Source organism: Eucyclogobius newberryi, unplaced genomic scaffold, assembly GCF_026437365.1.
Source record: "Eucyclogobius newberryi isolate DKJ021-1_F unplaced genomic scaffold, fEucNew1.0.hap1 SCAF_4, whole genome shotgun sequence".
In the NCBI taxonomy this organism is placed as follows: Eukaryota; Metazoa; Chordata; class Actinopteri; order Gobiiformes; family Gobiidae; genus Eucyclogobius; species Eucyclogobius newberryi.
In genome coordinates, this window is record NW_027316056.1 from 36167595 (window position 1) to 36289490 (window position 121896).

Sequence of the window (121896 nt, forward strand, 5' to 3'; positions counted from 1 at the left end):
GTTAAACTCTTTGCCCTAAACCTACTTGAAGTGAAATAAATTAATTTGGAGCCACAGCGCCCCCTACAGATTTTATATGGAGGTTAAATGTTTAGTTTTGCGAAATTTTATGAAATTTGACACACAACTCAATTTTGGCCTCCCCATCAAAAAAGTCAATGAGACCCATGTCATAATTGTTATGGCGTTGCCGTAGCAATGACCAAAACCTCCCTTGTTATTCCAATGGGGAAATCGCCAGAACATGTTTACACTTTAGACTTTCACAAACTCCTCCCAGGGCATTAGCCCTATTAACCTGAAATTTGGTGAGGCTCATCTTCAGGGGTGGACCATCAAAAGTTATCCACATTTTTATTCAAAGAGTCACGGTGTCTGTGCGGCAAAGCCGCACATTTTGCCAAGAATTCAAAATAAAATTGCTTTTTGATGGTAAAACAAAGTGAGAAGATGTGACAGCTTCACAGATTCAGCAGTAGGCGTAATAAAAGGACAATTGGGGCGCGTTAGCGCCCCCTCCTCTTGCGGCGTGGCGGCGGCGTGGCGAGGGCCGATCATTGCCGCTTGCGGCTATATTTTTGTCTTATTGTCATTATTTATATTATTTTGTCTTAGGTCTTACTCTCTGGTCCCGTGTCTTGTTTTTATTTGCATGTATTTGAATATTTGAGCCTGAAGAACAAAACCAACACGACACAAACAAACACGACTCGTTTGTCTAACGATCTCTGTGTCTGAGCAGCAGCTTCATCATGGAGGAAATGGACGTGCCACAGATGAGGAGAGAAGTGGAGAGTCTTCAGTACCAACTCGCCATCAACCGAGAGAAGTCTTCCATCACCGTCACCGAGTGAGTACCACACGGACTGTCAATGCAGGGTCTGTGGAGCCACCAGAGGGTGGAGCCACCAGAGGCACCAGGGTGGAGCTACCAGAGGGTGGAGCCACCAGAGGCACCAGGGTGGAGCTACCAGAGGGTGGAGCCACCAGAGGCACCAGGGTGGAGCTACCAGAGGGTGGAGCCACCAGAGGCACCAGGGTGGAGCTACCAGAGGGTGGAGCCACCAGAGGCACCAGGGTGGAGCTACCAGAGGGTGGAGCCACCAGAGGCACCAGGGTGGAGCTACCAGAGGGTGGAGCCACCAGAGGCACCAGGGTGGAGCTACCAGAGGGTGGAGCTAACAGTGTCATTTCATCTATGCGTTTATCGGTGCTTTCGTTTATTTGGAAGACGGCGCACATTTGTTAATTTTTTTTTACAATTATAGACTTTATGTCCCAAATTTGCGTCGCTCCAAAACACCACGTGGGCAATGAAAAAGAGCAAGCACCACCAGGGGGCGCAGTGAATGGAAAAACCAAGAGAATCAAACGTTACAGTGAATTTATTGCAATAGAATATTAGAAACTTAAATAAAAACGTCCAGCACTAAAAGATCCAAAGTCCATAAAACCAGGGCTTGTGCAGATGTTTTTGAGTGTAAAGGTCAAGGTTCAAGAAAATTGCGCCAAAAAAAAAGAGAGAAGTAAATCGACCCTAAAATTGGGGAGTCAGAGTGATCAGAGTGACGAGATGGGGGTGGGGGTGGTCTCCTGTCCTCGCCCAGTCTCGTAGACGCACGGCTACCAAGCAGCGACATCAGTGGAAATATTAAAGCCTATAGAATGAAGCCTAAAGCATAAACGTGCAGAAATATCACTTTAAACCAGGGGTGTCAAACTCATGCTGGGTCACGGGCCAAACATAACGTAAAACAATACAAAAATATATAGCTTTTTTACAGCCTAGTAATAGTTGTGGCGACTGTTGCACAAATATGCAGCAGGTGAAGGAGGAGTCCATATTCATGCAGCAGCAGCAGCAGCAGCAGCAGCAGAACATGGACTTTTGATGTGATTTATGATGTGAAATGTTCATACCACAGACATGTTTCTGCTCAAACTCAATATGAGCTCAATATTTTCATAGTTTAAGTTGATCTTAGTGACAAATGATTCATATAGTGACTCAAATGAGGTCATTGTGTTTGTGTCACAGTCACATTAGTGTGGACACAGTCATGTTCAGACTTTATTACACTCTGACCTGTGATTTTACCTGTGGCTCCTGATCTGTCCAGGTTTGTAGAGGTTTGGATGTTTTCCTCACAGAGCATCATCATCACAGAAGTTAGTTTTCTTGTTGTTAGCTCCACTTTTAGCACAACTCTAACATCCACCAAACAGTCTTCTTTCTTTCTTCCAAGTGTTTCCTAAAGCCACACGTCTCTGTCCTCGCTCAGACCTCTGCTCTGAGGAGCGTAAGTGCTGTAAAGTGCGCAAACGCGTGTCTTACTTCTCTCAGCACTTCTCCCTCGGCAGTACACATGGCAGTGAAAAGCCGCACGGGGGAAAGGCGGCCACCAGCGGCATTGTGGGACATGTAATTTTAGCGCTAACAACGGTTACGGATGTAACTACGGTTCTATGAACGAAAAAATAATAATAATTCAAAATGTTTGGCGGGCCGGATGTTTGACACCCCTGCTTTAAACCCTCGCTCGGGACCTGACACACTGCATATTATCCATTTTCGTAAATCGCCACTTCCTCGTTCACGTCTTTCCCCTCCCCCTGTCTCCTCCCCCTCCCCCCCGTCTCCGCCCCCTCACTCAGGCTGGTGAAGTGGATTGAGGGCTGCGTGTGCGAGGACCCCTTCCTGAACCCGGAGCTGATGCGGGCCAATCCCTGGGTGGAGAAGGGCAAATGCGTGATCCTCTGATGGCACCGCAGCATGCCACGCCCGGCCACGCCCGTATGCACACTGGGAACTATACAATCATGCACTAAAAACAAACAAAACACTAGAATTATCCTTTTCAGCTATTTATTTAGACTGTGAATGCTTTTTATTTATGTGTGAATGTCCTGCAGCACTGAGTAGCTTTTAGGAAAGACTCACGCCGCGCAGAGGACGGCGGAGGCGGGGGAAATATATCGTCACGTTTTTATTGGCTCTTTACACCGTCGATCACAATAAAGACTGTTTTGAATTGAACGGCTGCAGTGACTGGTGCGTTTGTGCAGATACGTGTGGTGGAGGTGGTACGTGGTGGTGGTGGTGGTGGGTGTGGTTAGAGCAGCTCTCGGATGTAGACGTTCCTCCTGACGGCGTTGGACATGCCTTCGTTGAAGCGGAACCACACGTCGCTGTTGCCCACGGCGGTACCCATGGACTCCACCACGCTCTTCTTCTCACCTGTGGAGGAGCGCACGCCGTTAGACAAACAACACCTTTTCTTTTCTTTAATGCATCAGTTTGGAAAAGGTGGAAGCAAAGTTATATTTTCACTAACGAGATATTCCAAGGAGGCAAAAGGAGCAATGTATTGTTGAGCACACACTTATTTTTATCAATCTATAGCTTTTAAAATTATTATTACTTTTTTTAAATGTATTTTTTTTATTATTATTTATATATATATTGTTTTAATCATTGTATGTTTATTATATTTCTTATCTTTTTTTTATTGGTTATTTTTCTTATTTTTTTCTTTTTCTTTTATTTTTATAATTTTTTTCTTTTATTTTTATAATTTTTTTCTTCCTTTACTATTTATATTCTTTTTATTATCGATTTTATCCATTATTATTTATATTATCATTTCTACCACCATTCTCAATACCACAACAAAACCTTTAAAACGTTTTTTATTTTCTTAAAAGGTGGTCAGGTCTTCATTAATTCACATTCCGCCACAAATATTAAGTCATTTTCAGCACTAAATAATAATAGCACTTTCTTTACGTTACCGTGAGGCCTGGTTCTAGTTCTGGTTCTGGTTCTGGTTCTGGTACGATCGCTCTAAAACCGCTCGGGGAAAGGTCGCATTGTGTCCCGTTTACGCCAGTTGTAGTTTCATGTTTCAATACTAGTTTAAATATAATTTTTTGATACTTTTGCACACGTTTAGACAATAGTTCACATACTCTGCAGGTTTACAGTAATAGTAGTAGTACTTATACTTCCTAAAGTATCTCAGAACGCAGCTGTGGCCTATTCTGTGTGTGGTTTTTTTTACCAGAGTCTGACGACTTCTTCTTCTCCACTTTGGGCGCCACAACTCGTCCGAAGAAGTCCTTCTCCGGCTTTGGGACGAGACGAGAAGAAGAAAAGATGATTTAAAACCACAGACAGTTTGTAGGATAAAAGATAAAAGTAGAGATTGTGCTAAAAATAAAGTGTGTTCCTAAAAAAAGCCACAATTAGCCCGGTTTGAGGCCCGGAGCGGCTCGTCCTCATTTCAACCGCTGAGCTACATCGGAAGACACCTGTCAATCACAGCAGTGTGCAGAGCGGCTCCTCAGTGGCGCCAACTAGAGGTAAGAACTATACAAGTGTCTGTGTCAAGTAAACTTTAAATCCCCCCGTCATTGGAGCAGATATTTCCTAAAACGAGCCCTAAATGAAAGCCGTTTCTGAAGCTCGTGAGTGTTTGTGATCAACGTTCAATACGTTTGTTTGGGTAAATATTAGTGACATCGAGTAAAACGATGGAAAGTGTCGAGATGTTTTGTTTTCAAATTCAAGTGCATTTTTGTAAAGGACAAAATCGCCAGTGGGATTGAAAGAATACACTTATCTGGTTGTCCATGTTAGAAATAAAATAAATAAAATACAAATAATGCAAACAAATAAAAAATTAAATTAAATAAAAACAAAATAAATGCGTAAAATTAAAATAAAATACACAAACAAAATAAAATACAAATAAATATAAACAATTAGATAAAATACAAATATTTTTTATTACTATTCATTTATATAAATATAGAGTCCAGTGTCTGATGTCGAGTGCAAAAGCATTATTCTCCTTCACACAGCCGTGTCAGCTTTATGTTCTTCTTCTAATTAACATTAAAAACGCAATGTTTAAGTCAATAACAAAAGCATCATTCTTTATCAGACAGAATGAAAAAACGTGATGCAATATAATATAAGAGACACTGGACCGAACACAACAGTTGATCAAAGTCCTAAAGTTAGTTATTTAAATAAACGGGGACTTCCTGCAGTGTTGAGGTCTCACCCTGGCCTCCCCTGTGGTCTCACCCTGGGGGCCTCCTCTGTGGTCTTACCCTGGCCTCCTCCGTGGTCTCACCCTGGGGGCCTCCTCCGTGGTCTCACCCTGGGGGCCTCCTCCGTGGTCTCACCCTGGGGGCCTCCTCCGTGGTCTCACCCTGGTCTCCTCCTCCGTGGTCTCACCCTGGCCTCCTCCGTGGTCTCACCCTGGCCTCCTCCGTGGTCTCACCCTGGCCTCCTCCGTGGTCTCACCCTGGCCTCCTCCGTGTGGCCTCCTCCGTGGCCTCCTCCGTGTGGCCTCCTCCGTGGTCTCACCCTGGCCTCCTCCGTGGTCTCACCCTGGCCTCCTCCGTGGTCTCACCCTGGCCTCCTCCGTGGTCTCACCCTGGCCTCCTCCGTGGTCTCACCCTGGCCTCCTCCGTGGTCTCACCCTGGCCTCCTCCGTGGTCTCACCCTGGCCTCCTCCGTGGTCTCACCCTGGCCTCCTCCGTGGTCTCACCCTGGCCTCCTCCGTGGTCTCACCCTGGCCTCCTCCGTGGTCTCACCCTGGCCTCCTCCGTGGTCTCACCCTGGCCTCCTCCGTGGTCTCACCCTGGCCTCCTCCGTGGTCACACCCTGGCCTCCTCCGTGTGGCCTCCTCCGTGGTCTCACCCTGGCCTCCTCCGTGGTCTCACCCTGGCCTCCTCCGTGGTCTCACCCTGGCCTCCTCCGTGGTCTCACCCTGGCCTCCTCCGTGGTCTCACCCTGGCCTCCTCCGTGGTCTCACCCTGGTCTCCTCCGTGGTCTCACCCTGGTCTCCTCCGTGGTCTCACCCTGGCCTCCTCCGTGGTCTCACCCTGGCCTCCTCCGTGGTCTCACCCTGGCCTCCTCCGTGGTCACACCCTGGCCTCCTCCGTGGTCTCACCCTGGTCTCCTCCGTGTGGCCTCCTCCGTGGTCTCACCCTGGCCTCCTCCGTGGTCTCACCCTGGCCTCCTCCGTGGTCTCACCCTGGCCTCCTCCGTGGTCTCACCCTGGCCTCCTCCGTGGTCTCACCCTGGCCTCCTCCGTGGTCTCACCCTGGCCTCCTCCGTGGTCTCACCCTGGCCTCCTCCGTGGTCTCACCCTGGCCTCCTCCGTGGTCTCACCCTGGCCTCCTCCGTGGTCTCTCCGTGGTCTCACCCTGGCCTCCTCCGTGGTCTCACCCTGGCCTCCTCCGTGGTCTCACCCTGGCCTCCTCCGTGGTCTCACCCTGGCCTCCTCCGTGGTCTCTCCGTGGTCTCACCCTGGCCTCCTCCGTGGTCTCACCCTGGCCTCCTCCGTGGTCTCACCCTGGCCTCCTCCGTGGTCTCACCCTGGCCTCCTCCGTGGTCTCACCCTGGCCTCCACCGTGGTCTCACCCTGGCCTCCTCCGTGGTCTCACCCTGGCCTCCTCCGTGGTCTCACCCTGGCCTCCTCCGTGGTCTCACCCTGGCCTCCTCCGTGGTCTCACCCTGGTCTCCTCCGTGTGGCCTCCTCCGTGGTCTCACCCTGGCCTCCTCCGTGGTATCACCCTGGCCTCCTCCGTGGTCTCACCCTGGCCTCCTCCGTGGTCTCTCCGTGGTCTCACCCTGGCCTCCTCCGTGGTCTCACCCTGGCCTCCTCCGTGGTCTCACCCTGGCCTCCTCCGTGGTCTCACCCTGGCCTCCTCCGTGGCCTCCTCCGTGGTCTCACCCTGGCCTCCTCCGTGGTCTCACCCTGGCCTCCTCCGTGGTCTCACCCTGGCCTCCTCCGTGGTCTCACCCTGGCCTCCTCCGTGGTCTCACCCTGGCCTCCACTGTGGTCTCACCCTGGCCTCCTCCGTGGTCTCACCCTGGCCTCCTCCGTGGTCTCACCCTGGCCTCCTCCGTGGTCTCACCCTGGTCTCCTCCGTGTGGCCTCCTCCGTGGTCTCACCCTGGCCTCCTCCGTGGTATCACCCTGGCCTCCTCCGTGGTCTTACCCTGGCCTCCTCCGTGGTCTCACCCTGGCCTCCTCCGTGGTCTCACCCTGGCCTCCTCCGTGGTCTTACCCTGGCCTCCACTGTGGTCTGCTTGACGATGTTCTCCAGTCTTTGCTGATGATTCTTTGTCGTTACAGGAGCGTTGGCCTTTTTCTCCCTTTGGACTTCTTTCTGTGAATAAAAAAAACAAAACGTTTACAAAAGGAAGTGAGCGTGGAATATTCCAGAGAACAATACGTCCGACCTTCATTTTTTAAACCACACAAGAAGTAAAATCCCATGTCATTCAAAGGGAGAAACCTTTGTGTCCCTTTAAACCTTTGTGTCCCTTTAAACCTATACGTCCCTTTAAACCTATACGTCCCTTTAAACCTTTGTGTCCCTTTAAACCTATACGTCCCTTTAAACCTTTGTGTCCCTTTAAACCTATACGTCCCTTTAAACCTTTATGTCCTTTTAAACCTTTGTGTCCCTTTAAACCTTTATGTCCCTTTAAACCTATACGTCCCTTTAAACCTTTGTGTCCCTGTAAACCACATTGGTCACTCACATTTAGAGTCACACAGGTTTGATGTCGCCTTAAGACTTGAGTGCTCAGGAAATGTCCGTTCTCCCCTACCCCCTATACCCTCTCGTTGTCAATTTGTTAAATCCAGACTCCGGGTCATGGACGTATGCACATGTGTGTTTACTTTGGCTCCGCTGACCGGAGCCTGTCCCAGGGACTTTGGGCCCATTTTTGTGACTCGCACCGGGTTAAATAAAGGTTAAAGATAAATAATAATAAATGGGACATGTTTGAAACAGTTTGAATACTAAACACCCGAGGAATGACTGAAGTATCGAGATTAAAGCAACGGTGTGAAACTTTCTGATTTGATAAGACGTGACTCGCTCTGTAGCCTTGTCCTCCGCAAGTGGAAACTAAATGTATGCAAAGTTGAGTCCAAAAAACGGTATAAATGTATATCTACACCTTATTCTTGCAGTGATGGCAGTATTTATTATAACAGGTCGACATCTGTGACAATTGAATATGTTGCTCATGGTTTTTAAGTCTTTAAAAAAGGTCTGGAGTTACTGTCCCAGCATGTTCCTGCCCGTCCCACATGGTCCTCCTGGATGTGCCCAGGTCAAAGCTGAAGAGCAGAGGGGCCCCGAGCGTTCTGAGGCGGGGCCCAGGCTCTGGAACGAGCTGTTTAGACTCTAGAGCAGTTTAAACCCTTGTTAAAAAAAAAAACCTTAAAAGCCTTTTCTCTCTGGCCTTTGAAACACAAACTGAGTCATTATTTTGTATTAACTTCATGTGTATTTTTAATTGTTTGTATATATGAATTATTGAACTTTAGGCTGTTCAAGTGGTAAGTGTGCTTTATAAATAAACCTCGCTGGTTCTCCTCACCTGCGGCAGGTTCCTCCTCTGCAGCAGCTGCTCCGCCCTCCTCATCTTCTCCTGCTCCATCTCTCTGCTCACCGTCTGCTTGGCCTGGTACGTGAGCTGTCGTCGAGGAGGCAGGCCGGGGAACTTCACCACCTCCTCCACCCTCCTGCGCTCCACAATACACACAGGAGCAATTCTCAGACACAAATGATCACCAGGCTCTTTTCTACTGACTGGGATGTCAGGGGGAGGATGGAGAACCTGCTCTGACACTTTGTGTGAGAAAATGTGTAAATGTAACACTAACAATGTCAGAAGTTACAGAGAACTGCAATGTTTATCTGCAAATGGGTTTGTGTTGGTCCTGGTTCAGTCCTGGTTGTGCCTCTGGTTCTTCCCTGGTTCTACCCCTGTTCTTCACTGGTTCTGGCCCTGTTCTTCCCCGGTTCTGCCCATGTTCTTTCCTGGATCTGCCCCTGGTTCTTTCCCTGGTTCTGCCCCTGTTCTTCACTGGTTCTGCCCCTGTTCTTCACTGGTTCTGCCCCTGTTCTTCACTGGTTCTGCCCCTGTTCTTCACTGGTTCTGTCCCTGTTCTTCACTGGTTCTGCCCCTGTTCTTCACTGGTTCTGCCCCTGTTCTTCACTGGTTCTGCCCCTGTTCTTCACTGGTTCTGCCCCTGTTCTTCACTGGTTCTGCCCCTGTTCTTCACTGGTTCTGCCCCTGTTCTTCACTGGTTCTGCCCCTGTTCTTCACTGGTTCTGCCTCTGTTCTTCCCCGGTTCGGAAGTGGATCTCTCTTCAGTTTTCACTGCTCCTTTGCTCGTCTGAGTCCGTGTTTAATGTCAGTTTCCTTGATTGTTTTTATGAAGCAGAGAAATCACTGAATCACATGACGAGCTTCTGGATCGCCACATTATTATATAAGATTATAATTATAACACAGGGGATTAAAAGGCCTCGACCGCATGACCTTTAGCCACAGTTTCTGACAGATACACATTTGTAAGCTGAGGTCTAGAAAATGTCTTTGCATGTCCAGAATGTCTCTTTAAATGTAAAAATAGACGCAGTTCGAGGCGAGCACAGTTTGAAAACAAAGACTCACTTCAGGGGCTAAAGTTCACCTGAATAAAAGCTGGAATGTGTCATTGTCTAAACCCTTAATCCTCTTAACGCTGAGCTCCATCAGTAACTCATCATACTCTGGCTCTGAGCTGAGACACTTTCACCGCTGCAGATGTGGCAGAAAAGAACCCAAAACAACAGCCAATCCAGAGACGCTGAGTAAAAAGAACACGGGAATGTTTCAACATCTTGTCGACTCCATTGAAACGAGGTCTGAGCCCGAATGAGTAAAAGAGAAAATAATGGGTTATTTTCTGTTTAAAGTTCAAATCTAGGAGCATCAGACAGAGATTTACACGTCGTTTTAATACAAGATTTTATACCACGACGGGCCCTGGTGAGACGGCACGAGGCGAGTTAGCTTCAGTTTTCAGAGAGAACTGAAAGCTTTTTACATATGAAGAGTAGTGAGGGTCAGACGCACAGTAGGATCACGGAGATACGTAAAAGAGCTTGTGGTGTGTCCATTTTAAGAGTGAAAATATGCCAAAAATACCAGCAAAATCATCAGTTTGGCTCCTCTGGGACAGGGACGCTCCACAAAAACACATTATTAAGCTCAATGAAGTTTTCCTGGTGAAATGAAGCTCAATAATCACACGTTTCACTTCATGCAGTCTGATCCAGGCACTCTTTCCACTTACAAGAGATTTTGTTGTGGGGATTTGGAACGTAAGACCTCCACCAGCAGCCGGACGGTCCAGGTCCGGGGCCGGCGTGGCGGCTCTAGTCCGTGGCGTTGAGGTGAGCTCGTGATGGCAGGTAGAGGAAGGTGTAGAGTAGAGCCAGCAGCACCAGCGCCACGACCAGGGGCAGGCACCAGTCGGTGGTGAACAGGACCTCGTCGCAGCGCGCCTGCAGGAAAGAGCCCTCGTTGGGGATCAGGGGCTCCTCGTCCTCGGCCCGAGCGCGCATGGAGAGCATGATTTTGACCCCGAACAATGCTCCGACAAATGGAGAAAATCCACGTTTTCCGTCGAACGGTTCCTCGGCTCGTTCGGATAGACGTTTGTTTTTCCCCCGTTTCAGCGGCGCATCTTCCGTGGAGTTACCTGTACCCCGCTGTCGGGCTTATTGCTCTGCTCCGTCACAGACCAGGTGTTAAGGCGATTACGCTCTAAGCCTACGAGCACAGAACCACGACGTGAACCAGAGCCATGACCTTCAAAACAGGCCCGGGCAGGACAATAAGGCAAGGAACTATTGTCATCACACAGACTGGTTCGGGCCCTGGTTCGGGTCCTCCGCCCACCTCCGCCTGGAGGTGGGCGATGTATTATGTTTGGGTATTTTTAAAGGCCGTGGCTGCAGAGCCGCGGCGCGGTCAAATGGCCCAGCAGTTTCAGGAACCACGGCACTGCCATATGGCTAACCCTAACCTTAACCCTGACCCTAACCTTAACCCTGACCCTAACCTTAACCCTGACCCTAACCTTAACCCTGACCCTAACCCGGCACCGTCTAAAACGGCGCTAAAACGCGGCCAAATAGCGCAGCAGTTTCAGGAGCAGCGGCACAAATTAACATGGCAGTTTCGGCCGCGTGCCGCGCCTCTGTAGACACTCCCATTTTTAAAACAGGCTGATATATAATAAAGTACTCACGGCTCCAGCACGTATGTGTACTGTCCCTCTGGAGTGCGGTCCTGTCTGTACGAGAGGTTGTACGCCAGCATGGTGTCGATCAGCTCCTTCAGCTGCTCCTTCTCTCTGCTGCTGAACAACTGCGGGTTCACCTGGAGCCACAAACACAGGTCAAACGCACAGGTCAAACACAAAGGTCAAAAACACCGGTCAAACACACAGGTCAAACGCAGGTCAAACACACAGGTCAAACACACAGGTCAAACGCAGAGGTCAAATACAAAGGTCAAACGCACAGGTCAAACACACAGGTCAAACACACAGGTCAAACGCAGGTCAAACACACAGGTCAAACGCAGGTCAAACACACAGGTCAAACACACAGGTCAAATGCAGGTCAAACACTCACCGGCCGCAGCTTGGGGCAGACAATCTCCAGCAGCAGGGAGAGGATGTCCAGTGTGAGGTTGAGCTGGCTGATCCTCGCCCTGATGCATGCTGGGATTTCAGACAGCATCGTGGACAAGGCGTTTTTACTGCCGAGGAGACGGGACAACGCCTACGAAGTGAAGCGACAATGTAACACAAACTGGACATGGTTGTTTTTCTGATGAATGGCACAAAATGGCCGGTACCTCGTGCTGGCTGTGCGGGTAGCTGAGGCGCGGCACGTGGCTGTGGGCGAACAGGAAGTGGAAGGTGACGGACAGGAAGGGCAGGTACCTCATGAGGGAGAAGTTCTGGCCGTGCAGTATAACCTGGTTCAGCCGGTCGGAGAAGGCGAGCCACTCCAGGGCCTCGCACGCCCCGTGGAGGTTGGGGTCGCGCACTCGCAGCGACAGGTAGTTCTCGTACAGCCCCTGGAGGACGAGCCATTTAAAACACCTTTGACTCCTTTACATCTCGTGCTTTATGACCCAATGTTGTTCAGTCGCTCATTAGCCACGTTTCGATTGGATTCCTACAGAACGGTTCACGTCAGATCACTTGGGACACTTCTTCCTTTCCTTCTACCACTCTTCCTCTCCTACTCTTCTTCATCTTGTCCATCCTCTCCTCCTTCCTCCTCACCTCTTTCTTCCTCCCGCCTCCCTCGTCTCTTTCCTCTTCTCCTTCTTCCTCTCCTTCCTGTTCCTTTCTTCCTGTTCCTTCCTCCTCCCTCCTCCTGTTTCTTCCTCCCTTCTTCCTCTCCTTCTCCTCATTCCTTTCTCCTCCCTCCTCCTGTTTCTTCCTCCCTTCTCCCTCTCCTTCCCTTCCTACTCCCTCTCCTTCCTTCTCCCTCCTCCTGTTTCTTCCTTCCCTCTTTCTTCCTCCTCTCTTTCTTCCTCCTCTCTTTCTTCCTCCTCTCTTTCTTCCTCCTCTCTTTCTTCCTCCTCTCTTTCTTCCTCCTCTCTTTCTTCCTCCTCTCTTTCTTCCTCCTCTCTTTCTTCCTCCTCTCTTTCTTCCTCCTCTCTTTCTTCCTCCTCTCCTTCTTCCTCCTCTCCTTCTTCCTCCTCTCCTTCTTCCTCCTCTCCTTCTTCCTCCTCTCCTTCTTCCTCCTCTCCTTCTTCCTCCTCTCCTTCTTCCTCCTCTCCTTCTTCCTCCTCTCCTTACGGGAAACTACTTCTCATTGATCGTCGACTTCTTCTGCGTTTATTTCTCTCTGCGCGGCGTTTAAACGTCTCTTCATGTCACGAGTCGGGTTTGGATAATGATAGAGGCAACGACAGTATTTTCACGTCGATAAACAGGAAGCGGCCGATGCTAACGCGCGTTAGCTTCGTCCGCCGGCTTAACGCTGGAAACCAGTCGAAACGTGGTAATTTTTTCTTAAATGCTTCTCATCGACCGTTTACGCAGTAGTAAAGAGACGTTTCTCACTTGTGCCGCTTTGTCGTACTCGCCGCTGGAAGAGGCGAGGTGCAGGATGTGCTGGAACCTCTGCGCCCCGCCTCCTGATCCCGGGGTCTCCTCGAAGCCCGTCCCGATGCGCTTCCTGCACACAAAACATGCGGCATCTTTAAACGACAACCGGAGCGCACTTTCAAGTTAGAAACAGGTTAGATTTTGTTTGGAAGAGCTTTCAGTCGAGGGAAACATGCTTGAATAAACTGCAACAAACGATAAGTGTACGCTTTTATTGACGACTTAACGTGCCTGTAGTTTCTTATTTATGTGTAATAACTAAGACTAATTGTACATTGCTTTGGAAACTATTGGTCTTTGTTTTTTTTACCTCAAAGTCTGTAAGCTGTTCATACTAATCGACAATAAAACGAAGAAAAAAGGTACTAAAGACACATTTTGAACTTTCCTTCATTGTTTTAGAACCGTCTTGATCTAAAGCAGAAGAATAACACACCACGTGGACGTTTTATATCAAGTATAAAGCAGTTTTATTAAAGTGACGTAAGACATGTTTTTATGATTTTCTAATTTTGTCTTTATTTGGTGTATTTGTACAATAGTTTTACACCAATCGAGCAGGTATTTGTGGAGAAAATGTTTAAAAAAGGTGTAGAAAATGACACCAGGGACACTCATTCCAGTCAAGGTTTATGCAGAATTTACACAAAAGAAACAACTTTTTTGACTTTCTAAACATTAATTCAACAAAATAAAGTCGCTCGTATACATTTTTATTTGTCAAATTAAATTTTTGGCCCAGTGTTTTCTGGGTAATATCCTACTGTAATGTCATCAATTACAAACAGGAAGTGAAATTATAAACCTAAAAAACGTGCTTTTCTGTGATGAAGTTTTTGCAATGTTTTTTAGCTGGATTCCAAATATATTTATCTGAACTGCATTTTAGTTCAATGAGTCGTCCGACCTGTAGGGGGCGCTTTAAAATAATAGAACTAGAAATGATTGTATTATTGACCTCATCTTTTTCTGTCTGTTCATTTAAGTGGAGGACGAGGGAAAAGTCTCTAGTAGTAGAATGATTTGTTTAAAATGTCAAATGTTCACGTGACCAACAAGTCAATGATTCCCTGGACCTAAAGCTAACCGTTAGCTTCACAATGCTAAGTTTACAATCAGTAGGATTTGAGTCTCTCTCGAAGCTCCTGAATGTGAATAGTTACTGAAAAAGGAATCGTTTCGTTTGCAATATCTGATGTTTTAATCCCACAAACTCCACATTTCACGTCTGCCTTTTAAAATTTAAATTCACGCAAGACAAGCGCGCAAACCCGACCACACAATCTCAACAACGATTCAAACACAAGCTCCAAACGACGGTTCCGCGCAGGCGACGTACCGTTTGACCCGCGGCAGCTGAAATGTCTCCTGCCACAGATGGAACAGGCCCTTGTTCTGGTCCTTCTGTCCCACGGAAACGCTCTGGATCGTCCGGGAGTCCAGCCGCTTGTGCCCGCGGCCGAAGAGGAACTAGAGGGCAGAGGGGAGCGGGTCAGAACGGGGCGGAGCGGGTCGAGCACGCCCGCCGCCGCCGTTACCCACCTGCAGAGTGTTGATGCACGAGCGGATGTCGTTGTCCGTCTTCTCGCACAGAGACATGAGTGTGCCGGTGTCGGTCTTCATGCCCTGACGGACCGCGATCTGCGAAGAAAAAACACACACGAGGTCAACTGAAGCGGGTGAAGGGGAAACACGGGCGCGCGCTGGCCAAAACCCACCGTCCAGGCGTTTGGATAGAGACCAGTCTGCCCGTATTTTAAAATGTGGACGGGCATTTGAGTGCAGGGACGGGCATTTTATTAACAAATCTTAGACAAAAAGGGAATATTATCATTAAATCGGGCCCGGAAGCGTTTGACAATAGTCCGCCACTACAGTTTACAAGTGAAAATGTGCATGCTGCGCGCTGATTGGTCGACGAAATTTGTGTGCTTGGCTCTGATTGGCTGCCGAGCCGTGGTCTGGAGAATTCCGAAGCCAGTCGTTTTTTTGCCTAGTCGACCCCCGCGGTGTGTTTTCAAATACTAATCTAAAAGCCTGCTACCGTTGTCATGGCGATTGAAACAGGGTCAGGAGTAGGGCTGAGCGACCTTAGAAATGACTGTCGCGGTGATTATTATTTTAAGGGTCAGCTCAACACCTTTTTATTTAGTCGAGCCTTTGAATCGCATTTGCTTTAGGGACTGATTTGACTGTATATTATTGTATGTGTTGCTCATTAAGTTTTTTTGTGTTTTTATTGTTTTATTCTGTGTTTTGTGAAGCACTTTGTGACTTCTGTCTGTGAAAGGTGCTATACAAATACAATTTACTTACTATTATTATATTTGATCGAGATAAAAAAAACAAAATGCGTCTGCGCCGAATGTGACAAAACCATGACAGATTTAGACTGAAGTAAGAAAAACTAGGACTTTTACAAGGTTTCCATTTCAAAAACAGTATATTACAACCGTAAGTGTTTATAAACTGGATTAAAGTTTAGTCTGTTTGAACAAAGACTGGATTAAATGTCTCTGTCCACGAGCTTTTCATTACAAAAGGCGTAACGTCGCTGATATCGATGGTTCTGGACTGAAACCGATATTACCGATATATTGGCGCGCGCCTCTACTTCACGGACGTATCGTGGCGCGCCGTGGCCACAGTTTGCGCGGGGGTCTCGACGTACCTCGGACAGTCGTTGAGCCAGGCGCGAGGGCTGCGTCTGAGGGAAGGTCAGGAGGAAGGCCAGCTGCCGGAGCGGGCGGAGAGCTGGAGTGTAGCTGCGGAACAAACTGCATTTACACTTCCACAAACAAACATATTTATAAACCGGCAATTCTACTGCGGGAAAGTTACATCCCCAAAAGGTCAAAGGTCCCAGTGCAGCTTTCCACGCTCAAGCAGACGACAGAATCAACTTCCACACAGTCAGAAACGGCCTTAAGAGTTCAGTCACATGCCAAACTGCACTTTTGATATTTGTATGAACTTTTTAATTGTATTAATTTGGGAAACCATTGAATGAATTTGCTCTGATGGTCTCGAGTTGCAGCGACGTGAGGTTCAGGGTGAATGAACCCAAAAGAGCACCTTAAACATGTGACACATCAAAGATCAAAATGAAATCCAATCGAGTTTGTTTCAAGCCAAAATAAATAAAAGGTTTATGATCTCACCGTTATTTGTACGTGAAATCCACGTAATGATCCTTCTGGACAAAAATGTCTGTGACTCGCTTGTAGAAGTCGTCCTTGTTGTGCATCAGTTTGAGGAGTCGCTCTGACTCGATGGAGAGCGTTGCCATGGATGAAAGTCCATGTCCTTCAGGCGTGTTGCGACAGTACGTTTGGATTCTTCTTAAAGCTGAGGAGGACTTCTCTGCAGATGCTGCGGTGGCTGGGATGGTGAGCACTAACTTGAGTAACTTGGACGTCTCGGGAACAGTCTGGGTGAGGTCGTTCTGCACCAGGAAGAGGAGGAGCTGTGCGGGAGACTTACATTCACTCTTCACGGTTTGTGAGCGGTACAGAGCCACTAGCTCCGCCCTCAGTCTCACCAAGTCAAAAAACCTTTCATATTTCGAAAGGCTCTTCAGTTTTGTCTCATTAAAACATTGGGACATTTCAGAAAACTTCCTGTAATCCACCAGACCAAGGAAAGCGAGCTGGTCAAAATGATCAAACCGGGCATTCATCTGATCACTGATGTTGTCAAAAATGTTCAAGAACAGTTGCCTCCGGTCGTCTTTGACCGACGCCGTCCCTGTGGTGTCCTTCAGGCCCAGCGCGCTCCAGTGCTGCTCAAAACGCTCATAAAAAAGATCAAAATCCTGTCTTAGTAGTTCCAGAACGCGGCGCGTGTCTCGGATGCGCTCGCAACAATACTGGACGTCCAACACTTTGTTCTGCAGCGCTCCGAAAAGTGCATCGGTCTCACAGAAGATGTCCTCGTACGTCATGAGTAAGAAGCACGTGGACGCTTTGGACAGCCACTGACCGTATCCCGTGGCCATCATCAGAGTCTCGTGGTCCCAGTCGTCAGGATTGTTCTCCATGATGTGGAACAAAGCTCGCAGATCCTTCTGGAACATGCTGATGGTCCGGATCAACAGAGAGTCAGAGCTCCATCGGGCGGCTTTGGGCAGACGCAGCTTCACCGCCGCCTCCATGAAGTGAGAGAGCCTCGTGCACCTGCGGAAAAACGCCCCGAGCCCCTCCGCGGTTTTAAAGAAGGCTCTGCAGGCCGGTATGCACTTCTTTGCCGAATGCATCAGCACCAGGTTGAGCTCGTGCGCGTAGCAGTGCGTGAGCATCGCGTGCGGCGCCTTCTCCCTCACCTGCTCCTGCGCCGCGTGAAGCTCGGATGCCCTCACGGACGCGCCGTCGTACGTCTGCGCCACGAGCTTCTCCGCGCAGCCGTATTTCTGCAACACGTGCATCACGTACTCGGCCACCGCGTCGCGCGCGTCATCGAAGCCCAAAAACGCCTCCTTCACGTCACAGGACGCTCCGGGCTTCACCGCCACGTACCGCACGACGACGGAGAGCTGCGGCTTGTGGGTCACGTGCGTCACCGTGTCCACTTCCACGGCCACGAACGTCGCCGCGGCGATTTCGCGTCGGATGTCGCCCCTGACGACGTCGCCCACCGCCTCGATCAGATCGTCTTGCATTCTGTTCGGGTTAAACATGTCAGAAAACACGCCGGACGTGGTCAGATGCTTCGCGAGCCGCTCGTCCTTCTCCGCGAACGCGCGCAGCAGCTCCGCGAAGTTGCCACGGTTACCGACGGCGTCGTCGTCGCGGAACGCCAGCTGCCGTTTGGCGAGGAAACACGCCACGTCGATGTGGTTCTTCAACACGTCCCGGTTCTCCGTGACCCGCGCGTTGTGCAGACTCACGTCGAGGCGCCGCTGCTCGTCCAGCGCCAGGTCAATCTTACAGAGACCGAAGGTTTTGAGCGCGATGTCGCTGTGGATGTGCGGCGTGGACTGCTCGTGTTTGCTCAGGCCCCGCGGCAGGTTCTTCATGTCGCAATAACCCGTCTGCGTCCACGCGTTGTCCCCCGCGGAGAAGAGCAGACACGGGAAGCAGAAGAGGCGGTTCCGCGCGGGGCATCCGCACAGCCACGTCTTTCTCACGTACCATTCCGTCTGGAAAGAGCGCGTGACGTTCTTCGCCGTCGTCTGGAGCAGCCCGTTCAGCTCCGGGGTCGGTCTGCCTCTGGTTATGACCTCTTGCTTTGATTGGAAGTCGAGTGTCGTGAAGCGTTTCAACTTTGAGATGTAGTCGTCCATGTTGAGAGCCTCTGCTCACAGAAGAGACGAAGAAGAACGCGCCTCTGTCCACGGGCTCAGCAGCGCCCTCTGCCGCGAGACAGAGGTACTGTCTGCCTCAGTCAAAGTTCACTAAGTTCATTCACTTTTACTGCGGTTTTGTAATGAATCCGCGAGTCTAAAACACGTGTCGGACACACGTTTGATACATTATCTAGAATATGGACGTACAGAGCACATCGACAGGGCGTTTTAGTTGTTAGAAACAGTGGGAGAGCGACAGTTTGAGGAGTTATAGTGAGGTGCTGCCTTCAAACGGAAAGGGGGTTTATAATGCATACCAGAGTTTACGTGACAATCGTTCCCCCAAAATGTAGTAAGAAAACCCTGATATTCCCCCGTGATTCTTACAGGTCGTTGCAGATGCAGACGATGGGCCTCAGCAGAATGGACTCTTTCTTTTTCTTCTTCTTCGCGGCGTCGCCTTCAGCGCCGTGTCCGTCTTTCCGGTTTAAGGTGGCGAGCAGGATGTTGATGGCGGCCTGTGCGTACACACACACACACACACACACACATATTACTGACTACCACACCATCTCACCAACGCCGTGACGGTTCCGGCGTGAACGTACCGCCGGCGCCCCGTCGATCTCGTCGATGATCAGACAGTTGGGCCGCTCGTTGGCGCCCAGCACCGACTTCATCTGCGTGGCCGTGTCGATGCGCTTCTGGAACACCTCTGCGCTGCGGTCGTCGCTGAGGAAACACAACTGTTAGTGCGAGGAAGACTTGTTTTATCGCTGTAGAATCTGAACAAGACGGTAATAAAGACATAGATCGGCCCGTCGCGGTAATTATTATTATATCCACTTATCGGTCTATAAAAGATCAAATCATCAAATCAAATCAATTTATTTTACATTTATATAATATATATACATTAATTTATATACATTTATATAAACCATTTTGTGGAGGAGTTGTTTTTGTTATATTCCTGTAGCACCATATTTGAGTGTAGACTGTTGAATAAATAAGTAACTAATAAAGGACTCATTATAGATACAAACTAACTATATAAGCGTTTTATTCTGCTTTTTTATTATCATTTTTATTGCATTTAGAATAGTTTTTAGGGGGGGAAATCCTGCTTCTAAGTTTATTGTATCAGTGGAATAAATTTGTATTATATTATTATTATATTATTGTTTATTATCTATATTTTATTCAGCTTTACATCAACGGTTTTGAATGGATTATTAATATGCAAAAAGTTTTGAATGGATTATTAAGTTCAAGATTTGGGGATTTTTATCAATGATAAAGAGATTTTTTTTGTTGCAACACAGCAGTTTGATTATCTTATGAAAAATGTTTATTTCTTTTTTTTTTAATAATATGCTTTTCCAGTGTTATTGTGGAGCAAATTACAAATAATTCGCATTAGCTCAAAATGTGCTTAAAAGTCCAACCCTACTCCAAAAAAGGCCCTACAAAAATTACCTGGCGTTGATTTCAACCACGTTGTACCCAGCATGCTTTGCAATAACGTGCGCGAGTGTCGTTTTGCCCAAACCCGGAGGACCCGACAACAGCGCCACCTAGAGCGACAAACAGAACATCAAACGTGGCTGTAGTTTTCAGATCGCCGCTTGTGTTCGCAGAGTTTACCTTGAATTTGGGCCGTTTGTACTGGTCCAGCTCCGCCTCCAGCAGCTCCTCCGTCACCTCCACCTTGGATTTGAAGCGGTTGGCGTTCTGATTGGCCTGGTTGGGTCTGAACGAGCTCTGATTGGACGCCTGCTGCGAGCGGGCGGGACGGGCTTTCCTCTCCCGCCCGAAAACGACGGTGTCCCACGATTTGAGCCACTTGAGCAGGCAGCGGTTCGTGAACTGCAACAGAAGGATCGACGTTAGCGGGACGTTAGCGCGCGAGAGGAGGAGGGATTATCCGGCGTTCCAGTTCGTTCGCTCACGTCGTCGCTGAGGAGTTCGGTGTAGTGTCGGGGCGAGAATCTGTCCACCCACAGTCGGGAGCGCGCCTCGGCGGCGTTCGGATTCTCACGGTTTTCTTCGTCCTCTTGCTCCGGGAAGTCGTCGGGAGCGTTGTTCCCGTCGCTGCGATCGAGAGTCAGAACAATCAGATTTTACATGAACGATGTCATTTTTGGAGACTCTCGTTTTTTGTCACGTGATCCCCCACAGAGCACATTTACAGGCGCTCACATGGACACGCCCTAGAGCAGGAGTTAAGCTTTAAAACTCTTTAACATTCGGCCTGACTAACGTAAGCTCCACTTCTGAACCCTCTGGAGTGTAAACTGGCTCTTCTCCTTGTGACGCTCTGTAGTTTAAGCCTCTGTCGTCTGATTTACGCTAATAATAAGTAGTAATCACAAACTCTGCACAAAGGAAAGTCAGATCACGAATAAGAAAAGCTGCTGTTGGAGGCGTGGAATGATCAACAGTAAAATGAGCTTCGAAAAGTAGATTTATGGGCCGTGGATTTAAGTTTAACCAAAAAGTCCAGAGCTTATAAAAAGGCCTGTTCAAATTGTGTACATTTTAGGTTTTGTTGTGGTCCTGAAGCACAGACGGAAAGTAAAAGGTTTATAAGAAACAGTAGCATGAACCTGCGACTGCGATAAATGCTTTGTTTTAAATTTCTCGGGGCGAATAAATCACAGACTGTAAGTGCACCCACCTGACCAGCAGGTCCGTGAGACGCTGGGATTCCTCCACTATTTGCTGATGACGCTGCGCATTTCAAAAGAGAAACGGATTTAGTCATACAAAATACTGACAGATTAAAAAAACAACATAAAAAAGGGTGGGGTGGGGGGGGGTTGTACCTTTTCTGCTTCCTGTTCCCGGAGCTCGCGGACGGGCACTGCCAGCAGCCCCAGACCTCCAAACACGTCGGGCACCATTCGGGACGCCTCCTCCTGAAAGACACGAAAAACACGTGTAAATAACGTCCATTTAAATATGCTGCTTATAAATGATTCTGAACTCACTTTTCCCTCTGCCTCTTCCTTTTGCCGGAGGTAAACTCTGGTGCCCCCGGTGTCCGTCACAGAGATGTACTCCCCCTCTAGAGGCGGCCTCTTCAGGACAGTGGACGAAGCGTGAGCGGGAACTGCGGCGGGACGGATCGGGGTCTCCGGGATGTGTGCGAACCCGCTGATGTCCAACGACGACGACGCTGCTGCTGTTGCTCTACAGCGCAACAGAGAACGTGTTTATTGAACTTTCTTTAAAAGGGGGAAATATGCGGCAAAATCGACAGCGTTTTCTCATTCAAAGTTGTATTTTTGATTGATTACTGCGTGTTTGAGTCATGTACAGAGGCCCGAGCGCTCAGAAAATCCCCGTTTACACCTACCCCCTATCCCCGCCCACACCCTTTGCTCAGTTGTGATTATTTTAAGACTACGAGTGAGATGTGTAGACTTCTAAAGTGTCACGTGGCCACTTTTCAAAACTAAAAACATGCAAATGACACTCTGCTGCTTGTTACAGGTAAATGTCGCTATGAAGAGGCGGGGCTAATCACTATGAAGAGGCGGAGCTTATCAATTCTACCCTTTGGAACAGGAAGTCAGTGGACCCGTTTCTCTTGTAAAGCGAGAATTGCGGTTCACAACAAACAGAATGTAGAATGATGATCTGTTTATGTTAAAGTTCAATGTCAAGTATCTGGAAATAAAGCCTAGAATGTCACTTTTAACTTAATGAGCATTACCTGGAGGAGCGGGAGGTGGTGTACTGCTCCGGAGACGACGGCGGTGTGATGCCGTCGGTCTGCGCCGTGTCGAACAGCTTCTTGACCACCGTGTCCTGCTTTTGGCGCTTTGCTTTTGGAGCTACAAACGAAACACATATGAATACAATATATTTTAAGAATGACGACACGTGCATCACAGAGAAGTAAGAAGTACATCACACAAGTCAACAATTAGAATGGCTGGGAAAACAAACAATAGATCGGTTATAATTACTGGTTGGCTCTTCATCTTCAAGCAGGTGAGTAGTATCTGTGATTCCACTCCCACGCGCTTCTTTTGGCTTTTGTTTACACAGGACTGCAGGCTCTGATGGAAGAGACACAGACAGGAAACGACACATTTATTAAGCCAAATAAATCATTAGCAGGAATAAAACGCTGAGCAGTATATATATATTATTTTGTTTACACGTAATACTGTCGCTTCTTTAGTTTGTTTGAAAGTGCAGTTCGGTCCTCACCCTCATCCATCCCCGCCATGACCTCCAGCTCATCCGCAAACTGCGCCTCAAAGTCATCTTCGATCCCGAACATCTCGTCGTATTCGTCCATTGCGACTTAAACAACAATTTCACGACCGCCGCAGGGAAAAAACGGGACAAAATCTCCCTAAATGGACTGTTTTTCGAGCCCTTGCCGCCGCACGTCGCCTCCGTCTGAAGATTTCCCGGTCACTTTTTTGTTGTGAAACTACTATTTCCGGGTCATGCTTGTGTCGCCTCTGTGATTGGTTGGCTGCTCGAGACTTCCGTCGCTTAGCGGTGACGCACAGGATTCGACTCGTTTATTGTGTAAGTCGTTTAAATTCCTTAGTTTTTGCTTTTCTCAAGGTGAAATGTACAAAATTAAAAGTTATGAATTATGATTTGCAATGTATCGTGTCCAAATTGTTGGTGTAATGAGGATGTGTCACCAGTGGGAGGCGCCAGATGTTAGTCAATTACACCTGCTCGTTCACTTGCGTGTATTTCCGGATTTTATTATAAAGTAAACCCTAACTTTTCACTGCACAAAGTGATGAGGTCAGGTATATAAGAATGTATTAGTTACATGTTTGTATTAGTTTGCATAGTTTTCTTTTAGTACTTCTCCTGCCCAATGAGCCCTTTACACTTGAGTCAGATACATACATTTTGATTTAATGCAGAATATTTTACAATTTTAACTTTTTCTTGCCATTTCATTCCATACTATGTTAGCACTGCAGGCTGCATTTAGTTTTGTGGTCTAAAACAATCAAATTTAAGGTTAAGGTTTACTGTACTAGCCGCCATGAGATCATTCTAATAATTATATAGGGTATATGGTTAACAGTTTACAGCAAATTAATATGTTTACAGTGTTGTTTCCATGTTTCCACACTGTGCTGGCAGCATAATCAATAAAAAATACAAACAAACTAAGTAATAAATCAGCTTTTCAACTGAACAGTTAAGTTAGAACTATTGTTGTGTTTTTATTTTCCGGTATTAAACATATTTTCTGCTAACTGCAAAAGTGAAAATTAGGCAAGAAAGTATGAATAAGATAACAATATTTTGAATTTTGCAAAATTATAAAAGATTTATCACAGAATAGCACGTTTTTTAGATTTGTAATTTCACTTCCTGTTTGTAATTGATGACATCACAGTAGAAAATTACCCAGCAAACACTGGGCCAAAACCCATCTAATGTCACCATTTTTTTCATTTTGCAAATAAAAATATACAGCAGACTTTTCTCCACAAATACCTGCTCGATTGGTGTAAAACTATCATTTATATGGACAACAGGCATAAATACATGAAATAAAGGCAACATTAGAAAAGCGTAAAAATCTTTCATGGGCCCTTTAATGCTTCATTGTCACATGTAGGTCGGTTGTTGTCACCTTCATGTTCTGTGTCTGGGTCATAGTTCACGGTGGAAACAGACTGTGGAATATACGGTGCAGGATGTCTTCACTTCGTTCACGGGAATGAGGATTTTTCACCCTTTTCACCTGAATAAGACACACGTTTAAAAGTGAATAATGAACTCAAATGAAGAGGTCAGAGTTACACACAGTTGCACAACATTAGAATAAAGTCTATTTTAAAACAGGTTTGTGTACTTGTGCTTTCGGTGAGATCCTGGGGACAAAAAGTTTTTACTGTCCTTAAGTATTCAATTAGTTCTTATTGATGGTCTTATTATGCCATAGAAATATGCCATATTCCCTGCCAGGTGCATGCTGGGACTGTGTGACATCATCTGATGGAGGTATCTGGTGAATTTTACTGTGAAAAGAATGAATATGTGTGTTTTTAACTTCCAGAGCAGGCTGAATTCTGGGTGAATATTAGTGATTGATGATGATGACGTCAGCCGTCTGCGTTGGCGCCATCTGCTTTGGCGCCATCTGCTCTTCACGTGCCACGTGTGTGGCTTTTATTTGACTTCACTTCATGCCCAAGTGAGTCGTGTCTACAGAGGCACAAGTCACACTTTTACTTTTTGTTTTCAAATCAACTGAACTGAATAATCACAATGTAAACACACAAACTGTTAAAAGCTGTTAAATTGCCCTTTGACTTGATTTGATAAGTCGCCCTGATTTATTCTGTTCATGTTTTAATATTGTTTTTATTTGACTGTTTCTATTTTAGCAGGTTTGGCAGATTATTACGCCGGATGCCCTTCCTGTTGTAACCAGACACGCTAAAGGTGAGTGTTCTACCCGGGATAGGATGCACCGCCACCTTGTCTCCATGGAGATGTTATCGCTTTGCCTGGAATATCCCACAGTATGGCATTAAAGTGACGTATGCAGGTTTTTACGATTTTCTAATTTCGACTTTATTTGGTGCGTTTATACCTGCTGTACACATACATTATAGTTTTACACCAATCGAGCAGGTATTTGTTGAAAATGACAGGAAGTGACATCACACCAGGGACTTCCAGTCAAAGTTTATGCAGAATTTACACAAAGAAACAACTTTTTTGACTTTCAAAAAAATTAAGTCACTCTATTCTTATTCATCCAATTTTAAAAAAATGGACATTAGATGAGTTTTGGCCCAGTGTTTGCTGGGTAATTTTCTTGTGTAATGTCATCAATTACAAACAGGAAGTGAAATTATAAACCTAAAAAATGAGATATTCTGTGACAACATTTTTATTATTTTTAGCTAAATATATTTATCTTAACTGAATTTTAGTTCAATGAGTCGTCCGACCTGTTGGGGACACTTTAAATTAAACCCTTTTCTCCCAGCAACCCCTAAAAATATATTCATTTTCTGGATATTACAGGTGTTATAGAACAATAATGATAATAAAATAAGTTCAAATAAGAACAATCTCTTTGTTACAATTCACACAGCATGATTTGTATTAAAGGGTTTCATGTTTCCCCACGACTTTTGCTCACGTAGCATCCTCCAGCCTGTTCTTCTGCTCCGTTCCTCCTCTTCTCTGACACTGAGAACACGACCGCAACAATAACCAGCAGAGCAACAATAATCATCCAAAAACCACTGCGCGCAGTTCTTCTCCTCTACTCCGCCCTCGAAACCTCTGCGCGACACGAACTGAAGATGCATTTCACCCGCGGAGACGGTGAAGGAAGTAACCAAAAATTACAATAACCAACTAAAACAGCGACAGTGTCTAATATGTGTCCCTATAATACACGATATTCAGTGTCTAATATGTGTCCCTATAATACACGATATACAGCGTCTAATATGTGTCCCTATAATACACAATATACACTGTCTAATATGTGACCCTATAATACACAATATACACTGTCTAATATGTGACCCTATAATACACAATATACACTGTCTAATATGTGACCCTATAATACACAATATACAGTGTCTAATATGTGTCCCTATAATACACAATATACACTGTCTAATATGAGTCCCTATAATACACAATATACACTGTCTAATATGAGTCCCTATAATACACGATATACAGTGTCTAATATGAGTCCCTATAATACACGATATACAGTGTCTAATATGTGTCCCTATAATACACAATATACACTGTCTAATATGTGTCCCTATAATACACGATATACACTGTCTAATATGAGTCCCTATAATACACGATATACAGTGTCTAATATGAGTCCCTATAATACACAATATACAGTGTCTAATATGTGTCCCTATAATACACAATATACACTGTCTAATATGTGTCCCTATAATACACGATATACAGTGTCTAATATGTGTCCCTATAATACACGATATACAGTGTCTAATATGTGTCCCTATAATACACAATATACACTGTCTAATATGTGTCCCTATAATACACGATATACACTGTCTAATATGAGTCCCTATAATACACGATATACAGTGTCTAATATGAGTCCCTATAATACACAATATACAGTGTCTAATATGTGTCCCTATAATACACAATATACACTGTCTAATATGTGTCCCTATAATACACGATATACAGTGTCTAATATGTGTCCCTATAATACACAATATACAGTGTCTAATATGTGTCCCTATAATACACAATATACACTGTCTAATATGTGTCCCTATAATACATGATATACAGTGTCTAATATGTGTCCCTATAATACACAATATACAGTGTCTAATATGAGTCCCTATAATACACGATATACAGTGTCTAATATGTGTCCCTATAATACACGATATACAGTGTCTAATATGTGTCCCTATAATACACAATATACAGTGTCTAATATGAGTCCCTATAATACATGATATACAGTGTCTAATATGAGTCCCTATAATACATGATATACAGTGTCTAATATGTGTCCCTATAATACACGATATACAGTGTCTAATATGAGTCCCTATAATACACGATATACAGTGTCTAATATGTGTCCCTATAATACACGATATACAGTGTCTAATATGTGTCCCTATAATACACGATATACAGTGTCTAATATGAGTCCCTATAATACATGATATACAGTGTCTAATATGTGTCCCTATAATACACGATATACAGTGTCTAATATGTGTCCCTATAATACACAATATACAGTGTCTAATATGTGTCCCTATAATACACAATATACCGTGTCTAATATGTGTCCCTATAATACACGATATACAGTGTCTAATATGAGTCCCTATAATACACGATATACAGTGTCTAATATGCGTCCCTATAATACACGATATACAGTGTCTAATATGTGTCCCTATAATACACAATATACAGTGTCTAATATGTGTCCCTATAAAACACAATATACAGTGTCTAATATGTGTCCCTATAATACACAATATACAGTGTCTAATATATGTCCCTATAATACACGATATACAGTGTCTAATATGCGTCCCTATAATACACGATATACAGTGTCTAATATGTGTCCCTATAATACACAATATACCGTGTCTAATATGTGTCCCTATAATACACAATATACCGTGTCTAATATGTGTCCCTACAATACACGATATACAGTGTCTAATAGGTGTCCCTATAATACACGATATACAGTGTCTAATATGTGTCCCTATAATACACAATATACAGTGTCTAATATGTGTCCCTATAATACACGATATACCGTGTCTAATATGTGTCCCTATAATACACAATATACAGTGTCTAATATGTGTCCCTATAATACACGATATACCGGGTCTAATATGTGTCCCTATAATACACAATATACAGTGTCTAATATGTGTCCCTATAATACACGATATACAGTGTCTAATATGCGTCCCTATAATACACGATATACAGTGTCTAATATGTGTCCCTATAATACACAATATACCGTGTCTAATATGTGTCCCTATAATACACAATATACCGTGTCTAATATGTGTCCCTACAATACACGATATACAGTGTCTAATAGGTGTCCCTATAATACACGATATACAGTGTCTAATATGTGTCCCTATAATACACGATATACCGTGTCTAATATGTGTCCCTATAATACACAATATACAGTGTCTAATATGTGTCCCTATAATACACGATATACAGTGTCTAATATGCGTCCCTATAATACACGATATACCGTGTCTAATATGTGTCCCTACAATACACGATATACAGTGTCTAATATGTGTCCCTATAATACACAATATACACTGTCTAATATGTGTCCCTATAATACACGATATACCGTGTCTAATATGTGTCCCTATAATACACAATATACAGTGTCTAATATGTGTCCCTATAATACACGATATACAGTGTCTAATATGCGTCCCTATAATACACGATATACAGTGTCTAATATGTGTCCCTATAATACACAATATACCGTGTCTAATATGTGTCCCTATAATACACAATATACCGTGTCTAATATGTGTCCCTATAATACACGATATACAGTGTCTAATATGTGTCCCTATAATACACGATATACAGTGTCTAATATGTGTCCCTATAATACACGATATACCGTGTCTAATATGTGTCCCTATAATACACAATATACAGTGTCTAATATGTGTCCCTATAATACACGATATACAGTGTCTAATATGCGTCCCTATAATACACGATATACCGTGTCTAATATGTGTCCCTACAATACACGATATACAGTGTCTAATATGTGTCCCTATAATACACAATATACAGTGTCTAATATGTGTCCCTACAATACACGATATACAGTGTCTAATATGTGTCCCTATAATACACAATATACAGTGTCTAATATGTGTCCCTATAATACACAATATACAGTGTCTAATATGTGTCCCTATAATACACAATATACCATGAAGAGCGTAGCCTTCATAACCCGCGTCCTGCACCTGTTAAACCTGGACTAACGGCGCACTTAGCAGCGGCCTGTTTGTGTGCTCCGTCGCTAATGATCGTGGAGTTTGAAGGCGCCAATGATTGACCGTCGTGAGCGTGTGTGTGTGTGTGTTTGACCATGTGTGTGTGTGTGTTTGACCATGTGTGTGTGTGTGCGTGACCGTGTGTATGTGCGGACTCTGCTCCACCTGAACATCAGCCCGTGTCACACTCCATTAGCCCCTCGCTCCCCCCCTTTAAACCGCCGCGTTAACATTAAGGCGGCGTTCAATCATCGGTCGAGCCAGAGCGCCGACCGCCCGCTTCACGACGCCTTCGGTCGCTCCCCGCATTTCGTCCCCCCTGCCGCAAAAGAAATGCCCTCCCTTCCCGGCGTCCAGTAGGCGAATTCGCGCTTTTCCGATCGGGCGGTGAAAGTGAAGTTGGCGGATTGTAAAGATGTCGAATTCCACGGTGAACTTCTACGCGTCGCCGCAGTCCTTCAGCGCGTCGGACGTGGTCGTGATCGTCATTTACTTCCTGCTGAACCTGGCCGTGGGCATCTGGGTGAGTTACGCGTCGGGTTTGTGTGGCGGCGCATCGTCCCGCTTGTGTCTAACGATCGTCCCGTGGCAGTCGTCGTGCCGGGTGAGCAGAAACACGCTGAGTGGGTACTTCCTGGCGGGTCGCGACATGGCGTGGTGGCCGGTGAGTGTTTCCTTATTGTTTTTCCCTTCTTCTTCTTCTTCTTCTGCTTCTTCTGCTTCTTCTTCTTCTGCTTCTTCTGCTTCTGCTTCTTCTTCTTCTTCTTCTGCTTCTGCTTCTGCTTCTGCTTCTGCTTCTGCTTCTGCTTCTTCTGCTTCTTCTGCTTCTTCTGCTTCTTCTGCTTCTGCTTCTGCTTCTGCTTCTTCTTCTGCTTCTTCTTCTGCTTCTTCTTCTGCTTCTTCTTCTGCTTCTTCTTCTTCTTCTTCTGCTTTTTCTTCTTCTTCTTCTGCTTCTTCTTCTTCTTCTTCTTCTTCTTCTTCTTCTTCTTCTTCTTCTGCTTCTTCTTCTTCTGCTTCTTCTTCTTCTTCTTCTTCTTCTTCTTCTTCTTCTGCTTCTTCTTCTTCTTCTGCTTCTTCTTCTTCTTCTTCTTCTTCTTCTTCTTCTTCTTCTTCTTCTTCTGCTTCTGCTTCTGCTTCTTCTTCTTCTGCTTCTTCTTCTTCTGCTTCTGCTTCTGCTTCTTCTTCTTCTGCTTCTTCTTCTTCTTCTTCTTCTTCTTCTTCTTCTTCTTCTGCTTCTTCTTCTTCTTCTTCTTCTTCTTCTTCTTCTTCTGTGTTTAATGGCGCTTGGTATAAATAAAGTGTTACATTACCACCACCTACTGTAGTTGCACGTCTTCAAAGTATGTGTTTTACGCTGTACAGAAAAAATACATTTAAAACATTTAAAATTTAAAAAGGAGAGAAAGAAAGAGAGAAAAAATTAAAAAGGAGAGGAAGAAAGAGAGAGAAAGAGGAAATAAGGAGGAAATGAAAGAAAGAGGGAGAGAAAAAATGTAAAAGGAGAGGAAGAAAGAGAAAAAAGAAAGTGCGATATATCGGCCCTAATGAAGTTTCCCGATAACGATATTGAGACGGCTCCGTTCACACGCTGCAGGACCAATCGGATCGTTTTGACCTGAATATGACAAATGTGTGATTTTTATTTATTTTTTTAACGAGTGAAGTCACGATATAAAATGCCACCGTTACGATTATTGTGAGAAGAAAAGTCACAATTTAACGATTATTTGGCGATAATTGGAACGTGACAAAATAAAAATCCTTTGTTTTCTTAAATGTTTTCTACTTTATGAACTCAAACTTTCTGATGCAAAAGTAAAGTTATTGTGATATAAACTGCCACATAAAACTCGCTGTACTTTTAAGTACTTTTTGGGGTCCGGATTGAATAGAAATGACAGGATTTTGCTTCTAAAATTTCACGATTATTACTTTTTAGTTCTTACGATGATATTGTGACCTGAACAATCACGATTATCGATGAACCGCCAAAATCTGATCTTTTTCAAATGCGACTCAGTCTGAACAGATTTCTGGAATAAAACAAGTGCCACATTCTTTTTTTTATTGGAAAAGACGAGAATTAAACAGAAAAACCTTCCAAACGCTTCCAGAAAACTGCAACAAAGCTGGAAAGTGAAAATGAAATGGTTTTGTAAAGTGTGACAAAATATGGCAAAAGCTGAAGAGTCAACAGTCTTTGTCTTTATCCTGGTTTTGTCTTATTTCTTCTCCACCAGACGCTTCACGTTTCTTGGCTTTGCGCGTGAACAGATTTTGTTTCCGCGTCGACGACAAAAAAGACAGATTTGTGAAATTGAGCGGTAACATGTGCAGCGTGAACGTAGTCGAGGTTTAATGATCAAACGAATGTGAAACGTCTGTGAAAATGAGTCACAAAAGTGCAGAAAATATCATCTTTTTTTTCATCTTCCTTATTTTTAATCAGCTCTTTTTGTGGCATTTCTTTACCATAAACAATTTAATCGATATTCAAATGTATCACGATGTCATCTACATTTTGATATATTGTCCACATAACATGAGCTGACAGATATCAAGGACAGACATTTATGAATGACATTAATAATGCAATTTTGTCCAAACTGTATTGTATTTTAATTTAGAAATAAAGTTTGTCAGGTCTTATATTTTTACATTAAATGAATTATACACACATCACTGTCCTAAAGTGCATTAAAGTTGCCTAAATATGTTTATCAGAATTACTTTTTTAAACAAAATAATACTGAAATACAATACAATAGTTTTGTTTAAAAGAAAAAGTCAAATTTTTGTAGTTTTTTTAAAAATAAATAAAGTCTGATGTATTTATTTATCTTCTCAATAACAATAAATTGCTTAATTTAATGTGGCTTTGTGTATGTTTTCCTTTGATAAAAATAGGTAAATTGCAGCTGAAACGTCACTTTCCCTCTTTCTAATCATGTGCAATATTCAGAGTTACGTTTATTTGTAAAGCTCAATTTATACACGAATAATTCAAATTCAAAATGCATTCAAATCACAAAACGTAAATAATCCTTTTAAAATCCTTTCAACAGAACAGTTTTACGTCTACATTTGCCGAGTACTAACACTTCTAAAATACTGTATTTTTCCACTCTGGTAATATCCAAACGCCGTGTTGGTCTTTAAACGCCGTTAAAGATCAACAAAAAGAAAACTCGGGAAACGTGGCGCAAAGAAGCCGCCGCCCTCCAGAGTTCTGACATGCAGTCGATTACCGTATTTTCCGGACTATAAGTCGCACCAGCCAAAAAATGCATAACAGAGAAGAAAAAAAACATATATAAGTTGCACTGGAGAATGAAATGCAGTTGCAAGTGTGAAAATAACAAATAATATCACATATAAGTCGCACCGGAGTATAAGTATAAGTATGTAAGTATAAATATAAGTATAAGTTGCACCTCGGCCAAAACTATGAAAAAAGGTGCGACTTATAGTCCAGAAAATACGGCATTTGCAGTGTTAGATGTGTATTTCACAGTTTTCTACAGTGTTCTTGCTGTGTGTGTGTTTGTGTGTGTGTGTGTGTGTGTTTGTGTGTGTGTGTGTTATGTGTGTGTGTGTTTGTGTTTGTGTGTGTGTGTGTGTTTGTGTGTGTGCGTGTGTGTTGTGTGTGTGTGCGTGTGTGTTTGTGTGTGTGTGTTTGTGTGTGTGTGTTGTGTGTACGTGTGTGTTTGTGTGTGTGTGTGTGTGTGTGTTGTGCGTGTGTGTTTGTTTGTGTGTGTGTGTTGTGTGTACGCGTGTGTTTGTGTGTGTGTGTGTGTGTTGTGTGTACGTGTGTGTTTGTGTGTGTGTGTGTGTGTGTGTATTATGTGTGTGTTGTGTTGTCAGATCGGTGCGTCCCTGTTCGCCAGCTCAGAGGGTTCTGGTCTGTTCATTGGTTTGGCCGGAACTGGAGCGGCCGGAGGAATTGCCGTGGCGGGTTTTGAGTGGAACGTGAGTATTTCCTGTATTTGTACTCTCCTGTATTTGTATTCTCCTGTATTTGTATTCTCCTGTATTTAAATCTTGTTCTGTTTTATTGGGTTTATTTAATCTTTTTTTATTTATTTAATTATATTTAATTATGTTTAATTGTATTAATTGTACTAATTGTACTAATTGTATTAATTGTATTAATTGTATTTATTTTATTTATTTTATTTTATTTATTTTATTTATTTTATTTATTTTATTTATTTTATTTATTTTATTTATTTTATTTATTTTATTTATTTCTATTTTCTCTACATTATACTTGTAAAAACTAAAAATATATATATACTAAACTTAAATAAAGAGATTTACGTAGTCGTCAAATCAGTGCTTTTTTCTTTTTTCATTTATTTGACTTTTAAACATTTATTGTACACTGCATCGTACAGTGAGACTTTTTAAATACAATATCAACAAAGTAAAGGCTGAAATATTGTGTGGTTTATTTGTTTTTAATGCTTTGATTCAACTGGTCAGGAGATGGTACTAAATGCAGGTTTGTAAGGGATTTCTTCAGGCCTGTGTCATGGCCCCTCTGCTCTTCTGTTCTTCTGCCTCTGTCACAGGCCACGTATGTGCTGCTGGCGCTGGCCTGGGTCTTTGTTCCGGTCTACATCTCCTCAGGGGTCGGTCCTTATGCACATCACTCACACACAGGGGCTTCAGGGGCCAAAACGACAAATTAGAGCCGGTTCGGCAGGTGCTTCAGGGGCCAAAACGACAAATTAGAGCCGGTTTGGCAGGTGCTTCAGGGGCCAAATGACAAAGTAGAGCCGGTTCGGCAGGTGCTTCAGGGGCCGGTTCGGCAGGTGCTTCAGGGGCCAAAACAACAAATTAGAGCCGGTTCTGCAGGTGATGAATAAATTAAATTAAATTAAATTAAATTAAATTAAATTAATAATGAATAATGAATAAAATGAAATGGCTAGCAGTGCAGGGAACGTTATTAAAGCAACAGTGTGTAACCTGTATATCTTGAAACACAATGAAAAAATAAATAAAATAAATAAAATAAATAAAATAAATAAAATAAATAAAATAAATAAAATAAATAAAATAAATAAAATAAATAATTATACATTCATACATAACATTTGTTTAACGTTTCAAATAAATACCTTTGTCCAACAGTCTTAACATTTCCAACCTTCTCAAATTAGTTCTGTTTCGTTTGTGCAATGATTAAAACACTGAATAGTGGATTTCACAATCCCCGTGCTTTCCCAGATCGTGACCACGCCGGAGTACCTGGGCCGCCGGTTCGGAGGCGAGCGGATCCGCACATACCTCGCCGTCCTCTCCCTGCTGCTGTCCGTCTTCACCAAAATATCGGTACGAGCGCGCCGCGGGTTCATGTTCCCCTTTAAGGTTCATGACGTCTTGTCTTCTCTCAGACCGACCTGTACTCCGGAGCGCTCTTTGTCCAGGTGTGTTTGGGCTGGAACCTCTACCTGTCCACCATCCTCATGCTGGTCGTCACGGCGCTCTACACCATCGCAGGTAAAAGGAAACGGCATCAGGGAGAAATAACAAAAAGACGGTTGCAAAAACGATCAATTCAATCGATAATCGTGATCATTCAGGTCACAATATCATCGTAAGAACCAAAAAATAATAATCGTGACAATTTTAGAAGCAGAATTAAGTATTTGCTGTTCAATATACAGCCCAAAAAACAGACTTAAATGCAAAGAACTTTATTTAATCTTTATTTTGTCTATTTTTGTCTTGTTTGTCTTGTTTTTCCTCTGCCCATCAAAACCAAAGAACTAAACTAAAACATCCTTAGTTGTAAAATGGTTCAACTTGATTAAATTCCTCGCATGCGTTTGAGACAGACAGCAGTTTATGACCGTTCGCTCTTCAAGATTTACTTCATAAAATGAGAAAAAAACACTAAAAATAATGAATAGTCATGTGATTTATTATGTTACGTAAGAACGCGTCACATTTCAGAAAACTCGTGATGAAACGCGTCTACTTTCTGCAGCCGCGGAGAGTGACAAAGTACAACGAAGTAAAAGTACTGCATGTTTATCAGTGGATACTTTTACTCCACCACATTTGAGAGAAGGTATTTGTACTTTCCACCCCCACTACCGGACTCCAAAGTCAAAAGTGTTTTCCAGAGTCATCTTCAACACGCGTGACATTCGAACATAAAGTTGAGTTCAAATCCTGACACTGAAAATAATAAAATACACAAAAACATCTGGAAACATTGAGAAATTGATTGACATTGAAAAATACGTTTCACTCTTTACTCAAAAATCTGTGCCAAATACTTTTAATTTTAAATCTAAACGTAAACAATCTTTTGCTTACGTAGCGCTGTGTATGTGGTACTTTTACTTGAGTGACAAAGTACTTCTCCCACCACTGACCGTTTGTATGGAATGTTCTGTCTCATGTCATATTTCTGAGCGAGATGATTGGTTTAGAGCTCGTGTTGACGCACTTTGCTCCTAGAGTCAATAAAAGAACCTCATTAAACCATGTGACTGTTTGAAGCTGGAACAGTTTTTAAGACATTCGGAATAAATAACAACGTGATTCTGTTACTCAATCATTCTGTTTTCTGAAAAGGACGTTCCAAGTCTGATAACTATAATCTTTCCTCTCATGACGTGTTGTGTAATATCAAAGGCATTTTGATTCACATGATTCAGTCAGTCCTTTCCTCACAGACTCGTGAGGCTTTTTGTGTTTATAACTGTCAAAAATGATTATGTTTTTGTTCTTATGATTCGTTCATGACCTGAATAATCACGATGATCGATTAACCTCAGAATCTGGATGTGATTGATTGACAGTGATTGACATGTGTCTCCTCCCTCTCAGGCGGCCTCGCCGCCGTCATCTACACCGACACTCTGCAGACCTTTGTCATGATGATAGGAGCCATCATCCTGACAGTCACTGGTGCGTCTCCTTCAGCTGAAACGTCTCCTTCTTCTTCATCTGAAACATCTCATTCTTCTTCATCTGAAACATCTCCTTCATCTGAAACATCTCCTTCTTCTTCATCTGAAACATCTCCTTCTTCTTCATCTGAAACATCTCCTTCATCTGAAACATCTCCTTCATCTGAAACATCTCCTTCATCTGAAACATCTCCTTCTTCTTCATCTGAAACATCTCCTTCATCTGAAACATCTCCTCCTCCTTCATCTGAAACATCTCCTTCTTCTTCAACTGAAACATCTCCTTCTTCTTCATCTGAAACATCTCCTTCTTCTTCATCTGAAACATCTCCTTCATCTGAAACATCTCCTCCTTCATCTGAAACATCTCCTTCTTCAACTGAAACATCTCCTTCATCTGAAACATCTCCTTCTGCTGAAACATCTCCTCCTCCTCCATCTGAGACATCTCCTCCTCCTTCATCTGAAACATCTCCTCCTCCTTCGTCTGAAACATCTCCTTCTTCTTCATCTGAAACATCTCCTCCTTCATCTGAAACATCTCCTTCTTCTTCAACTGAAACATCTCCTTCATCTGAAACATCTCCTTCATCTGAAACATCTCCTTCATCTGAAACATCTCCTTCATTTGAAACATCTCCTTCATCTGAAACATCTCCTTCATCTGAAACATCTCCTTCATTTGAAACATCTCCTTCATCTGAAACATCTCCTTCTGCTGAAACATCTCCTCCTCCTTCATCTGAAACGTCTCCTTCATCTGAAACATCTCCTTCATCTGAAACATCTCCTTCTGCTGAAACATCTCCTCCTTCTTCATCTGAAACGTCTCCTTCATCTGAAACATCTCCTTCATCTGAAACATCTCCTTCTGCTGAAACATCTCCTCCTTCTTCATCTGAAACGTCTCCTTCATCTGAAACATCTCCTTCGTCTGAAACATCTCCTTCATCTGAAACGTCTCGTCCTCCACCCGCAGCCTTCAATGAGATCGGGGGCTATGGGAACCTGGCGCAGGCGTACAGCGTGGCCATCCCACGGAAGATCATCCCGAACAGCACGTGCCACCTGCCCCGCCCTGACGCCATGCACCTGTTCAGGGACGCGGTGACGGGCGACCTGCCCTGGCCCGGCATGACCCTGGGCCTCACCATCTTGGCCATGTGGTACTGGTGCAACGACCAGGTGGGCCGCAGGGGGGCCGCAGGGGGGCCGCAGGGGGCCGTAGGGGGGCGCAGGGGGGTGCAGGGGGCCGAAGGGGGATGCAGGGGGGTGCAGCGGGATGCAGGGGGGCGCAGGGGGGTGCAGGGGGATGCAGGGGGGCGCAGGGGGATGCAGGGGGGCGCCGGGGGGCGCAGGGGGAGAAGGGGGATGCAGGGGGGTGCAGCGGGATGCAGGGGGGCGCAGGGGGAGCAGGGGGATGCAGGGGGGCGCAGGGGGATGCAGGGGGGTGCAGGGGGGCGCAGGGGGGTGCAGGGGGATTCAGGGGGGTGCAGGGGGGTGCAGGGGGGCGCAGGGGGATGCAGGGGGATGCAGGGGGGCGCAGGGGGGCGCGCGACAAACAACGCGCTGAAAGCTCTTCTGTGGTTATTCTTGTGATTCGTTCTAAGCGTTTACAAAGAATACTTTTAAAAATACTGCCAGAATCTCCAGAATGTGGACAATTCCAGAACGAAGGCGAAATGAAGTAAAACATAATGACCCATAATAATCGTGTCGCATCCACAACTTTGTGTCTTTAAAACTAAACGTAGAAATGTCACTTCTCCACCGCAAATGACCGACATATACTACTTTCTAATTGTATTTAGCTTCACAAAGTATAAAAAAAAGTATAAATTGTCATGAGACATTTTATATAATTTAAAAAATAGTCATATCTGTATGTTAGATCAAATAATTACCTATTAAATTAAATAGATTTGTCACATTTTATGATATTCTGAGGCTATTTTGTTTATTCATTATTTTTACAAAGGTTTAAAGCGCCCCCTACAGGCCGGACGACTCTTTGAACTAAAACGCAGTTAAAATAAATATATTTAGAATTTTGCTAAAAATGATAAATATGTCATCACAGAATATTACATTTTTTTTGGTTTATAATTTTACTTCCTGTTTACAATCGATAACATCACACCAAGAAATTACCCAGCAAACACTGGGCCACAACTCATTGACAAATAAAAATATGAGAGCGACTTTATTTTGTTGAATTCATGTTTAGAGAGTCAAAAAGGTTGTTTCTTTTGTGTAAATTCAGCATAAACTTTGACTGGAATGAGTGTCCCTGGTGTGATGTCACTTCCTGTCATTTTCTAAAGATTTTTTTAACATTTTCTCCACAAATACCTGCTCGATTGGTGTAAAACTATCATTTATAAGTGCAACTGGTACAAATACACTAAATAAAGTCAGAATTAGACAACCGTAAAAACCTGTCGTCCGTCACTTTAAAGGTTTCTGTCGTAAACAAGTCTAAAACAAACGTCTCGCAGCGTTTTAGAGTCGACACGAGCAAACATTAAGAAGCGTTTCCTTTATTTACATTTTAGGTTAAACTTGACAAAGTCTGTACAAACTGTGTACTGCGAGTACTTTTCCGACTGCACTTTGTACTCGCACACTTTATTTTACAATATTTTTTTTATTACAAATGAATGGTACATTTAACGACCCGTTATTACACCCCTAAAAGAGATACGACACTGTAAACCGGACAGAGGGTCTGCTTTTTGTTCAGAAATATCAAAACACTCACACGTCTCACAAAGAGATGAAAACAAAGTGCCAGAGTTTGGACCAAAACACAATCACAAAAGTTAGAAGTCTCAAAGTCATGGATCTGTAAGTTATGGTTCATTTCTCTTTGTACCATATTTGTGTCTCGTTAGAGCAGATGCACTAAACAGGGTTATTCAACATGAGGCCCGGGGGCCGAAACAGGCCCTCCAAGCTATTTAATCCGGTCCACCACCCATCTTCCAAATACTGAAATGAAATAAAACGTCTTGTTTACTGGTTTAATTCTGGGTTAGCACTTTAGACCTGGTTTGGTCCTGGTTGGTTCTTGTTTAATCCTAGTTTGCCAAACAATGTTAGTGAAGCATTTTTTATGTTTTTTGTCACAAAAAATTATGTTATTTTACTTTTATTATATTAATATATTGAAATAGTGTTGGGAGGCGTGTTGTGCACCTCCGGCCCTGAGGCCTCGGGGAAATAACGCTGAATCGCTCTGCACAAAAGCAAACCCTGGTTTTGTGGCTTTATATATTTGCGTTTTTTATATATTTACAGTGCAGTCAGTGGAGAAAGAACTCCTTCAGTAACTGTCACTCAAACTGATCCAGATCTTATCAGACAATTACAGACAGACGCCTTATAACTCATAAATTAACCCGTGGCCCACATCATGTAAAAGGGCACTTAAGTGTTATAGCATCGGGGCCACTACAGACCCCCATAACAGAGGACTACAGACCCCCATAACAGAGAACTACAGACCCCCATAACAGAGGACTACAGACCCCCATAACAGAGAACTACAGACCCCCATAACAGAGGACTACAGACCCCCATAACAGAGGACTACAGACCCCCATAACAGAGGACTAAAGACCCCCATAACAGAGGACTACAGGCCCCCCCATAACAGAGGACTACAGGCCCCCCATAACAGAGAACTACAGACTCCCATAACAGAGGACTACAGACCCCCATAACAGAGGACTACAGACCCCCATAACAGAGGACTACAGACCCCCATAACAGAGGACTAAAGACCCCCATAACAGAGGACTACAGGCCCCCCCATAACAGAGGACTACAGGCCCCCCATAACAGAGAACTACAGACTCCCATAACAGAGGACTACAGACCCCCATAACAGAGGACTACAGGCCCCCCCATAACAGAGGACTACAGGCCCCCCATAACAGAGAACTACAGACTCCCATAACAGAGGACTACAGACCCCCATAACAGAGGACTACAGACCCCCATAACAGAGGACTACAGGCCCCCCCATAACAGAGGACTACAGGCCCCCCCATAACAGAGAACTACAGACTCCCATAACAGAGGACTACAGACCCCCATAACAGAGGACAACAGACCCCCATAACAGAGGACTACAGACCCCCATAACAGAGGACTACAGACCCCCATAACAGAGGACTACAGACCCCCATAACAGAGAACTACAGACCCCCATAACAGAGGACTACAGACCCCCATAACAGAGGACTACAGACCCCCATAACAGAGGACTACAGACCCCCATAACAGAGAACTACAGACCCCCATAACAGAGGACTACAGACCCCCATAACAGAGGACTACAGAGCCCCATTACAGACTGGTTCAGCTCTGGTCAGTTTGAAGGGGTCGACAGACGTAGTTGGGGGGTAAATCCTCCTGGTTTCATCTGTTTGCCTTGTTCATCTGAGGCACTTTCTTCTGCGACACTCCGGCTCGCGCCTTTAAGTGTTTTAAATTGCTGAGTTTGGAGAAGGAGACCCCCAAAAGTCCCGCAGCGGGGGGCTGCTCTCCCGACGACTGCTGGCTCTTCTTGTAGCCGGGGCTGTGTCGCCGCGGCGATCGGCCGGCTCGCGTCTGCGTGGCGGGGTTGGGCTGCAGCATCTGTGTTTGCCAGTATCTGTGCCCCCCGATCACGGGCGCTGCGGCGCCGCTCGGCCGGTGGAAACTCCCGGGCTTCGCCACGATGACTTTGGCCCGACTCGGAGATCTGGACCCCTCGAACAACTGCAGAGAAACGAGGGGTCGTTAGGGGCCGGACTTAACTAATGAGACAGTAACGCACACGGGTATACACTAATATACACGGATATACACAAATACACGGATATACACGGGTATACACAGGTATACACAGGTATACACGGATATACACGGGTATACACAGGTATACACGGATATACATGTATATACACTCAGATATACACTCGGATGAGGTGCAAATGCGAGGAATCGCAACTTAAAAAATGGGAAAAAGAAAAAAAAATTGCATTTCACACTTTTCACATATTTTTTATTCTGATAAATTATATTCTTGTATTTATTTTATTCTGTTTTGATGAATAGCCTCTGCCAAATCATGGTTCTTTGAGAAACATCTTATCACTTTTTTTTATAAAAACACAATGTTTTGTGCATATTATAAAAAAAATATGCAGCCTAAACTTTCAGATGCGATGAAACATATTTATTCCTTTGCAATTTGAACAATTTCAGAAGGTTTTTATTTTCAGAAAAGTCAACGGAAACAATTAACGTAATTTGACCTTTTACACACATACAAAAATAATGAACTGTAAAATGTCAAAGAAAAAAACTAAAAAATGGGCTCGATACTCAACACAATGACAATTTGAAAATCTTGTTGTTTTTTGCATTTTTTTGACATTCGTACTTCTCAACACTACATAATATTGTCTTCCTTATGTTGTCATGTCTTATACTAGTTCTGACAAAACTCAAGGCCTTTTGTCCCTCTCGTTTCATTACTAGTTTAACTTTGATTCAGATTTTATTTCCAATACTTTTGAATCCCACTGAACCGTTGATGCAGTGAAACAACTCAAATCCATTTCCCTTCTCGTGTTTAAACTCGTTGGTTCGACCTGGACTTTCCACTCGTTACTTATGTGTGCAAATAGTGTTTGAAGACTCATGACGTCGTCCCGTTCTCTCCCCCTGAAGGTCATTGTTCAGAGGTCGCTGTCGGCTAAGAACATGAGCCACGTGAAAGGAGCGTCCATCCTGGCGGCGTATCTCAAGTTCCTGCCCTTCATCTTCATCATCCTGCCGGGCATGATCAGCCGAGCGCTCTACCCAGGTGGGTCCGTCCCACACGCTCCCCGGGCACACGCCGGCAGGCTTTTAGATAAAGACCTGTCTTCCCGTATTTTGGACGGGGTGTTTTCAAATGTGAAAGGGCATTTTCGAGTGCAGGGACGGGGCCATTTTATTAATAAATCTTAGAAAAAAAGGGAATATATTATCATTAAATCGAGCCGGGAAGTGTTTGACAATAGTCCGCCGACAGTTTACTATTTATAAGTGAAAATTTGCATGCTGCGCGCTGATTGGTCGACGGAATTTGTGTGCTTGGCTCTGATTGGCTGCCGAGCCGTGGTTTGGAGAATGCCGAAGCTACTCGTTTTTCGCTTAGTCGACCCCCGAACCCCCGGACACAATTATTTAGACGTGGTGTTTTCAAATCCTAATCTAAAAGCCTGCACGCCGGGACTCGCCGAGCGCAGCGGAAAGCCACGCCCGTCGTCAGCTCTTTTCCCGTAAACACTGACCTGATGGGGAACTTCCTTTTAAGTTTATATAATGTTTATATCACGCGTTTTAGTTCATTTGAAGGATAACGATGTCACGTCTGAACATGTAGAACTGTAAACGCTCATACAATGTGCCGTTTATGTGCTCCACGTGTTCAAACGTGATATATTTTTCAGTTTTCTCGGAATAGAAACAGTAAAAATACAAAGGAAAAGTGACGTGGAGCGAGTAACTCAAACATTGTACTTCCACTCTTATGAAAATACATGTGTAATGGACTGTTTTTAGCTTTAATCATGGGAAACTGGTCATTTGGTGCTTATTTTATCTACTTTTGAGTCATTAAACCAGAGCGAAAGGTTAAATTGAAGAAAGATGATCAAAAACCCTGAAACTAAACGTCAATGACCTTTTTTTGTTTTGCTGGGCGAAACCAAGCAAATGTTCTTATGTTCTGGAAAATGAATTCAACTTAATCAAATTTGCAATAAGACGTGGCACAACGATGGTCCCGAGTTAACAACAACATGTTTTTATCCTTCAAAACCTCTGCGTATTTCCCCAAAGTCCAAAACAAACACGTTTCCATTTTGGAGCCGCAGAAAAACCGTCTTGCGTTATAAATATTACTCGAGATATTGGATTCTGAACAGGTCAATCTCACTGTTCTGATTAATGCACCTTCAGAGACGCCTGGTCAGCTCGGATTCTATAAAGTTCTTTCAAACCCTCGAGTTCCGATGAGCAGGAATACGATAGGACTATAACGCTCTGTCCGTATCGAAATGTGGCGGCTTCGGTGAGCGTGAACACGACGAGTAACGATCATAACGACGTCACATGTTCAACCACATCAACAGGTTTTCTTCATCATTTTCTGAGTCAAAGTTGTATTTCCACTGATTCCTGCGTGTTCGAGTTGATCCCGTTTTGTCCTGCAACTCAAGCTCCAGTGCTCAGAAAATTCCTGTTTTCACCTACCACCTATCCCCGCCCACATCCCCTGCACTTAGACTCTGAGTCACACACGTTGTCACACGATATTCAGTCGCCATTCTTCTAAAATAATAACATACAAATCTCAATCTGCTGCTCGCGACAGTGAAGTTACACTATGAAGAGGCGGAGCTTATCCGTTCTGCAGTCTTGAACAGGAAGTCAATGGACCGACCTCTATTACAAAGCCATTTTAGATCAACATTGCGTTTTACGATAAACAAAACTGTAAAATGGTGATTTACTCATGTTGTAGTTTAATATTAAGTTCCATAAAAAAGCATATTACGTCCCCTTTAAATCACACAGACGCTTCTGCTTTTGAAAAGGAAGTACAAGCCCACCAGCGGTCGCCGTACAGCAAATACCGTGTTTTCCGGACTATAAGTTGCACCTTTTTTCATAGTTTTAGCCGGGGTGCGACTTATACTTATATTTATACTTATATATTTATACTTGTACTCCGGAGCGACTTATACGCGACATTATTTGTTATTTTCACACTTGCAACCGCATTTCATACTCCAGTGCGACTTAAGTATGTTTTTTTCTTCTCTATTGTGCATTTTTTGGCTGTTGCGACTTATACTCCGGAAAATACGGTATTCCAAATAGATAACACTTGAAAATACACACGTGCACGAGCGCTCACCTGCCCGATGTGCCTGTGCGGCGACTGGAAGTTCTGCCGGCGCATCTGCTGCGACTGGCGAATGAGCGCCATGCTGTCCTCGGACTGCGTGGACTCCCTCAGGTCCAACATGCTCTGGGAGAAGCGCGCCATCACGTTCAGCCCGTCTCCCTGGCGAGGCCCCTGGTTCGAGCCCGACGTCGCTCCGTTCGCGAGCAGCTCCTTCCGCTGGTCCGCCGGGGCGTCGTAGAACTCCTCCTCGGACCCCGTGGAATTGCTGGACGGGGCCTCGGTAACCCCCCGGTCGCAGATGACTTTGGTGCTGTCCTGGCTGTCCTCCTCGTTGCTGACGGACTCCGTCTCCTCTCGCTGGGACTGAAGCCGGTGGCGGGTCATTATAATCTCCTCCGGTTCGGTCTTTTTGGCGGTCAGGTCCTTGTCCGCTTGGTCCATCTTCACTAATGTCACCTGGGCTTCTGCGGGCATCTCCGGAGACGCCGTGTCTATCACTAACTGCAAAGTGCGACGCTTGGGGACAGGAGGTGCCGCTGGTTGTGATTCCACTTCCTGCTTGGCTGTGTCCATTGGCGGTTGAGTCTCTGTAAGCGTCTTCTGCGTTGGAACCTCTTGGCTCGGTGGCTCGTTGTCTTTTTCAAGCTCCTTTTTGCCATCCACCTTGTCATTACTCGCCGGGGCTAAAGTTGTCACCTCCGCTGGTTTTGTAGCCTCCGTAATTCTTAATTCTCCGACGTTCTCTGCCTTTTCAGCGGGAGTCGAGGCGGGTTTTTCCTCTTTTTTCGCCGGCGCGAACAGCGGCGAAGTAAACCGTATCGCTTGGCTCACCTCAAACCTTTCCGACCTTTGCAAGTGAACCTGGTTGGCTCTTTTTTCGTCTCGAATGTTTATGAAGCCGATCACGTCTTTGGGAGGGTCCGGGTCGGGCCACGTGGGGAGATACGGAATCATGTACGCCTTTTCCAGATGCGCTAATCCCGGATGCAAGGGCGGCTCCTCCTGGACCTCCCGCAGTCGACTTTTCATTATTCTCATTCCCGTGGGGAGCCGGGAACTGGAATTCGGTTTGCTGGAGTTCCGGTCGGAGGAGGTGGGGCTTATTTGGTTCCCCGCGGCGACCAGCGCGTACTTGGGGTTGATGAGCTTGCGGGCCACGCTCGCCGAGACGGGTGTCGGGGCGGCCTGCGGCAGGGGTTCGGGGACGGGCTCGTCGGCCAGCGGGATCTTGCCGAGCGACACGCCCCGGGACTGGAGGTAGAGCTCGCGGAACTGGAGGTCAAAGGTCTCCATGGCCTGCCCCGTGATGACCGTGATGACGTTCCGGTCCAGGCGAGATGAGGACCAGGTGTAGCTGAAAGGAACACGCATATTTAGTCTCGAATACGAACGCTGTGGCGCAAACTACAGTACAGATCAATCGCCAGACAGGGAAAAAAACGATTACACGCACACTTAGTCAGCATCTTGTGAATTCTAATGCCCTCGCACGATTGTTGAATGCACTTCCTTGTTTGGGGGATGAATAGCACTGTCAGCACGGGCTTGGTTACAGGCCAATGTGGAATGCAGTGAAAAAAAAGGGGAACCGGATCACCAGATGTATTACTGAGCAGCCGTGTCAGAATCCCAGAAACAAAAGACTCTTGTATTTGGAACCCTCGCACATTAGCGATCAAATAAAAACACACATCTAGTATTGTCTGGTACCGTCTCGTTAACTGTACCTCGCATGTAAACAGCCGAGTGCGGCGAAAAATGTGGGGGAAAAAACAGGAAACCGAACTAAGCATTTGGAACGGTGCGTCAGAGGCAAAAGGAAATGACTAGTAATAGAATCATCATGTGAGTACCGTATTCCCCGGACTATAAGTCGCACCTTTTTTCATAGTTTTGGCCGGGGTCCGACTTATACTCATATTTATACTACTACAGTGCGACCTATATATGTTTTTTTCTTCTCTACTATGCATTTTTTGGCTGGTGCGACTTATACTCCGGAAAATACGGTAGCTGTTACCACTTACTAAATTCAATGAAAGATATTAAAGCGGATTTTGATGAGCTTTTAAATATGTCATAACTGTTCCCTCATTATTCGTGTGCTGCATCTGAGGCTCGTACCCCCTGTCCCCACCCACATCCCTGTTGCACTTATTTGAAAACAACTGTGTCAAACATGTGGGGTTCATAAATGTTCCGTAACCGTTCTTAAAAAGATAAAAACAATGACAATCCGCTGCGTGTTACGGTGAAATGTCACTTGCGTTGTACCAGAAAAAGCACGGTGTCAGAGTCTCTTCTCAAACAGGAAATGAACGGTGTTGGTGCAGTCCTGGTTTGTACCTGTACGACCCCGAGATGGCTCTGTCTCCATCCACCAGGAGGAACTTCTCTTTCAAAGATCCTCGCACTTTCTGAGCCGAGCGTGTCAGAAACTCCACACCTCCGCAACTGCGCACGCGTAGGTTCTGGAAACGTATAGAGAAAATACATGGTAGGGCGGCGATAAAGGGCGTAGATGCAGGAACAATGCTTGTTTATGTATAATGCCATCACAATGTTGGCGGACTCGGTTCGGCGCTAAAGCTGCATGAACAGCAGGTGCTTGCGCTGATGCCACGCCCTGTGCAGTTTGTCTTTTGCCCTGCAATAAAGGGTGCGGTTGCTGGCAGCGAGCTCTGTGCTAAATCTCAGAGGAGACGCTAATCCTTGATGTCGTAAACGCTGTTACGATCTAGATTTCACGATCAGCCAAACAATGAACAATGAACGAGGAAAGAAAAAGTGAGAGCGATAACAACCTTCAGAGAGGAAAAGTGACAAAAGTGACAACAGTTTCACAAGCGCTAATTGTTTTCCGTCGCTAGCAAACCGGCCTGAAGCGATAACAAAGGGATTCCAGTAACTCGACGAGCTGGTGCTTGCACCTTTTCCCGCCGTGCCTGCAAAAACCTGCTCTACGAAGGTCGACGGGTTCGCGCTCGCGCTGGAGACCGAAGTCACGTGCATGAGAATAACAAGCTTTGCATCCAAACACGGCGCCGGTGTCGATACCTTCAGGTGCCCGCGATGCATATCTGCTCGGCCGCACATGGAGAGGAAGCAGGGGACCGAGGCCGTGTCGATGATGATGTACACGGGGATTCTGCGCTTGTAGGACGCGTCCAGCAGGTCGCGGAAGATATCCACGTCTGTGAAAACGTCCATGACCACGGCGATCACCTGCGAGGGGGAGAAATGTGTTTGATCAGGAAAGAATTTGGTGGTCCAAAAATAAATAAATACACGAGAAATTAAAATACCATATTTTCCGGACTATAAGTCGTTAAGTTTTCATAGTTTTGGCCGGGGTACGACTTATACTTATATTTATACTTATACTCCGGAGCGACATGTGGTATTATTTGTTATTTTCACACTTCACACTGTTTTTTTCTTCTCTATTATGCATTTTTTGGCTGGTGCGACTTATACTCCAGTGCGACTTATATATGTTTTTTTCTTCTCTATTATGCATTTTTTGGCTGGTGCGACTTATACTCCAGTGCGACTTATATATGTTTTTTTCTTCTCTATTATGCATTTTTTGGCTGGTGCGACTTATACTCCAGTGCGACTTATATATGTTTTTTTCTTCTCTATTATGCATTTTTTGGCTGGTGCGACTTATACTCCAGTGCGACTTATATATGTTTTTTTCTTCTCTATTATGCATTTTTTGGCTGGTGCGACTTATACTCCAGTGCGACTTATATATGTTTTTTTTTCTTCTCTATTACGCATTTTTTGGCTGGTGCGACAACTCTGGAAAATACGGTAAGCTAATTTAAGCGCTAAACTAAACAGAGAACATTTCTGACGTCGCATTTTCCCCGACTATTAAACACATTTCCTGGCTAAAGTGCAGTTGTGCGGGACAGTCCGGGTCCTCTTGTTCGGGGGTCAGTGCGTGGCTTATGGGTTAATGCCGTCGTGTCATTCGTTTGCAGACGTTAAGAGACATTCTTTTCACACGTGTCGACAGGCTCGTTAGAGATGAGCGACGTGCAGGTCGGGCACGTGCGGCGGGATGTAGGGCAAGGAGAAGCCCTGGAATGTGCCACAAGGCCGTGCGAAAGTGAAAAGACACATGATCTATGAGGTATTTGACCGTGTGCTTTGGCAACATGTATGAATTTATGTTTGTGTGCAGCGGAAAAGGGACTTATTGGTTAATCACGGCTTGTTCAGAGTGGATTTGCAGCGTCTCTAGTTTAACCTGGGCCTAGATGACCTAAACATACACTTTATTAGTTCTTTCAACGTTTTTAATTTAACCACTGGGACGCGTTCACATTTGTACTCGTTTGGTCCCAGTTTTAGACCTGGTTTAACCCTGATCTTGTCCATGTTTAGTTTCTGGTTTAGTCCTAGTTTAGTCCCAAACCCTCACATGCTGGAACTTGTCTTTGTTTATTCCATTTTGTCCACATCTGATAAAAGGGAACTCTCCAGCTGCATTATACCTTTAAAAATAAAGGTATAACGCTTATTTCATGTCAAATGCATCATTCTGGAAGCATCAGGCTCAGTTTGTTCTGCTAAAATTAAATTAAAAAAGAATAGGACTTTTACATGGATTCCACCTGGACATTTTTGCTTTATTACAAGTTTAATAAAGCAAACGTTATAACTCATTTATAGTGAATTTATCAGCTTCACTCATTCATATATTTAACAAATTCAAAGGCTGATTTCCTCTGTGCTGAGCTTTTTTCTACTTAGAGTAAAACAGTCCAAAACTACAGAGTCTCGGCTTCAGAAAGAGCCAATTGTTTGTTCAGAAACAGCTTCAGTTTTAATTGGGGCTCATTTTAGTCAGGCCCTGAGCGTAAGGCTGTGTTTGTGCCAGTCTAATGAAGCCCAACACATCTTATTCAGGCCTACGTGGAGTTTGGAAAGAAATGAGGCTTTGGCAGTTAAAAAACCATCAGAGACAAAGAGCTACTGGACTTTTTAATGGTTTTTATCGACGGAAATCTTCTGTTTGTTACAGGGAAATGCCACTAGAGGCGGGGCTTATCGGCTTTTTTGATCAACATCCCAATTAACGCTGGACAAAACACAAAATGATAATCTGCTTATGATGTAGTGCAATACAAAGTGTCGTAAATATATACAGCCTCATACGTCTCCTTTAATGTGTCCGTGTTTCCTGTCTGTTCTGTGTCAGTTGACCCACAGAAGCACTTCTTATGGAGTGTTGCATGCAGGTATAGTCCCCACACCGCGGCCTATAGTCCCCACACCGCGGCCTATAGTCCCCACACCGCGGCCTATAGTCCCCACACCGCGGCCTATAGTCCCCACACCGCGGCCTATAATCCCCACACCGCGGCCAATAGTCCCCACACCGCGGCCAATAGTCCCCACATAGTCCCCATACCGTGGCCTATAGTCCCCACATAGTCCCCATACCGTGGCCTATAGTCCCCACACCGCGGCCAATAGTCCCCACACTGCGGCCAATAGCTATAGTCCCCACACCGCGGCCTATAGTCCCCACATAGTCCCCATACCGCTGCCTATAGTGCCCCCACCGCAGCCTATAGTCCCCACACCGCGGCCAATAGTCCCCACACTGCGGCCAATAGCTATAGTCCCCACACCGCGGCCTATAGTCCCCACATAGTCCCCATACCGCTGCCTATAGTGCCCCCACCGCAGCCTATAGTCCCCACACTGCGGCCAATAGTGCCCCCACCGCAGCCTATAGTCCCCACACTGCGGCCAATAGTCCCCACACCGCGGCCTATAGTCCCCACACCGCGCGGCCTATAGTCCCCACACCGCGCGGCCTATAGTCCCCACACCGCGCGGCCTATAGTCCCCACACCGCGCGGCCTATAGTCCCCACACCGCGCGGCCTATAGTCCCCACACCGCGGCCAATAGTCCCCACACCGCGGCCTATAGTCCCCACATCGCGGCCTATAGTCCCCACACCGCGGCCTATAGTCCCCACACCGCGGCCTATAGTCCCCACACCGCGCGGCCAGTCCCCACACCGAGCGGCCAGTCCCCACACCACGGCCTATAGTCCCCACACCGCGGCCTATAGTCCCCACACCGCGGCCTATAGTCCCCACACCGCGGCCTATAGTCCCCACACTGCGGCCAATAGCTATAGTCCCCACACCGCGGCCTATAGTCCCCACATAGTCCCCATACCGCGGCCTATAGTCCCCACACCGTGGCCTATAGTCCCCACACCGCGGCCTATAGTCCCCACACCGCTATAGTCCCCACACTGCAGCCTATAGTCCCCACATCGCGGCCTATAGTCCCCACACCGCGGCCTATAGTCCCCACACCGCGGCCTATAGTCCCCACACCGCGGCCTATAGTCCCCACACCGCGGCCTATAGTCCCCACACCGCGGCCTATAGTCCCCACACCGCGCGGCCTATAGTCCCCACACCGCGGCCTATAGTCCCCACACCGCGGCCTATAGTCCCCACACCGCGGCCTATAGTCCTTACACCGCGCGGCCTATAGTCCCCACACCGCGCGGCCTATAGTCCCCACACCGCGCGGCCTATAGTCCCCACACCGCGCGGCCTATAGTCCCCACACCGCGGCCTATAGTCCCCACACCGCGCGGCCTATAGTCCCCACACCGCGGCCTATAGTCCCCACACCGCGGCCTATAGTCCCCACACCGCGGCCTATAGTCCCCACACCGCGCGGCCTATAGTCCCCACACCGCGGCCTATAGTCCCCACACCGCGGCCTATAGTCCCCACACCGCGGCCTATAGTCCCCACACCGCGGCCTATAGTCCCCACACCGCGGCCTACCTTCTGCGCGGAGGCGATGCTCTTGCGCACCACCTCCTTGATGTGCGTCTGGCCGTCTGAGGGGGGCTGCGTGTGCACGTTCACGCGCGTCACCCCACGGTATGATGTCGCCTCGGGCCAGCCCAAGTCCAGCTCTGCCACGGAGAACTCGGAGCGGTCCGGCCAATACTGGAGCGAGATCTCATCCTCCCCGGCCCCAGGGGTCAGGTTGCCCGGCCCAGGGGTCAGGTTGCCCAGCCCAGGGGTCAGGGCGCCCGGTCCTGGGGTCATGGGGGTGTCCGGTCTCTGGTGGTTCTCGTGTCCGGGCCGGTACAGCTCCACGTAGTTCTCTATCCGGTCCAGCTCCGCGTCAGAGAGGAACTGGCGCACGTCGTGAGTCTTGATGAAGTCCATGAAGGCCTCGCGCCCGCCGTTGACCAGCTCCTCCACCGCGAGCCGCTGGTCCTCACTGTAGAAGAACTCGGCTTTGCTCTCGTTCACGCGCCAGTTGACGTGGTGGTTGTCCAGGCACTGGACCTGGGACAGCGCCATGGTCCCGACACCAGAGGCTCCGAGCCGCTTCAACGGTCCGCGGGGTCAGAGAGGGTGACAGTCCTGTTTGTCATGAGCGCTGACCAAAACAGTGTCCGCGTGATCCGGGCTCGTGGGCGCGTCAACACGCCAGTTTCATCAGAGAAATAAAGGCTCCACGGCGCCTGCAGCCGCGCGCCTCTGCGAGTGTCCGGACTGTGTCGGGATTGTGTCAGGACTGTGTCAGCACCGGGAGAACAACCCTCTGTCTCTGCACGACACGCCTTCACCTGACGCGCACGGGGCCAATTCACCTGCGCGGCCCGCGTGACTGAGGCTCCCCGGGGCCCGGCGCGCGCGCGGGTGTGTTCACTGTGATGCGCGTCTGAGCGGGACAGGTCCAGGTCCAGGTCTCAGCGGGACATGTAGGTCCAGGTCTCAGCGGGACATGTAGGTCCAGGTCTCAGCAGAGCCACGCACGCACCCTCACTCCTGTAAAACTCACTTCTCCTTTGTCCGGGGCGCAGCCGCTCACACGTCACGATGGCAACGTGTTGACTTCCCTGAAAGAGACAGAACCTCTGTAAAGTCCGCGTCCCGTGCCCTGTGCTCCATTTGAGCCGCAGACGCGTCCAGATCCCGCGGGACCGTCCAGTAGACTGCAGTCGGTCGGTTTGTGTTAAGAATTTGTCAACGGAAGCTCGATTACCGGGGGCAGAGAGGGGGAGAGTCGGTCAGGAAAAAGAGAGAGGGTTAACTCCACCCTCCAGCCCCGTGTGTGTGTGTGTGTGTGTGTGTGTGTGTGTGTGTGTGTGTATGTGTGTGTGTGTGTGTGTGTGTGTCTGTGTGATTATAAAACCTTCCCAGAATACTGAGTGCATGTTTGTGCAGAAAGTACTGGCAGCTTCAGTGAGGCAGAATGTGTGTGTCTGTGTGTGTGTGTGTGTGTGTGTGTGTGTGTGTCTGTGTGTGTGTGTGTCTGTGTGTGTGTGTGTGTGAGTGTGTGTGTGTCTGTGTGTGTGTGTGTCTGTGTGTGTGTGTGTGTGTGTGTCTGTGTGTGTGCATGTGTGTGCATGTGTGTGTGTCTGTGTGTCTGTGTGTGTGTGTTTAATGGACAAAGCAGCCCTTCTCCTGACCACTGAGCGTCTTCAGAGTGTATCATGTTACACACAGGGGTGTTTCTTCTGGATGTGGTGTTTTGGGGCCCCTGTGAGGCCCCTGCGAGGCCCCTGCGGGGTCCGCGTTCGTTCTGTACTGATGCAAAGGCTGCGGGAAGTTTTGGCCTCATCATCTTAAGTAATTTAAAGGAATTGTGGAGGATTTTTTGGCGTCAAATCTGAGTCTCATTTCCTCGTGAACAGTGAACAGTCGAGTAGTTCATTCACATGTCAATCACGCACCTACTGCACACCTGCAGCCTCGTCCCCATAGCAGCACGTTTCCATGGCTGCGCATGCGTGGTTGATATGCCGGTGTGTGTTTAGCGAGTTCCTTCGGTGTACAGGCTGAAGGACGACAGAGGAAGACTGTGTTCGAGCTCAAAAGAGACGGAAATCTGCTGAGATGAGAAATGATGTGATCTGTCGCTAATAAACAAACACACGTGTAGCAGCGCGGCTGTTGCGTGCTTCTGCATGAGTTTGCGCATGCACACTTTTCTAAAAGTCGCATGAGTTCTCAAATCGGCAAAAAAATCCTCCACTTATCATGAGCTATATTTTGATGGATTCATGCATGTTTGAGTAATCCTCAACTGAGGCTCGAGGGCTGGGAAAATGTCTGTTTTCACCTGCCCCCTATCCCCGCCTCTGTAATAACCTATTACAACCAAGTAAAAGACAAGTCTCTGCTCGCGATGGTGAAATGCAGCTATGAAAAGCTGATCAAGTTTGCATTTACAACAGGAAGTCAATGGTCCAGTTTCTATTCTTACAGCGCCCCCTACAGGCCGGACCACTCATTGAACAAAAATGCAGTGAAGATGAATATATTTAGAATTATGCTAAAAAAATATATTAAAAAAAGATCACAGAATAGCACATTATTAAGGTTTTTAACGTCACTTCCTGTTTAGAATTGATGACATCACACTGGGAAATTACCCATTAAACACTGGACAAAAATGTGACAATTTTTTTGATTTGACAAATAGAAATATATGAGAGCGACTTTATTTTGTTGAATTAATGTTTGGAGTCAAAAAAGTAGTTTTTTTTGTGTAACTTCTGCATAAACTTTGACTGGACTGAACGTCCCTTGTGTGATGTCACTTCCTGTCACAGATTTTTCAACATTTTCTCCACAAATACCTGCTCCATTGGTGTAAAACTCTAATTTATATGTACAACAGGTATAAACACACCACATAAAGTCACAATTAATCAATCGTGAAAACCTGTCAGAGGCACTTTAATCCAGTTTAGATCCAATATTTTGCAGTTTAAATGACCGATATGAATAACGATCTATGCACGTTATAGTTTACTGCAAAGTATTGGGGGAAAGTGCTATCACGACGTGACGATGTACTTCTTCTGCAGACTCGGTGGGATGCGTGGACCCCGAGGAGTGTGTCCGTGTGTGTGGGGCCGAGGTCGGGTGCTCCAACATCGCCTTCCCCAAACTGGTCATCGAGCTCATGCCAAGCGGTGAGGACTGCAGGGAACAGAACCCGTCGCTTCCTTGTAATAGTGAGAGGAAACGCTCGCTCTGCTCTGCCGTATTATCCCTGCACTTATTTGACCTGGTATTTCCGCACGATAAAACGACCGCTACGACGCGTTCTTGGCATCGTCGTGTTTCGATAATCGCCCTCGTTATCTGGACTGTACAGAGTCTCAGGGTGTGTTCAGGTCTGCACATTCACCGCATTAAAAGTGGGATTAAACCAGGACTAAACCTGGACTAGACCAGGACTAAACCTGGATTAGACCAGGACTAAACCTGGACTAGACCAGGACTAAACCTGGACTAGACCAGGACTAAATCTAGACTAGACCAGGACCAAACCTGGACTAGACCAGGACTAAACCTAGACTAGACCAGGACTAAACCTAGACTAGACCAGGACTAAACCTAGACTAGACCAGGACTAAACCTAGACTACACTAGATGTGAAAACAATCGCTGACTTGTCGACTTCTAAAATAAATAATTAGCTCTTTTAACAGGGACGTTTTAGCCGCACACGCGTCTGCACATTTGACGTGTCGTTTGCGTGTGAAACTCTCGCCGCGTCACGTTTCGTCACGGTGAACGCGGCCTGCACTTTACATGTCGTCTTGGCGTTGTCGGCAGGTTTGAGGGGGCTGATGATCGCGGTGATGATGGCGGCGCTCATGTCCTCGCTGACGTCCATCTTCAACAGCAGCTCCACGCTCTTCACCATGGACATCTGGAAGAAGCACCGGCCGGCGGCGTCCGAGAAGGAGCTGCTGCTGGTGGGAAGGTAGCGACGGGGCGGGGCCGGCGGCGTCCGAGAAGGAGCTGCTGCTGGTGGGAAGGTAGCGACGGGGCGGGGCCGGCGGCGTCCGAGAAGGAGCTGCTGCTGGTGGGGAGGTAGCGACGGGGCGGGGCCGGCGGCGTCCGAGAAGGAGCTGCTGCTGGTGGGAAGGTAGCGACGGGGCGGGGCCGGCGGCGTCCGAGAAGGAGCTGCTGCTGGTGGGAAGGTAGCGACGGGGCAGGGCCGGCGGCGTCCCATGAGGAGCTGCTGCTGGTGGGAAGGTAGCGACGGGGCGGGGCCGGTGGCGTCCAAGAAGGAGCTGCTGCTGGTGGGAAGGTAGCGACGGGGCGGGGCCGGCGGCGTCCGAGAAGGAGCTGCTGCTGGTGGGAAGGTAGCGACGGGGCGGGGCCGGCGGCGTCCGAGAAGGAGCTGCTGCTGGTGGGAAGGTAGCGACGGGGCGGGGCCGGCGGCATCCCATGAGGAGCTGCTGCTGGTGGGAAGGTAGCGACGGGGCGGGCCCGGCGGCGTCCGAGAAGGAGCTGCTGCTGGTGGGAAGGTAGCGACGGGGCGGGGCCGGCGGCGTCCGAGAAGGAGCTGCTGCTGGTGGGAAGGTAGCGACGGGGCAGGGCCGGCGGCGTCCCATGAGGAGCTGCTGCTGGTGGGAAGGTAGCGACGGGGCGGGGCCGGTGGCGTCCAAGAAGGAGCTGCTGCTGGTGGGAAGGTAGCGACGGGGCAGGGCCGGCGGCGTCCGAGAAGGAGCTGCTGCTGGTGGGAAGGTAGCGACGGGGCGGGGCCGGTGGCGATTCGGAAGTGGGGACACCAAGAATGTTCGGCTGATCGATAATCGTTAGGGTCGCAGTGTAATCGCAAAAGCAAAAAAAATGATACGGTATTTTCCGGACTATAAGTGGCACCTTTTTTCATAGTTTTGGCCGGGGTGCGACTTATACTTATATTTATACTTATATACTTATACTCCAGTGCAACTTATATATGTTTTTTTCTTCTCTATTATGCATTTTTTGCCTGGTGCGACTTATACTCCGGAAAATACGGTATTTGTGACATTTTTAAAAGAAGAGCTGTTTGGTTTTTTATTCAGTTTATACAAAAGGGACATTTTTTTTAAACTAAATTATTATTATTTTTGTTAATTTAAAAGAAATGTGATGAATTTAGAAGCAAAATGAAGTCTTTTCTGCTCAGCCGTTCCTCAAAAACTAAAACTGTAAAGTGCTTTTTTATCTTGCAATTTATGTCAAAAATAATACTGCAGAAAGTTTGATTTGATAAAGCGGGTCACGCGTTGAGGAGCGGCGACGTGTTCAGAAACAAGAAGGAGAGAAAATTCAGGATTTTATTGTTGTTTTGGTCACGAATAATCGTTAAATTGCAATGTTTATTCTCACAATAATCTTTACACTGACATTTGAAATCGTAACTTCCCTACTTGGAAATTGGAATATTGAACTTGGTAGATCACACTTTGTAGGTCTAGATGGAAGAGTTTGCATCTTTAATATTTAGTTAGCTAAATCGTTTGGGCGAAAAATGTATTATTTGCCGCAGTAATAGGACGAAATCTACCCACAGACGGGAACATTTCAGTGTAAAAAGTGTCAAATAATGGTAATTCCACACGAAAACCGGACTCATCATTCAATTATCTTTAGTTTATGGAATCGTAACTAATCCCAAAGTGGTAAAGTAGAGCGTGGACGGGAATTATTGTCAGTAATTCATTGATAATAAGAAACATTGGTGTGCTTTTAGCTTTTAGCTTCACAGAACATGACCGTGTGTGCACTGTGTGGTCCAGGATCGTGACGGTCATCCTGGTGGTGGTGAGCGTGGTGTGGATCCCCATCCTCCAGTCGGCCAACAGCGGGCAGCTCTTCGTCTACATCCAGTCTGTGACCAGCTACCTGGCCCCGCCCGTCTCCGCCGTCTTCACCCTGGCCGTGTTCTGGAAGAGGACCAATGAGCAGGTGAGGCGCTTCAAAGAGAGTAAACGAAGATGTAAAGAGAGAGAGTTCACGCCCCAAAACAGCCTAATCTCACACCATCAGTTTTACACTCACGGTTAAAGTGACGTATGACAGGCTTTTACGATGTTCTAATTTTGACTTTATTTCATGTATTTGTACCAGTTTTACATATGAATGATAGTTTTACACCAATCGAGCAGGTATTTGTGGAGAAAACGTGTTGAAAAATCTGTAGAAAATGACAGGAAGTGACATCACACCAGGATCACATTCATTCCAGTCAATGTTTATGCAGAATTTACACAAATAAACAACTTTTTTGACTCTCTAAACATTAATTCAACAAAGTAAAGTCGCTCTCATAGATTTTTATTTGTCAAATAAAAAGATTGTGACATTAGATGAGTTTTGGCCCAGTGTTTGCTGGGTAATTTCCTAGTGTGATGTCATCAAGTACAACCAGGAAGTGAAATTCTAAACCTACAAAATGTGCTATTCTGTGATAAAATTGTTCAAGTTTTTGTGCAAAATTCAAAACATATTTATCTTAACTGCGTTTTAGTTCAACAAGTCGTCCGACCATAATTCACTTTCTATATTTCATGTAGTGTTAGTTATTCTACACCGTCCCTTGGTAAACACATAAATAAAGTGAAACGAGTCATTTATTGACTTTGAAACGGCCTGAAACGACACCGCGGGGGCGTGTCATGACGTAAAGTACACGCACAACCAATTCTGCTGTAAAATATTTCAAAACAAGTCCTCACCTGTCACTGTCACTAACACCTGGACAGATATGAGTTATTATATTATATTGGTTTACAGTATTATCATCATAGTACTATTGCATTACTGTAAAAGCTGTTTTTAAGTTAATTACACATTTACTACACTTTAGTCCTGGCCCCTGAGGCTTGTCGTAATTACACACAACGACGTAGTTTTTTGTGTGTTTATGGTGTAAACAAATGCACACGTTTGTCCGATCGTGTAGACCAGGGGTGTCCAAACGTTTTTCACCGAGGGCCACATTTTGGATCTTATACGGAGCAGAGGGCCACAAACAACCCGGCAATGTCCAATTTGAAGGAAGTGAATCATTCAAATTTGGCATTTGACATTGTTTCGATGCCTTTACACCTTTAATCAGACTTGGAACATTAATATTAGGTTTGTACAACATCACAATGCTTGAATTTGTCCAATTTTACAGCTACTTTTTGTTGTTTGGACCAACTTAGCAGGAAGCTGGTGGGCCAACAAATATTGGTCTGAGGGCCGCATTTGGCCCCCTGGCCGCGATTTGGACATGCCTGGTGTAGAATACGGTAACCACCAAACAAAGAAAAAAAACCTTTCCAGAACCTGCTCCGTGTCTGAAATATTACAAGCGACTCCTCGACGTTTTAACGCGCTCGGGATTTACGGCGGGTTCATAAGCTGCGTCTTGCACCACGGCGTGATGTCACATTCGCCCGACATGACACGCGCCCGTCTGCCAGCGTGCCCGTCGGGTCTGCGCGCCCGTCGGGTCTGCGCGCCCGTCGGGTCTCCGCGGCGACACGTTCCTCAAGTGCTTTCTCAAGTGCACTTTCACAAAACCCGAGGCCTTCGCCAGATAAGAGGGGCGCGGCCGGTGTGAAAGCGAGCCGCGATCACAGAGCAAACAACACAGATAACGCAAACACACGGATGACGCTTGTGTCGGCACGTCCCGGCGGCGAGTAGCGGCCCGTTCGGAGGAATGCGGCGATCGGGCGCTCTTTCCGCTACAGAAGGGCGTGGCTCCTCCTCCTCTGCCGGCGGCGCGTTGTTCCGACACCAGCGCGCTTCGGTTTGCCTCGGGAAACACGTCACGATTTCATTATTGGCGCATGTTTTTCGAGCTTTACAGTGAAACAAAAAACCCAAAACATGATCGGTTCTTTTTGTAATAATGATGTACTGTATTTTCCGGACTATAAGTGGCACCTTTTTTCATAGTTTGGCCTGGGGTGCGACCAGGGTGCGACTTATAAGTGAGATTATTCGTTATTTTCACACTAGCAACCACAAGAGGGCGCTCTAGGCTCTAATCGACGCAGAAGAAGAATCTGCACTTCCTCTTCCTCTGGAGTTTGTGGAGTTGTTTAGAAGTGACACAGAGGAAGAAGAATTCAGTGGATTTAGTGATTTGGGGTAAAACTGATGCTTTGGTAAACTTGTTAGCATGTTCTTTATGCTATAGTTATCTGAATAACTGTTCATATGTTACGTTAACATACCAGACACTTACCACAGTTCTGTCTGTGCCTCATGTAGCTGAAGGTGTTAGCGTTAGCATACGTCATGTAGCTGAAGGTGTTAGCGTTAGCATACGTCATGTAGCTGAAGGTGTTAGCGTTAGCATACGTCATGTAGCTGAAGGTGTTAGCGTTAGCATACGTCATGTAGCTGAAGGTGTTAGCGTTAGCATACGTCATGTAGCTGAAGGTGTTAGCGTTAGCATACGTACACCTATTCACCATGTTCTCTCATCTGTTATTATTTTAAACTGCATTTCAAGATGAAATGTCTGTTCTTGGTCTTGGATTTTATCAAAGAAATAATATACTCCAGTGCCACTTATAGTCTGGAAAATACGGTACGCTTTTCTTTTTTTCACGTAAAATACAAAGTCACAGACGTTTCACAGCTTCTTTTTGTTGCCGTGTATCGTCCACAGCATTAGCATTATTATCTAGAGTTTGATTGGGAAAAAAATACAATCTTAAATAATTCAAATCTAATTTTATAAAGTACATTTAAAAACAGCGAGACAAATCAATTAAAACGTACAATCCATCAGGATTTGAGTATATTTTAACCCTCTTAAAATAAGATTTGCCACTAAAACAAGTGCATTTTGTTCGTATTTCAAGTGCAGTCTCATTCTTTTGTTCAAAAATACTTTACTTTTTTCAAATTTGGAGGATTTTATGCTTATTCCATTGGCAAAACAGTCCAAAATTACTTAAAACAAGATGAATACTACTTAATTCAAGCACATTTTTACTTAATTAACCAGTGTTCTTTTATTTGCTGCGTTCTAAGAAGAGTTAACGAGCATTGACAACGTTCTTAGATATTCATTTCATTTTATAAGAGCTTTTCTATTGAGAGTGTTTTTTCAAAGTTTTTTATAAGTTATCTGTTCTTTGTTGTTTACTTCTGTACCAAATGTGTGTTGCAACACTGGAATTTCCCCATTGTGGCACAAATAATGACTAATCTCATCTTATCTTATCTTATTTTGGCCCTTCTAATCTTCACCTGTTTCACTACAACACCAGCCACTTTCAGTCAAACGAGATCCTCAAATCATTTTACCGTAACTGCACGAAACATAACGTATATTCTGTCACAAACCACACACACAACGGTTCAAAAAGTCAACAAAAACTCGACTTACGCGACACACATTACTCACTTTACAACATGTGGCGTGACTCGGTCAGAAGCTCCCGTAACGATCGGGCGAACAGACGCGACCTGCTTTGGCCCCGCTGAACTTTGCCCTGCGCTCCAGCGGCACTTCGCACGCACTCGCCCGCTCGGGTTAAAGGCGGGGCCAGCGCGGAGGTGCCACTTGTGTCGAGGCCGCACGGAAACACGAGCGGCGGAGCGCTGCACATGGCCTCCAAAATGTGTGTAAATCATGACAAAATGTGAAAAGTTCAAGCTCAACAGGAACGCACTGACAGGAACGTAATGTTGTTTTGAACGTACACGAGGGAAGTAAGTGTCCAATAGTACCGTATTTTCTGGACTATAAGCACCAGCCAAAAAATGCATAATAGAGAAGAAAAAAACATATATAAGTCGCACTGGAGTATGAAATGCGGTTGCAAGTGTGAAAATAACAAATAATATCACATATAAGTCGCTCCAGAGTATAAGTATAAGTATAAATATAAGTATAAGTCGCACCGGAGTATAAGTCGCACCAGCCAAAAAATGCATAATAGAGAAGAAAAAAACATATATAAGTCGCACTGGAGTATGAAATGAAGTTACAAGTGTGAAAATTACAAATAATATCACACATAAGTCACTCCGGAGTATGAGTATATAAGTATAAATATAAGTCAAAACTATGAAAAAAGGTGCGACTTATAGTCCAGATAATACGGTATTCAGAAAGTTCTGTTCTTCTGTAAACGTAACATTCAATACAAAGTTATAAAGCGACTAAAATGAGTTGACCGATAACGACGTTCAGACGATATTATGTCAATGTGTTTAAAGCGCGCCCTTCAGGTCGGACGAGTCACTGAACCGGGACGCAGTCAAGATAAATATGTTTGGAATTTTGCTGAAAAAAATTATAAAAATGTACATTTGCACATTTTTTAGGTTTATAATTACACTTCCTGTTTGTAATCGATGACATCACAGTAGGAAATAACCCAGCAAAAACTGGGCCTAAACTCATCTAATGTCACTTTTTTATTGACAAAAAAAATCTATGAGAGCGACTTTATTTTGTTGAATTAATGTTTAGAGAGTCAAAAAAGTTGTTTCTTTGTGTAAATTCTGCATAAACTTTGACTGGAATGAGTGTTATCCTGGTGTGATGTCACTTCCTGTCATTTTCTACAGATTTTTCAGTGCTTTCTCCACAAATACATGCTCAATTGGTGTAAAACTATAATTTATATGTACAACAGGTACAAATACAGCAAATAAAGTTAGAATTAGACAACAATAAAAACCTGTCATACGTCACTTTAAGTTGAGGTTTAATTGTCCGACAAATGTGAAAATATTTGTCAAACAAATCTATATAATATTACCTTATACCTTTATTTAAACGTTAAATCGAATCAAAATCAAAATTTTTGCAAAGTTGCGAAGTCAGCAACTCTTCAAGTGGCGTTGTTTCCTCCACAAACAACAAAACCAAATGTCTCTTTGCAGAATGTCTGTGACTCACGATAGGACGCGACACTCGGATGGTGGAGGGAGCTCGTATTTACAGTCTGTACATGACACACGCTCGGGGCCTAAACCGCACCGTGACTAAGAATGCTCTCATTAAACTCAGTACCGTATTTTCCGGACTATAAGTCACTCCTTTTTTCATAGTTTTGGCCGGGGTGCGACTCATACTTATATTTATACTTATACTTATACTCCGGAGTGACTTATATGTGATATTATTTGTTATTTTCACACTTGCAACAGCATTTCATACTCCAGTGCGACTTATATATGTTTTTTTCTTCTCTTATATGCATTTTTGGGCTGGTGCGACAGAAAATAGGGTACATTTACACAGAAAATGGCCCCTAACTTAAGCTATTTATTTGAATGGAAACAGAGATATATTTGCATGATTTCTAGAATGAAATATACCGTATTTTCTGGACTATATAAGTCGCACTGGAGTATAAGTCACACCAGCCAAAAAATGCATAAAAGAGAAGAAAAAAACATATAAGTCGCACTGGAGTATAAGTCGCACCAGCCAAAAAATGCATAAAAGAGAAGAAAAAAACATATATAAGTCGCACTGGAGTATGAAATGCAGTTGCAAGTGTGAATATAACAAATAATATCACATATAAGTCACTCCAGAGTATAAGTATATAAGTATAAATATAAGTATAAGCTGCACTCCGGCCAAAACTATGAAAAAAGGTGCCACTTCCCACAGTCCGGAAAACACGGTACACAAAATCTGCGTAAAAGTAATTTAACTGTATGGTTTATATTATGATTAAAAGGTCAGGCCCGGTCCCGGCGTCTCCACTGACCCTGGTTTGTGCGTCGACAGCTGAGTTACGATTATTGTGAGAAAAAAACGTCACCATTTAACGATTATTCACGATTATTATTGACATTATGACCAAACGACAGTGAAATCTTAAATTTTCTGTTGTGACTGTTCCTCAAGTTCGTGACCAACGTTACAAAACTGAACTTTCTGAAAGACAAAATAAAGTAAATAAAATAAAATAAAGTTTGGGCTGTATATTGAACAAAAAACATGTAATTTTGCTTCTAAAATTGTCACGATTATAATTTTAAGGTTCTTACGGCTGATATAATCCCGATTATCGATTTACCTGTTCCTCTTGACACGCCTCGTTCCATAAACGCGGTAAACGTCCCTGCGTCTCCACTAACCCTTGGCTTGTGCGTCGACAGGGGGCCTTCTGGGGCCTGATGGTCGGGCTGGTGGTGGGCGTGTGCCGCATGGTGCTGGAGTTCGCCTTCCCCCCTCCCAGGTGCGGCGTGGTGGACTCCGCCCCCGCCGTGCTCCGGGACGTGCACTACCTCCACTTCGCCATCCTGCTCTGTGGCCTCACCGCCGCCGTGGTGACGCTGGTGTCGCTGGTGACGCCGCCGCCCAGCCCGGAACAGGTGACGCACGCGGGGGAATGCGCCCGACGATGAGGGGTGATGATGATGTCATGGGGTCAAATGTTAGCGCGGCGGTTGTTGTGAGGAAAAAACATCAGGATTTAACGATTATTCACGTTTATTATTGTGAAACAACAGCGAAATCTTTCATTTTCTTTCATTCTCGTGCTCTGACGTGTGACTTTTCTTCAAGTTTGTGAGCGACTTTATGAAATTTAACAATTTAAAAGACAAAATAAAGTTAAATGTGACAAAAACAGACAGATAAAATAAAGTTCTTAACATTTAGGTCTATTTTTGTTTTGATAATCGATTAGTCTTTCGATTAGTCGATTAGTTGTTTAGAACGTGAGAGGCCGGTGGATATGAGACATTTACTAAATTTTTGACGTAATTTGATGGACAAATGAGCAAACAGCACACGCCAATATTATCTTATAGTTTATATCTCACGACACGTTCGACCACAGCGTGAGAAAACAAGATAGAAAAATAGTAGTAGTAGTAATAATAATAGTAATAATAATGAAAGTAATAAGAATAGTAATAGCAGTAAAAGTAAGGCAAGGCAAGTTTATTTGTAGAGCACATTTCATACACAAGGCAATTCAAAGTGCTTCACACAGCAGGAAAAATGCATTCAAATCACAAAGAAAGTACAGAAATACAATAAAATTAACTAAATTAAAAATTATCAATCCAACTGATTTTCTAAACTAATAAAATCACAAACAAAAGAGAAGAGTGCAACGATAAAAATTAACTACAATAAAATTAACTAAATTAAAAATTATCAATCCAACTGATTTTCTAAACTAATAAAATCACAAACAAAAGAGAAGAGTGCAAAGAAAAAATCCCTTCAGTCATATGCGCAGCTAAACAAAACTGTTTTTAGCTTAGATTTGAACATTGTCAGAGTAGAAGCCTGTCTCACATCTTCAGGAAGACTGTTCCAGATTTTAGCTGCATAAAACTGAAACGCAGATTCCCCATGTTTTGTCCTGACTCTGGGCACCAGCAGGAGGCCGGTCCCTGAGGTCCTCAGAGTCCGAGATGGTTCATATGGCACTAACATATCCAAGATGTACTTTGGTGCTAGGCCATGGAGAGACTTGTACACAAGCAGAGCTGCTTTAAAGTCTATTCTCTGAGCCACAGGGAGCCAGTGCAGAGACCTGAGAACAGGACTAATGTGATGGTACTTCCTGGTTCTAGTCAGGACCCGAGCAGCAGCGTTCTGGATGTACTGCAGCTGTTTTACAGCTTGTTTGGAGAGACCAGTGAGCAGGCCGTTACAATAGTCTAATCTACTGGAGACAAACGCGTGGATAAGTCTCTCTAAATCTGGTTTTGACACTATATTTTTGATTTTGGCAATGTTTTTTAGATGGTAAAAAGCTGCTGATGTTATTGATTTGACGTGGCTATTAAAGTTCAAGTCTGAGTCCATTATTACCCCCATATTTCTAATTTGGTTTGTAGGTTTTAGAGCGAGACTCTGGAGGTGACCGCTAACACTTTCTCTTTGTTTCTGTGGGCCAAAAACGATTATTTCAGTCTTGTCTGAGTTCAGCTGGAGAAAGTTGTTTTGCATCCACAAACTGATCTGTTGGATGCAGTGACAGAGTGAATCTACTGGTCCACAGTCACCTGCCTATAGTGAAACATAGATCTGAGTGTCGTCTGCATAATTGTGATAGGACACATTTTCACTGCGTATCAACTGACCCAACGGCAGCATGTAGAGGTTGAACAGAAGGGGACCCAGGACTGACCCTTGGGGCACTCCACAGGTCAGGGTCATGTGGTCTGAGACACAGCTACCAATTTCAACAAAGTACTTCCTGTCTTCCAGATAGGACCTTAACCAGTTTAGGGCAGTGCCAGTGATGCCCACCCAGTCCTCTAGTCTCTGTAAGAGGATCCCATGATCGACAGTGTCAAAAGTAGCACTCAGATCTAACAGAATTAAGACTGAGGCTTTGCCCGTGTCAGTGTTCAGGCGGATGTCATTTGTCACCTTGACAAGAGCAGTCTCAGTGCTGTGATGAGGTCTAAAACCTGACTGAAAAACATCAAATGAGTTGTTTATTAAGAGGAAATCTGTGAGCTGTTGGTAAACAACCTTTTCAAGGACTTTGCCCCAAAATGGCAGATTAGAGATGGGCCGGTAATGACTCAGTACTGCGGCATCAAGACTGCTCTTCTTTAGGAGAGGCTTTATGACCGCAGTTTTCAAAGACATTGGGAATGTTCCAGATTGAAGCGACATGTTAACTATGTGAGTGAATGGTGCTAACAAACTGTTCAGCACAGACTTTAGAAATTTGGTGGGTAACACATCAAGGCAGCATGTAGATGAACTCAGACTGGTGATGATCTCATGGACAGTTTTGTCAGTTACTGGTGCAAAGTGAGTTAGCTCTAAGTGTCTTGGTGGTTTTAGGGTAATTTTTTGCATTGTGGGATTTATAGCATTTTTAATGCCCTGAACTTTGTCATTAAAGAATAATGCAAACTCATTACACTTGGATGTGGAAATGAGTTCTAACGGCAGCTGAGCTGGAGGGTTTGTTAATCTGTTTACTGTGGCAAACAGGACACGCGAGTTGTTACTGCAGCTTCCAATTATTTCAGAAAAATATCTTTCCCTAGTTCTACATAAGATTAGGTTGTACATGTTCAGCTTTTCTTTGTAAATCTCTTTTTGAACCTGGAGCTTTGACTTGCGCCATTTCCGTTCGGCCCTGCGGCACTCCCTCTTCTGTGCCCTGACCGAATCATCATTTCTCCACGGCGCCTTCTGCTTATTTTTAACCATTTTAGCCTTTATAGGGGCGATGGTGTCCAGAACATTCAAAACACTAGATGTAACAGAGTTCAACAAATCATTTACATTAGAACATGAGACATTTTCAAAGTTTATCATTTCCATAAACAGTGCACCTGTGCCATCACTTATGTGTCTCCTCTGAACAACTGCAGGACCAACCGGAGGTTTGGGAGAAACAGACAGGTCAAAGAAGACAGAAATGATCAGACAGAGCAACATCGATCACATTAACATTTGAAATATTTACCCCCTTTGTAATTATGAGATCTAGAGTGTGTCCTTTGCTGTGGGTGGGGCCTCTCACATGCTGAGTAAGACTGAAGGTTTCAAGGACAGCATCAAGCTCTTTAGCGTTTCTGTCACAAATATTATCAACATGCACATTGAAATCACCTGTAGTGACCAAACCATCAAAGTCTGTGCATATGACTGAAAGCTTCTCAGTAAAATCATCAATAAAACGTTGGCAGTGCTGGGGAGGCTTGTATAAAACAATGAAGAGAATGGATGGAGACCGTTTTAGCTCCATTTTAAAGGATACATACTCAAATGATGAAAACACCCCAAAAGACAACCTGCGGGTAATTATTTCATCTCTAAAGACAGCACAGACTCCACCCCCTTTTTTGTTTTCTCGTGTTTCAGATTCAAACTTAAAGTTGGGTGGAGCAGATTCTATCAGAACTACATTTCCTGTGTTTTTGTCAAGCCATGTTTCAGTTAAAAACATAAAATCAAGATTATAAGAAGAAATAAAATTATTAATTAAGAGAGATTTGTTACATAAGGATCTGACATTTAGCACAGCAAGTTTCAGACTAGTTTCAGTGGGACTGGGCTTTATCTTTTCACAGGGAATATGAATCACATTTCTCAGATTGGGCCTGACTCGCATTTTGTTTTTCCATCTGTGTGATGATGTGGCTACAGAAATAGCACTAGGGGGGGCTCTTTTTACATAGGGCCCCGGGTTGGTTTAATTTTTAATGTGACAATAAGTCCCGGCAACGCTGAGACCCAGTGCATCCTAGCTATGGGAGATACCAGGTGAAAGGCGAGGTTGGATGGGTGGTGGGGCTTTTGTTGGTGTAGTCGGTACTGACATAGCCCTTGCTATATTGGGCGTGAGTGGAGCCATCTTAATGCCTGATTTGATCAGACTTTCAAAATGGCTGGGAAGGCCCATGGGTGAGAGTGGAGATGAGAAGGAGAATGATGGATCTTTAGTGGGAGTAGATGTTGCAGGGGGAACCCAGGGCTGGTGTGAAGGCAGGGGCGATGACAGGGATGTTGTTGGGCTTGTCACAGATGGGTCCAAGGCCTTTGAAGATTGTTCCTTTGCTGGAGGCGGTGGAGGTGAATGTGGAGCAGCTGGAGCTGAATCCTTTGCTGGTGGTGGTGGAGCAGCTGCTGATGAATCCTTTGGTGGAGTAATAATAATGAAAGTAATAAGAATAGTAATAATAATAGTAATAGTAATGATAATGAAAATAATAATAAATATAGCCGCAAGCGGCAATGATCGGCCCTCGCCACGCCGCCGCCACACCGCCGCCACGCCGCAAGAGGAGGGGGCGCTAACGCGCCCCAATTGTCCTTTTATCACGCCTACTGCTGAATCTGTGACGCTGTCACATGTTCTCCCCTTTGTTTTACCATCAAAAAGCAATTTTATTTTGAATTCTTGGCAAAATGTGCGGCTTTGCCGCACAGACACCGTGACTCTTTGAATGAAAATGTGGATAACTTTTGATGGTCCTGAAGATGAGTCTCACCAAATTTCAGGTTAATAGGGCTGACGCCCTGGGAGGAGTTTGTGAAAGTCTAAAGTGTAAACATGTTCTGGCCCCATTGGAATAACATGGGAGGTTTCGGTCATCGTTACGGCAACGCCATAACAATTATGACATGGGTCTCATTGACTTTTTTGATGGGGATGCTAAAATTGAGTTGTGTGTCAAATTTCATATAATTTCGCAAAACTAAACATTTAACCTCCATATAAAATCTGTAGGGGGCGCTGTGGCGCCAAATGAATTTATTTCACTTCAAGTAGGTTTAGGGCAAAGAGTTTAACAACTGATTCTAATTTGACGCAATTCGGACTTTATCTGCGCAAACGGCAGAAATTTTAAATATGGGAGATTTCTGAAATTTTAGTTACAGTTTGCGGCTTCGCCGCACAGAGACCGTGAGAGGTATCAATGTAATTTGGATAACTTTTGATGTCCCACTCCTCAGTAGCATTTTCACCAAATTTCAGCTTTTTAGGGCCAACGCCCTGGGAGGAGTTCGTAAAAGTACGACGTTTGGAAAAACTCCGAAGTCATGTTTAGCCATTTTTGAAGCAATATGGCCGACATTTGGTTCGGGGGACGGCGTTGCCGTAATAATATTTTTTACTTCTCTTGTCACCATCTACCTCTGCGCCAAATTTCATGATTCTACGATCAGATTTTTTTTGGGTCATTTCCCATCTCTCAATGCATTTTTGGTACATTTGGTGGCGCTGATGCGCCAATTTTTTTTATTTTAGAAAAGGGAAATAGCCAGAATGTAGAGAGGCACGATTTTTAGAGGTGTGCAAATTTTTGTGACTTTTCGTCAATGTTCACTGGGTGAAAAATAGGGGGGTTGGTCCCGAGAAGAAGAAGAAAGAAAGAAAGAAAGAATAATATTCCGATGCGAAAACAATGTTTCCCATTTTTCAAATATCATAAACTATACATTTTCGGAAAGCGCTCGCGCTTTCCTACCTCATGGTGTGGGTCCCTGGTCACTGACGGGTACTTTCGATAATTTTGAGTGGGCTCCGCCCACTTTGTGTTTTTGGCCCTCTATACAGTAATAATGTTCAATTTTTGCATTACATGCTTATATGCACGGAACATGCAAGAGATGGGGAACGTATTCGTGAGCTACTTAGCGCAAATGAGTGCTTTATATGGGGATGACGACCGCGAATGTAAAGTGCTCGTTTAGTGCGAACTTTTGCACGGGCTTCGCCCGTTTACAACGGTAATGTTCCATTTTCCTACAACTAATTAGTATGCACGGGGCGTGCATGAGTGGAGGAGTGCGTTAGTGAGTGTTTGGAAGTGGGCGAGCGCTTCGCGCTCGATTTCGTGCGCACTACGTGCGCACTTTCGCAGCCGTGCTTCGCACGGCCTTACGAGATTAATAGGCCTCTCGCCAGCTTGTGGCGCTCGGGCCTAATAATAACAACAACAACAACAACAACATACTAATAAAATAATTATAATGATGATACAATAAGATAAAACATAAATAAGATTACAGCACAGGTCCAACATTCACGTACACTGTTGCTTTCTAAAATAATATTACATGTCAGTCATTGTAGAAACAGGTTCATCCTGATGCACTAGTTTGTACAGAAAGTTGAAGTGAAGTTTTACGACTAATTATTACTTAGATTAAATCTGTTGAAGGTTGTTTTTATTCGTCGACCTAACGTTAAACTGCTAAAGATTTTATGATGCTAAACACTAAATTATAGAGATGAATGAGGAGATTTAACACCGTATATGTCTTGTGTTTCATTATTGTTCATCATTGCAGCGAATCACCAAAGCAAATTATGAATTGTGTTCATCGACAATGGAAATAAACCTTTTCTGATTGTGATTCTAAATTGCCGTGGAACTCTTTTTACGAAAACAAGGCCACGTGTTTCCAATGCTGCAGCTATAGAACTCTTCCATTCCCTGGAGGTGTATTTACCGCAGTGTTTTTAGTGTTTTCAGTGTTTTTAGCGCTATGGCCCGGGCCCCAGTGTTAGTGCAGCTACCGCTTTATCAATAGAAACACAACGCGCTGAGATAATGGCTGGATATCTCTGCTTTACCTCCACACAAGGCGAGCGTTTCAGTCCCAGGTACTCATGCGGTTTACTTTGCTTATGAGCGACTGAAATAAGGCAAATACATGTGGTATGACTCATAAATGGATTTACAGTGCACTGCTTTGTGACTGTAATACTTTTATTTAGTCATGGCCTGATGACGACATGACTTCAGTTGAGCTCCAGACAGTGACATATTAATATTAAAGCCAGTGGGAGTGGAGACGTATTTACTCAGTATTAGAGCCTTTTGTTGCTTTGTCACTGATGTATATTTTTAAACTGAGCAAAACTGCAGTGACATCTCCTTTTATTCTTAAAGTCGGGCTGTGAAAGTCACTTGATTGATTATTGCTACAATCTATTACATGCGGTATGTCTGTTTTGTTTTTTTAAATAGTTTGTATTATCATTATTATTATTATTACAATTATTTTATTATCATTATTATTAGTAGAAAAAGCTTCAGTTGTAGTCATCTGGACTCAGTTAGAAAAAATAGACGTTTCGACTCTCATCCAAGAGTCATTGTCAATAAAAGAATTTAGATCGAGAACTCCGATATTAATACTGTTCTGTGGTAAGACCCGCCCATTGGGCGGAGCCTTCCTGAAGTCAATGGGCGGGTCTTACCACAGAACAGTATTAATATCGGAGTTCTCGATCTAAATTCTTTTATTGACAATGACTCTTGGATGAGAGTCGAAACGTCTATTTTTTCTAACTGAGTCCAGATGACTACAACTGAAGCTTTTTCTACTATGGAACACGCCTGGACGAATGAGGGATTACACCGACATATCATTATTATTCTCATTTTATTTTTTATTATCATTATTATTAGTAGTGATACAATCAGTTTTATTATTATTATGTTCATTATCATTATTACTATTATTTCATTTTTTATTATCATTATTATTATAAGTAATACAATTATTTTTATTATCATTATCATTATTTACTTTTTATTATCATTATTATTATTATTACAATTATTTTATTATCATTATTATTATAAGTAATACAATTATTTTTTATTATCATTATCATTATTTACTTTTTATTATCATTATTATTATCATTATTACAATTATTTTTATTATCATTATTATTATTATTTATTTTTATTATCATCATTATTATTATAAGTAATATAATTATTTGTATTATTATTGTCATCATTATTATTATTATAAGTAATACAATAATTTTTATTATTATTATCATCATTATTATTATTATAACTAATACAATTATTTTTATTATTATCATTATTATTATTACTATTATTTCATTTTTATTATTATTATTTTATTTATTTATTTTTCCCGGTGTGTCTGTTTTGAAGTAGGCCAAGTGAAAGTAGTACTCTGAACATATACAATGCAGTATTTGTTGCCTTCACTGTTCCACTGCAGTACAGCGAGTAGCTTTGTGTACGCCGGTCATCGAGTTACCGTCCCACCGGCTGCGTCTTTGTAGGATTGGAAACTCGGTCCCCGTCCCGGGTTCCGGTTTCACAAACTGCTCTGTTTACCTCGGGCGAAGTCAGGGCGGGGCAGAGACGACAGGAAACAGGAAGTAGCCTCAGGGGAACGTCACCGGTCTGACAGTTTGATCGTAATTTACACAAAACAAAAGCAAAACAAAGATTAGTAAAATGGGATTTGTTTGACTGAACCAGGACTATCCCGGGATTAAACTAGGACTGAACCAGAGACTATCCCGGGATTAAACTAGGACTGAACCAGGTCTATCCCGGGATTAAACTAGGACTGAACTAGGACTATCCCGGGATTAAACCAGGACTGAACCAGGACTATCCCGGGATTAAACCAGGACTGAACCAGAGACTATCCCGGGATTAAACTAGGACTGAACCAGGTCTATCCCGGGATTAAACTAGGACTGAACTAGGACTATCCCGGGATTAAACCAGGACTGAACCAGGACTATCCCGGGATTAAACCAGGACTGAACCAGGACTATCCCGGGATTAAACCAGGACTGAACCAGGACTATCCCGGGATTAAACCAGGACTGAACCAGGACTATCCCGGGATTAAACTAGGACTGAACCAGGACTATCCCGGGATTAAACTAGGACTGAACCAGGACTATCCCGGGATTAAACCAGGACTGAACCAGGACTATCCCGGGATTAAACCAGGACTGAACCAGGACTATCCCGGGATTAAACTAGGACTGAACCAGGACTATCCCGGGATTAAACTAGGACTGAACCAGGACTATCCCGGGATTAAACTAGGACTGAACCAGGACTATCCCGGGATTAAACCAGGACTGAACCAGGACTATCCCGGGATTAAACTAGGACTGAACCAGGACTATCCCGGGATTAAACTAGGACTGAACCAGGACTATCCCGGGATTAAACTAGGACTGAACCAGGACTATCCCGGGATTAAACTAGGACTGAACCAGGACTATCCCGGGATTAAACTAGGACTGAACCAGGACTATCCCGGGATTAAACCAGGACTGAACCAGGACTATCCCGGGATTAAACTAGGACTGAACCAGGACTATCCCGGGATTGAACTAGGACTGAACCAGGACTATCCCGGGATTAAACTAGGACTGAACCAGGACTATCCCGGGATTAAACTAGGACTGAACCAGGACTATCCCGGGATTAAACTAGGACTGAACCAGGACTATCCCGGGATTAAACTAGGACTGAACCAGGACTATCCCGGGATTAAACCAGGACTGAACCAGGACTATCCCGGGATTAAACTAGGACTGAACCAGGACTATCCCGGGATTGAACTAGGACTGAACCAGGACTATCCCGGGATTAAACCAGGGCTGAACCAGGACTATCCCAGAATTAAACTAGGACTGAACCAGGACTATCCCGGGATTAAACTAGGACTGAACCAGGACTATCCCGGGATTAAACCAGGGCTGAACCAGGACTATCCCAGAATTAAACTAGGACTGAACCAGGACTATCCCGGGATTAAACTAGGACACTAGGACACTTCACGTCCTGCATCTCACGTTCCTCTCCGGTTCCTTTCCCCTCATTTGTTCCAGTTGTACAATCTGACGTGGTGGACCATCTCCGAGCCGCCCCCGAGGGACATCCCCATGCAGAAAGTGTCCTCCGTCAGCCGCCGTAGTTCTCAGGGTAAGAATCCGACCTCGTTCTCCCGCCGCGGCCGCGCCCAAAACCCCTCGATTCCTCCCTCCTTCCTCCCGTCTTCGAGGAGGGAGGAATCGAGGGGTCAAGGAAGGCCCTGCGCTCACTCCCCTCTGTGTCGTGCCAGATCCGGTGAGGCGGGGCCCGTGTTTCCGGGGGCCCGCTCTGTGCATGTCGGCGGCGGGGGGCTCCGACCCGGCTCCGCCCCCCCGCGTGCCCAGCGTGAGGGAGAGCGTGTTCTGGTCCCGGTTCTGCTGTGCCAACGCCATCCTCCTGGTCAGCATCAACGTGTTCCTCTACGCCTACTTCGCCTGACCGGAAGCACGCGCCACTCGCCCTTTTACTCTCTGTTTTGTGATTGTTTTGGGTTTAAAAGTACTTTTCCGTAGTATTTGAGACGGCCTGAGGGGTTATTTTTAGCACGATCCAACAAAAATATACAAAAACAGCTGGAAATATGAGGGAATCAAAACAGCACATGTATTTTTTATAGATCACTACTTTTGACGCTCTCAAACTGCGTCTGAAATACTTGAAGTACATTTTTAAACGTTAATACTTTTACTTTTGTCGATTGTTGATTTTTCCTTGTCATACTTTTACTATTTTGTTGTTGTTGCTCCTTTAACTGTACTTTTACTTAAAGTGCCCATGACAGGTTTTTACGATGTTGTAATTTTGACTTTATTTAGTGTATTTATACCTGTTGTAAGTATAAATGATAGTTTTACTCTAATCGAGCAGGTTGTGTAGAAAACGTTTAAAAAAGTTTATGCAGAATTTACACAAATAAACAACATTTTTGACCCTCTAAGCATTAATTCAACAAAATAAAGTCGCTCTCATTCATTTTTATTTGTCAAATCAAAAAAGTGACATTAAATGAGTTTTTTCCCAGTGTTTGCTGGGTGATTTCCTTGTGTGATGTCATCAAGTACAACCAGGAAGTGAAAATATAAACCAAAAAATTTGCTATTCTGTGATAACATTTGTATATTTTTTTTCAAATTTCAAAATATATTTGAAATAGTTTTTTTTACGGTGCGGACAATGCATATTATTTTAACTGCATTTTAGTTCAGCGTGTCGTCCGGCCTGTAGGGGGCGCTTTAAGTAAGACAATTGGGTACTTTTTCCACCACTGATATAAATAATAAAACCACAGAGAAGTCACTCAAATACATGTGTTTTGTCAGGATATTTTTAACAGTTTTGACAAGAATAGAAGGAGAAGGAGGAAGAAGAGGAGAAGGAGGAAGATGAGGAGGAGAAGGAGGAAGAGAAGGAGGAAGATGAGGAAGAAGAGGAGGAGGAAGACAGCAGGGAGGAGGAGAATGCAGTATCTCTAACAGGAAATACACGCCTGCCTAAAAAAAGGGAAAACAACACGTGTGCGCTCCGCCCGAGCGAAGGGAAAACACTGAGCTCCAGCGCATTCCAGGAAAGTTCCACCAACGAACCCACACGAGACATGAGCAAATACACCTCCACCCACACCTCCACCTACACATACACCTCCACCCACACCTCCACATACACCTCCACCCACACCTCCACCTCCACATACACCCACACCTCCACCCACACCTCCACCTCCACATACACCTCCACCTACACCTCCACCCACACTTCCACCCACACCTCCACATACACCTACACCTCCACATACACCTCCACCCACACCTCCACCCACACCTCCACATACACCTCCACCCACACCTCCACCTCCACATACACCCACACCTCCACCCACACCTCCACCTCCACATACACCTCCACCTACACCTCCACCCACACTTCCACCCACACCTCCACATACACCTCCACATACACCTACACCTCCACATACACCTCCACCCACACCTCCACCCACACCTCCACATACACCTCCACCCACACCTCCACCTCCACATACACCTCCACATACACCCACACCTCCACCCACACCTCCACATACACCCACACCTCCACCCACACCTCCACATACACCCACACCTCCACCCACACCTCCACCTCCACATACACCTCCACCTACACCTCCACCCACACTTCCACCCACACCTCCACATACACCTACACCTCCACATACACCTCCACCCACACCTCCACCCACACCTCCACATACACCTCCACCCACACCTCCACCTCCACCTCCACATACACCCACACCTCCACCCACACCTCCACCTCCACCCACACCTCCACATACACCTCCACATACACCCACACCTCCACCCACACCTCCACATACACCTCCACCCACACCTCCACCTCCACATACACCCACACCTCCACCCACACCTCCACCTCCACATACACCTCCACCTACACCTCCACCCACACTTCCACCCACACCTCCACATACACCTACACCTCCACATACACCTCCACCCACACCTCCACCCACACCTCCACATACACCTCCACCCACACCTCCACCTCCACATACACCTCCACATACACCCACACCTCCACCCACACCTCCACCTCCACATACACCTCCACCCACACCTCCACATACACCTCCACATACACCCACACCTCCACCCACACCTCCACATACACCTCCACCCACACCTCCACATACACCCACACCTCCACCCACACCTCCACATACACCTCCACATACACCCACACCTCCACCCACACCTCCACATACACCTCCACATACACCTCCACCCACACCTCCACATACACCCACAGCTCCACATACACCCACACCTCCACCCACACCTCCACCCACACCTCCACCTCCACCCACACCTCCACATACACCTCCACATACACCCACACCTCCACCCACACCTCCACATACACCTCCACCCACACCTCCACATACACCCACAGCTCCACATACACCCACACCTCCACCCACACCTCCACCCACACCTCCACCTCCACCCACACCTCCACATACACCTCCACATACACCCACACCTCCACCCACACCTCCACATACACCTCCACCCACACCTCCACATACACCCACACCTCCACCCACACCTCCACATACACCTCCACATACACCCACACCTCCACCCACACCTCCACATACACCTCCACATACACCCACACCTCCACCCACACCTCCACATACACCTCCACCCACACCTCCACATACACCCACACCTCCACCTCACGTCTCTGTCCTCCTTTTGTGCCTTTAAGATGAATTCAGAGGCTACTTTAAAAAAAGAGTAAAACGTTGTCATAGTTTAGGCTTTTAAAGCGGTTTACAGGAATTGTCACACATTTAAAACACATTTTTAGATCCTTTTTTGTGACAGATTTTGTTTGTAGTCTGTTGTGTTCAGGGATGTTACAATATGTAATTTAGTGTTATTTTACAGAAACTCCTTTTATTCATCACCTCGTCACAACTTTATGACATACATTTTGTAAGTAAATGTTACTCGAGCAGCAGTTCGATAATCAGAGAAATAAAAGAGCACTTTGCATTTAGGTTTAGTTTTTTGGAGTGTGGCTTGACTTTGAATAAGTCATTTATAGTCCATTTCTGCTTCTAAAATGTTCAATTTGAGTCGTCATGACTACATTGTGACGTAAACGATCACAATTATCGACTAAACAAACTAATCTTGGCGTCTTTAATTGTACTTAATTATAGATTCTTACAGGCGATCCAAACACTTCTGCAAATGGATTTCACTTCTCCGGTCGACATATCAGTGCTTCGTGTGTAGCGTTAGCAACAAGCGACAAACGGTTAAAAAGGACTAAATATCGTCAGGTCTCGTTTCAGGACAAAGTCTGAGCCTCAGCTTTTTCTCACGGCGTCGTAAAAATGTGGAGCAGCTCTTTTTTTGGCAGCGTCGGTCGCTCCACACTCACACACACAGACACACACACAGTGTGTGTCTGTGTGAGTGTGTGTCTGTGTGAGTGTGTGTGTGTGTGTGTGTCTGTGTGTGTGTGTGTGTGTGTCTGTGTCTGTGAGTGTGTCTGTGTGTATGTCTGTGTCTGTGTGTCTGTGTGTGTGTGTCTGTGTGCGCGTCTGTGTGTGTGTGTGTCTGTGTGTGCATGTGTGTGTGTGTCTGTGCAGGTGTGTGTGTGTCTGTGTGTGTGAGTGTGTGTGTGTGTGTGTGTCTGTGTGTGTGCGTGTGTGTCTGTGCGTGTGTGTCTGTGTGTGGGTGTGTGTGTGTGTCTGTGTGCGTGCGTGTGTGTGTGTGTGTGTCTGTGCGTGTGTGTGTCTGTGCGTGTGTGTGCGTGTGTGTATTCTTATTCTAGTCCATTCTGTTTGTCTTGCTTCGTAAATACCTTTTAAACACTTCTTTCTATGTGAAAACATTGCAGCACATTCCAGATAAGAGGTTCCAGATGTTATCGAGGTCGTACTGAGAAACATCTGGAATGCAGTCTAGGAAGTACACACCCCGTTTGGACTGCAGTTTAGGAAGTACACTCTGTTTTGACTGCAGTCTATGAAGTACACACACTGTTTTGACTAGTCTATGAAGTACACACTCTGTTTTGACTGCAGTCTATGAAGTACACACTCTGTTTTGACTGCAGTCTAGGAAGTACACACTGATTTTACTGTAGCCTAGCAAGTACACTCTGTTTTGACTGCAGTCTATGAAGTACACACTGTTTTGACTGCAGTCTATGAAGTACACACTCTGTTTTGACTGCAGTCTATGAAGTACACACTCTGTTTTGACTAGTCTATGAAGTACACACTCTGTTTTGACTGCAGTCTATGAAGTACACACTCTGTTTTGACTAGTCTATGAAGTACACACTCTGTTTTGACTGCAGTCTATGAAGTACACACTCTGTTTTGACTAGTCTATGAAGTACACACTCTGTTTTGACTGCAGTCTATGAAGTACACACTCTGTTTTGACTAGTCTATGAAGTACACACTCTGTTTTGACTGCAGTCTATGAAGTATACACTGTTTTGAGTTTTTGTGTGTGTGTAGCATTTTGTTTTTTGATGTTGTATTAAAGATGTATTGTGTCGTAACGTTTGCTATATGTTACTGTGAAAAGTGTCACCGGGTCACCATGTGTAGAAGTGCTTTGCGTAGTTAGCTAGCTTCTTACAGTTAGCAATATTAGCATAATATGCCAAAAACATATCGTGCCACGACGGTTTGACAAGATTTTCTTTTGTTTCGTTAATTTTTTTTGTTCGTTTCGTAAACAACAAATAACCTGCATTCCATTAGCCGGTACCGTTCCACGAGTTAGCGCTAATGCATCGCCAGTTAGCGTTAGCCTCCAGACATCACAAACTACGAAAATTCATGGCTGTTTTGGCGACTGAAAACCACTCGACCGGGCGTAAGTGACACCGGAGCCTCGGCAGAGCTCTTCGCTGCGTGTAGAAGTGTTTAGCATAGTTAGCTAGCTTGTTACAATTAGCGATATTAGCATAATGCACCAAAAACATAACACGCCACGACAGTACGACAAGATTTCCTTTAGTTTCACAAGGCAAATCCTACAGTAATAAGTGAACTTTGGAAACTAGAGGTTGAAGTTAGATATTAATAGTTATTACTTGTTGTTTAAGGTAATAAACAACTATTTGTCTAATCAATATAGGATAGAGTGTTTACATAAGTACCTGCACTGAATTAAATCACACGGAGGCAATTATAACAGTTGATTTAATGATGAAAACAATTGTGATTAGTCCGTTTGCGTTGATCATAAATATACGACTGTAAAGTAGAAGAAAGACACGACAATAAGCGATAACACATTTTAACTACGAATAGACCCTTAAACCGCTGTCGTCAGAATGTTCCAGAATGTTCCAGAATGTTCCAGAATGTTCCAGAATGTTCCAGACTGAAGGCCAAAGTGAAACGCCACAACATATTTTCACAGATTAACCGGCAGCTGACCTAATGTAAGAATGTAAAGCTTTAACTAACAGAAAATACAGATTAGATTAGATAGGATGGACAAATACTGTTCTCTAGCCTCTAAGTGGTATTTGTGGTATAATTTGTGATAAAATATGTTATAAATATAATATGTTGATCAAATGAAACACTTGCGAGTCGACATTATTCCAAGTATTTGTCCAGTAAAACTTAAAACAGATTTTAGGCTCCATCAAAAACAATAATCTCCTTGTAGACAAACACATGACACATGTATTTGTTTATCATTACATAAATACATTATCATACATATAATGCCTAAACCACTTTGATGTTTTAAATATTTTAATAACTTTGCATTGAAATCACACAACGTTCCACTTTTGCCTCGTTCCAGAATGAACAAACACACGAGGAGATAATTCTACTTCAAAGCGCTCATGATAAACTGGGTCCATGTGCAGATGATGTTCAGAGTTAGCTGTGCAGGGGCTGGACATATTGTGGGGGGAAGATGCCCACTCGGCCTCTGCAGCGCCCCCTCCAGGTCAGGTGACTGGAGCAGTCCAGCAGCTGGATGACGTCGCCTCTCTGGAAGTGTAGACAGGCGCTGTGGGCGGGGCTGAAGTCGCACAGGGCGTGAGCCACACGGGCTTTCTGTGACAGACACACACACACACACACACACAGACAGACACACACAGACACACAGACACACACACACACACACATTTGAGTTGTAGACACGGAATACAAGTGTTTCATTCTGATATTCATTCATTGCATTTCATTGTCCAGCTTTACGGCTGTTCCAGTTGCATAAAGTTGTTAAAATATTGTTCTCGTCAAAACTTAATACTGTGACAGGCCTAGTCAGGTGGTCAGTCCAAACTAAATAACGACCCATATGTGTAAAAATATATATTTGTCAATCTCTAAAACAGTATTTTAAACATTTTTCATTTAAAAAAAACATGTAAACGCATTAAATCACAGAACCACGAGAACATACTGTGCAACTTCAATGAGCTTTTAACCGTGCGCCATCATTAGTTTACTCAAAATTCCTGCTTTCACCTACCCCCTATCCCCGCCCACAACACTGTATGATAAAGTGCACTCCGAGTGGCACATGTAGCGATCTGAAACAAGTAGCAACTTTTCACCAATAAAAACATGACAATCCGCTGCTTGTTACCGTGAAACGTGACTATGAAGAGGCGGAGCTTATCACTATGAAGAGGCGGGGCGGGACTTATCACTATGACGAGGCGGAGCTTATCACTATGAAGAGGTGGGGCTTATCACTATGAAGAGGCGGAGCTTATCACTATGAAGAGGTGGGGCTTATCACTATGAAGAGGCGGAGCTTATCACTATGAAGAGGCGGGGCTTATCACTATGACGAGGCGGGGCTTATCACTATGAAGAGGCGGAGCTTATCACTATGAAGAGGCGGGGCTTATCACTATGAAGAGGCGGGGCTTATCACTATGAAGAGGCGGAGCTTATCACTATGAAGAGGTGGGGCTTATCACTATGAAGAGGCGGAGCTTATCACTATGAAGAGGCGGGGCTTATCACTATGAAGAGGCGGAGCTTATCACTATGAAGAGGTGGGGCTTATCACTATGAAGAGGCGGAGCTTATCACTTTGAAGAGGCGGAGCTTATCACTATGAAGAGGCGGGGCTAATCACTATGAAGGGGCGGGGCTTATCACTATGAAGAGGCAGAGCTTATCACTATGAAGAGGCGGGGCTTATCACTATGAAGAGGTGGGGTTTATCACTATGAAGAGGCGGGGCTTATCACTATGAAGAGGCAAGGCTTATCACTATGAAGAGGTGGGGCTTATCACTATGAAGAGGCGGAGCTTATCACTATGAAGAGGTGGGGCTTATCACTATGAAGAGGCGGAGCTTATCACTATGAAGAGGTGGGGCTTATCACTATGAAGAGGCGGGACTTTTCACTATGAAGAGGTGGGGCTTATCACTATGAAGAGGCGGAGCTTATCACTATGAAGAGGCGGGGCTAATCACTATGAAGGGGCGGGGCTTATCACTATGAAGAGGCGGAGCTTATCACTATGAAGAGGCGGGGCTTATCACTATGAAGAGGTGGGGTTTATCACTATGAAGAGGCGGAGCTTATCACTATGAAGAGGCGGGGCTTATCACTATGAAGAGGTGGGGTTTATCACTACGAAGAGGCGGGGCTTATCACTATGAAGAGGCAAGGCTTATCACTATGAAGAGGTGGGGCTTATCACTATGAAGAGGCGGAGCTTATCAGTTCTGAGGTTTTGAACAGGAAGTCAGTGAACCCGCTTCTATTACTGAGCCGTTTTAGATACATTTTGCGGTTTACGATGAACAAAGTCTAAAATGTCGATCTACTTGCGTCGCAGTTCCTGAAAATGAGCATGATTGACACGAGTATTGATCCATAACTCCTCCTACCTCCATGAGCGGCCGGAGAGGCTGCGGCGACGCGCCTCTCTCCGCGCGGGACGGCCGGGACGAGGGCCGGCCGGGGCACAGGGACTCCTGGGAGCCGCTCCTGTACGGGTTGGACGGGTGGTTCGGGGGGCTCGGGGGGCCGTGGGCGTACGAGTTCTGACCACACGAGGGCAGTATGTGAGCGGGCGGGTCTTTGAGCAGGACGGGCTTCTCCATGGAGATGCTGTGCTTCCTGTAGAAGTCCAGCAGGCGGTTCAGAGAGCAGAAGGACTCCTCCCAAATGCAATACTGACCCGCCCCCTCCAGAACGCGGAAGTGCTCCACTCGGTCGCCGTAGCTGGAAGAACAGAGCGTTTTTCTCACTTTCACAGGATTTACGATATTCCGTGCAGTATTTTTAGCAGTATTTATTTCATACAATAGACTTCGTAAAAGAACTTCAAAATAACGGGTTACGACGGTTTGACAAAAAAAATAAAAATTCGTTTCGCAAACAACAAACAACCGGCATTCCATTAGCCGGTACCGTTCCAGGAGTTAGCGCTAATGCGTCGCTAACAAAAAGTATGAAAATCCAGGGCTGTTTTGGCGACTGACAAACACTCGGCCGGGCGCGAGTGACACCGGAGCCTCGCCAGAGCGCATCGCCGCGTGTAGCAATGTTTAGCGTCGTTAGTTAGCTTGTTACAGTTAGCGATATTAGCATAATATAAGCATTTTTGCGACGCGATTGTCAAGTACTGTGATATCGACGTTATTACAATATTTGAAAATACCTTTTGACGCAATAATTTCAGTGCCTTAATGTATGAGTCATATTACTCGAAAATAGAAATAAAAACTTAACAGAGACTAAATCGAGACTAAGTAAAGGCTACTTAAAGCGCCCCCTACAGGTCGGACGACTTATTGAACTAAAATGCACGCCCCGTGCATACTAATTAGTAGTAGGAAAATGGAACATTACCGTTGTAAACGGGTGAAGCCCGTGCAAAAGTGCGCACTAAACGAGCACTTTACATATAAAGCACTCATTTGCGCTAAGTAGCTCACGAATACGTTCCCCATCTCTTGCATGTTCCGTGCATATAAGCATGTAATGCAAAAATTGAACATTATTACTGTATAGAGGGCCAAAAACACAAAGTGGGCGGAGCCCACTCAAAATTAACGAAAGTACCCGTCAGTGACCAGGGACCCACACCATGAGGTAGGAAAGCGCGAGCGCTTTCCGAAAATGTATAGTTTATGATATTTGGAAAATGGGAAACATTGTTTTCGCATCGGAATATTCTTCTTCTTCTTCTTCTTCTTCTTCTTCTTCTTCTTCTTCTTCTTCTTCTTCTTCTTCTTCTTCTTCTTCTTCTTCTTCTTCTTCTTCTTCTTCTTCTTCTTCTTCTTCTTCTTCTTCTTCTTCTTCTTCTTCTTCTTCTTCTTCTTCTTCTTCTTCTTCTTCTTCTTCTTCTTCTTCTTCTTCTTCTTCTTCTTCTTCTTCTTCTTCTTCTTCTCGGGACCAACCCCCCTATTTTTCACCCAGTGAACATTGACGAAAAGTCACAAAAATGTTCACACCTCTAAAAATCGTGCCTCTCTACATTCTGGCTATTTCCCTTTTCTAAAATAAAAAAAATTGGCGCGTCAGCGCCCCCAAATGTACCAAAAATGCATTGAGAGATGGGAAATGACCCAAAAAAAATCTGATCGTAGAATCATGAAATTTGGCGCAGAGGTAGATGGTGACAAGAGAAGTAAAAAATATTACTACGGCAACGCCGTCCGCCCAACCAAATGTCGGCCATATTGCTTCAAAAATGGCTAAACATGATTTTGGAGTTTTTCCAAACGTCGTACTTTTACGAACTCCTCCCAGGGCGTTGGCCCTAAAAAGCTGAAATTTGGTGAAAATGCTACTGAGGAGTGGGACATCAAAAGTTATCCAAATTACATTGAAAAAAATATCAAATTACATTGATATCGGTCACGGTCTCTGTGCGGCGAAGCCGCAAACTGTAGCTAGAATTTCAGAAATCTCCCATATTTAAAATTTCTGCCGTTTGCACAGATAAAGTCCGAATTGCGTCAAATTAGAATCAGTTGTTAAACTCTTTGCCCTAAACCTACTTGAAGTGAAATAAATTCATTTGGCGCCACAGCGCCCCCTACAGATTTTATATGGAGGTTAAATGTTTAGTTTTGCGAAATTATATGAAATTTGACACACAACTCAATTTTAGCATCCCCATCAAAAAAGTCAATGAGAGCCATGTCATAATTGTTATGGCGTTGCCGTAACGATGACCGAAACCTTCCATGTTATTCCAATGGGGAAATCGCCAGAACATGTTTACACTTTATACTTTCACAAACTCCTCTTAGGGCGTTAGCCCTATTAACCTGAAATTTGGTGAGACTCATCTTCAGGGGTGGACCATCAAAAGTGATCCACATTTTTATTCAAAGAGTCACGGTGTCTGTGCGGCAAAGCCGCACATTGTGCCAAGAATTCAAAATAAAATTGCTTTTTGATGGTAAAACAAAGGGGAGAAGATGTGACAGCGTCACAGATTCAGCAGTAGGCGCAATAAAAGGACAATTGGGGCGCGTTAGCGCCCCCTCCTCTTGCGGCGTGGCGGCGGCGTGGCGAGGGCCGATCATTGCCGCTTGCGGCTATATTTTTTATTATTTTTCTTGTTCTTCTTCAGCGCTTTGATCTCTAATTTGACCCCCTGAACATGCTCAAAAACTCACCAAACTTTGCCCAAAATTCAGAATCTGCGAAAAATTTTATTTTTTCTGGGCCATTTTTTTTTTCGTTAAAAAATGGCGCGACAGCGCCACCGACAAAAGTCAAAATACATTGCGCCTATAGGAGACGCCCCGAGGTCAACTTTGTCGTAAAGCTACGAAATTCGGGACACGCATTCCTCTCGTGAGGACAAAAAAAAAAAATCATTGTGGCCACGCCCCCAGACTTACCCTATGGCCGCCATCTTCCTTTGAAAATGAAAACACGCTGTGTTAGCAATTTTGTTCACGTCAAACTTTGACGAACTCCTCCTAGGGCGTTTTGCCCACCGACTTCAAAATCGGCGTACGTCCTCTGGACAAGTGGGGCATCTAAAGTTATCCAATTTTTTGAGATACCTTTTACGGTCTGTGTGCGGCGCAGCCGCAAAGTTGGACAACTTATTTTGGAATATTGCAGATCTAAAAATTGCTCCCATTTGATCAAAACGAGTCCGATTAGGACCAAATTTGAATCAGTTGTTAAACTTTCTAGTTTGGACCAGTTTATGATGACAAAATTGAAATGGGCGCGATAGCGCCCCCTACAGAGTGACCTTTAAATTAACATTGAAGGTCAAAAATTAGTTTTACCAAAATGTTCTAAACTTTACCCAAAATTCTATTTTGGCGTCCCGATCAAAAAAGCCAATCAGACAAATGCCTTATTTTTTACGGCGTAGTCGTAGCGATGACAGAAACCTCCCATGTTATCCCTATGGGAAAACCGCAAAATCTCTCAAATATCCACATTTTTATGTTTCACACTTTAACGAACTCCTCCTAGTGCGTTTTGCCCACGAACCTCAAAATCGGTGTACGTCCTCTAGACAAGTGGGGCATCTAAAGTTATCCAAATTTTAAGGATAACTTTTACGGTTTCTGTGCGTCGGAGCCGCAAACGTTTCCCAGAATTCTGACTATTTGGCTTTCAGAGTGGCCTATAAACAATAGAGTTTTTCCAAATGACATGATATTTTGAACAAAATTCTAATTTGCCATCCTGATCATAAAAGTATGAGAGCCAAAGTCATATTTTGTACGGCGTAACCGTAGCGATGACAGAAACATCCCATGTTATCCTTGTGGGAAAATCGTAGAATCGCTCAAATCACCACATTTTTACACTTCACACTTTAACAAACTCCTCCTAGGGCGATAGCCCGATCAAGTTCATATTTGGAGAATATCATCTACACAAGCGGGCCATCAAAACTTACCCATATTTTGATTCTAAGTGCTACGGTCTCTGTGTGGCGGACCCGCAAATATATGTCAGAAATGGGAAAACAGCGAAATCTCTAAAATGACCACATTTTTACGCTTCACACTTTTACAAACTCCTCCTAGGCCGATTGCCCGATCAAGCTCATATTTAGGGGGAAATCATCTACACAAACGGGGCATTAAAAGTTAGTCATATTTTGATTTTAAGTGGTACGGTCTCTGTGCCGTGGAGCTGCAAATATACTGTCACAAATGGGAAAAACGCCAAATCCTTGAAATGTTCACATTTACGCTTCACACTTTAACAAACTCCTCCGTGGGCAATAGCTCGATCAAGCTTTACTTTGGGAAATATCATCTACACAAGCGCGGCATCAAAAGTTATCCATATTTTTATTCCAAGTGCTACGGTCTCTGTGCGGCGGCGCAGCAAATTTGACTGACACTTGTGTTGATTTACACTGGATTGGCCTTGTCCAATGTGTCGCCGTCTGTAAAGTTCTTTTTTTATTCAACACACAATAAGGGCGCCATCTTTATCAAGTCGAAAGCGCAGAGTGGGAAGGCCGGCGGCCCGCGAGGGCCGTTGGATGCCGCTTGCGGCTTTAATTTTTCTTGTTCTTCTTCAGCGCTTTGAACTCTAATTTGACCCCCTGAACATGCTCAAAAACTCACCAAACTTTGCCCAAAATTCAGAATCGACGAAAATTTTTATTTTTTTTGGGCCATTTTTTTTTTCGTCAAAAAATGGCGCGACAGCGCCACCGACAAAAGTCAAAATACATTGCGCCTATGGGAGACGCCCCGAGGTCAACTTTGTCGTAGAGCTACAAAATTCGGGACACGCATTCCTCTCGTGAGGACAAAAAAAATATATCATTGTGGCCACGCCCCCAGACTTACCCTATGCCCGCCATCTTCCTTTGAAAATGAAAACAAGCTGAGTTAGCCATTTTGTTTACGTCAAACTTTGACGAACTCCTCCTAGGGCGTTTTGCCCACCGACTTCAAAATCGGCGTACGTCCTCTGGACAAGTGGGGCATCTAAAGTTATCCAAATTTTTGGTATACCTTTTACGCTCTGTGTGCGGCGCAGCCGCAAAGTTGGACCACTTATTGCTAATCTAAAAATTGCTCCCATTTGATCAAAACGAGTCCGATTAGGACCATATTTGAATCAGTTGTTAAACTTTCTAGTTTGGACCAGTTTATGATGATAAAATTGAAATGGGCGCGATAGCGCCCCCTACAGAGTGACCTTTAAATTAACATTGAAGGTCAAAAATTAGTTTTACCAAAATGTTCTAAACTTTACCCAAAATTCTATTTTGGCGTCCCGATCAAAAAAGCCAATCAGACAAATGCCTTAATTTTTACGGCGTAGTCGTAGCGATGACAGAAACCTCCCATGTTATCCCTATGGGAAAACCGCAAAATCTCTCAAATATCCACATTTTTATGTTTCACACTTTAACGAACTCCTCCTAGTGCGTTTTGCCCACCAACCTCAAAATCGGTGTACGTCTTCTAGACAAGTGGGGCATCTAAAGTTATCCAAATTTTAAGGATAGCTTTTACGGTCTCTGTGCGACGGAGCCGCAAATTTGACTGACACTTGTGTTCATTTGCACTGGATTGGCCATGTCCAATGTGTCGCCGTCTGTCAAGTTCTTTTTTAATTCAACACACAATAAGGGCGCCATCTTTATCAAGTCGAAAGCGCAGAGTCGGAAGGCCGGCGGCCCGCGAGGGCCGTTGGATGCCGCTTGCGGCTTTAATTATTATTATTGTTTTACCTGGAATGTAAACATATCTATCGCTATGGAGACTAGCAGGAGGCTTGACCTTACATTTGAAAAGTTACTTCGTACGACTTTAATATGTGCGGATTAAAAAAACAAAAAAACGTTCAACATATATTTTACATTCAGTAGATTTCCATCTTTAGAACTGCTTTTTAAATGTGTCGCAGTTGAAAAACATGAGTGTTTTCTGAGTCCTGGGCCTGCGCAGACTCTAAATCTTCTTTGTCAACACGACGCCTCAGAACAAACAGAACAAACAGAACAAACAGAACGAAGTGAGGAGAAGAGGAAGCGTCTGGTGTGTGAGGGAATGTGGTTTAGAGGGACGACGACACACCTAAAACGCAATTATCATAATGGTTTAGAGACAATGACAGTTTGTTCTGGGTTTTCTGCACCAAAGAGCTCGTGTTTTTAGTTTACTTGTTGGACAACTCAAAAAAGTAACATGTCATCACATTTTCATGAAAGGTAAGTGAGCATTTACCCTTCGACTAAGGGGTTTCCAGTTCAAATCCCCCTAATGCAAGACTCCAGTCCGTTCTTGCAGAATAGAGACTAAAACGCTGCATGAAGTCTCAATCACTGCACCAATGAATTCAATTAAAACTGTATATTATTAAATCAGTGTTGAGTATTTTAACTTCAAATTCACTTTTTCTCTTTCCTTTTTCCCCCTTTTTTAATTTTTTTTTACACTTTCTCTTTTGTCGGGAAACTCCTGAAAAAAATACTTGACACAACTTGAAATAGACTCAACGTGTTCGCTCAGTCACTCACGTCATTTACAAATATTTGCTAAACTTTCCCTGGCCACGCCCTAAACCACCTGGATATTTTTTCAGCACTAAAAAAACAACATTTCGTGGTTGTTCTGTTCCATAACCGGCCTGTAGCGAATAGCATTGAGCGCTAATGTTCACGTGTGCGGCGCCTGTTGTGCAGCTTATACAGAGCGTGTTTTTAATTCAGAAGTGAGTTGCGTAATGTCCTGGGGCTGTTGAGCACCACATTTAGCCTCTGATGATGAACGTCCCAGATTACACTCTTCAGACGAGCGCCGGGATTTGACTACGACGACGTCTCGCGAAACTCTTCAAATGGTCCAGTTCTTTGACATTGACACATTTGAACGATTACAGGAGAAAGAGAGGGTTTATTATGTCACAGCAGCAAATTCTAGTGGGGAAACGGCCAGAAATGTGTTTATATTTAGCAAAAACGAATAAGAGTTTATGGAAATGGTTGAGAAACGACGACAGGAACGAGGCGAGAAGTCAAACTGTTGTTAAATCAGAGAAAACACACGTTCTCGTCTGTCGACTCATCACATGTTCATGATATGAGAGGTAAGTATTTATAAGTCAGTGGGCGGAGCTAACATACCTGACCGACAGTGAAAACTCCCCCGGGGCCGACTCACTCTCCCGCACCATGAACACTCCCGTGTCCTGCCACCGGAGGCGCTGTTCTGCATCTGCACGTGTGATGCTGCCTGCGAACCACCTGCAACAGTACATGAGTATATAAGTATATGAGTACATGAGTACATGAGTATATGAGTATATGAGTACATGAGTATATGAGTATATGAGTACATGAGTACATGAGTATATTAGTACATGAGTATATGAGTATATGATTACATGAGTATATGAGTATATGAGTACATGAGTATATGAGTATATGAGTACATGAGTATATGAGTACATGAGTATATGAGTATATGAGTACATGAGTATATGAGTACATGAGTATATGAGTATATGAGTACATGAGTATATGAGTATATGAGTACATGAGTATATAAGTATATGAGTACATGAGTACATGAGTATATGAGTATATGAGTACATGAGTATATGAGTATATGAGTACATGAGTATATGAGTACATGAGTATATGAGTATATGAGTACATGAGTATATAAGTATATGAGTACATGAGTACATGAGTATATGAGTATATGAGTATATGAGTATATGAGTACATGAGTATATAAGTATATGAGTACATGAGTATATGAGTACATGAGTACATGAGTACATGAGTACATGAGTATATGAGTATATGAGTATATAAGTATATGAGTACATGAGTATATGAGTATATGAGTATATGAGTACAAGAGTATATGAGTATATGAGTATATGAGTACATGAGTATATAAGTATGAGTACATGAGTATATAAGTATATGAGTACATGAGTACATGAGTATATAAGTATATGAGTATATGAGTATATGAGTATATAAATATATGAGTATATGAGTACATGAGTACATGAGTACATGAGTACATGAGTACATGAGTACATGAGTACATGTGTACATGAGTACATGAGTACATGGGTACATGGGTACATGAGTACATGAGTATATGAGTACATGAGTATATGAGTACATGAGTACATGAATACACACACACATATATATATATATGTATATATATATATATATATATGTAAGGTAAATATATTATTGTAGAAAAAGCTTCAGTTGTAGTCATCTGGACTCAGTTTGAAAAAGTAGACGTTTCGACTCTCATCCAAGAGTCATTGTCAATAACAGAATTTAGGTCGAGAACTCCGATATACATCCGATATCCGATAAATTCTGTTATTGACAATGACTCTTGGATGAGAGTCGAAACGTCTACTTTTTCAAACTGAGTCCAGATGACTACAACTGAAGCTTTTTCTACTATGGAACACGCCTGGACGAATGAGGGATTACACCGACGTAAATATATTATAAATGTTGCTAAAAATGATAAAAACGTTATCACAGAATAGCAAATTTTTTAGGTTTATAATTTCACTTCCTGTTTGTAATTGATGACATCACAGTAAGAAATTACCCAGCAAACACTGGGCCAAAACTCATCTAATGTCACAATTATTTAAAAAAATTTGACAAAGAAAAATATATGAGAGCGACTTCATTTTGTTGAATTAATGTTTAGAGACTAAAAAAGTTGTTTCATTTGTGCAAATGATGTATAATAAATGAGTGTTCCCGGTGTGATGTCACTTCCTGTCATTTTGATTTTTTTTACAGATTTTTCGACTTTTCTTCACAAATACCTGCTCGATTGGTGTAAAACTATCATTTATATGTCACGCGCCCTTTAAACTAATTTTATTGTTACAGCTTTTTTTCTTTTGTCATTTTCAATAAAAATCACACTTATTCAAATCAATTCAATGTTTTCAGTTCATTTCACCGACAAAACAACTGTTCAATAAAGAGTCAGTGTTTGGAGAGTCAGATCCATCAGTTACATAACCACACAAACCAAGCACTGACCGGAGCGTCGCCGGGGACGACCGGAGCGTCACCGGGGACGACCGGAGCACAGTGTCAGCAGATTGTACACAGTGTCAGTAGATTGTACACAGTGTCAGTAGTTAGTACACAGTGTCAGTAGATTGTACACAGAGTCAGTAGTTAGTACACAGTGTCAGTAGATTGTACACAGAGTCAGTAGATTGTACACAGTGTCAGTAGATTGTACACAGTGTCAGTAGTTAGTACACAGTGTCAGTAGATTGTACAGAGAGTCAGTAGATTGTACACAGTGCCAGTAGATTGTACACAGTGTCAGTAGATAGTACACAGTGTCAGCAGATTGTACACAGAGTCAGTAGATTGTACACAGTGTCAGTAGATTGTACACAGTGCCAGTAGATTGTACACAGTGTCAGTAGATAGTACACAGTGTCAGTAGATAGTACACAGTGTCAGTAGATAGTACACAGTGTCAGTAGATTGTACACAGTGCCAGTAGATTGTACACAGTGTCAGTAGATAGTACACAGTGTCAGTAGATAGTACACAGTGTCAGTAGATAGTACACAGTGTCAGCAGATTGTACACAGTGTCAGTAGATAGTACACAGTGTCAGTAGATAGTACACAGTGTCAGTAGTTAGTACACAGTGTCAGTAGCTTGTACACAGTGTCAGTAGATTGTACACAGTGCCAGTAGATTGTACACAGTGTCAGTAGATAGTACACAGTGTCAGCAGATTGTACACAGTGTCAGTAGATAGTACACAGTGTCAGTAGATAGTACACAGTGTCAGTAGTTAGTACACAGTGTCAGTAGCTTGTACACAGTGTCAGTAGATAGTACACAGTGCCAGTAGATTATACACAGTGTCAGTAGATTGTACACAGTGTCAGTAGTTAGTACACAGTGTCAGTAGATAGTACACAGAGTCAGTAGTTAGTACACAGTGTCAGTAGATTGTACACAGTGTCAGTAGTTAGTGTCAGTAGTTAGTACACAGTGTCAGTAGTTAGTACACAGTGTCAGTAGATTGTACACAGTGTCAGTAGTTAGTACACAGTGTCAGTAGATTGTACACAGTGTCAGTAGATTGTACACAGTGTCAGTAGTTAGTGTCAGTAGTTAGTACACAGTGTCAGTACATTGTACACAGTGTCAGTAGATTGTACACAGTGTCAGTAGATTGTACACAGTGTCAGTAGATAGTACACAGTGTCAGTAGCTTGTACACAGTGTCAGTAGATAGTACACAGTGTCAGTAGCTTGTACACAGTGTCAGTAGATAGTACACAGTGTCAGTAGCTTGTACACAGTGTCAGTAGATAGTACACAGTGTCAGTAGCTTGTACACAGTGTCAGTAGATAGTACACAGTGTCAGTAGATAGTACACAGTGTCAGTAGATAGTACACAGTGTCAGTAGATAGTACACAGTGTCAGTAGTTTTCTCACGGGTGTGGCAGCAGTGAGATGTAGTTCTCGGGCACGTATCCTCTCTTTCCGTGGACCTCTGCTGCGAACCATGAATCATCCTCCATATCTGTCACCTGCAACACACACACTTTATGAAGCATTTATTATTATCATTATTATTATCATTATTAATATTAGAGCAGTGTCTCATTATGAACGCGCTGGGAAATTCTGATGTGATAAAACTTTCAGACGGCGTCAAAATATCCAACTGATAATGTTTACATGTTGTTTTAACCTTTATTTGACCTTCTGGACGCAGAGGTGGCGCGTAAACAGGATTGTACATGTTATTGTGAATATAAACTAGTAGGAAAATATAAATATAATATAAATGAACTGTGTGAACGTCTTTGGCAAAAATAATAAGGATCAGAACAAGGTTTAATGCCATTGTCAGTGAATAAAAACAAGATTCACAAACTTTGAAACATCAAACAACAAATAACAGCAAACAAAATGAAAAGAAATGAAGATTAAAAATAAACTTATTCCAAATACTTTGACTGAATATATTCACACAAAAAGAAACATTATGACCTTGAATAAACAGCAGCTTTATCAAATGTCACTATTAAATAAACATAAATAATAAAAACATTGAACTGTGATTTCTTTTAAAACAATTTCAACACATTTTTTATTTATTTTTACAAAATTACTTTAAAATCAAACAACAAATTATAATTTTTCTTAACAGTTTAAACCATTTATGAGTGAAATTATGATTAAATTATCCCACTATAATTATCTGTAAATACATGACATATCAGTAACAAAAGAGCATAAAGAGCTAATGGAAATAAAGATAAAAGAAACTTGCGACATAATTTAAAATGTGAAATTTTTCAATTCTAGATATATTTTAGAGATATAAAGACATTTTTAGCACATGTTGGACTAATTGCTAGCGTTTTGTTAGATATTATCTCAACTTTACCATAAAAAGTGCAGGTTTACATTCTTCTTTTCTCCTCCAAACACAAAAACATCCCTCGTTTGGCCTCTTTTGGCCTGGTTTGCACTCACCTTGACGATCTCCCCCTTGCTGAAGCTGACCTCGTCCCGTTGTGCAGAGAGGTACGAGAACAGGGCGACCGCCTCCATGTCGTCCCGCGCCAGCTTTAACAAGACGGGCCAGCGATGAGATAACGAGGACGTAACGCGCGTGAGGCGGGCGAGCGAGCCATTGACATTATGTGCTCGTTAGTTAATGACAAGTGCCCCCGCCCTCACTCCCCCCCTGCCTGCCCCGCCCTCACTCCCCTCACTCCCGCCGCCGGCGCCTCCACGTGACCCGAGGTGGAGGAGAGGAACACGTGAGCCGACATCTTTAGATAACAGGCCGAAGCGCGGCGGGATTAATCGCCGGGGAAATCAGAAACGGGACGGAAATAGGAGAAGAAGAAGAATGGCACGTGTCGGATCTGGGCCCGTTTGTGGAGCACGTTCAAAGCTGTGGAACTTTTCTGGTGGAGGGCGCGTCGCTATGGCAATTAGAGTTATCGATACAGTTTAATTAGAGCCGCAACTAATGATTATTCCACTATTTACTATGACTATTTTACAGTTTTTCAATTCAATTTAGATCACAAAGTCCAGTGAGATTTGACTTTGTTTTGACCCAGATGAAGTATTTCCACCTGACGGAGAATATTTACTCACAACAAAGTACTTTTCAACAGAAACACGGCATGTACACGTTTCCTGTGTCATTTTCATGTACTTCCTGCTTAACCTGCTCCTAAGTCTCTCCTGTCTTTCCTCCTCAGTCTCTCCTGTCTTTCCTCCTCAGTCTCTCCTCCTCAGTCTCTCCTCCTAAGTCTCTCCTCAGTCTCTCCTCCTAAGTCTCTATTCCTCAGTCTCTCCTCCTCAGTCTCTCCTCCTAAGTCTCTCCTCAGTCTCTCCTCCTAAGTCTCTATTCCTCAGTCTCTCCTCCTCAGTCTCTCCTCCTCAGTCTCTCCTCAGTCTCTCCTCCTAAGTCTCTATTCCTCAGTCTCTCCTCCTCAGTCTCTCCTCCTAAGTCTCTCCTCAGTCGCTCCTCCTAAGTCTCTCCTTAGTCGCTCCTCCTCAGTCTCTCCTCCTAAGTCTCTCCTCAGTCTCTCCTCCTCAGTCTCTCCTCCTAAGTCTCTCCTCAGTCTCTCCTCCTCAGTTTCTCCTCCTCAGTCTCTCCTCCTCAGTTTCAAACACTGCATGGACACGTTTCCTGTCATTTTCATGTACTTCCTGCTTTGACTGAATAATATACTGACAAAAACAACTAGTGTTATTCATTATTTACATAAACAATGTGATTAATCCCCGTGTTTAAGCTTAAATAATAGAAAATCTGACCACGGCCTTTCCTGATTGGTCGGCGCATGTGGCGACTGCGTTATGTAAACAGGATGTTGTCTGAAGCCGTTTACTTAATAGTTCCACTAATGAGAGTGCTCTTACGCAACGCCATTGTTTATCTGATCCATCGGCTCAACACCGACAGAGGGAGAGCATTTTTACTAACATTTTTTATAAAACTATGGAATCTGAAAATAAACTAAAAATATAATTATATTTGTTCCCAAAATACTTCAGTAAATGTACTGGGATATTCCACTGTAAACACGCAGTATTAATATTACATACATCTATGGAATTATTAATCAAAATATAATCTTATTTGAACACGTCTGGACCCCCCAAAGTAAAAAAATAAAATTAAATCCAATAATTATTAATAAACATTATTTTCCAATTATGTATTTAAATTTAAATATAAAATTTTAAAGACTTTGCAATGATCCAAACATCTCATTTATTCATTATGAGTTTATTAGTGTTTTTATCATCGTTCATGGTCACCGCATAGACACCGCTAACAGCAACTAGCATGCCAACAGCAACTAGCATGCCAAACTCAACTAGCATGCCAAACTCAACTAGCATGCCAACAGCAACTAGCATGCCAAACCAACTAGCATGCCAACAGCAACTAGCATGCCAAACTCAACTAGCATGCCAACAGCAACTAGCATGCCAAACTCAACTAGCATGCCAACAGCAACTAGCATGCCAAACGCAACTAGCATGCCAACAGCAAATAGCATGCCAAACGCAACTAGCATGCCAACAGCAACTAGCATGCCAAACGCAACTAGCATGCCAACAGCAACTAGCATGCCAAACTCAACTAGCATGCCAAACTCAACTAGCATGCCAACAGCAACTAGCATGCCAAACTCAACTAGCATGCCAACAGCAACTAGCATGCCAAACGCAACTAGCATGCCAACAGCAAATAGCATGCCAAACGCAACTAGCATGCCAACAGCAACTAGCATGCCAAACGCAACTAGCATGCCAAAAGCACACCAGCATGACTTCCTGGTTCACGGGCAATAGCATTAGCTGCACACAGCACTCTATGGTCTCATTCTGACCCGGAGAGCTGCTTTAACTCTGTTTTGGGGTCTTTATTCCTCAGGTCAAATGGCAAAAACTGTGATCACGTCCCATTTTCTCATTTTGCTCCATCACATATTTTTCTTATTAAAAATGGCCGTGGCTGGAGAGCCGCGGCGCGGTCAAATTGCCGCGCAGTTTCAGGGACCGCGGCATTTCCCTTATAGCCCGTTATAGCCTCATGGCTAACCCTAACCTTAACCTTAACCTGGCGCGGTCTAAAACGGCGCTAAAACGCAGTCAAATAGCGGCGCGCGGCCGGCACAAAAATAACATAGCAGTTTCGGCCGCGCGCCGCGGCACTGCAGACACTCCCATTAAAAACGCTGTGGAGCTCTGCAATAAAAAGACCAAAGCGGATCTTTGGCACTTTGAAACTACTGGATCTTATTTGATTAAATGTGATTAATTGCGTTTCCCTAATTCAAGGTTTCATGCACCACACACACTGCTACTCAACAGAAAACCACACGGCACCAGAATAATTCATTTATTAAAAATCACAATCATCCAAACTATAACTCGCACACATCTACATTCAGCCATCAGCCTCAGTAACAGTCCACGATGACCTCCTGACCCTCCGCCGTCCCCGAGTGGACGTCCCGGGCGGTCAGAATGTCCTGCAGCAGCGACAGCGGCGAGTTCTGGACGTGATCGCTGCTCCGACTCAGGACATCCAACCTCCGCTCCAGATCCAAACGCCCCAAAACCTCCCGGACGTCCACCTCCTCGGCGCCGTCCGGACCCCCCAGCAGCGCCCTGACCTCCGGCCCCCAGCCCCGCGACGGCAGGCCGCTCTGGACCTCGCTTTCCGATTTCGCCAGCGCTTCTCGCAGACTCAGGAGCGACTGGCACGCTCCGAGCGCCACCGGCCGGTCGCAGTCGAAGAGTCCACTCAGAAGGACGGCGATGACCCCTCGCTCCACCAAAGCGCGCAGCGAATCCTCTAAAGCTGACGGCGGCGCGTGAGCGGCGAGCGCGGCGTCCGTTAGCAGGTTGGCTAGCTCCAGTGTGTGAACTTTGACCTCCCAGTCCAGGTCGGAGCTGCCGCGAGAGAGGACGGAGGGGATAGAGGACATGAGGAGAGAGGAGGAGGAGGAAGAAGAGGAAGAGGAGGAGGAGGAGGAAAGCCAGGAGATGAAGTACCGGACCACAGCTCTCCTGGAGAAGCCTTCAGTGTCTTCACAGAGAATGTGGAGCAGTTGGGTCACGATGTCGGCCTGCGGCATAAACGTGGGCACAAAGATAAGACAAGATAATCCTTTAAAGTCCACACATGGGGAAATTTCATTGTTGCAACGCAGGTAGATACAGAGGAAAAGGACAGATAAGAAACTTATAGGAAGTTTAAAAAACACTCTTAATAGAAGAACTCTTGTAAACAAACCTCTCATTTCCCAATAAGGAATGGAGGGGAAAAATAAAGAAAAACAGCTAGCTTAAGACAGGATAATACTAATAATAATGGTAAAATAAACTCTGTTTTCACATGCAATAATGTCACATTCATGTTCATATAACTGATGAAAATAAACAAACACAGGCAGAGTTTAGCACCGGGACTTAAAGGGCACGTGTTCTGCTAGAATCCACTTTAATATGAGCTTTTTGTCTTGTTATGACAGCGTTTCCTCATCGTTTTTTCACTCGTCGTTCACCTACCCCCTATCCCCGCCCACATCCCTGTATTTAGTTGCAATTTGAAAAAAAGATCCTCTCAGTCATTCCATTGCGAAAGGAAAAACAAAGATTTCTGCCAACCGAACAAACAATTTCAGAGATTTGGCGATTTTCCCATTGAAATAACATGGCAGGTTTGTGTCATCGCTACGGCTACACTGTAATAAATATAACATTGGTATCATTGACTTTTTTGATTGGCATGCCAAAATAGAATTTTCTGCAAAATTTGATACATTTTGAGAGAAGTAAATTTTGTGGTCCCTGTTCAATGAGCAATAAAAAAAAAACTTATTAAATATTTGGCTCAGCCGCACAGACCATGACTCTTAGAATAAAGAATTGGTATAACATGAAATTTCTGAAAATGACAGGAAGTGACGTCACACCAGGGATACCAGGACTAATTTCTGTAAAATTGTGTGCAGAGAATTTACGCAAAGAAACAACTTTTTTGACTCTCTAAACATTAATTCAACAAAATAAAGTTGCTTGCATACATTTTTATTTGTCAAATAAAAATAATTGTGACATTAGAGTTTTGGCCCACTGTTTGCTGGGTAATTTCCTAGTGTGATGTCATCAATTACAAACAGGAAGTGAAATTATAAACCTAAAAAATGTGCTACTCTGGCAAAATTCCAAATATATTTCTCTTAAAGGCGCAATGGACGATTTTTCGGCGATTTGAGAACGCAGGCTGAAGTGCACATGCCACTCCCCCGTGTGGACCGATACAACACACACGTGCGTTTGTTTATTAGCGCAACGGAGCGCATCGCATCGCTCGTCTCTCGTAGATTTCTGTCCACTTCTGCGTCAGCTCGAACTGTCTTTCTTCGTCTTCATTTTGCCCCGTACACTGAGGGAACTATATTATGATAGATCCATGCGCTTAGGCACGCGGAAACGTGGGGACGAGCCTGACGCGGCTGCAGGTGAGCGATAGGTGCGTTTTATGATTGATACGGGGCAGGACAAATGATTTATCCACGCCACGAGGAAATATGATACAAAATTTGCTGGAAAAAAATCGTCCATTCCACCTTTAACTGCGTTTTAGTGCAATGAGTGGTGCGACCTGTGGGGGGCGTTTTAATGCACCCTTACAGTGTTACATGTACCTGCTCTGATGACACGTCTGCCGCTCGCCTCCAGCCGCTCTGCAGGGTCAGAGCCAGAGCAGACACGGCGCTGGCCCTCACGTAGCTCTCCTGGTCCTGCAGCGCCTCCCTGAGCAGAGGGAGGGTACTGCGCTCTTCCAACAGCCACAGGCTCTGGGAGGGGGCCGTGGAGGAGGGGGCCGTAGAGGAGGGGGCGAGAACGGCCTGTTGTCCCATGAACTCCACCGTGGAGTCCCTGACCTCCCAGCGCAGGTCGCACACGCGCTTCTGCACCGCTCGCTCCAGATCTGAGAGAAATATGTGTTCACGCGCTCAAGAGCAGTGACATCACTCTGTAAAGCCTGTTTTATTACTCGACATTTAGATCAGATTTAAGACAAAGTTTACATCATAAAATATATACATTATTTGTAATATTACCCCCCTTTTTGCAAATGGAATGAACGCCACAGAGTTAGAGTATATTATAGTAGAAGTATACTGCGTTATATTTTTTTATTCGCTGATTGCATGTTTACGGACGACAAAATTTCGACCGAGCGAAGTCTCTGAGCGGGCGAAGTCTGCGAGCGGGCGAAGTCTGCGAACGGGCGAAGTCTGCGAACGGGCGAAGTCTGCGAACGGGCGAAGTCTGCGAACGGGCGAAGTCTGCGAACGGGCGAAGTGTCCGACCGAGCGAAGTGTCCGACCGAGCGAAGTGTCCGACCGTGCGAAGTGTCCGACCGAGCGAAGTCTCCGAGCGGGCAAAGTCTCCGACCGAGCACTGAGCGAAGTGAGCGAGCGAAGTCTCCGACCGAGCGAAGTGACCGAGCGAAGTCTCCGACCGAGCGAAGTCTCCGACCGAGCGAAGTGACCGAGCGAAGTGACCGAGCGAAGTGAGCGAAGTCTCCGAGCGAGCGAAGTGACCGAGCGAAGTGTCCGAGCGAGCGAAGTGACCGAGCGAAGTCTCCGACTGAGCGAAGTGACCGAGCCAAGTCTCCGAGCCAAGTCTACGACCGAACGAAGTGTTGGAGTACCTGGCCGGAGCCGCTCAGACACCAGCGATGGGTCGGTCCAAACGCTGGTCCACTCGAGCACGGCCCGGAAACATTTGTGCAGCGCCTGTGGGACGGACGCAGCTCGGGTCAAGTTCATCCGCTCAAACGGGAAACGAAAACGCAAACTTACAACGGGCTCAGAATCGGGATGATTCAGACAGAGGAGGAGGACGGCGAACACCTCGGGCATTTTGTCAGACACTCCTACAAAATAAAAGAAACATCCGTTACTTTAAAGGTGCACTGTGTCACTTTTCCGTTATAGCGCGAGTTGGTGCTACGTTTAGCCGTTTTACCTGCGCAGTGGCTAACGGCGGTCAGAGCGTCCAGGGCGCTTTTCTGAATCTTTCCGTTTCCAAATATGTGTCTGTTCACCTGAGTGCAGCCGGGCGACGCCGCAGCGCCCCCTATGGACATGTGCAGTAAGGACACGACTGTGGAGACGATCTGAGGAGGCGGATATGGCAGGAAGTGCTCCGGCTGAAGGAGGAAAATCATGTCAGAAGCAGAAATATATCATTCTTTATCGTCTTTAAAAACGTGAAAAACCAAACTAGTTCATTTCTAAGTTTGCAGTTATTGTTCACCGTCTAAATACTTTGAGCGTCCCTAATATTCACCGCAGTGATATATGATGAGCACTGTTCACAGCTTTATTAAAGAGCAGAGTTTACCGTCATGGCAAAGCTAACAGACATTAGCATGCTAACAGAGCACTTCCTGTTTTGCGGAGTTAAATGCTTCATAATTAGATGCAGACGGCACACATCGGTTTGATTTTCACCCAATATAATATATCTGTACTGGGGCAAGACGGATTTGACTTTGTTACATAAAAAAAAAAAAAAAAAAAAAAAAAAAAAAAAAGTGGTACAGCCCCTAATCAGATAATTATTCAAATACATGAATAAACAAACAGAACATTGTATCGATTGATTTACCGATTATAGTTTTGTGATATTGTAGAAAAGTCTTTTCATGTTTATTGTAAAATTTCAACTAATAAATAATAAAGTAAAAAACAACTGCAAAAAAATAAAATAAAGTATAAAATGAACTAAATAATTTACTCTTTTCATTTTTGCCATTTTATAACAACAGGAAAAAAACAAAAAACCCACAAAGAACGAAGTAGGAAGTAGAAAATAAGGGAGTCAGAAAATAAATAAAAAACAAAAAAGAGGAATTAGACAATATTAAGTTCTGATTAGTTAACCCGTCTCCCATGTTACTACTGAAATAATAATAATACTAACTAACTAACAGTGTTGTGCAGCGTTACGCACCAGCAGTGAGATCTGATGCAGGTTTGACAAACACATGAGGACGATTGAGGAGCAAACGCTTTTATTTTGAAGCTCCTCCAGGACATCACCTGTGGAAGAGGAAACTACTGAGATAAGAGTATGAAACAGTCTACTATGATATTTAAATGGAAATACAAGTCTGTGTCACGTACCTGCAGAATCAGAGTAAAGCACAGACTGTCCAGTTACTATATCGAGTGGCAGTAGAAGTATTTTCACTGCTGTTGGAGTGTGGACTGGGTCACTAAAGGGAAAGAACAGGTAATCAAATATTATAACAATAATATCTCAGTATTAAAGTAGACAGATTATGCCAGGTACGTGCAAACTGCAGTATCTCAAACGGCTTCATACTGGTTCAAACCTGCAGAACTGATAATAATGAGGTTTCACTGTAACAAGCAGTAGATTGTCTTTTACATATGTACAGATGTATAATGTATATCAAAGAATGGTAACCAAGTACAGGGAAGTACAGGATTACTCAAAATACAACTCTGAGTGAACTAATGATGAGGAAACTGTTGGAACGAGATGAAAGCCTCATTTTCACACAGTAGAATCATAAGTAGTTATTGAAATCCGTCTAAATCGTTCCTCGCTCTCACAAACTCTTTGGGACATTGTTAATATTCACAAGCTTTTATTTTCAGATAGGGGATAGCCAATCAGAGCTCTGCTTCCAGCTCTTAAGTCCTGGTAGACGAGACATAAAATCTTTTACTTTAAATCAACTTTAAAAGCTTATTAATGTTGATAATGATATGTCCCTTGGAAAAACAAATCATTAGTGTTAAATTGTGTCCTTTACTTCTGTTTTATCTTGCTTAACGTCTGACACATGCTTCATACAGTCTCAGTGTTAGTGTTCTTACCAAAAGCCTTGGCGCAGAACAGCCGCTGCAGCTCGGGTGCGTTCTGCGGGCTCTCTGACCTCTAACATCGCCCGCAGGAGGCGCCTGGCACTTTGGTCCACTTCAGACCCGTTACTAAACAAAACCACAGTGTGATTATTAAATTTACTTTTCTTAAGGCCGTACATGCACTTCAGGACAGGACTTTAGTGTTTGAATTTCCCGTTTTAAGCCGCGTACAGACCGGTGCGGCCTATTCGCGCCCGACGTAGAATTTGAGCGCGTGTACATTAGAAAGGTTTACGCACCGGACGCGCGCTCTCGACGCCCCGGGCACTATACACAGGCGACAGACGAAGAAGGAAGAAGTGGCTCTTCTTGGAGGATTACACGGGGAATACCGGAAATGCGAGGGGAAATACATACGTACGTCACTGGAGCGTCAGCTCTGATTGGCGGCTGCAGCAGCTGCGGCGCATCTGCTGCAGAGACCTCAACATATATGAACACGTCGCGCGAGCCGCTTTGGTCGCCTCGGCCGCCTCATACGCGCGCTCAAAGCGTCGAGAGCGTAAGAAAACGCACCAATCGCGCATCAAAAACAAAGAAATCGCGCCGCGGGAAACGCACTACGTGCTCGACGCGCGTTTACTATAGACTTTGAATGTAAACTGGACGCTCCGGCCGCGGCGGTGTGGACGGGCCTTTATGTTGCAAGTAAATAATCCAGCAATGATTTCAGTCGCTCCTGCGCCCTCTACTGATAACAGAGTGAAACAGTTCAAACGTTTTATAATAGGGCGATACGTTCATGAAACTCTTTTCTTTTCCACACCTGTTTGCAGCCAGAAGTACCTCCATCAGTGGCAGTGTGAGTTGACCGTTCGCCACCGCCGTGACCAGACCCTCCAGAGGTCCGGCGACCGCCCCGAACAGCTCGGCCCGCAGAGGAGCTCCGGCCCGGGACAAGATCTGTGCCACGAGCCTCAGGAGCCGCGCGCTCTGCTGGAGATCCTGCAGCGAGTCTTTGAAATAGTCACAGAAAGCCCTCACGACGGCGCTGTAGTCCGCGCACGCCGCCGCAGACGGCTCAGCCTCGCCGCGCTGGTGATCCGTGCCGTTTGCCGCCGGCGACTCGGGCTGATAGAACAGCAGAACGTGCGCCAGCAGCTGATTGGCTGAGGAGGCCACAAATAAACTCGAGTCCGTTTGGAGGTGTAGAAGATGCTCCACCAAGTCTAGAAAGAAATAATGGTAATGATAGTGGAAGATTAAACGGTTGGCACTAAATAGTTGCGTCTCCAAATAAAAAAAAAAAGCATAGATCTCATATTTTTGGCTTTGATGGACACAAAAAATTTAATTACAAGGCAGTGTTTGTTCCCTGGTAGCGTCAGAAGTATGGGCGGGCTGGAAAGCAAACCAACCGTTCGTAAATAAATACAATAAACCTTGTGCATGTGGCGTTTCAGATTTTTATCCTAGTTCTGATGCACCTCATATTGTATCCGATTCCAGGTCCCGAAATAAACATATCGACCAGACGTTTCAGAAGAATCACCTGATCGCACTAAAAGGCTGAGGGCCCCTGGGTGCTGCATCATGCTCCTCAGGCCGCAAATCCACCCGCTTCTGACAGACGGATCTTCCCAGAGCCCGGCCTCCTGCCACCGCTTCACGCCGAACGCTTCACCCAGACTCGACCGCTCCTACCACGAGAACGAGCACATTGAGCTGTGTTTGCAAGCATCACAGTAGGAAGTGGAAGTAGTAGTAGTAGTAGTACCTGGAGTATCTGAAATCCTTGCAGCGTGGAGGCTGTCAAACCGGTGACTTTCATCATGAAGCAGACGATGGCGGGGTCCGCGGTGGCGTTGTGGGCGACCGCGGTTACGAACTCCAGCAGGCACGGGAAGGACTCGTGCAGCGACGTGCCTGGAACGACACAACGAAACATGTGGCTCTAGTGCAAACCATCGTGCTGTTGTGCCCTTGGGCAAGACGATTCACCCCGTATGACTCTGGCGTGTGTGCGAGCGAGTCCGGCGTGAGTGAATATATACTGCATCAAATTGTAAAGTTTGTGTCTAAATGAGAAATTAGTTTGTCATTGTTAGTATTCTACTTCATTTAGTTTCTCAATTACATTCAAATTACATGTTAACTGTTATATATATGTTTTTAATTGATTTATTCTGCATACATTTGATTACATTTGATTCCACTGCTGTACTTTGGCATCGGAACACTATAACTGACAGTAACATACCATCTGAAACACTGAGAAATATTTGTATTATATTTTTATTTATTTGTTATTGTTTTTTTGATACTTCAGACAGATATAAGTCAACTCCAAAGTTGCACTGACCCGCTTTGGAGAGTTGTGTGAACCAGTCGAGCAGTTTCTCCAGGCTGGTGTCATCGGGGAGACAGCTCACGGAGGCCGCCAGCAGCTCGCACACGCGGGGCAGCAGCGTCACGCACTCACGGTCCACGGCCACGGAGGCGCCGCGCGTGTGCATGGTGCGTTTTATACAACTGTTACACTCTGGTATGTTTTGAGTTCAAACGGGCCCATGTGACACCAAAGCGATGTCTCTGTGGTAGTTATAAAGAATTAATTAAAAAAAACAATGAAAAAACATTGTAAATATCGTTAAATTGGGCTATTCTGTGCAGTTGCTGAACAGACGTCGCGGGAAAAGCGCTCCTTCCGCTTTACCGGCGCGTGGCTTCCGTCTTTTCTTCCTCGCGCGCTCGGGTTCTGTGTTTCACGTCAACCTATAAACGCCTGGATCATGACACGCGCACGGCTAAACGCGTATCCAGACCATCTACGTGCGCACAAACTCTCCCACAGCGCCCCCAGCTGTCCGGAAGCAGTTTCCGTTCGGCGTTTCCGTCCGTTCGTCCATTTTCACGTTTTCGCACATGTTGCCGCACCGGCCGCCCGCAGCCCCCCGCTTCGTTTCCAGGATTGTGCTCCGTTTTCCGCGAGAATCCGAGCTCGTAGTGGTGTTCAATGCGCAGTACGGTGGATATGGTGGACGACCCCGATTATGAAGAGGAGGAACCTTCCTTCAGCGACCCGGAGGACTTCGTGGACGACATCGAGGATGAGGGTGAGCGCCCGCAGGAAAGACCCCGGCTTTGCGGCCTAGTCTTAGAGCGCTAGCTTAAACACGGAGCTAACGGCGCTCACGGTCTTTTAGCTGCATTTATTCTGCCTAAAGGAGACTTAAACCATGGTTACAATTCATTAGATGTTTCTAATGAACTTGTGGCCAACGTGTTTCCCCCACAAAGCGCCTACACACGAGTCTTTTTGTGTAACCTCACCCTGACTGTTAACCTCCCAATGAACATATGTGACAGAAAAAGCCATTCATAACACATATTATATAAAATAGTTATAATAAGGGCCCCTCTAACAATCAATATTCTTGAAATGAGGCAAAATAAATTAAACCAACAGACATTTTCACGAACAGACATCTGATCTAAATGATTTTGTCTTTTATAACAAGAACGAAGAACACTTTTGAATCAGAGGAAAATGTCAGTTCATTTGCTGTTCTATTTCAACAGATGGAAAAGTATTCTAAAGCCTCAAAATTGGACTCCATGTCACAACAACTTTTAATTTGTGATAAAGCGTGCAGTATATGTGTAGATAACATGAAATACTATCATGCGGTCAACGGTTGGTGTTAAGTATGTGTTTAGTTGAACCTAAAAATCCGGGTTCTTAGGTAATTATCTTTCATAATATTTACTTTGTCATATTTTGAGGTTGAGCCCAGTTTCTCCATTGAAATTACATTCTGGTCCAGTTCACTTTCGCCTCCATTCATTCCTCTAATCGATTATTTTAAACGATTTAGTCATTGAATAATCATTAACTGGTCTGTGCACAGGTTCCAAACATGTCACGAAGTATTTATGACTCAAATTGTGCCGTTATCGCCTTTAAAATGTGTGAAAAAAAGTGTGAATTTGGCTTTTAACCTGGGTCAAATTCGGTAAAACATATTTTCATCGCGTGACTTTTGCTTTCCAAACAATTAATTGAAAGAATAATTGATAAACAAAACAATCTTCAGCCCCGGTCTCTGTACGTGCAAGTCCTCCTTTTCACTCGTAGCAGATAATATAATCCCGTCACATTTGACCAGCCCGTGAAAGATCATTTTTACCACACCATTGAGACATTCACATCATTACTCTAATGCACAGATTACAATAACAATGTTTTTTTAAATCGTTATGACTTGAGTAATGCTGTTCAAAGGTAATTCCTCTGTCAAAACTGCATTAAGTAGTTTTAAGACGGGCTGGGATGTTTTGAGAAATATTTGATTAGCTCATTGTTAAAATTATTTGGAATTTAATCAAAGTAGTTTTTAGTCCATCAATAATTGTGGTTAGTCGGGCCACGTTATTGTCATAAAAACTAATAAAAAACATACTATTGTGACTATTTCAAAGGGAATAATCTATACTAAGATAAATGGTGATGTAGAATTGGATGGAGACGACGACGTTTACTCTTGTTTATTCTGAAGTTTAGACATATATTACTGTCTTGTCGTGTCGATGTCGGAGCGATGACGTCGGACTGTGTGGACTGTATGGCGCTGGTTTAGGTGTAACTGTCACTGCCCTGGACCGCCGCAGAGCACTAGGAACCTTAATTTTACCTCGTGAATCATCGAAAATCCAGTTCCAAACGCAGAGAAAATAAACAGCATTCAGCCCCAAGGCGAACAGTCAAAATCTAAGAGCCAAACCAAGAATAAACGATGAGTGAAACTGCATTTTAAGTCTAACGCGTTGCAATTCTAAGCTCAAGAACGACACAATCTTTAATGTTTCGGGCGTTCCCTGCGAGTCCGATGATGTGCTGCCCTTTGCGATGTCGCGCGCTCTCTCTCCCTCCTGACTCTAAACGTGTTCCGTCGCCGTGGTTCCCGCAGAGCTCCTCGGTGATATCCTGAGGGAGAAGCCCCAAGAGGCGGACGGCATCGACTCCATGGTGGTGGTGGACAACGTGCCGCAGGTCGGCCCCGAGCGGCTGGAGAAGCTCAAGAACGTCATCCACAAGATCTTCTCCAAGTTCGGCAAGATCACCACGGAGTTCTACCCGGACGTGGAGGGCACCACCAAAGGGTAAAGGAAACAGAAACATTCAAACAGAACGTCATTCACTTCCTGTCTGCGAAGGTCGTCTTCTCCGAGCGCTCAGAAATAACTCTGTTTCAATTTCCCCCCCGGAGCGTAGAAATCTGAAGTTTTTTTGTGTTTTTCTACCGTCTGATTGTATTCATTGCTACATTGTATATTGCCAGGTTTATATTGCAAGGCTAGTAATTGTTTTCAACGCCGTCTTCGTTATTTCAAGTTCAAAGACGTAAAGAAATGCCAACGCAACGGCAGTCGTGAGCGCGTTCAACGGACAATTACAGTCGAAATTATGTTGTATAAAGTGCCTCTGACAGGTTCGATGACTCTTCACAGTAAAACGTGGTAAAGATACATTTATTTTGAATTTATTTTTAAAAAAAGTTATGATTTCACTTCCTGTTTGCAATTGATGACATCACACTGGACCAGGCATGTCCAAACTACGGCCCGGGGGCCAAATGCGGCCCTTAGACCAATTTTTGTTGGCCCTCCGGCTTCCTGCTAAGTTGGCCCAAACAACAAATAGAAGTACTTTTACTGTAAAATTGGAAACATTCAAGCATTTTGATGTTATACCAACCTAATAATAATGTTCCAAGTCTTATGAAAGTTATGGAGGCTCATCAAAACTATGTCAAATGCAAAACTTCAAATGAATCACTTTTCAAATTTGACATTGTCAGGTTGTTTGTGGCCCTTTGCTCCGTATAAGTTTCAAAATGCGGCCCTCAGTGAAAAAAGTTTGGATACTCCTGCACTAGACTATTACTACTAGAGCTGGGTTGAAATAATCCATTTTCTGATTTTTAATCGATTCACATATTAATGACCGATTATCGATTCGTACTTCCAGATCAATTTTTTTATTTTTTTTAAATTAAAAATTATTTTCTACATTTCCCTCAGTGAACTTCAATCTACCTTCAAGAAAGATAATTCAGGACTCCTGGATTATCTTTCTTGAAGGTAGATTGACCCTTAACCTTTTCATCAGTCTTCCATCAGTAACTACCAAGACTTGTAAGATTTGCTGTTTAATATTGATATAATACTAGTTTTAATATGTTGCTTCTCTACACAGTCATGAAGTGAAGGAAACGGTTCAAATTCATTTTTAATAACATTAACCCCCGGATCGAATCGAAATCGAATCGGAAATCAGATCGAAATCGGAGTGAATCGGATGGGATCTGAGAAATCGGAAAAAAACGATTTTGAAACGTAAAAATCGGAATCGATTCTTGAAATTTGAATCGAAACCCAGCTCTAATTACTACTACGTCACTTTTTTATATTTGACAAATAAAAATATATGAGAGGGACTTTATTTTGTTTATTTAATGTTTAGAGTCAAAAAAGTTGTTTCTTTGTGTAAATTCTGCATAAACTTTGACTGGAATGAGCGTGGAAACCTAGTGTGATGTCATTTTCTACAATTTTTCAACGTTTTCTCCACAAATACCTGCTCGATTGGTGTAAAACTATAAGTTATATGTACAACAGGTACAAATACACCAATTAGAACATTGTAAAAACATGTCAGTGGCACTTTAAATTAAAATAAAGTGGAGTCGTCATTGAAAGTGTGTTTATTTCAAAAGAATAACTGCATTTTCAAAATATAATCTATGAAGGATTATTGCCTTTTTGTCAGTAAAGTTTAGTGACTCGTTTCTCTGCATTCGGCCGCTGTGATACGAGTAATATTTTGTGTATTCAGGTACATCTTCCTGGAGTACGCATCTCCAACCCAGGCCATGGAGGCGGTGAAGAACGCCGACGGATACAAACTGGACAAGCAGCACACGTTCAGAGTCAACCTGTTCACCGACTTCGACAAGTGAGGCCCGCTTCAAAACCCAATCCCAGACGTGAATATGACTTACTAATGTGTTTGTGTGTGTTTGTCTCCAGGTACATGAACATCAGCGACGAGTGGGAGACTCCAGAGAAACAGCCCTTCAAAGACTTTGTGAGTTCTGTTTAAATGACGACGTTCAACTGCGTTATCCTCTTTTACGGGTCAAAATGAATGAAAAGGCAAAAAAAAGCATTTTCTAATTTTGACTTTGTAATATATTATTTTGTAAATGTAAATATTAGTTTTACATCGATCAAGTGGCAGAAAAATGTACAGGAAGTGATATCACACTAGGGAAAGCGCTCGTTTATTTTTATTTGTTAAAAAATAAATACATTATAAGCCTCAAAATATCGCTTTGTTGAGATAAAATATGTAGTTTTTTAACATTTGAAATATTTTTTATCTTGACTACATTTTAGCAAGTTATCCTGTCACGTTAACGGACTAAACCAGACGAGACTGGGCCAAAACCGAGCTAAACTAAATGAATTGATGTTTAAATATTTTAATCCTTCTGCTCAATATTTGGTATTGGTCTATAAAATTGGTAGAAAATTATTTATCCTTTTTGTACTTTTCAATTCAAACGTTTAAAGGGGAAATTATGCTTTAAGTCCTTAGTAATAAACTATAACATGTGTAAATCATTAGTTTACATTTTGTTCATTTCTAAATTGAGTCTTATTAGAAACGCAGGACTTATAAGCTCTGCCCTTTTTAGCTGGATTTGTGTTTTTACTTGGTTTTATTGTTGAAATGGCTCAAGTTAGTTCAGGGAAGTGGGCGGGGATAGGGGGTGGGTGCAAACCGGACTTTTCTCAGTTGCAGGACAAAAAGAGCATTACTCAAACTCTGATCACACTAATGAGGAAACACTGCTGTAAAGTTTGACATAATTTAATAGTAAACCAGCAGCCGGACACACATCCAAACGTGTCAGATCTTTGAATCCCTGTCCATCTCGTCTGTTGCCCAGGGTAACATGCGCCACTGGATCGAGGACCCCGACTGTCGCGACCAGTACAGCGTGATCTACGAGTCCGGCGAGCGAACGGCCATCTTCGCCAACGACGCCAAAGACCCCATTGTCTCCGAGGAGCGAGCGGTGCGCACAAGCCCGGCCTGATCTTTCCGCTTTCGCCGCGGACGCTCCGGGGTCTAACTTTTGTGTTTTGTGCCCCCCGCTGCAGCGCTGGACCGAGACGTACGTGCGCTGGTCGCCCAAAGGCACGTACCTGGCCACGTTCCACCAGCGCGGCATCGCCCTGTGGGGAGGAGAGAAGTTCAAGCAGATCCAGAGGTTCAGCCACCAGGGCGTGTCCCTCATCGACTTCTCACCGTGCGAGAGGTGAGCGGGGCGGTCACTTCTGCGGTCAGGAAAAGGACGAGCAATGTTACGTCGTTTAAAAATCCCAATATCGTATTTTCTGGAGTATAAGACGCACCAGCCAAAAAAATGTGTAATAGAGAAGAAAAAAACACAAGTTGCACTGGAGTATGAAATGCGGTCGCAAGTGTGAAAAAAATAAATAATATCACCTATAAGTCGCTCCGGAGTATAAGTATAAGTCGCATCCCGGGCAAAAGTATGAAAAAAGGTGCAATTTAGATTCCGGAAAATACGGTATTTGATATAATCCAAGACCAAAATAATAACAGATGAGAGAACATGGTGAATAGGTGTACGTATGCTAACGCTAACACCTTCAGCTACATGAGGCACAGACAGAACTGTGGTAAGTGTCTGGTATGTTAACGTAACATATGAACAGTTATTCAGATAACTATAGCATAAAGAACATGCTAACAAGTTTACCAAAGCATCAGTTTTACCCCAAATCACTAAATCCACTGAATTCTTCTACCTCTGTGTCACTTCTAAACAACTCCACAAACTCCAGAGGAAGAGGAAGTGCAGATTCTTCTTCTGCGTCGCTTAGAGCCTAGAGCGCCCTCTTGTGGTTGCCAGTGTGAAAATAATTAACAAAATGATATAATGACGTGTTAATAATATCAGGTATAAGTCGCACCCCGGCCAAACTATGAAAAAAGTAATAATAAAATATTGTTTCGCAGAAATTCTACTGTATTGATACTTCTACCGTATATAAATGTTGGCGTACTCGATGTATTTGGCATAACAGCAATTCTTTAAGGGAGTGTCTACAGAGCCACAAAACTGCAATGTTATTTTTTGCCGCGGCTCCCGAAACTGCTGGGCTATTTGACACCACCGCGGCTCTGCAGGCACCGCCATTCTTTTATTCATCTTAAAGCCCCAGTTTGTCTTTTTAGCCAAACGATTGACTAAAATGTTTTTATTGTATTTTTATTGTGAGCGGGCTGCGCCTCCACAAACCTGACTTCTCCGGCTTGTTTCCATGGAAATGCTGTTCCTTTTAGCTATAATATTCCACATTTATTTTTTTATTTTTTCGAAATCACCCAAACAGAGGACGATAATCGGAATATGATGTTCCGTATTTCACTCAAACGTTCTCACCGCTGGGAAACGTACCGTGTTTTGCTTCTCGCTGACCGACTGAACGTTTTCCGCGCAGGTACGTGGTGACCTTCAGCCCCCTGATGGACACCAAGGAGGACCCCCAGGCCATCATCATCTGGGACATCCTGACGGGACAGAAGAAGAGAGGCTTCCACTGCGAGAGCTCCGCCCACTGGCCAATCTTTAAGTGAGTACAGCCGAGACCGCCGACGCGAGCTTGTGTTAAAACGCGATGAACGGCTGACCTTTGACTTTTTCAGATGGAGCCATGACGGGAAGTTCTTCGCCCGAATGACTACGGACACGCTGAGCATCTACGAGACTCCGGTGAGTACAGAACTCGCTCAGGTCGATGCCGCTGAATCGCGCATCTTCGTGAAACGCGCTCATCTTCATGAGCCGCACATCTTCATGAACTACTCTTGAAGTTGCCTGTACATTTCTGACGTAGGGTTTAAGGAAGAATGGTTTTCCTATAAATAAAATCTTATCTTTTCTTTCCAGTCAATGGGCCTGCTCGACAAGAAGAGTTTGAAGATCACCGGTATCAAGTAAGTGTTTTAGTGCAGTTATTGGGAACTTGTTTATGGAAAAAAGAGCAAGAATCAGAAGAGTTAGAATCAATCAAATGTTAAATCTCTGCCAGTACAATTCTAATACAATCAACTGAGTGCTTACCATCTGTCCCGATACAATATGACGGCGACTTCCGCGAGCGGTCCGGACGCGACTCTAAAACCTGGCGCTCGACATTTTATAACTTTTCAACATGATGAAGGGTGGCGCCTCGTTTGTTGAGGGCAGGTTCTCTTGCCAGTTCTGTTCCATTTGTCTCTCGCTTTATATGGAGTTGTCCATGAGTTTGTTCTGCCAGGTTGCGGTCCTCCTGTTTATTATCAAAAAGTGCGTAATAGAGCAAGAATGTGGTGTGAGAACTAAACCCTTCATAGTTTGTAATTCAGATGTTATATCAAAGAACAGTTTAATACAATCTAGTAAAATTAATATATTTGGTATTCCTTTCAGCATGTTCGAGTCGTTTCCAGCGTTTTTTTCCACAGATCTGAGCTGTAATTTGCCCCAGTCGAAGCTCCTTTCTCGACAGCGTGTTAATCCCGTCTGCTTCCGTAGGGACTTCTCCTGGTCTCCCGGCGACAACATCATCGCCTTCTGGGTCCCCGAGGACAAGGACATCCCGGCCAGAGTGACCCTCATGCAGCTGCCCTCGCGGCAGGAGATCAGAGTGAGGAACCTGTTCAACGTGGTGGACTGCAAGCTGCACTGGCAGAGGAACGGAGACTACCTGTGCGTCAAGGTGGACCGGACGCCCAAAGGCACCCAGGTGACTACGCCCGCCCAGCACACGCGTGTACGCGTGAGCGTAAGAACACGGGATTAATGAGTCTGGTGTGTTTCAGGGCGTCGTCACCAACTTTGAAATCTTCCGCATGAGGGAGAAGCAGGTTCCTGTCGATGTGGTGGAGATGAAAGGTGAGAGTCTTGAAGTCGAGGTGAAGAAAGGACCAACTATAAAGCCTGTTCAGTGCACTTTTATCACTTTTATTACTTCATTACTTCTGCGAGTTGTCTTGTATGGTTTAAGCTGTGAGTTGGTCGTTCATCTGGAGAGATCAAGCAGGACTTTATGGTCCGAGCTCTTTTCTGAGTTACAAGAGCGGTCTGCAGGCGGCGCCACTGTGGAGAGACAAAAAAGCAGCACCTCTGCCCCGCCCCTCAGTATCTATGGCAACGTTGTCTGTGTGTCGGGGCAGTGAGGACAGTCCGGCCAAAAGAACTGAGATCAACTCAGACAAATGAGAAGAAACGGATGCAGCGTAAAAAGTCACTCAGATATAACAAACCCATGAGCCACATTCATGTTTCAAAAGCCACTGTGACTTTCATTTTGAATTATGATTATTTTTGGTCATATTGAACCATACATTTAATTTAAAATGGAGTGGACGGCGCATAAGCCTCAGCGTCGTGAGTGTCTGACACTCGACCATTTACTGCATGTCCTTCCCTTGTCTCCGCCCCGTTTCATCCTCCCCGTCACTAATGTGTTTCCGTGACGACGTGGTGAACATGAATGTAAAGCCGCCGTGTCGTTGCAGAGAGCATCATCGCGTTTGCCTGGGAGCCCAACGGCAGCAAGTTCGCCGTTCTCCACGGAGAAACCCCACGAATCAACGCCTCCTTCTACCACGTCAAGAACAACGGCAAGATCGAGCTCACGAGTAAGAACCACTCATCTCGACTTGAACCGGCTGTAGCTTCGAACGCGCTTTCACTCTTGGGTTGTTCGTTTTTCAGAGATGTTCGACAAGCAGCAGGCCAACAGCATCTTCTGGAGCCCACAGGGACAGTTCATGGTGCTGGCTGGACTACGGAGGTTAGTATCACGGCGGGTTTGAGGTCTGAGGGGCGGGGTCTGAGGGCGCGTTTCAGGGTCTGAGGGCGACGGCGCGTTACAGGGTCTGACGGCGGGTTTGAGGGGTCTGACGGCGGGTTTGAGGGGTCTGACGGCGGGTTTGAGGGGTCTGACGGCGGAGTTGGGGGTCTGAGGGCGTGGTTCAAGGGTCTGAGGGCGTGGTTCGAGGGTCTGAGGCCGCGTTCGAGGGTCTGACGCTGTGTTTCCCCGCAGTATGAACGGCGCCCTGGCCTTCGTGGACACGTCGGACTGCACCATGATGAACATTGCTGAGCACTACATGGCCTCGGACGTGGAGTGGGACCCGACGGGCAGATACGTGGTCACCTCCGTGTCCTGGTGGAGCCACAAGGTAAACGCACGCCACAAAGTTCATCAGAGGAGCAAGAAAAAAATAATTATTCCATACAAAAAGAAAATCCTGTTTAGTTAGGGACGTCAAATTTTAGTTTTACGATTATCATAGAGAAAAAACATCACAATTCAACAATTATTTATGATTATTGAGACGGTGATTGACGAAACTGAAATATTTTATTTATTTTCACTTTTCTGTGGCTGGCTTCTGAAAGGCTGGATCAAGTTAAATTTGACAAAAGACGGACAGATTTGGACGATGGATTGAACTAAAAAGACCTAAATTTGCTTCTAAAATCGCTCTCGCGACTTGAATAATCACAAATGTCGATTTGTAACCTCGATGTTGCCGGACAGAATCGTACCGACTCTAAACTCGTCCCTGTTCGTTTCAGGTGGACAACGCGTACTGGCTGTGGACGTTCCAGGGCCGTCTCCTGCAGAAGAACAACAAGGACCGCTTCTGTCAGCTGCTCTGGAGGCCCCGCCCCCCCAGCCTGCTCAGCGGCGACGAGATCAAGGTTCGCAATCGCCGGCACCGACAAACGAGCGTTCGAGCCGCGCGCTTCGTTCTCATCGAAACATCCTTTTTTTTTTTACTTTTGCAGAATATCAAGAAAGATCTCAAGAAATACTCCAAGATCTTCGAGCAGAAGGACCGTCTGAGCCAGTCCAAGGCCTCCAAGGTCGGTGTCTTTTTTTCGCCCGATCGTACGCCGACGATAACGGCGAGTAAAGCAAGGATGTGTTTGTGTGTTTTGTGCGAGTAGGAGCTGGTGGACAAGCGCAGGGCCATGATGGAGGACTACCGGAAGTACAGGGAGGCCACGCAGGCCACCCACCTGCAACAGAAGGACCTGCGCCTGGAGCTCAGAGCAGGTGGGCCCATTTCCCTCGCTCTAAAACGCTGCTTTTAGCGGTTAGAAGTGACAAACGCTGCTGCGGTCGAGTCTGAGGTGTTCGGGATGAGGAAAACGCACCGTTCTAGTTTGGCATGACGCCAAACTAAGCGATGTTTAGTTTAGTTTGTCATTTGTAGTTGTAAAAAACGGTTGTGATGAGCTTCAGAGAGCAAAACCAGAGCAACGGAAGTCGTGATTTTGACGAGATGTGACGAGTTGAGCCACAAGAGGGCGCCAAAGAAACATGACTTTGTCCAGTTTAGGGCCTGATAGTTTTGGCTACTGAAGCTGGAAAGTAGATCCTCATTTGAGCAAGTATCACACAAAAAACAAAGCAAGTCTCAGATTTTGAGTTTCGCGGGTTCCTGTTTCTAGGCGCCATTTTGAGGACTTTTTCCCCCATTCAAAGGATCTAATAATTCATGTTTGAAGTGTTAGCGACCCTAAAGTCTCATCATTCTGAAACCCATGGATAAGACCACAGAAAGTACTATTATTTGCTGTTGAAAATAACTGTAAAGGCTTAAAAAAAGTTAACTAAAGAAGTTATTTACTCTAGCGTAGTATCGCGCATCGAGCTTTTTCCTTAACACTGAAATTGCCTTTGAGATTCGGGCGTCGTCTTCGCCTTTTTAGACCGGTAATTGATCACGTTAATAAGTTACGGCACTAAACAACTCTTTAACGTCTTTGTGATTGAACGCTCGCCCGTCTAGTCCGCGTACAAACCCGTGAACGATGATTAATGACCACAATCGCGGTTCGTTTTCGATACACAATCGGTCGTCGCGCTAACATGTGTCCTTTGCTCGCAGGCGTGGACACCGACGAGCTGGAGAGCAACGTGGACGACTGGGAAGAGGAGACCATCGAATTTTTTATCAACGAAGAAATCATTCCTCTAGGAGATCTGTAGTCCCGTGCGCAGGTAACGGAAGGGCGCGGCGGCTTCGGAACGTCGTCGCGTCGCTCGTCGGTAACACGTTTCCCTCCTCGTTCTTTCAGTCCGTCCGTTGTCGTGTGGAGACGTGGAGAGGAGTCACTGATCGGAGGACGACGACCGCCGCCGCGAATCAAGAGGTTTCCGTCAAAAGGAGCCTCTTCGTTCGACCCGACGGCCACTGGGAGGGGCCGGGAAAAACCACAAACGCAGTCTCTCCTCACCATCCGTTTGATTTTTCCCTCTGAACTTTATTATTAAACTGCCTCTCGTTTTTTTCCTCCTGAATTGGATCCGCCGCTCTCTCCCTCTCTCTCGCTCGCTCGGACTGGGCTCCCGCGGGGGCGCGACCATGCCGCCGCGTCGTCGCGGGGCGGAGAGAGCCGCGGCCGAACCGGTAGCGTCGCTAGTCAACATGCTTATTTGGCGCTATAGTGGCCTGTTTCCTCCTCCTTTCAGACTAGGATTTCACACAGGGGGGGGCGCTGTGGGAATAACTTTAATAAAACAGAATAAATACTCAACAATGTCGCTTTGTCGTTCCTGTCGCTCTCGGACGTAAACGCGGCCCGCGGCAGGTCGGGCCACGCCTTTCATTTGACTTTTCTCCGCCACGTTTGACCGTTTTGGTGACGTTTATAATCTTACCCCGCAGTCGGGCACTAGCAGCAGAAGCATCATAGGTGTAGGGGGAATGCTGGAACCGTTACCTAGCGACCGCGTCTAGTAAACGAGGGCCAAAATGTTTCCCTGTTTTTCTGATTGTGACTTTGTTTGGTGGTATAGAACATCTGGTAAATGTTTATCAGAAAGAATCAGTTTTATTTATGTTAAGTTGTAGTTTGGGAAGACATTTTTAAGAGCTGAACCCGTCTGATGTCATCAGTGTGCAACGTTTACACTGACACTTTTCTGACGGTTTAAATGATCATTCGCCACAAATAAAGGTGTTATCATTTGACAAATAACACTATATAACTGTTATTTATATGGATTTTGGCTCTTGTTTACGGGCTGGTTGCTAGGTAACAGTTGTGGAATTACCTCTACCTATGTCATATTTGTGCTCATGTCCAGGAAGTACAATTCCAAACTTTACAAAAACGGTCAAACTGGGGACAAACGGGAGTGTCTGAGCTGTCACATGCATTTCAAACTTAAAATGAAATGTCACAATGATAAAACAACTTCTATGAAGTCAAAAAGGGAATTTAACAAAAACAATTTAAATTTACTATAAGATTTAAAAAATAAAAAGCTTACTATGTACGAAAATGTACAGTTGAGTCTAACTATGTAGTGCAGAAAGTGAACAGTGAGTGATTAAGTTATGGTTAAAGTGACAGTTTAAGAAGTGTTCATGAGTCCAACAGCAGAGGGAAAGAAACTTCTTGTGACGGGAGGTTCTGGTCCGGATGGACCATGGCCTCCTGCCTGAGGGGGAGTGGCCTCCTGTCTGAGGGGGAGTGGCCTCCTACCTGAGGGGGAGTGGCTCAAATAGACCTGCATATCCCGTACAGGTCCTGTAGAGATGGAAGTCTGCTGATCACCTTCTCAGCAGAAGGCGCTGTAGTCTCTGTTTGTCCCTGGCTGTGGCTCCAGCGTACCACACGGTGATGGAGGAGGTGAGGATGGACTCGATGATGAACGTGTAGAACTGCACCTGCTGCTGGGCCTTCTCATTCCTCTGTGCCCTCGAGTGATGCTTCATATAGCTGTGTTTTGTTATTTACACGTTCAGAGCCACGAGACACTTGGGTCTTGTGAAGTCATTACCATCATTTATTCTGATGAGTCTAATTCACTTGTGGCTCCTTTAAGCTACTGTAATTGTCGACTTGGTGGAAAGTAACAGCTGTACAAAGGTAAAAGTATAGTACATAATTACCTTAAGACTTTCTCTTGGGTGGATCATTCCTGTGATCAGACCGACCTATTGAAGTGTAACTTTTAATGATCTACTTCAAGTACATTTGACCGTATACTTTTTACTTTCACGTCGCTACGGTCAACAGCAGGTATTGGTACTTTCTACTACATCTGTATTGAACTTTAAATTGATGTTCATTAGGTTGTATATATTTTTTTTCCCCCCATCATATTCAAGTCCAAGTTTTGAGAGAGAAGAAAATGAAAAATATAGATAAAATTCAACAGAAATAACAGTGATTCACATTGTTTATCAGTATCACTAAAACACCAATAGTTATGTCATACTTAAACTATTATAGTATTTATTTATATTGCTCCTTACTGTACTTTTACTCGTAACATTGAGTACTTCCTCTAATGCCTTCTTGTTGATTTCTCATGAAAAAAAGACAAACATTTCAAACCAAAATCTATTCATGCATTTTCTGACGTTAATTTTGTGATTTCTGTTTAAATAACGATTCAGGAGCGTTACAAGTCGAGAAAAACCCAAACAAACTTAAATATGAAGTATTGCGCTCGTTAAAATGGACTAAAACATCCAACGTATTCGAGGAACAGAGTCGACTGGTTTTGTGTGTTAGAAAGACGGTTGTTCTGCGTCTGCAACGGTTCATTTCAGTTATTTTTTTATTTGATGGTAACTAATCCGGCAAAACTTCAGATAAAACAGCTCAAAATGAAAAAAATATCATCATTATACGAAAGTGTCACAAAGTCGTGCATTAAAACCAAAAAAAGAAATTCCTTGAAGCGAACTTAAACATTATTAGGCCCGAGCGCCACAAGCTGGCGAGAGGCCTATTAATCTCGTAAGGCTGCGAAAGTGCGCACATAGTGCGCACGAAATCGAGCGCGAAGCGCTCGCCCACTTCCAAACACTCACTAACGCACTCCTTCACTCATGCACGCCCCGTGCATACTAATTAGTAGTAGGAAAATGGAACTTTACCGTTGTAAACGGGCGAAGCCCGTGCAAAAGTGCGCACTAAACGAGCTTCGCGGTCGTCATCCCAATATAAAGCACTCATTTGCGCTAAGTAGCTCACGAATACGTTCCCCATCTCTTGCATGTTCCGTGCATATAAGCATGTAATGCAAAAATTGAACATTTTTACTGTATAGAGGGCCAAAAACACAAAGTGGGCGGAGCCCACTCAAAATTAACGAAAGTACCCGTCAGTGACCAGGGACCCACACCATGAGGTAGGAAAGCGCGAGCGCTTTCCGAAAATGTATAGTTTATGATATTTGGAAAATGGGAAACATTGTTTTCGCATCGGAATATTATTAGGCCCGAGCCCCAGCAGGGCGGAGTTGCAACGCTGCCGAAGGCATACTTACTCCTGCTATGACAGAAATAGTTGACAACAGCAGCGCGAAGCGCTGCATTCCTCCAAAAACCCTCCTGGCATCGTCCTGTACGCGAGAATCCATGCCGCAGGCATGGGCAATGCTTGTATCTGCTCAAATCAATGGAAGTCTATGGGGAGTGGGCGGGGCATCCCGACGGAATGGGGAGTGACGAGCGCGTAAGCGCTCGTAATGATGATTCCACCCCATGGCGGCATGGGGAAGGCTTAGAACTTTCAAACAATGTATAATTTGTTGTTATAGTGGAAACGGCTATATTGTTTTTGCTAAAAATATTATTTTTATTTTTATTGTTCTGCTTTTTGAGCTCCAATTTGACCCCCTGAACATGCTCAAAAACTCACCAAACTTTGCCCAAAATTCAGAATCGGCGAAAAATTAGATTTTTTCTGAGCCATTTTTTTTTTCGTTAAAAAATGGCGCGACAGCGCCACCGACAAGTCAAAATACATTGCGCCTATGGGAGACGCCCCGAGGTCAACTTTGGCGTAAAGCTACGAAATTCGGGACACGCATTCCTCTCGTGAGGACAAAAAAAAAATATTATTGTGGCCACGCCCCCAGACTTACCCTATGGCCGCCATCTTCCTTTGAAAATGAAAACAAGCTGAGTTAGCCATTTTGTTTACGTCAAACTTTGACGAACTCCTCCTAGGGCGTTTTGCCCACCGACTTCAAAATCGGCGTACGTCCTCTGGACAAGTGGGGCATCTAAAGTTATCAAATTTTTTGAGATACCTTTTACGGTCTGTGTGCGGCGCAGCCGCAAAGTTGGACAACTTATTTTGGAATATTGCAGATCTAAAAATTGCTCCCATTTGATCAAAACCAGTCCGATTAGGACCAAATTTTAATCAGTTGTTAAACTTTCTAGTTTGGACCAGTTTAGGCTGACAAAATTGAAATGGCCGCGATAGCGCCCCCTACAGAGTGACCTTTAAATTAACATTGAAGGTCAAAAATTAGTTTTACCAAAATTGTCTAAACTTTACCCAAAATTCTATTTTGCCGTCCCAATCACAAAAGCCAATCACAAAAATGCCTAATTTTTTACGGCGTAGTCGTAGCGATGACAGAAACCTCCCATGTTATCCCTATGGGAAAACCACAAAATCTCTCAAATTACCACATTTTTATGTTTTACACTTTAACGAAGTCCTCCTCGTGCGTTTTGCCCACCAACCTCAAAATCGGTGTACGTCCTCTAGAGAAGTGGGGCATCTAAAGTCATCCAAATTTTAAGGATAGCTTTTACGGTCTCTGTGCGACGGAGCCGCAAACGTTTCCCAGAATTCTGACTATTTGGCCTTCAGAGTGGCCTATAAACAATAGAGTTTTTCCAAATGACATGATATTTTGAACAAAATTCTAATTTGCCATCCTGATCATAAAAGTATGAGAGCCAAAGTCATATTTTGTACGGCGTAACCGTAGCGTTGACAGAAACATCCCATGTTATCCTTATGGGAAAATCGCAGAATCGCTCAAATCACCACATTTTTACGCTTCACACTTTAACAAACTCCTCCTAGGGCGATAGCCCGATCAAGTTCATATTTGGAGAATATCATCTACACAAGCGGGCCATCAATACTTACCCATATTTTGATTCTAAGTGCTACGGTCTCTGTGTGGCGGACCCGCAAATATTTGTCAGAAATGGGAAAACAGCGAAATCTCTAAAATGACCACATTTTTACGCTTCACACTTTAACGAACTCCTCCTAGGCCGATTGCTCGATCAAGCTCATATTTGGGGAAAATCATCTACACAAGTGGGGCATCAAAAGTTAGTCATATTTTGATTTTAAGTGGTACGGTCTCTGTGCCGTGGAGCTGCAAATATACTGTCACAAATAGGAAAAACGCCAAATCCTTGAAATGTTCACATTTACACTTCACACTTTAACAAACTCCTCCGTGGGCAATAGCTCGATCAAGCTTTACTTTGGGAAAAATCATCTACACAAGCGCGGCATCAAAAGTTATCCATATTTTTATTCCAAGTGCTACGGTCTCTGTGCGGCGGCGCAGCAAATTTGACTGACACTTGTGTTGATTTGCACTGGATTGGCCATGTCAATTGTGTCGCCGTCTGTAAAGTTCTTTTTTTATTCAACACACAATAAGGGCGCCATCTTTATCAAGTCGAAAGCGCAGAGTCGGAAGGCCGGCGGCCCGCGAGGGCCGTTGGATGCCGCTTGCGGCTTTAATTCTTTCTTCTTTCTTTCTTTCTTTCTTTCTTTCTTCTCGGGACCAACCCCCCTATTTTTCACCCAGTGAACATTGACGAAAAGTCACAAAAAATTGCAAACCTCTAAAAATCGTGCCTCTCTACATTATGGCTATTTCCCTTTTCCAAAATAAAAAAAATTGGCGCGTCAGCGCCCCCCAAATGTACCAAAAATGCATTGAGAGATGGGAAATGACCCCAAAAAAATCTGATCGTAGAATCATGAAATTTGGCGCAGAGGTAGATGGTGACAAGAGAAGTAAAAAATATTATTACGGCAACGCCGTCCGCCCAACCAAATGTCGGCCATATTGCTTCAAAAATGGCTAAACATGACTTCGGAGTTTTTCCAAACGTCGTACTTTTACGAACTCCTCCCAGGGCGTTGGCCCTAAAAAGCTGAAATTTGGTGAAAATGCTACTGAGGAGTGGGACATCAAAAGTTATCCAAATTACATTGATACCTCTCACGGTCTCTGTGCGGCGAAGCCGCAAACTGTAGCAAGAATTTCAGAAATCTCCCAAATTTAACATTTCTGCCGTTTGCGCAGATAAAGTCCGAATTGCGTCAAATTAGAATCAGTTGTTAAACTCTTTGCCCTAAACCTACTTGAAGTGAAATAAATTAATTTGGAGCCACAGCGCCCCCTACAGATTTTATATGGAGGTTAAATATTTAGTTTTGCGAAATTATATGAAATTTGACACACAACTCAATTTTGGCATCCCCATCAAAAAAGTCAATGAGACCCATGTCATAATTGTTATGGCTTTTCCGTAACGATGACCGAAACCTTCCATGTTATTCCAATGGGGAAATTGCCAGAACATGTTTACACTTTATGATTTCATGATTCTACGATCAGATTTTTTTTTGGGTCATTTCCCATCTCTCAATGCATTTTTGGTACATTTGGGGGCGCTGACGCGCCAATTTTTTTAATTTTAGAAAAAGGAAATAGCCAGAATGTAGAGAGGCACGATTTTTAGAGGTGTG

At 44.4% G+C, this 121896-nt stretch overlaps 7 protein-coding genes across 8 annotated transcripts in view; 3 read left to right on the plus strand and 4 right to left on the minus strand.

The window, feature by feature from the left end:
* The window catches only part of LOC140378261 (guanine nucleotide-binding protein G(I)/G(S)/G(O) subunit gamma-13-like), a 5627-nt gene extending 2665 nt beyond the window's left edge, over positions 1-2962 (plus strand). The window contains exons 2-3 of the mRNA XM_072464024.1: positions 743-850; positions 2656-2962. Coding sequence (XP_072320125.1) covers positions 753-850; positions 2656-2761 — 204 coding nt within the window. The 5' untranslated portion in view covers positions 743-752 and the 3' untranslated portion in view covers positions 2762-2962. The remainder of the gene's footprint in view (positions 1-742; positions 851-2655) is intronic.
* Positions 2963-3058: 96 nt separating this feature from the next.
* Positions 3059-22722, minus strand: chtf18 (CTF18, chromosome transmission fidelity factor 18 homolog (S. cerevisiae)). Its single transcript, XM_072464020.1, has 22 exons — positions 22521-22722; positions 22274-22366; positions 22018-22138; positions 21290-21491; positions 21125-21217; positions 20977-21029; positions 20249-20390; positions 19944-20165; positions 19776-19873; positions 18905-19028; positions 18684-18814; positions 15684-15777; positions 14555-14653; positions 14352-14482; positions 12968-13082; positions 11743-11967; positions 11517-11666; positions 11129-11259; positions 8422-8566; positions 7089-7190; positions 4062-4128; positions 3059-3238 (listed from the first exon to the last, which is right to left on the minus strand). The coding sequence occupies exons 1-22, from the start codon at positions 22609-22611 to the stop codon at positions 3114-3116; spliced, it is 2754 nt and encodes a 917-aa protein (XP_072320121.1). The 5' UTR covers positions 22612-22722; the 3' UTR covers positions 3059-3113.
* A 6758-nt stretch (positions 22723-29480) lies between these two features.
* Positions 29481-73243, plus strand: slc5a10 (solute carrier family 5 member 10). Its single transcript, XM_072464025.1, has 14 exons — positions 29481-29552; positions 32753-32857; positions 33463-33522; positions 34124-34228; positions 34291-34396; positions 35738-35818; positions 36800-37005; positions 41545-41680; positions 53666-53773; positions 54423-54573; positions 56387-56555; positions 62730-62945; positions 72713-72806; positions 72946-73243. Exons 1-14 carry the CDS (start codon positions 29538-29540, stop codon positions 73131-73133), a joined length of 1740 nt encoding a protein of 579 aa, XP_072320126.1. The 5' UTR covers positions 29481-29537; the 3' UTR covers positions 73134-73243.
* On the minus strand, positions 40017-51146 carry fam83gb (family with sequence similarity 83 member Gb). 2 transcript variants are annotated; one of them, XM_072464022.1, is made up of 6 exons: positions 50865-51146; positions 50616-50822; positions 46832-46999; positions 46121-46245; positions 43784-45128; positions 40017-40587 (listed from the first exon to the last, which is right to left on the minus strand). In XM_072464022.1, exons 1-6 carry the CDS (start codon positions 51144-51146, stop codon positions 40246-40248), a joined length of 2469 nt encoding a protein of 822 aa, XP_072320123.1. In that variant the 3' UTR covers positions 40017-40245. The 2 variants fall into 2 exon arrangements, with proteins under 2 accessions (XP_072320123.1, XP_072320122.1); XM_072464021.1 differs by having other exon boundaries at positions 40018-40587; positions 50616-51146.
* Positions 73244-79129: 5886 nt separating the features above from the next.
* LOC140378176 (GRB2-related adapter protein-like) lies at positions 79130-92861 on the minus strand. The gene is made up of 5 exons (XM_072463893.1): positions 92754-92861; positions 91704-91798; positions 88345-88464; positions 81143-81479; positions 79130-79335 (listed from the first exon to the last, which is right to left on the minus strand). The coding sequence occupies exons 1-5, from the start codon at positions 92829-92831 to the stop codon at positions 79156-79158; spliced, it is 810 nt and encodes a 269-aa protein (XP_072319994.1). The 5' UTR covers positions 92832-92861; the 3' UTR covers positions 79130-79155.
* A 2789-nt stretch (positions 92862-95650) lies between these two features.
* On the minus strand, positions 95651-103710 carry brat1 (BRCA1-associated ATM activator 1). The gene is made up of 12 exons (XM_072463760.1): positions 103542-103710; positions 102957-103105; positions 102732-102879; positions 102006-102408; positions 101192-101305; positions 100469-100560; positions 100296-100384; positions 99306-99489; positions 99140-99213; positions 98989-99073; positions 97973-98259; positions 95651-96388 (listed from the first exon to the last, which is right to left on the minus strand). The coding sequence occupies exons 1-12, from the start codon at positions 103693-103695 to the stop codon at positions 95717-95719; spliced, it is 2451 nt and encodes an 816-aa protein (XP_072319861.1). The 5' UTR covers positions 103696-103710; the 3' UTR covers positions 95651-95716.
* Positions 103711-104063: 353 nt separating this feature from the next.
* LOC140378090 (eukaryotic translation initiation factor 3 subunit B) lies at positions 104064-115891 on the plus strand. Its single transcript, XM_072463759.1, has 19 exons — positions 104064-104295; positions 106150-106342; positions 108078-108197; positions 108272-108329; positions 109198-109326; positions 109412-109569; positions 110783-110914; positions 110988-111054; positions 111232-111278; positions 111859-112069; positions 112146-112218; positions 112845-112967; positions 113044-113122; positions 113375-113513; positions 113914-114039; positions 114127-114204; positions 114289-114397; positions 115236-115348; positions 115426-115891. The coding sequence occupies exons 1-18, from the start codon at positions 104196-104198 to the stop codon at positions 115334-115336; spliced, it is 2043 nt and encodes a 680-aa protein (XP_072319860.1). The 5' UTR covers positions 104064-104195; the 3' UTR covers positions 115337-115348; positions 115426-115891.
* Positions 115892-121896: the final 6005 nt, after the last annotated feature.

Bases quoted from the DNA above. Each gene is read 5' to 3' on its own strand.
- chtf18 (XM_072464020.1), bottom strand. From the start codon at position 22,611: ATGGACGAATACGACGAGATGTTCGGGATCGAAGATGACTTTGAGGCG. The intron at 22,367-22,520 runs GTGAGGACCGAA...CTCTTCCATCAG, and splicing joins CATGGCGGGGATGGATGAGG to AGCCTGCAGTCCTGTGTAAA. The intron at 11,260-11,516 runs GTGAGTGTTTGA...TTGTGGCTCCAG, and splicing joins TCTGCCCCAAGCTGCGGCCG to GTGAACCCGCAGTTGTTCAG.
- slc5a10 (XM_072464025.1), top strand. The intron at 34,397-35,737 runs GTAAAAGGAAAC...CCTCCCTCTCAG, and splicing joins GGCGCTCTACACCATCGCAG to GCGGCCTCGCCGCCGTCATC. The intron at 35,819-36,799 runs GTGCGTCTCCTT...CTCCACCCGCAG, and splicing joins CATCATCCTGACAGTCACTG to CCTTCAATGAGATCGGGGGC.
- fam83gb (XM_072464021.1), bottom strand. From the start codon at position 51,146: ATGGCGCTGTCCCAGGTCCAGTGCCTGGACAACCACCACGTCAACTGG. The intron at 46,246-46,831 runs GTATCGACACCG...ATACGTTTCCAG, and splicing joins TGCATCGCGGGCACCTGAAG to AACCTACGCGTGCGCAGTTG. The intron at 40,588-43,783 runs GTGAGCGCTCGT...GTTTCTCTGCAG, and splicing joins CGCACAGGCACATCGGGCAG to TTGTTCGAGGGGTCCAGATC.
- LOC140378176 (XM_072463893.1), bottom strand. From the start codon at position 92,831: ATGGAGGCGGTCGCCCTGTTCTCGTACCTCTCTGCACAACGGGACGAG. The intron at 81,480-88,344 runs GTATGTTAGCTC...CTGTTCTTCCAG, and splicing joins GAGTTTTCACTGTCGGTCAG to CTACGGCGACCGAGTGGAGC. The intron at 79,336-81,142 runs GTAGGAGGAGTT...TGTCTGTCACAG, and splicing joins CTCTCCGGCCGCTCATGGAG to AAAGCCCGTGTGGCTCACGC.
- brat1 (XM_072463760.1), bottom strand. From the start codon at position 103,695: ATGCACACGCGCGGCGCCTCCGTGGCCGTGGACCGTGAGTGCGTGACG. The intron at 102,409-102,731 runs GTGATTCTTCTG...ATTTCTTTCTAG, and splicing joins CAGCCTTTTAGTGCGATCAG to ACTTGGTGGAGCATCTTCTA. The intron at 99,490-100,295 runs GTGCGTAACGCT...TTCCTCCTTCAG, and splicing joins TGCATCAGATCTCACTGCTG to CCGGAGCACTTCCTGCCATA.
- LOC140378090 (XM_072463759.1), top strand. From the start codon at position 104,196: ATGCGCAGTACGGTGGATATGGTGGACGACCCCGATTATGAAGAGGAG. The intron at 108,330-109,197 runs GTGAGTTCTGTT...TCTGTTGCCCAG, and splicing joins AACAGCCCTTCAAAGACTTT to GGTAACATGCGCCACTGGAT. The intron at 111,055-111,231 runs GTGAGTACAGAA...TTTTCTTTCCAG, and splicing joins TGAGCATCTACGAGACTCCG to TCAATGGGCCTGCTCGACAA.